The sequence below is a fragment of the Xenopus tropicalis genome, chromosome 3 (genome assembly GCF_000004195.4).
Source record: "Xenopus tropicalis strain Nigerian chromosome 3, UCB_Xtro_10.0, whole genome shotgun sequence".
Classification (NCBI taxonomy): domain Eukaryota; kingdom Metazoa; phylum Chordata; class Amphibia; order Anura; family Pipidae; genus Xenopus; species Xenopus tropicalis.
In genome coordinates, this window is record NC_030679.2 from 138,344,872 (window position 1) to 138,460,994 (window position 116,123).

The 116,123-nt window shown below is 45.6% G+C and overlaps 2 protein-coding genes across 9 annotated transcripts; both read right to left on the reverse strand.

The window, feature by feature from the left end:
- Window positions 1-15,113: 15,113 nt before the first annotated feature.
- On the reverse strand, window positions 15,114-80,747 carry LOC101733959 (beta-1,3-galactosyltransferase 2-like). Of its 4 annotated transcripts, none has more exons than XM_031899395.1 (2): window positions 75,584-75,605; window positions 15,114-16,511 (listed from the first exon to the last, which is right to left on the reverse strand). In XM_031899395.1, exon 2 carries the CDS (start codon window positions 16,436-16,438, stop codon window positions 15,779-15,781), a length of 660 nt encoding a protein of 219 aa, XP_031755255.1. In that variant the 5' UTR covers window positions 16,439-16,511; window positions 75,584-75,605; the 3' UTR covers window positions 15,114-15,778. The 4 variants fall into 4 exon arrangements, 1 of the variants encoding a protein (XP_031755255.1); XR_004222092.1 differs by lacking the exon at window positions 75,584-75,605 and adding an exon at window positions 76,430-76,902 and having other exon boundaries at window positions 16,137-16,511; XR_004222094.1 differs by lacking the exons at window positions 15,114-16,511; window positions 75,584-75,605 and adding exons at window positions 54,050-54,258; window positions 80,507-80,747.
- A 4,056-nt stretch (window positions 80,748-84,803) lies between these two features.
- Window positions 84,804-105,250, reverse strand: LOC101732799 (beta-1,3-galactosyltransferase 2). 5 transcript variants are annotated; one of them, XM_031899396.1, is made up of 3 exons: window positions 104,007-104,119; window positions 98,283-99,366; window positions 85,503-85,561 (listed from the first exon to the last, which is right to left on the reverse strand). In XM_031899396.1, exon 2 carries the CDS (start codon window positions 99,291-99,293, stop codon window positions 98,322-98,324), a length of 972 nt encoding a protein of 323 aa, XP_031755256.1. In that variant the 5' UTR covers window positions 99,294-99,366; window positions 104,007-104,119; the 3' UTR covers window positions 85,503-85,561; window positions 98,283-98,321. The 5 variants fall into 5 exon arrangements, with proteins under 5 accessions (XP_031755257.1, XP_031755258.1, XP_031755256.1 ...); XM_031899397.1 differs by lacking the exon at window positions 98,283-99,366 and having other exon boundaries at window positions 84,804-86,528; window positions 104,007-104,136; XM_031899398.1 differs by lacking the exons at window positions 98,283-99,366; window positions 104,007-104,119 and adding an exon at window positions 95,076-95,172 and having other exon boundaries at window positions 84,804-86,528.
- Between the last annotated feature and the right edge of the window lie 10,873 nt (window positions 105,251-116,123).

Genomic DNA, 116,123 nt, shown 5'->3' on the forward strand with positions numbered 1-116,123 from the left:
AGTGAGTCCCTGAGGCAGAAGCCCCAGTGGGCCCTACACCCATCAGTCCGACCCCGCTCATATTAACAGTGAGTCCCTGAGGCAGAAGCCCCGGTGGGCCCTACACCCATCAGTCTGACCATACTCATATTAACAGTGAGTCCCTGAGGCAGAAGCCCCGGTGGGCCCTGCACCCATCAGTCCGACCCTGCTCATATTAACAGTGAGTCCCTGAGGCAGAAGCCCCGGTGGGCCCTACACCCATCAGTCCGACCCTGCTCATATTAACAGTGAGTCCCTGAGGCAGAAGCCCCGGTGGGCCCTGCACCCATCACTCCGACCCTGCTCATATTAACAGTGAGTCCCTGAGGCAGAAGCCCCGGTGGGCCCTGCACCCATCACTCCGACCCTGCTCATATTAACAGTGAGTCCCTGAGGCAGAAGCCCCGGTGGGCCCTGCACCCATCACTCCGACCCTGCTCATATTAACAGTGAGTCCCTGAGGCAGAAGCCCCGGTGGGCCCTACACCCATCAGTCTGACCATACTCATATTAACAGTGAGTCCCTGAGGCAGAAGCCCCGGTGGGCCCTGCACCCATCACTCCGACCCTGCTCATATTAACAGTGAGTCCCTGAGGCAGAAGCCCCGGTGGGCCCTACACCCATCAGTCCGACCCTGCTCATATTAACAGTGAGTCCCTGAGGCAGTAAAGCTGGGCAACCCTGGGCTGGTATTGGCCTCTGATATATTCAAGACGTAAGTTGGCAGCTTGTTGGGCCGTGTATGGGGCCAAAGTGATGGACTGTCCAGCTGCCATCTGACCTGGGGTTGCCCATATATCTATCAGGCAGGTTTGAATATCTCATTGGGCAAGGACTCCTGGCCGTTAATATTGCCCTCCTCTGATAGGTCAGCTTTGGCTCCAGTTATACTCTGATCATTGGCCTAGGTCTGAGCCAATCACTTTAACACTAGTTATCGTTTTTTGAGTTTGTGGATAAACTCACGTTTGCTCATTTGTTTAAAAATCTGATTATAAAAAAACTCAATTAAATAAAATCGTGGAATAAAAACAAAATACTTTGAATTTGAAAATAAAAATGGCTTTAATTTTGCCTGGAACAACTCCCAAGGCCTCCCAAGCTTCTAGGCCAAAGTTCTAGTTATTAATATTGAACTTTCTAGTGTTTGAACCATCATTTATTAATATTAAGAGTTTTAGCACAAAAAAAAATCAAATTGTTGAAAAAATTTGAATTTAAGCCTGGGAGCCCACATTTAATGTATTTATTCTTTTTCAATGAAAATAAACCTATAAACTCAAACGTTTGCTTATTTATTAAAAATTTTTATCGAATTTAAGGGGCACATTTACTAAAAAATTTTTATTTCTGGCCTTGAAAGTCGTATAAACTCGACATGCTATAAATTCGAATTAAACTCGATCATTGCTGTATTAATAAAATGTCACAATAATGATTGAATTTTTCGAATTAAAATTTCAAGTTGAAAGTATTGTTAAAACTCGAAAAATTTGAGTTTAAACTGACATTTTTTATCCATGAATCCTCTTTATTTTTCCCAAACAGGAATTGCTCCAGCGGCCATTTTAGGAGCATTGGTACTCATTGTTGGAAAACAATAATGTGTTTAAATTTCACTTGAAGCTGGGTGAAATAGAAAACAATGAGGGGATTAACTTCCCCTTGAAGCTGGGTGAAATAGAAAACAATTAGGGGATTAACTTCCCCTTGAAGCTGGGTGAAATAGAAAACAATGAGGGGATTAACTTCCCCTTGAAGCTGGGTGAAATAGAAAACAATTAGGGGATTAACTTCCCCTTGAAGCTGGGTGAAATAGAAAACAATTAGGGGATTAACTTCCCCTTGAAGCTGGGTGAAATAGAAAACAATGAGGGGATTAACTTCCCCTTGAAGCTGGGTGAAATAGAAAACAATGAGGGGATTAACTTCCCCTTGAAGATGGGTGAAATAGAAAACAATGAGGGGATTAACTTCCCCTTGAAGCTGGGTGAAATAGAAAACAATGAGGGGATTAACTTTCAATGAGGGGGAAGTTAACCCCCTCATTGTTTTCTATTTCACCCAGCTTCAAGGGGAAATTAATCCCCTCATTGTTTTCTATTTCACCCAGCTTCAAGGGGAAATTAATCCCCTCATTGTTTTCTATTTCACCCAGCTTCAAGGGGAAATTAATCCCCTCATTGTTTTCTATTTCACCTAGCTTCAAGGGGAAATTAACCCCCTCATTGTTTTCTATTTCTATATAAATATCGAACATTTATTTCAAATATTTTGAACCATAATTCAAATATTGCGAGTTGTGGCAAAAATTGTCTAATAAAAAGGCAAGCACCGGGCTTCCAGATATAGCTCGCCCACACCTAGCGGCACATTTACTAATCCTCGAACTTTATCGTATTTTGCGCAACTTTTTCGCCGCCGTTGCGATTTTGGCGTATTGAGCAATTGTAAACGGCAGAAAAACCAATCCGAATTTTTCGCGACAGCGGCGAGAAAGTTGCGGAAAATATAGGATAAAGTCGTAACGGCGACTAAAAAGTCGGGCAAAATACGAAAACATCGCGACGGCAATGAATAAACCGCAAAAATACCGATCATTACGAAAAAAACGCATTCGGACGCTCTTGGATTAGTAAATGTGCCCCCTAGGGTTGCCACCTTCTGTCTTTGTCAACTCTGGGCAACTTGGCCAATGGCCAATCAGTCTAACAGGGTTAGAGGGGAGGAGCACTGAGACAGAAAGAGATGCCTGTGGGTACGAATGGTACAATAAAACAAAGTCTCATCTCCAGTTCCTCTTAATGTGGGGGTACCTCAAGGCTCTGTACTTACTGTGGGGGAACCCCAAGGCTCTGTACTTAATGTGGGGGAACCCCAAGGCTCTGTACTTACTGTGGGGGTACCTCAAGGCTCTGTACTTACTGTGGGGGTACCCCAAGGCTCTGTACTTACTGTGGGGGTACCCCAAGGCTCTGTACTTAATGTGAGGGAACCTCAAGGCTCTGTACTTGGGCCGTTGTTGTTCTCCCTCTACACGCTGTCTTTGGGAGATCTTATCCGTTCATTTGGCTTCAAATACCATCTATATGCTGATGATACCCAAATTTACTTTTCGACCCCTTCATTAACAGTTGAAACAGAGACTCAAATCTCTAGCTGCCTCCTGGCTATCTCCAATTGGATGAACCAACGCCACCTCAAACTCAACCTAACAAAAACTGAACTAATGATCTTTCCGCCTAAGCCTGGTCCTACCCCCCCCTTTTCTATCTCTATTGAAGGCACCCTCATCAACCCTGTCGATTCCATGCGTTGTTTGGGGGTGATCTTTGACTCCAGTCTCTCCTTCTCTGACCATACTAACACCACTGTCAAAACCTGTCACTTTTTCTTACGCAATATTGCCAAAATCCGGCCCTTTCTTTCTACTGCAACAGCTAAGCTGCTCATGCATGCCCTCATCCTATCCCGACTTGACTACTGTAACCTCCTACTAACCGGCCTCCCTAACTCCCATCTTTCCCCCCTACAGTCTATATTAAACACTGCTGCCAGAATTCTCCTCCTCTCATCCAGGAGAGTTCAGGCCCTTCCCCTGCTAAAGTCCCTATCGTGGCTCCTATTAAACCAAGAATATCTTACAAACTTCTTCTCTTAACCTTCAAAGCCCTCCATTCCTCTGCTCCTCACTACATCTCTTCCCTTGTGTCTCCGTACGTTCCTGGCCGACTCCTTCGTTCCTCTGCTCCTCACTACATCTCTTCCCTTGTGTCTCCGTACGTTCCTGGCCGACTCCTTCGTTCCTCGCAGAGCAATCGTTTGGTTGCGCCCCCCACTACTACTGCTGTTTCCCGCCTTAAATCCTTCTGCCTGGCTGCCCCTTACATTTGGAATTCCCTCCCTGATTTCCTCCGGAGAGAATCCTCCCTCAGTCTTTTTAAAACTAAACTTAAAGACTACCTTATGGAGCACTCGCCCAGCACCTGATCTGGGAACTGGCACTTATACTGTAATGTCACCCACTGTGACCTACAGCACTTATATTTGCCCATTTGTGTCTGTTAGTTACCCCTCCCATATAGATTGTAAGCTCTACGGGGCAGGGACCTCCTTCATCTTGTGTTTCTGACTCTTATTGCAACTGCACTTTGTATTTATTGTATTTATTGTTGTACTTTGTACTTATCCATTATCTTTAACCCCCTGTTTGTATTAATGAATTCTACTGTACAGCGCTGCGTACATAAGTAGCACTTTATAAATAAAGATATACATACATACATACATACAAGAAGGCCAGGGATGTACAGAGAGACGGCTTTAGTCAGTCACAGATAGGCAATGTTATTCCTAGATAATGAAGGAGAAAATGGCATTAGCTCATTTGCTTCTCTGGGTTAAAGGAGAACTAAAGCCCCAAAAGGCTAGAATTGCTGTATTTTATAGAGTAAACATCCCATACCAATTTTGAGGTGGACCGGCCCTAAACCAATAATGTTCCATGGCTTCAAGTTGCCCCCAGCAGTTCCCCATCTTGGATCTTGTTAGGCCAACTTCTGTGTGTCAGTGGCACTGGGCACGCTCAGTGGGCTCTGGGCTGCTGTTGAGGAACAAAGCTTACGGGTTATTAGGAATAGTAATGAGTGAAATGTTTCACCAGGCATGGATTCACAGCGCATTTCCACGATTCGCCAGATGCTTTCACAAAATGGATGCAAAAATTTGGCTAAAAAAAATGATGCGCGCCTCCACAAAAATTGTTGCGCGTGACATTTTTTCACAGTTTCGCAAATTTTGAAACAGGACAGATTCACTCATCACTAATCAGGTATTAATAACATTAGAAGAAAGCGAGGTGACAAAAGCTGATGCTACAGGGCTGGTTATTAATTCCAATACAGAGTGCGCTTCTTTTTATGCCGCCATGTAATGTGAATCTGAATTAATTAGTAACCAGCCCAGCCTAATTAGTAACCAGCCCAGCCTAATAAGTAACCAGCCCAGCCTAATTAGTAATCAGCCCAGCCTAATAAGTAACCAGCCCAGCCTAATAAGTAACCAGCCCAGCCTAATTACTAATCAGCCCAGCCTAATTAGTAATCAGCCCAGCCTAATAAGTAACCAGCCCAGCCTAATAAGTAACCAGCCCAGCCTAATAAGTAATCAGCCCAGCCTTATAAGTAACCAGCCCAGCCTAATTAGTAATCAGCCCAGCCTAATAAGTAACCAGCCCAGCCTAATTAGTAATCAGCCCAGCCTAATAAGTAACCAGCCCAGCCTAATTAGTAATCAGCCCAGCCTTATAAGTAACCAGCCCAGCCTAATTAGTAATCAGCCCAGCCTAATAAGTAATCAGCCCAGCCTAATAAGTAACCAGCCCAGCCTAATTAGTAATCAGCCCAGCCTAATAAGTAACCAGCCCAGCCTAATAAGTAACCAGCCCAGCCTAATTAGTAATCAGCCCAGCCTAATAAGTAACCAGCCCAGCCTAATAAGTAACCAGCCAAGCCTAATTAGTACTCAGCCCAGCCTAATTAGTAATCAGCCCAGCCTAATAAGTAACCAGCCCAGCCTAATAAGTAACCAGCCCAGCCTAATTAGTAATCAGCCCAGCCTAATAAGTAATCAGCCCAGCCTAATTAGTAATCAGCCCAGCCTAATAAGTAACCAGCCCAGCCTAATTAGTAATCAGCCCAGCCTAATAAGTAACCAGCCCAGCCTAATTAGTAATCAGCCCAGCCTAATAAGTAACCAGCCCAGCCTAATTAGTAATCAGCCCAGCCTAATAAGTAACCAGCCCAGCCTAATTAATAATCAGCCCAGCCTAATAAGTAACCAGCCCAGCCTAATTAGTAATCAGCCCAGCCTTATAAGTAACCAGCCCAGCCTAATTAGTAATCAGCCCAACCTAATTAGTAATCAGCCCAGCCTAATAAGTAATCAGCCCAGCCTAATAAGTAACCAGCCCAGCCTAATTAGTAATCAGCCCAGCCTAATAAGTAATCAGCCCAGCCTAATAATTAACTAGCCCAGCCTAATTAGTAACCAGCCCAGCCTAATTAGTAATCAGCCCAGCCTAATTAGTAATCAGCCCAGCCTAATAAGTAACCAGCCCAGCCTAATAAGTAACCAGCCCAGCCTAATAAGTAATCAGCCCAGCCTTATAAGTAACCAGCCCAGCCTAATTAGTAATCAGCCCAGCCTAATAAGTAACCAGCCCAGCCTAATTAGTAATCAGCCCAGCCTAATAAGTAACCAGCCCAGCCTAATTAGTAATCAGCCCAGCCTTATAAGTAACCAGCCCAGCCTAATTAGTAATCAGCCCAGCCTAATAAGTAATCAGCCCAGCCTAATAAGTAACCAGCCCAGCCTAATTAGTAATCAGCCCAGCCTAATAAGTAACCAGCCCAGCCTAATAAGTAACCAGCCCAGCCTAATTAGTAATCAGCCCAGCCTAATAAGTAACCAGCCCAGCCTAATAAGTAACCAGCCAAGCCTAATTAGTAATCAGCCCAGCCTAATTAGTAATCAGCCCAGCCTAATAAGTAACCAGCCCAGCCTAATAAGTAACCAGCCCAGCCTAATTAGTAATCAGCCCAGCCTTATAAGTAACCAGCCCAGCCTAATTAGTAATCAGCCCAGCCTAATAAGTAACCAGCCCAGCTTAATTAGTAATCAGCCCAGCCTAATAAGTAACCAGCCCAGCCTAATTAGTAATCAGCCCAGCCTTATAAGTAACCAGCCCAGCCTAATTAGTAATCAGCCCAGCCTAATAAGTAACCAGCCCAGCCTAATTAGTAATCAGCCCAGCCTAATAAGTAACCAGCCCAGCCTAATTAGTAATCAGCCCAGCCTAATAAGTAACCAGCCCAGCCTAATTAGTAATCAGCCCAACCTAATTAGTAATCAGCCCAGCCTAATAAGTAATCAGCCCAGCCTAATAAGTAACCAGCCAAGCCTAATTAGTAATCAGCCCAGCCTAATAAGTAATCAGCCCAGCCTAATAATTAACTAGCCCAGCCTAATTAATAACCAGCCCAGCCTAATAAGTAACCAGCCCAGCCTAATTAGTAATCAGCCCAGCCTAATAAGTAACCAGCCCAGCCTAATTAGTAACCAGCCCAGCCTAATAAGTAACCAGCCCAGCCTAATTAGTAACCAGCCCATCCTATTTAGTAACCAGCCCAGCCTAATAAGTAAACAGCCCAGCCTAATTAGTAATCAGTCTAGCCTAATTAGTAATCACTCTAGCCTAATTAGTAACCAGCCCAGCCTAATTAGTAACCAGCCCAGCCTAATTAGTAACCAGCCCAGCCTAATTAGTAATCAGCCCAGCCTAATAAGTAACCAGCCCAGCCTAATTAGTAATCAGCCCAGCCTAATAAGTAACCAGCCCAGCCTAATTAGTAATCAGCCCAGCCTAATAAGTAACCAGCCCAGCCTAATTAGTAACCAGCCCAGCCTAATAAGTAACCAGCCCAGCCTAATTAGTAATCAGCCCAGCCTAATAAGTAACCAGCCCAGCCTAATTAGTAATCAGCCCAGCCTTATAAGTAACCAGCCCAGCCTAATTAGTAATCAGCCCAACCTAATTAGTAATCAGCCCAGCCTAATAAGTAACCAGGCCAGCCTAATTAGTAATCAGCCCAGCCTAATTAGTAATCAGCCCAGCCTAATAAGTAACCAGCCCAGCCTAATAAGTAACCAGCCCAGCCTAATTAGTAATCAGCCCAGCCTAATAAGTAACCAGCCCAGCCTAATTAGTAATCAGCCCAGCCTAATAAGTAACCAGCCCAGCCTAATAAGTAACAAGCCCAGCCTAATTAGTAATCAGCTCAGCCTAATAAGTAACCAGCCCAGCCTAATTAGTAATCAGCCCAGCCTAATAAATAACCAGCCCAGCCTAATTAGTAATCAGCCCAGCCTAATAAGTAACCAGCCCAGCCTAATTAGTAATCAGCCCAGCCTTATAAGTAACCAGCCCAGCCTAATTAGTAATCAGCCCAGCCTAATAAGTAATCAGCCCAGCCTAATAAGTAACCAGCCCAGCCTAATTAGTAATCAGCCCAGCCTAATAAGTAACCAGCCCATTCTAATAAGTAACCAGCCCAGCCTAATTAGTAATCAGCCCAGCCTAATAAGTAACCAGTCCAGCCTAATAAGTAACCAGCCCAGCCTAATTAGTAATCAGCCCAGCCTAATTAGTAATCAGCCCAGCCTAATAAGTAACCAGCCCAGCCTAATAAGTAACCAGCCCAGCCTAATTAGTAATCAGCCCAGCCTTATAAGTAACCAGCCCAGCCTAATTAGTAATCAGCCCAGCCTAATAAGTAACCAGCCCAGCCTAATAAGTAATCAGCCCAGCCTAATAAGTAACCAGCCCAGCCTAATTAGTAATCAGCCCAGCCTTATAAGTAACCAGCCCAGCCTAATTAGTAATCAGCCCAGCCTAATAAGTAACCAGCCCAGCCTAATTAGTAATCAGCCCAGCCTAATAAGTAACCAGCCCAGCCTAATTAGTAATCAGCCCAGCCTTATAAGTAACCAGCCCAGCCTAATTAGTAATCAGTCCAACCTAATTAGTAATCAGCCCAGCCTAATAAGTAATCAGCCCAGCCTAATAAGTAACCAGCCCAGCCTAATTAGTAATCAGCCCAGCCTAATAAGTAATCAGCCCAGCCTAATAATTAACTAGCCCAGCCTAATTAGTAACCAGCCCAGCCTAATAAGTAACCAGCCCAGCCTAATTAGTAATCAGCCCAGCCTAATAAGTAACCAGCCCAGCCTAATTAGTAATCAGCCCAGCCTAATAAGTAACCAGCCCAGCCTAATTAGTAATCAGCCCAGCCTAATAAGTAACCAGCCCAGCCTAATTAGTAACCAGCCCATCCTATTTAGTAACCAGCCCAGCCTAATAAGTAAACAGCCCAGCCTAATTAGTAATCACTCTAGCCTAATTAGTAATCACTCTAGCCTAATTAGTAACCAGCCCAGCCTAATTAGTAACCATCCCAGCCTAATTAGTAATCAGCCCAGCCTAATAATTAACTAGCCCAGCCTAATTAGTAACCAGCCCAGCCTAATAAGTAACCAGCCCAGCCTAATTAGTAATCAGCCCAGCCTAATAAGTAACCAGCCCAGCCTAATTAGTAATCAGCCCAGCCTAATAAGTAACCAGCCCAGCCTAATTAGTAACCAGCCCATCCTATTTAGTAACCAGCCCAGCCTAATAAGTAAACAGCCCAGCCTAATTAGTAATCACTCTAGCCTAATTAGTAATCACTCTAGCCTAATTAGTAACCAGCCCAGCCTAATTAGTAACCAGCCCAGCCTAATTAGTAATCAGCCCAGCCTAATAAGTAACCAGCCCAGCCTAATTAGTAATCAGCCCAGCCTAATAAGTAACCAGCCCAGCCTAATTAGTAATCAGCCCAGCCTAATAAGTAACCAGCCCAGCCTAATTAGTAATCAGCCCAGCCTAATAAGTAACCAGCCCAGCCTAATTAGTAATCAGCCCAGCCTAATAAGTAACCAGCCCAGCCTAATTAGTAATCAGCCCAGCCTAATAAGTAACCAGCCCAGCCTAATTAGTAATCAGCCCAACCTAATTAGTAATCAGCCCAGCCTAATAAGTAATCAGCCCAGCCTAATAAGTAACCAGCCCAGCCTAATTAGTAATCAGCCCAGCCTAATAAGTAATCAGCCCAGCCTAATAAGTAACTAGCCCATCCTAATTAGTAACCAGCCCAGCCTAATAAGTAACCAGCCCAGCCTAATTAGTAATCAGCCCAGCCTAATAAGTAACCAGCCCAGCCTAATTAGTAATCAGCCCAGCCTAATAAGTAACCAGCCCAGCCTAATTAGTAACCAGCCCATCCTATTTAGTAACCAGCCCAGCCTAATAAGTAAACAGCCCAGCCTAATTAGTAATCAGTCTAGCCTAATTAGTAATCACTCTAGCCTAATTAGTAACCAGCCCAGCCTAATTAGTAACCAGCCCAGCCTAATAAGTAACCAGCCCAGCCTAATTAGTAATCAGCCCAGCCTAATAAGTAACCAGCCCAGCCTAATTAGTAACCAGCCCAGCCTAATTAGTAACCAGCCCAGCCTAATTAGTAACCAGCCCAGCCTAATTAGTAACCAGCCCAGCCTAATAAGTAACCAGCCCAGCCTAATTAGTAACCAGCCCAGCCTAATTAGTAACCAGCCCAGCCTAATTAGTAACCAGCCCAGCCTAATTAGTAACCAGCCCAGCCTTATAAGTAACCAGCCCAGCCTAATTAGTAACCAGCCCAGCCTAATTAGTAACCAGACCAGCCTAATTAGTAACCAGCCCAGCCTAATAAGTAACCAGACCAGCCTAATTAGTAACCAGCCCAGCCTAATAAGTAACCAGCCCAGCCTAATTAGTAATCAGCCCAGCCTAATAAGTAACCAGCCCAGCCTAATTAGTAACCAGCCCAGCCTAATTAGTAACCAGCCCAGCCTAATAAGTAACCAGCCCAGCCTAATTAGTAACCAGCCCAGCCTAATTAGTAACCAGCCCAGCCTAATTAGTAACCAGCCCAGCCTAATAAGTAACCAGCCCAGCCTAATAAGTAACCAGACCAGCCTAATTAGTAACCAGCCCAGCCTAATAAGTAACCAGCCCAGCCTAATTAGTAACCAGCCCAGCCTAATTAGTAACCAGCCCAGCCTAATAAGTAACCAGCCCAGCCTAATTAGTAACCAGCCCAGCCTAATTAGTAAGCAGTATATTGTGTCCCTAAGCTCAGGTAAGTGCCAGTAACCCAGAGTAAGTGCTGGGAATCAGCAGGAAAGAAGGCGGGAGCTTAATGCTTCTCTGTAAGGCATTTCCATCGGTTACAGTCAGTGGAATGGGAATACATGCAATTGATTGGTCGTTTATAGGTTTTGCCTCAATCACATGCAGTGTGTCAACTTAAATTTGATTAGAAACTCTAAGGAATCTAACTAGAAACTCTAGAAAATCTAATTTGTAACCATAAGGGGAGTCACGTAAAGATACAGCCTGGATTGGGCTCTTGAGCAATAACAAACGATAAGGATATGTGATTTCTATTGCTGCCACTAGGTGGCGCTGAATGAAAACATAAAAGCAATAGATGAGACTACATTGGCTGTAGTTACTGATAGTGACTGGTATAAATGCCCTGCAGCAGACTGTAACCTCTCATCGAAATGGTGCCCCATTGCATTCTGAGAAACACTGTTTGATTTATTTTATTTTAAACTACAGGCCGGGGGGGGGGGGGGGGGTTAGCTCTGGGGAGAATGCTTATGTGCCTTCTTCACACATTTTATCTTAAGCAGCTTTCAGGCTGAGCCCGTTGTCACTGCCTCCCCTCACAGAAGGGCCAGTCCCACAGTTTGGGGGGCACTCACACCAGTACCAATAGGAGGTACGGCCTAAATACTGTGCCTTGTGCTGGGATCCAAATCTGGCTCTGGGCAAAGAGAGAACCGGTACAAGGTGCCCTGTACTTATGTACTTAAAGGGGACACATTACTGATATATATATATACAGTATATATTACCCATATGGCTTCGTGTAAAGTTGCTCAGAGTTCTCTGCTGTCAGTGTTTGCCATTTACATCAGTTATTTGCAATAATTATATTGGGTCGAAAATCCCACAAACTGTTCTTCGACTTCAGCTGATTCTTCCGCTTTTTCTTCTTATTCTTAGCGCCCCCCATTTTCTAAACGCTACTCCTCCTATAGTTTTAGGGGTACAACACCCAAACTCCCCACACTTCTTCACCCTATAGCGGAGCAGGCTGCTTGTGCTTTCTGAGATGGAAAGCTTTGTGCCTGTGAGGGGCAACTTTACCTTAAGTGGCACCTAACCAGGGGCAGAAATAGCCCCACCCCAGTAACTATAGGATTTGATTTTTAAAAAATGTTTAAAAGGAAAACTGTACCTTTAGAAGCAAAACATAACCAACAGACAGTTTACATTATATTAAGTGACTCATAAAAGAATCTCCCCAAACTGGAATATATATATATACAGTGGTGTGAAAAACTATTTGCCCCCTTCCTGATTTCTTATTCTTTTGCATGTTTGTCACACAAAATGTTTCTGATCATCAAACACATTTAACTATTAGTCAAAGATAACACAAGTAAACACAAAATGCAGTTTTTAAATGAGGGTTTTTTATTATTTAGGGAGAAAAAAAATCCAAACCTACATGGCCCTGTGTGAAAAAGTAATTGCCCCCTGAACCTAATAACTGGTTGGGCCACCCTTAGCAGCAATAACTGCAATCAAGCGTTTGCGATAACTTGCAACGAGTCTTTTACAGCGCTCTGGAGGAATTTTGGCCCACTCATCTTTGCAGAATTGTTGTAATTCAGCTTTATTTGAGGGTTTTCTAGCATGAACCGCCTTTTTAAGGTCATGCCACAACATCTCAATAGGATTCAGGTCAGGACTTTGACTAGGCCACTCCAAAGTCTTCATTTTGTTTTTCTTCAGCCATTCAGAGGTGGATTTGCTGGTGTGTTTTGGGTTTCGCGCCAACTCTTTTTATCCCTCTTTTCATTTTTCAAATGTTGGGAGGTATGTTTCTGCACAAACTAAGTAAACTATTTACTCTGATAAGCAGCTCCGCTTATCTGGGGTGGGGCACCCCGAGTCTAAAACCGTCTAAGAAATCATCCCAAAAACATTGTAGAATTCAGTCTTTTGAACATTAATTATATATTCACAATGGTGGCTATAACTTTTTAATACGTTAAAAAGTGCTCTTAAGAATACAGGTGTGAGATTTGTTATCTGGAAATCCATTATCCAGAAAGCGCTGAATTACAGGAAGGCCATCTCCCATAGACTCCATTTTAGTTAAACAATTTCAAAAATCATTTCCTTTTTCTCTTTAATAATAAAACAGTACCTGTACTTGATCCCAACTAAGATATAATTACCCCTTATTGGGGGCAGAACAGCCCTATTGGGTTTATTTCATGGTTAAATGATTCCCTTTTCTCTGTAATAATAAAACAGTACCTGTACTTGATCCCAACTAAGATATAATTACCCCTTATTGGGGGCAGAACAGCCCTATTGGGTTTATTTAATGGTTAAATGATTCCCTTTTCTCTGTAATAATAAAACAGTACCTGTACTTGATCCCAACTAAGATATAATTACCCCTTATTGGGGCAGAACAGCCCTATTGGGTTTATTTCATGGTTAAATGATTCCCTTTTCTCTGTAATAATAAAACAGTACCTGTACTTGATCCCAACTAAGATATAATTACCCCTTATTGGGGGCAGAACAGCCCTATTGGGTTTATTTCATGTTTAAATGATTTGTTAGTAGACTTAAGGTAGGGCGATCCAAATTATGGATTATGGCTTATCCAGAAACCCCAGCTCCAAAGCATTATGGATAATAGGTCCAATACCTGTATTAGGGTTTCAAATTACTAGAAGTAGATCATCTGCACCTTATTGTGGGGTCTATAGATACACTGTGAAATGAACTGGACAAAGTCAAACTTAAAATGAGTTGAAATATTCATATCAGTGGCAAAAGGGGGCACTCTTCTCTACTGCCCCTAAAGGTATGAAAAGGAGCTGAAATCCCCTGCCACTGAACTTTGGGCACTATAACAAGTTCTAATTAGATGTTTAAAGGGACCTCTAGTTCCAAATGCTCCCATGTAATTACATAAATGATACCAGAATAGATTATCAAAAGCAGAGACATGACTGGCAAGACCTTGATTCCCATACCTGGATAGCTGGGAGGTATGATATAGTGCCAGGGGCATAACTAGAAACTGTGCCCAGTGCCCCCCCTTCCAAGAATCCCGTGTCTGATTAGCTCACACACGGAGCACTGAGGACCGGAAGCACAGAAATCCCCGGCGCACCCAGACCCCAGTACTCTGGGTGTGAGCTCAGGTGCAGCTGGGTGGCATGTTGCCCCTTAATCCGTGCCACCCTAGGCCCAGGCCTTTGTGCCCCACAGGAAAAATCATTTCTGGACCCCTAAACTTTATGGAATATCTCATTCCCAAACATTTTATGAATCTGCCCCATTTGGCTCACTGGACCCCTAAGTAGTCGAACAACTCTGCTTCCTCTATAGCAGAGATCCCCAACCAGTGGCCCGGGGGCAACATGTTGCTCACCAACCCCTTGGGTGTTGCTCCCAGTGGCCTCAAAGTAGGTGCCCATTTATACATTTCTGGCTTGGAGGTAAGTTTTGGAAGTTTTACCCCAAGCAGAACCTCCAGCAGGCCAGCAGCCCACATTGGGCTACCAAATAGCCAATCACAGCCCTTATTTGAACTTTTTTCATGCTTGTGTGGCTCCCCAACACATCTGAGTGTGGCTTATGAGTAGCAAAGGTTGGGGACCCCTGCTCTATAGTTACCCTACTAGTTGCTGCTTAGGTTACCTGCTTCCATCTTGTACTAAGGCTGATTAGGGAGAATCATTTCCTGAGCTTAAAAGACATATAAAAAAACAAATGTATTTCTTTAAATTACTATGTATATACAATTATTATTAAACAATTAAATCAAAGATTCAGCCTCAAAGGTTTTTGAAGACTTTTCCTCCCCTTTTGTTCTGTAAAACAGTAGCCTATCAAAGGAAGGCCACAAGCAGCTTCCTGTTCCGCAGACCAGGAAGTCAGAAGTGAAACAGGAAATTCACCTTTGCACATTTCTGTCTTCCTAAATAAAAGCTTTAAGTTGTGCTTGTTCATAAAAAGGAACTGTTCGGTGTAAACATGAAACTAGCTGAATAGACAGACTGTGCAAAATAATTTATATAAAACATTTTCTCAATATAGCTAGTTAGGCAAAAATTTAATCTATAAAGGCTGGATTGAGCAGATGCCTAACATAATAGCCAAAACACTACTTCCTACTTTGCAGCTCTCTCAGCTGTTACCAGTAAGTAACCAAGCAGTGACTTGAGGGGGGACTATATGGGACATAACCTTTTGAATCTGAGTGTTAAGGATCAAAAAGTGAAAGCAGGAAGTAGTGTTCTGGCTATTATGTTAGGCCTTTATAGATTACATTTTTTGTTAGATAACTATATTAGAAACATTTTTATTTTGCACAGCCTATTTACAGAGTTTTATTTTTACACTCAAATGTTCTTTAAGGTCAGCACAGATCAGATTCTTTCTCTTTTCTCTTTTCTTTAAAGAGTAAGGGAGGCGGGGCTTTCTCTTCCTAGCCGATTATGGGCAGTGGCAGCAGCATCTCAATCAGAAACATTTCCAATCTGAGTTAAGCAGTGCATTCAAGATACCCCATGTGATAGCACTTTGAGGAACACAGAGAACCCACAGCTCAAACAAAAGTCTCAACCCCAGACAGTATGACTAACGGCATGAACAAGAGGGGAGTAAGAAGTATTATGAGCCCATTGCTCTTCATCTTTCAAGTGCAGTCATCCAGAGCCTTGAGGAAATCAGGCCACAACTTCAGCAACTCGTCTGGGCTGTAATGATGATCAGTAACAAGCTTGGTAAATTGGCACCTATTGTACTGTGCCCTTTCTCCTACAAACCAATTGCCCCCAGGCTTGGAGATCTGAACCCCCATCCTTTCTAAGCAGATACCTACAAAGACATCCTCAAATGGAAAAAGGGCCAACCCCATTGCTTCTTTGTATATCCTTGGTGACAAGTCCCCGGAGAAGACATAGCCTGTGCCGGAACAGTAGGTAGGATAATAACTTTTAGAGTACATTTCATATGGTATATACCACTTGCTTCCCCTGTTCCTGTAGGGCACGCTGATTGTTATTATCAACCCTGTGAAAAATTCCAGCTTGAGGGGCTTCTCCGGCTGTAAGATCTGCCTTCACCAGGAACCAAGGGTTGAAGAACATGTCAGCGTCAACCTTCATGACATAGCTGGCTCGGGGGCAGAGACGGCTAACCCACTCTATACCCATCAGTGTTTTGACGGTCAGATTCCGATAGGTGTCCAGGAAATCCTGTTGGACGATATCATGGAATGTAGAACTCTCTTGTTGCACAGATATTTCTATGTCATTAACAAAGGACCTGCCCAGAAGGAAAATCCTTTTGATGGAGATTCCAGGGATTAAACTTTCATTGGCCCAAGTCTTCCTCAGGGCGTCCCTGACAAGAACATCTTGGGGCATGGAAGGGATGAGCAGCACTAAGAATGGGGCTTCTCCTCTACATTTTAATGGCTCCTCTATGAGATAAGGGTACAAGGGTCCCACAATTCTGGGATGCACTGTGCTCGGAATCCAAATTCTATTTCCGAAATAAAAGTGGAATGTCATGAAGGCCAATGTAGCCAAAAACAGAAATGACAAACAGAACTTCAGTATTTTCACTTTGATTGTCCTTAGATTTTGAGTCATTCTTTTGCCCATTGTTTTACAAGGACAGAGTACAGGAAACAGACAGTTGTTTTAAAGTCAGATTGGATGTTGAACAGTAGAGAACCTGGAAAAACAAGCAATAGAAAATAGCAATAGTTCAAAACACAAACAGAATAACAAAGATAAAGTGTAACGTTGCTTAGAATAGGTTCATTAGCTTTTTAGAGATGTATTTGTATTGTGCTTAGTTCCTGTTCTATGAGATAAAGTAAGAGATGGTGCCTATAGTAGCAGTGGGGGGATAATAGCCTCTGGGAAGGGACTGTGGCTGTGGGATAGCAGGTATAGTAGGGAGAGATGGTGCCTATAGTAGCAGTGGGGGGATAATAGCCTCTGGGAAGGGACTGGGGCTGTGGGATAGCAGGTATAGTAGGGAGAGATGGTGCCTATAGTAGCAGTGGGGGGATAATAGCCTCTGGGAAGGGACTGGGGCTGTGGGATAGCAGGTATAGTAGGGAGAGATGGTGCCTATAGTAGCAGTGGGGGGATAATAGCCTCTGGGAAGGGACTGGGGCTGTGGGATAGCAGGTATAGTAGGGAGAGATGGTGCCTATAGTAGCAATGGGGGGATAATAGCCTCTGGGAAGGGACTGTGGCTGTGGGATAGCAGGTATAATAGGGAGAGATGGTGCCTATAGTAGCAGTGGGGGGATAATAGCCTCTGGGAAGGGACTGGGGCTGTGGGATAGCAGGTATAGTAGGGAGAGATGGTGCCTATAGTAGCAGTGGGGGGAAAATAGCCTCTGGGAAGGGACTGGGGCTGTGGGAAAGCAGGTATAGTAGGGAGAGATGGTGCCTATAGTAGCAGTGGGGGATAATAGCCTCTGGGAAGGGACTGGGGCTGTGAGATAGCAGGTATAGTAGGGAGAGATGGTGCCTATAGTAGCAGTGGGGGGATAATAGCCTCTGGGAAGGGACTGGGACTGTGGGATAGTAGGTATAGTAGGGAGAGATGGTGCCTATAGTAGCAGTGGGGGGATAATAGCCTCTGGGAAGGGACTGGGGCTGTGGGATAGCAGGTATAGTAGGGAGAGATGGTGCCTATAGTAGCAGTGGGGGGATAATAGCCTCTGGGAAGGGACTGGGGCTGTGGGATAGCAGGTATAGTAGGGAGAGATGGTGCCTATAGTAGCAGTGGGGGGATAATAGCCTCTGGGAAGGGACTGGGGCTGTGGGATAGCAGGTATAGTAGGGAGAGATGGTGCCTATAGTAGCAATGGGGGGATAATAGCCTCTGGGAAGGGACTGGGGCTGTGGGATAGCAGGTATAGTAGGGAGAGATGGTGCCTATAGTAGCAGTGGGATAATAGCCTCTGGGAAGGGACTGGGGCTGTGGGATAGCAGGTATAGTAGGGAGAGATGGTGCCTATAGTAGCAGTGGGGGATAATAGCCTCTGGGAAGGGACTGGGGCTGTGGGATAGCAGGTATAGTAGGGAGAGATGGTGCCTATAGTAGCAGTGGGGGGATAATAGCCTCTGGGAAGGGACTGGGGCTGTGGGATAGCAGGTATAGTAGGGAGAGATGGTGCCTATAGTAGCAGTGGGGGGATAATAGCCTCTGGGAAGGGACTGGGGCTGTGGGATAGCAGGTATAGTAGGGAGAGATGGTGCCTATAGTAGCAGTGGGAAGGGGCTGTGGCCCTGCTAGGAACATAGGGCAGTTAATAGCAGATAGACAAAAACAGTTCCTTCTTCCAAGCCCTTGTAACATACTATCAGGAGGTAAAACTGCCAGTAAACCTGTCATAGCATAAAAAACAGATAATTCTGCAGGTAAATCTTTTTAAAAAGGTAATTTCTCCATTTTCATACTCACAGCCCTTTACAAATTCGGGTACCATTTGTGCCTTCCTACATCTCCCCTATTAATATTATTGGCAGCAAAACTCCGTGTCCCATAGCTCCCTCCCGAAATGGAAAATCCGCCATTTCTTTGCTAGACTGAAACCCAACGCTGCCTGAATTAGACAAGGAGGCTTAGAATTCACAAACACAGATTGGATACACTTGGTACCTCATTGAGGGAAACAATACTTCAGCCGGAGGATTAGCTACCGACTAACTGGCACTGGTGGCTTCGCTCCTGGAACGTCAAGGAAGGCACTTGGCACGGGAGTCGGCTCTGGAGGCGCATCAGTCAGGGTGCGGTTAGTCTGAGATGGAGAGCGATGCGCGAGGAGGCGATGGGCGGAGTCTGATACGGGGTAGGCAGCGAGCCGCTATACCAGGGGATTTGCAGAGGTAAAGTGACAGGATGGGTTATACAGGTATGGGACCTGTTATTTAGAATGCTCAGGACCTGGGGTTTTCCAGATAAGGGGTCTTTCCATAATTCGGATCTCCATATCTTAAATCTACTAAATAATTATTTAAACAGTAATTAAACCCAATGGGATTGTTCTGCCCCCAATAAGGGGTAATTATATCTTAGTTGGGATCAAGTACAAGGTACTGTTTTATTATTACAGAGAAAAGGGAATCATTTAACCATGAAATAAACCCAATAGGGCTGTTCTGCCCCCAATAAGGGGTAATTATATCTTAGTTGGGATCAAGTACAGGTACTGTTTTATTATTACAGAGAAAAGGGAATCATTTAACCATTAAATAAACCCAATAGGGCTGTTCTGCCCCAATAAGGGGTAATTATATCTTAGTTGGGATCAAGTACAGGTACTGTTTTATTATTACAGAGAAAAGGGAATCATTTAACCATTAAATAAACCCAATAGGGCTGTTCTACCCCAATAAGGGGTAATTATATCTTAGTTGGGATCAAGTACAGGTACTGTTTTATTATTACAGAGAAAAGGGAATCATTTAACCATTAAATAAACCCAATAGGGCTGTTCTACCCCAATAAGGGGTAATTATATCTTAGTTGGGATCAAGTACAGGTACTGTTTTATTATTACAGAGAAAAGGGAATCATTTAACCATTAAATAAACCCAATAGGGCTGTTCTGCCCCCAATAAGGGGTAATTATATCTTAGTTGGGATCAAGTACAGGTACTGTTTTATTATTACAGAGAAAAGGGAATCATTTAACCATGAAATAAACCCAATAGGGCTGTTCTGCCCCCAATAAGGGGTAATTATATCTTAGTTGGGATCAAGTACAGGTACTGTTTTATTATTACAGAGAAAAGGGAATCATTTAACCATGAAATAAACCCAATAGGGCTGTTCTGCCCCAATAAGGGGTAATTATATCTTAGTTGGGATCAAGTACAGGTACTGTTTTATTATTACAGAGAAAAGGGAATCATTTAACCATTAAATAAACCCAATAGGATTGTTCTGCCCCCAATAAGGGGTAATTATATCTTAGTTGGGATCAAGTACAGGTACTGTTTTATTATTACAGAGAAAAGGGAATCATTTAACCATTAAATAAACCCAATAGGGCTGTTCTACCCCAATAAGGGGTAATTATATCTTAGTTGGGATCAATTACAAGGAACTGTTTTATTATTACAGAGAAAAGGGAATCATTTAACCATGAAATAAACCCAATAGGGCTGTTCTGCCCCCAATAAGGGGTAATTATATCTTAGTTGGGATCAAGTACAGGTACTGTTTTATTATTACAGTGAAAAAGGAAATACTTTTTAAAAAAAGTGAATTACTTAATTTAAATGGAGTCTATAAGAGATGGCCTTTCAGCAATTCGGGAGCCTCCTGGATAACGGGTTTCTGGATAATGGGTCCCATACTTGAGTACCTGTATAGGGGCTGGAGAGGCGGAGTAAGAGATTTGAGTACCTGTATAGGGGCTGGAGAGGTGGAGTAAGAGGTTTGAGTACCTGTATAGGGGCTGGAGAGGCCGAGTAAGAGGTTTGAGTACCTGTATAGGGGCTGGAGAGGCCGAGTAAGAGGTTTGAGTACCTGTATAGGGGCTGGAGAGGCGGAGTAAGAGGTTTGAGTACCTGTATAGGGGCTGGAGAGGCAGAGTAAGAGGTTTGAGTACCTGTATAGGGGCTGGAGAGGCAGAGTAAGAGGTTTGAGTACCTGTATAGGGGCTGGAGAGGCTGAGTAAGAGGTTTGAGTACCTGTATAGGGGCTTGAGAGGCGGAGTAAGAGGTTTGAGTACCTGTATAGGGGCTGGAGAGGCGGAGTAAGAGGTTTGAGTACCTGTATAGGGGCTGGAGAGGCGGAGTAAGAGGTTTGAGTACCTGTAATGGGGCTGGAGAGGCGGAGTCAGAGGTTTGAGTACCTGTAATGGGGCTGGAGAGGCGGAGTCAGAGGTTTGAGTACCTGTATAGGGGCTGGAGAGGCGGAGTCAGAGGTTTGAGTACCTGTATAGGGGCTGGAGAGTAAGAGTAAGAGCAACAGCCAATCCATTACATTTCATTGGTTAATATTTAAACTGATGCCATCATTTAAGTATTAATTCCAGAGTTTTTAAACTTTCCAGAGTTAGAAAAAGTGGGTGGCGTCACCAACAGCCAATCACATTTCACCTATTTACTTTCAATGGTGACGTGTAAAATGCTGTCAGTTTCACAATTTTCAGATTTCATCCATTGCATTTTACTGGTTGAAATGTAAAATGCTGCCGTTCTCACACTATTTATGCCAGGGTGCCCCCTGTTTGTCACTGGGTGACTGCAGTTCCAGGTTAGAAAAAGCAGGCGGAGCCACCAACCGCCAATCAGAAGCCACTCATTGACTTTCAGTGGGGAAATTTAAATTGCTGCCATTCAGACACTATTAAAACCAGGGTCCCCAAACTTTGCACAATGGTTTTTACTATATAACTGTGGCCCAAGGTTAGGCAAAGTGGGCGGAGCCAACAACAGCCAATCAGATTTCATCCAGTGACTTCATGTTTTTCAACCCAACATGAAGTTTGTTCTCAATCTTCCCTTTCTAGTTAATTCTATTTGTAGATGATTTTTTGATACCGGTATAAACGGCATCACGAAGAGTAACAGGAGTGCCCATTGCTGTCCTGCTTTTTTTTTTTCTTAGTTACAAAATAAATTAATATAAATAGCCAAAGTGCCTAGAAGGGAATTCTGAGCCATTTTACAAGTAATTGTAAGTCCTTCAAATGGTTGTTCGCCTTTGAGTTGAGCTTTTACTTTTTGTTGAGAGCACTATTCTTTGGCAATTTGCAATTGGTCTTCATTATTATTTATTATTTGTAGTTTTTTTTTTTTTTTTAATTATTTCAATTTTTGTTCAGCAGCTCTCCAGTTTGGAGTTTCAACAGCTATCTAGTTGCTAGGGTGCAAATGACCTTAGCAACCAGAGAGTTATTTGAATGAGAGACTGATATACAAATAGGAGAGGGCCTAAATAAAAAATAAGTTTAATTGTTATTGTTACTTTTTTAAACTGTAGCCTCACAGAGCAATGGATTGTGGCTGCCGGGGTCAGTGACCCCCATTTAAAAGCTGAAAAGTTGCTTACAATTGGCCATTCTATAACATACAAAAAAATAAATGTGAACCCCTTCCTTTTACACCTGCCTTCAGTCCTGTTTATAGAGAGGCACGTGACTCCTTGTGCTCCATTCTGAGATGGAAAGCTTTGTGCCTGTGAGGGGCAACTTTACTTTAAGTGGCACCAGGGGCAGAAACGTATACCTTCAGAAGCAAAACTTAACCAACAGACAGTTTATATCATATTAAGTGGCCTATTAAAGAATTTTCCCAAACTGGAATATATATATCAGTAAATATTGGTCTTTTATATCCTTTCCCTTGAGCCGCCATTTTGTGATGGGCTGTGTGCTCCCTCAGAGATCAGCTGACAGGAAGTGATGCAGCTCTAACTGTAACAGGAAGTAGTGTGGGAGCAAAAGGCAGAACTCTGTCCATTCATTGGCTGATGGGGCCTAGCATGTATGTGTGCCTTGGGGGCACAGGGGAGAGGGATGGCCCTACATAGTTGGTAGATATATGACACTATGGGGAGTTTGCAGGGTGCCCCCATTAATAATGAACCCTTGGGTATTTCACACTATTTGGACTCCAGTTCTGCAGCTGATCCCACAAGGCATTGGGTTCCCCCCTGGCCATACTGCCCTGGGATAGCCAATAGCTGCTCCCCATGTACCGTATACAGGTATCAATGTGAGAGCGCTCCAGGCAGCAACACCACTGAGCCATTTCTAATGTTTACAGCTTGTTCATTTTTGGCATTTTCTCTATTGGTTAGTGGCACCCGGGGCAGTAAGGAACCCAGGAAAGTGAATTCTTACATTACAGGGGTGTGGGAAGGTCCTGCTCCATAACTTACAATATTAGCTTTTCCCTTTTATTTTCTGCACAAACTAAGTAAACTATTTACTCTGATAAGCAGCGCCGTCCATCTGGAATGGGGCACCCCGACCCACAGAGCTTACAATCTAATTTATTAGCCTGAAGCTTATGGATCATTAATCAGCTGTGCCCAAGGGTTGGTGCTACAATTATATAGATTGTAAGCTCTACGGGACAGGGACCTCCATCCTCTTGTGTTTTTGGCTCTTATTGCAACTGTATCTTGTATTTATTTGTCTTTATTGTAAAACTTTGTATTTATCTATTATCTTAATAACCCCCTGTTTGTATTAATGGATTCTACTGTACAGCGCTGCGAACATAAGTAGCACTTTATAAATAAAGATATACATACGTACATATAACATACCTCCCAATGATTCCTTTAGGTGAGACACCCCTGATCTCCAGATACCTACACAAACATATCTCACTGGGAAATGGGCCGGGTACAATAAGCGCTGCAGCAAGTTATCCCCTACTTTATCACTGGGGATGAGTGAATTCTTTTGCCTGATAAATTAGTGAATTTCATCATGTGTTTTGTTTCACCAGGGAAAAAAAATATTCTTTTGTGTGGGAAAAAATATGCAAAAAATCCCAATGCATTCAGCGTGAAAAAAAACCATGGCAATGACTCCAATGCATCAATGGAAAAGATCTACATCTTAAAGAAACACTCTCGCCCCTTTAGATGTAATATAGCATTCATGTATTTCTCATACTATATGTAGGGACCCATGGGTATTAGAGTCCCTATGGCTTTAAATCCCTACTTCCTAGTTCCTAGTGCTGTTGCTGGGCAAAGCACCATGTATCTAGTTCATACTATATTGTGCCTTATTGGTTTACTAAGGATGACCACTCCCCTTGCAGACTGATAAAGTGTCTTGCAAGGAGGAGGGCTTCCTCTTTGGCTGCCTTCTGACTCTCAGGTGACATCTCCATCGAGCCTGGGATCAGACTTGGCCCCAGTAAAAGCCATTTGCCCTAGAGTAGCCCCTTGGTACTCTAGTGAAAGTCGGGGACAGGGCCCCGTGAATGAGGTGAAGTTAGCAGAGGGATAGATCCTGTAATAGCACGCTTTATATAGTGTGAGACAGTCAGGGCTATCTAGCATGAGCAGCACTCGCTCCACCATAGGAGATCTAAAAAGGGTTTAGCAATACCCAGGCTCTGTTTGCCTTACTGAAGGGACCGCAGTCAGACATAGGTATCAGGCAGTTTCTTCCCCTGATCCACCGTTGCTGTAGGGATCCGGCCCAGTACCAGGTGATCATCCTTAGGATTGCCTATATCTCCTTATCTACCTCCAACGTGGTGTTACTCTGCATTGCATAACTACAACTGTATTACCTGCTTCACCATCTACCTCAGTATTTGTGAGTATCACCCTGCATCATTTTGTGTGTAACAATAAATGTTAATAGTTGATCAGCAAAGAACCTTCTGGCGTCCTAATTACTAGCACTACACCATACAGCATCAGGGAGGTGTAGTTCAACACCATCCTCATCTCTAAAAAACGCTCCTAAAAGTCATCTCCCACTTAGCGGAGGCCCATCCTGGGAAAGGGGGATCGCATGTAACACATGCTCTACCTAATACTAGTCTGGATTGACCCTTTACTGGCCAAACAGGTGTTACATATATATTTTATGTTCAGGGCGATATTAATTCATAAAGGTTGGACAAATCCACAAGGATATAAATACCCAAATCTATGAAATGACTTTTAGGATTCTTCAACTTTATAGAGTTTAAAAATGTCTAAGAAACCATCCCAAAAACATTGTAGAATTCATTCTTTTGAACATTAATTATATATTCACAATGGTGGCTATAACTTTTCAATACGTTAAAAAGTGCTCTTAAGAATACAGGTGTGAGATCTGGATAACCCAGAAATCCATTATCCAGAAAGCACTGAATTACAGGAAGGCCATAGACTCCATTTCAAAAATCATTCCCTTTTCTCTGTAATAATAAAACAGTACCTGTACTTGATCCCAACTAAGATATAATTACCCCTTATTGGGGCAGAACAGCCCTATTGGGTTTATTTAATGGTTAAATGATTCCCTTTTCTCTGTAATAATAAAACAGTACCTGTACTTGATCCCAACTAAGATATAATTACCCCTTATTGGGGCAGAACAGTCCTATTGGGTTTATTTAATGGTTAAATGATTCCCTTTTCTCTGTAATAATAAAACAGTACCTGTACTTGATCCCAACTAAGATATAATTACCCCTTATTGGGGCAGAACAGCCTTATTGGGTTTATTTAATGGTTAAATGATTTCCTTTTCTCTGTAATAATAAAACAGTACCTGTACTTGATCCCAACTAAGATATAATTACCCCTTATTGGGGGTAGAACAGCCCTATTGGGTTTATTTAATGGTTAAATGATTCCCTTTTTCTCTGTAATAATAAAACAGTACCTGTACTTGATCCCAACTAAGATATAATTACCCCTTATTGGGGGCAGAACAGCCCTATTGGGTTTATTTCATGGTTAAATGATTCCCTTTTCTCTATAATAATAAAACAGTACCTGTACTTGATCCCAACTAAGATATAATTACCCCTTATTGGGGGCAGAACAGCCCTATTGGGTTTATTTCATGGTTAAATTATTCTCTTTTCTCTGTAATAATAAAACAGTACCTGTACTTGATCCCAACTAAGATATAATTACCCCTTATTGGGGGCAGAACAGCCCTATTGGGTTTATTTAATGGTTAAATGATTCCCTTTTCTCTGTAATAATAAAACAGTACCTGTACTTGATCCCAACTAAGATATAATTACCCCTTATTGGGGGCAGAACAGCCCTATTGGGTTTATTTAATGGTTAAATGATTTGTTAGTAGATTTCAGGTATGGAGATCCAAACTATGGATTATGGCTCCCTTATCCAAAGATTTGGGTATAAAAAGGAGCTGAAATTCCCTGCCACTGAACTTTTGGCACTATAACAAGTTCTAATTAGGTGTTTAAAGGGACCTCTAGTTCCAAATGCTCCCATGTAATTACATAAATGATACCAGATTAGATTATCAAAAGCAGAGACATGACTGGCAAGACCTTGATTCCCATACCTGGATAGCTGGGAGGTATGATATAGTGCCAGTGGCATAACTAGAAACTTTGCCCAGTGCCCAGCACTGATAGCACTTTGGGGAACACAGAGAACCCACAGCTCAAACAAAAGTCTCAACCCCAGACAGTGTGACTAACGGCATGAACAAGAGGGGATTAAGAAGTATTATGAGCTCATTGCTCTTCATCTTTCAAGTGCAGTCATCCAGAGCCTTGAGGAAATCAGGCCACAACTTCAGCAACTCGTCTGGGCTGTAATGATGATCAGTAACAAGCTTGGTAAATTGGCACCTATTGTACTGTGCCCTTTCTAGTGAAAACCATTTGCCCCCAGGCTTGGAGATCTGAACCCCCATCCTTTCTAAGCAAATACCTACGAAGACATCCTCAAATGGAAAAAGGGTCAACCCCATTGCTTCTTTGTATATCCTTGGTGACAAGTCCCCGGAGAAGACATAGCCTGCGCCGGAACAGTAATAAGGGTAAAAAAATTTAGGGTACGTTGCGTATGGTATATACCACTTGCTTCCCCTGTTCCTGAAGGGCATGCCGATTGTTATTATCAACCCTGTGAAAAATTCCAGCTTGAGAGGCTTCTTCGGCTGTAAGATCTGCCTCACCAGGAACCAAGGGTTGAAGAACATGTCAGCGTCCACCTTCATGACATAGCTGGCTCGGGGGCAGAGACGGCTAACCCACTCTATACCCATCAGTGTTTTGACGGTCAGATTCCGATAGGTGTCCAGGAAATCCTGTTGGACGATATCATGGAATGTAGAACTCTCTTGTTCCACCGATATTTCTATGTCATTAACAAAGGACCTGCCCAGAAGGAAAATCCTTTTGATGGAGATTCCAGGGATTAAACTTTCATTGGCCCAAGTCTTCCTCAGGGCGTCCCTGACAAGAACATCTTGGGGCATGGAAGGGATGAGCAGCACTAAGAATGGGGCTTCTCCTCTACATTGTAATGGCTCCTCTATGAGATAAGGGTACAAGGGTCCCACAATTCTGGGATGCACTGTGCTCGGAATCCAAATTCTATTTACGAAATAAAAGTGGAATGCCATCAAGGCCAATGTAGCCAAAAACAGAAATAACAAACAGAACTTCAGTATTTTCACTTTGATTGTCCTTAGATTTTGAGTCATTCTTTTGCCCATTGTTTTACAAGGACAGATTGGACGATGAACAGTAGAGAACCTGGAAAATCAAGCAATAGTTCAAAACACAAATAAAATCACAAAGACAAAGTGTAACGTTGCTTATAATAGGTTCATTAGCTTTTTAGGGATGTATTTGTATTGTGCTTAGTTACTGTTCTATGAGATAAAGTAAGAGATGGTGCCTATAGTAGCAATAACAATCCTCGTCGGAGCCAAAAGCTGCTCTCTAGCTAACTATAACTATTTATTACTCCTAGTGTGCCCTATTACAGAGTATATCCTGATCTATCTATACCTGAACCTAGCCCCAGGCTCCACAGTATCCTACTTGCCTGCTCAGGTGAGCTTCTACCTAAAATGGACCCCGAACACATGGCTACATTATTTTCATATCTAGGTTACTGGCCCATAGGTTTAATGACCACTTCCTGTTACACTTTAATATAGAGATTGGAAAGGGGTGGCATGTCCTCTTTGTCTTTCCATCCTCTCTCCAGGTGACTGTGTCTTGGGAGCCTGGAGTCAACAAGGTCCAGTAAAGGTTCTGCCCTATAGGGACAACTCTTCTAATAAAACTTGAGGAACAAGGATCCAGTGAAGGAGGTGTAGTCAGTTGCAGGACTAGCATTTGTTACATTACACTCTAGGAATGCAAGATAGATAGGCAAAGCTAGAAAGAGCAATCTATGCTCCAACAAGGTTTGATAGTGAGAAATATCTCTCCCATAGGCAATACCAGCCAAAAGTGACCATAGTACTGAAGAGGGATTCTGGTTCTGGTTAACAATACTATCTCCATTTTTTTCCACTTAGTGAGGACCCATCTGGGTAAGATTGTCCAGTGTGACCCACGTTCTACCATCACTAGCCTGGATGTGTATATATATATATATATATTGTTTGGAGGGGTTGAACTTTATGGACTTTGGTCTTTTTCAAAATGACTTAACTATGTAGCTATGGATGGAGCAGCCTGCACATCTATGGAAGGGTTGGGGAAAAGGGGCTTAATAAATACCCGGGGAAATCATTTACCCATACTGTGTTACCCCTCCTATAGTATAAAAGTGGGGGGATAGGGGTTCATGAGTATTTTTTGTATAAAGGACAACTAAAACAAATTGTACAAGTAACTGTCCAATCATTGGTCTTCCCCCTTCTCCCGAAACACAATGTTATGATTTAGCAAAAGTTGTTCCAAACAGGCAAGTTAACACCATCTTAAATGGCCAATGGCCATGATGCCATTTCCCCCTCTGCCTTTGCTGAAAGCCCATCTCTAATACATCCCTTTCCACCTATAGATAACAAAAACTGTTCAATGAGCAAAAATAATCCCTGACATGCCTCCATATTCTCCCCGAGAGCCCTGGTCCAGCTTCCATCAGGCAGACACAGGGGGGCAGATATATCAATATGGGTCTGACCTAAAACCCCAAGGACCCATGGGCTGGGCAGGTTCATGGATACAATTGCTAACCCAGGAGGTTGTGGGCAGGCAGTGGGCATGTTATGGGCATAACTGACCAGTGCCACCCCTCCAACACTCCCCAGCCCAGTTACTCACTGCTAATAAAACTGGATCCCAGTGGCTGAGTTTATACAATCAGTATTTTAGAAATGGAATATCCGCCATTTCTTTGCTAGACTGAAACCCAACGCTGCCTGAATTAGACAAGGAGGCTTAGAATTCACAAACACAGATTGGATACACTTGGTACCTCATTGAGGGAAACAATACTTCAGCCGGAGGATTAGCTACCGACTAACTGGCACTGGTGGCTTCGCTCCTGGAACGTCAAGGAAGGCACTTGGCACAGGAGTCGGCTCTGGAGGCGCATCAGGCAGGGTGCGGTTAGTCTGAGATGGAGAGCGATGCGCGAGGAGGCGATGGGCGGAGTCTGATACGGGGCAGGCAGCGAGCCGCTATACCAGGGGATTTGCACAGGGAAAGTGACAGGATGGGTTATACAGGTATGGGACCTGTTATTTAGAATGCTCTTTCCATAATTCAAATCTCTATATCTTAAATCTACTAAATAATTATTTAAACAGTAATTAAACCCAATAGGACTGTTCTGCCCCCAATAAGGGGTAATTATATCTTAGTTGGGATCAAGTACAGGTACTGTTCTATTATTACAGAGAAAAGGGAATCATTTAACCATGAAATAAACCCAATAGGGCTGTTCTGCCCCCAATAAGGGGTAATTATATCTTAGTTGGGATCAAGTACAGGTACTGTTCTATTATTACAGAGAAAAGGGAATCATTTAACCATGAAATAAACCCAATAGGGCTGTTCTGCCCCCAATAAGGGGTAATTATATCTTAGTTGGGATCAAGTACAGGTACTGTTTTATTATTACAGAGAAAAGGGAATCATTTAACCATGAAATAAACCCAATAGGGCTGTTCTGCCCCAATAAGGGGTAATTATATCTTAGTTGGGATCAAGTACAGGTACTGTTCTATTATTACAGAGAAAAGGGAATCATTTAACCATGAAATAAACCCAATTGGGCTGTTCTGCCCCCAATAAGGGGTAATTATATCTTAGTTGGGATCAAGTACAGGTACTGAGTTATTATTACAGAGAAAAGGGAATCATTTAACCATTAAATAAACCCAATAGGGCTGTTCTGCCCCCAATAAGGGGTAATTATATCTTAGTTGGGATCATGTACAGGTACTGTTTTATTATTACAGAGAAAAGGGAATCATTTAACCATGAAATAAACCCAATAGGGCTGTTCTGCCCCCAATAAGGGGTAATTATATCTTAGTTGGGATCAAGTACAGGTACTGTTTTATTATTACAGAGAAAAGAGAATCATTTAACCATGAAATAAACCCAATAGGGCTGTTCTGCCCCCAATAAGGGGTAATTATATCTTAGTTGGGATCAAGTACAGGTACTGTTTTATTATTACAGAGAAAAGGGAATCATTTAACCATTAAATAAACCCAATAGGGCTGTTCTGCCCCAATAAGGGGTAATTATCTTAGTTGGGATCAAGTACAGGTACTGGAACCATAAGGGGTGTCACGTAAAGATACAGCCTGGATGATTGGGCTCTTGATCAATAACAAAAAGGATATGCGATTTCTATTGCTGCCACTAGGTGGCGCTGAATGAAAACATGAAAGCAATAGATGAGACTGCATTGGCTGTAGTTACTGATAGTGACTGGTATAAGGTGACTTCTTCGCCCTATAGCGGAACAGGCTGCTTGTGCTTTTCTAAGCGATCTTTTTGTGGCGCCGCCACTCCGAACCCCACAATTTTCCCATTGACTTTGACAGGGAAGATTTTCAAACTGCTGCGACTCTTACAGCTTTGAGGCTTCACCCCCCAAACTTGAATAACACAGTCATGGGCTCAGCCTGAATGAAAATATGATGATTGTTGGATGCCCAAGTGAACAGCCAATCAGATTTCACCTATTGACTTTCAATGGTGAAGTGTAAAATGCTGCTGGTCCCACAATTCCCCCATTGTTGCAAAGTTGGTCACTGGGGGACTGCAGTTCAAAAATAGGAAAAGTGGGTTGGGCCACTAACAGCCAATCAGATTTCATCCATTGAATTTTATTGGTTTAAATGTAAAATGCTGCCGTTCTCACACTATTTATGCCAGGGTGCCCCCTGTTTGTCACTGGGTGACTTCAACTCAAGGTTAGAAAAAGTGGGCGGGGCCACCAATTCAACTACTGACTTTTATTGGATTAAATTTAAACTGCTGCCGCTCTGAAACTATTAATCCCAGGGTCCCTAAACTTTGCAGAGTCACTGGGTGACTGCAGTTCCAGGTTAGAAAAAGGGGGCGGAGCCACCAACCACCAATCAGAAGCCACTCATTGACTTTCAGTGGGGAAATTTAAGTTGCTGCCATTCAGACACTATTAAAACCAGGGTCCCTAAACTTTGCACTGTGGTTTTTACTAAATAACTGTGGCCCAAGGTTAGACAAAGTGGGCGGAGCCAACAACAGCCAATCAGATTTCATCCAGTGACTTGTTTTTCAACCCAACATGAAGTTTGTTCTCAATCTTCCCTTTCTAGTTAATTCTATTTGTATATGATTTTTAGATACCGGTATAAACAGCATCATGAAGAGTAACAGGAGTGCCCATTGCTGTTCTGTCCTGTTTTTTTTTTCTTAGTTACAAAATGAACTTATGTAAGTAGCCAAAGTGCCTAGAAGGGAATTCTGAGCCATTTTGAGTTCACTTGATGTTGGGAGCACTATTCTGTGGCAGTTTGCAATTGGTCTTCGTCATAGGCGGATTTTCAATAAGGCTAAGCCTCCCCAAACCTGCTTTGGCACCTTAAAACCTGGCTCCGTTTCTGCACTGCCCTGCAAATCTTCTCCGGGTTCTGCAGAAATCAGCTGTGCTCTGATTGCATCTTTCTTCTTGTGGATTCTCCAATCAGAACACAGCCTTCTTGACAGGCAGTAAAATTGACCAATCAAGGCGCAGATGCAGACAGGGATAAGGAGATTTTTCAAAATGGAGGCAGTGCAAAATTGAAGACTAAAAAAAGAAGAATCTGCAGGCTGTAAACTTTACCCAAGAACCAACTTTGAACTTTTGCTGCAGTTTTCATCCCACAGGCACTATACACAGGTACTATACACAGGTACTATACACAGGTACTATACACAGGCACTATACACAGGCACTATACCCAGGCACTATACACAGGTACTATACACAGGTACTATACACAGGCACTATACACAGGCACTATACACAGGTACTATACACAGGTACTATACACAGGTACTATACCCAGGCACTATACCCAGGCACTATACCCAGGCACTATACACAGGTACTATACACAGGTACTATACACAGGCACTATACACGGGCACTATACACAGGTACTATACACAGGCACTATACCCAGGCACTATACACAGGCACTATACACGGGCACTATACCCAGGTACTATACCCAGGTACTATACACAGGTACTATACCCAGGTACTATACACGGGCACTATACACAGGTACTATACCCAGGTACTATACCCAGGTACTATACACAGGTACTATACCCAGGCACTATACCCAGGTACTATACACAGGTACTATACACAGGCACTATACCCAGGTACTATACACAGGCACTATACCCAGGGACTATACACAGGCACTATACACAGGCACTATACCCAGGTACTATACACAGGTACTATACACAGGCACTATACACAGGTACTATACACAGGTACTATACACAGGCACTATACACAGGCACTATACACGGGCACTATACCCAGGTACTATACACGGGCACTATACACAGGTACTATACCCAGGTACTATACCCAGGTACTATACACAGGTACTATACCCAGGCACTATACCCAGGTACTATACACAGGTACTATACACAGGCACTATACCCAGGTACTATACACAGGCACTATACCCAGGTACTATACACAGGTACTATACACAGGCACTATACCCAGGTACTATACCCAGGTACTATACACAGGTACTATACACAGGCACTATACACGGGTACTATACACAGGCACTATACACGGGCACTATACACAGGTACTATACACAGGCACTATACCCAGGTACTATACACAGGTACTATACCCAGGTACTATACCCAGGTACTATACACAGGCACTATACACAGGCACTATACACAGGCACTATACACAGGTACTATACCCAGGCACTATACACAGGTACTATACACAGGTACTATACACAGGCACTATACACAGGTACTATACACAGGTACTATACACAGGCACTATACCCAGGTACTATACACAGGCACTATACACAGGCACTATACACAGGTACTATACACAGGCACTATACACAGGCACTATACACAGGTACTATACACAGGTACTATACACAGGCACTATACACAGGCACTATACACAGGTACTATACACAGGCACTATACCCAGGTACTATACCCAGGCACTATACATGGGTACTATACACAGGTACTATACACAGGCACTATACACAGGTGCTATACACAGGCACTATACACAGGTACTATACCCAGGCACTATACACAGGCACTATACACGGGCACTATACACAGGTACTATACACAGGTACTATACACAGGCACTATACACAGGCACTATACACAGGCACTATACACAGGCACTATACACGGGCACTATACACAGGCACTATACCCAGGCACTATACACGGGCACTATACACGGGCACTATACACAGGCACTATACACAGGCACTATACACGGGCACTATACACAGGTACTATACCCAGGCACTATACACAGGCACTATACACGGGCACTATACACAGGCACTATACACAGGCACTATACACAGGCACTATACACAGGTACTATACACAGGCACTATACACAGGTACTATACCCAGGTACTAAAAAAAGACTAAAAAAAGAAGAATCTGCAGGCTGTAAACTTTACCCAAGAACCAACTTTGAACTTTTGCTGCAGTTTTCATCCCACAGGCACTATACACAGGCACTATACCCAGGCACTATACACAGGTACTATACCCAGGCACTATACACAGGCACTATACCCAGGCACTATACCCAGGTACTATACACAGGTACTATACCCAGGCACTATACACAGGCACTATACCCAGGCACTATACCCAGGTACTATACACGGGCACTATACACAGGCACTATACACAGGCACTATACACAGGCACTATACACAGGTACTATACACAGGCACTATACACAGGCACTATACCCAGGCACTATACCCAGGTACTATACACGGGCACTATACACAGGCACTATACACAGGCACTATACACAGGCACTATACCCAGGCACTATACACAGGTACTATACCCAGGCACTATACACAGGCACTATACACAGGTACTATACACACAGGTACTATACACAGGCACTATACACAGGCACTATACACAGGTACTATACACACAGGTACTATACACAGGCACTATACACAGGTACTATACACAGGTACTATACCCAGGTACTATACCCAGGCACTATACACAGGTACTATACACAGGTACTATACACAGGCACTATACACAGGTACAATACACACAGGTACTATACACAGGTACTATACACAGGTACTATACCCAGGCACTATACACAGGTACTATACACAGGTACTATACACAGGCACTATACACAGGTACTATACACAGGTACTATACACAGGTACTATACACAGGCACTATACACAGGTACAATACACACAGGTACTATACACAGGTACTATACACAGGTACTATACCCAGGCACTATACACAGGCACTATACCCAGGCACTATACACAGGCACTATACACAGGCACTATACACAGGTACAATACATACAGGTACTATACACAGGTACTATACACACAGGTACTATACACACAGGTACTATACCCAGGTACTATACCCAGGCACTATACACAGGCACTATACACAGGTACAATACACACAGGTACTATACACAGGTACTATACACAGGTACTATACCCAGGCACTATACACAGGCACTATACCCAGGCACTATACACAGGCACTATACACAGGCACTATACACAGGTACAATACATACAGGTACTATACACAGGTACTATACACACAGGTACTATACACACAGGTACTATACCCAGGCACTATACACAGGCACTATACCCAGGCACTATACCCAGGCACTATACCCAGGCACTATACCCAGGTACTATACCCAGGCACTATACCCAGGTACTATACACAGGCACTATACACAGGCACTATACACAGGTACTATACACAGGCACTATACACAGGTACTATACACAGGTACTAAAAAAAGACTAAAAAAAGAAGAATCTGCAGGCTGTAAACTTTACCCAAGAACCAACTTTGAACTTTTGCTGCAGTTTTCATCCCACAGGCACTATACACAGGCACTATACCCAGGCACTATACACAGGTACTATACCCAGGCACTATACACAGGCACTATACCCAGGCACTATACCCAGGTACTATACACGGGCACTATACACAGGCACTATACACAGGCACTATACACAGGCACTATACACAGGTACTATACACAGGCACTATACACAGGCACTATACCCAGGCACTATACCCAGGTACTATACACGGGCACTATACACAGGCACTATACACAGGCACTATACACAGGCACTATACCCAGGCACTATACACAGGTACTATACCCAGGCACTATACACAGGCACTATACACAGGTACTATACACACAGGTACTATACACAGGCACTATACACAGGCACTATACACAGGTACTATACACACAGGTACTATACACAGGCACTATACACAGGTACTATACACAGGTACTATACCCAGGTACTATACCCAGGCACTATACACAGGTACTATACACAGGTACTATACACAGGCACTATACACAGGTACAATACACACAGGTACTATACACAGGTACTATACACAGGTACTATACCCAGGCACTATACACAGGCACTATACACAGGTACTATACACAGGCACTATACACAGGTACTATACACAGGTACTATACACAGGTACTATACACAGGCACTATACACAGGTACAATACACACAGGTACTATACACAGGTACTATACACAGGTACTATACCCAGGCACTATACACAGGCACTATACCCAGGCACTATACACAGGCACTATACACAGGCACTATACACAGGTACAATACATACAGGTACTATACACAGGTACTATACACACAGGTACTATACACACAGGTACTATACCCAGGTACTATACCCAGGCACTATACACAGGTACTATACACAGGTACTATACACAGGCACTATACACAGGTACAATACACACAGGTACTATACACACAGGTACTATACACAGGTACTATACACAGGTACAATACACACAGGTACTATACACAGGTACAATACACAAGTACTATACACAGGTACTATACACACAGGTACTATACACAGGTACTATACACAGGCACTATACACAGGTACAATACACACAGGTACTATACACAGGTACTATACCCAGGCACTATACACACAGGTACTATACACAGGTACTATACACAGGTACTATACACAGGTACTATACACAGGTACTATACACAGGTACTATACACACAGGTACTATGCACAGGTACTATACACACAGGTACTATACACAGGTACTATACACAGGCACTATACACAGGTACTATACACAGGTACTATACACACAGGTGCGGCGCTCAAGAGACGTGCGTGTGACATCACTAGGAGGAGAAGAAGAGCCCTGGGGCACAGCCAGAGGAAGCTGGTGGTGGTAGCAGCAGGGGGGCAACAGAAAGCAGGGGAATGCTGGGGAGGACACTGGAGGAAGGTAAGGGGCAGCTGGAGGATGCTGGGGGGAGCTGAAGGATGTTGGGGGAGCTGAAGGATATTGGGGAGGATGTTGGGGGAGCTGAAGGATATTGGGGAGGATTTCGGGGGGAGCTGGAGGATGTTGGGGCAGCTGAAGGATGTTGGGGAGGATGTTGGGGGAGCTGAAGGATGTTGGGGGAGCTGAAGGATATTGGGGAGGATGTTGGGGGAGCTGAAGGATATTGGGGAGGATGTTGGGGGAGCTGAAGGATATTGGGGAGGATGTTGGGGGAGCTGAAGGATATTGGGGAGGATGTTGGGGGGAGCTAGAGGATGTTGGGGCAGCTGAAGGATGTTGGGGAGGATGTTGGGGGAGCTGAAGGATGTTGGGGCAGCTGAAGGATGTTGGGGAGGATGTTGGGGGAGCTGAAGGATGTTGGGGAGCTGAAGGATGTTGGGGGGAGCTGGAGGATGTTGGGGGGAGCTGAAGGATGTTGGGGGAGCTGAAGGATGTTGGGGAGGATGCTGGGAGGAGCTGAAGGAAGGTAAGGGGCAGCTGAAGGATGTTGGGGGAGCTGAAGGATGTTGGGGAGCTGAAGGATGTTGGGGGCAGCTGAAGGATGTTGGGAAGGATGCTGGGGGGAGCTGAAGGATGGTGGGTGGATGCTGGGGGCAGCTGAAGGATGTTAGGGAAGACCCTGGGAGAAGCTGGAGGAAGGTAAGGGGCAGCTGAAGGATGTTGGGGAGGACGCTGGGGGGAGCTGGAGGATGTTGGAAGGATGCTGGGGGCAGCTGAAGGATGTTGGGGAGGATGCTGCAGTGGGGAGCAGCCCATAGTAGGGGGACACTGCGGGAGGACCAGCAATGTTTTAGGGGGTCCCTGCTCTAGCGCCAATGCAAAACATAACACCTGGCTACCAATGTCTGTCATGAGTTTGTCATTAAATACAGGTGCCACAGAGCATAATGAAATCCTTAGGGCCACAATATGTCATAAAATGATTGGGGCCACCGTGTCTGTCTTCTGGTGCACTTTGTGTATGTTATGCTTTTCAGGTGTGGTTTTGTAAAATGGGCCTGTTTGGGGGGGGCGTGGCCTCACTGCATATAATGTGCTGGTTTTGTATATAAAGACTGCGCCTCACTGCATATAATGAGCTGGTTTTGTATATAAAGACTGCGTCTCACTGCATATAATGTGCTGGTTTTGTATATAAAGACTGAGTCTCACTGTATATAATGTGCTGGTTTTGTATATAAAGACTGCGCCTCACTGTATATAATGTGCTGGTTTTGTATATAAAGACTGCGCCTCACTGCATATAATGTACTGGTTTTGTATATAAAGACTGCGCCTCACTGCATATAATGTGCTGGTTTTGTATATAAAGACCGCGTCTCACTGCATATAATGTGCTGGTTTTGTATATAAAGACCGCGTCTCACTGCATATAATGTGCTGGTTTTGTATATAAAGACCGCGTCTCACTGCATATAATGTGCTGGTTTTTCTATATAAAGACTGCGTCTCACTGTATATATGTGCTGGTTTTGTATATAAAGACTGCGTCTCACTGTATATAACGTGCTGGTTTTGTATATAAAGACCGCGTCTCACTGTATATATGTGCTGGTTTTGTATATAAAGACTGCGTCTCACTGTATATATGTGCTGGTTTTGTATATAAAGACCGCGTCTCACTGCATATAATGTGCTGGTTTTGTATATAAAGACTGCGTCTCACTGTATTTAATGTGCTGGTTTTGTATATAATGTGCTGGTTTTGTATATAAAGATTGCGTCTCACTGCATATAATGTGCTGGTTTTGTATATAAAGACCGCGTCTCACTGCATATAATGTGCTGGTTTTGTATATAAAGACTGCGTCTCACTGCATATAATGTGCTGGTTTTGTATATAAAGACCGCGTCTCACTGTATATAATGTGCTGGTTTTGTATATAATGTGCTGGTTTTGTATATAAAGACCGCGTCTCACTGCATATAATGTGCTGGTTTTGTATATAAAGACTGCGTCTCACTGCATATAATGTGCTGGTTTTGTATATAAAGACTGCATCTCACTGCATATAATGTGCTGGTTTTGTATATAAAGACTGCGTCTCACTGTATATAATGTGCTGGTTTTGTATATAAAGACTGCGTCTCACTGTATATATGTGCTGGTTTTTCTATATAAAGACTGCGTCTCACTGTATATATGTGCTGGTTTTGTATATAAAGACTGCGTCTCACTGTATATAACGTGCTGGTTTTGTATATAAAGACCGCGTCTCACTGTATATATGTGCTGGTTTTGTATATAAAGACCGCGTCTCACTGTATATAATGTGCTGGTTTTGTATATAAAGACTGCATCTCACTGTATATAATGTGCTGGTTTTGTATATAAAGACTGCATCTCACTGTATATAATGTGCTGGTTTTGTATATAAAGACTGCGTCTCACTGTATATAATGTGCTGGTTTTGTACATAAAGACTGCGTCTCACTGTATATAAAGTGCTGGTTTTGTATATAAAGACTGCGTCTCACTGTATATAATGTGCTGGTTTTGTTTATAAAGACTGCATCTCACTGTATATAATGTGCTGGTTTTGTATATAAAGACTGCGTCTCACTGTATATAATGTGCTGGTTTTGTATATAAAGACCGCGTCTCACTGTATATAATGTGCTGGTTTTGTATATAAAGACCGCGTCTCACTGTATATAATGTGCTGGTTTTGTATATAAAGACTGCATCTCACTGTATATAATGTGCTGGTTTTGTATATAAAGACTGCATCTCACTGTATATAATGTGCTGGTTTTGTATATAAAGACTGCGTCTCACTGTATATAATGTGCTGGTTTTGTACATAAAGACTGCGTCTCACTGTATATAAAGTGCTGGTTTTGTATATAAAGATTGCGTCTCACTGTATATAATGTGCTGGTTTTGTTTATAAAGACTGCATCTCACTGTATATAATGTGCTGGTTTTGTATATAAAGACTGCGTCTCACTGTATATAAAGTGCTGGTTTTGTATATAAAGACTGCGTCTCACTGTATATAACGTGCCTGGGATGTCAGTACCTGCTGCCTCTTTCTCTGTAAAGCTAACCTAAACACATCTAAAGGGGAGGTTCACTTTTAAGTTAACTTGTAGTATCACAAACACAAATGGATGGAGAACCCCTAACAGAAGTGCACGTATGAATGCTTTTACATCCTAAGCATTTTAGGGTTAAAAAAAAAGCACCCCCACTCGCGCTTTTGCACAATATCCCTGGGAGTCAGTATATATTATTTGTAATTTTTGTTCAGCAGCTCTCCAGTCTGGAGCTTCAACAGCTTTCTGGTTGCTAGGGTGCAGATGACCTTAGTAACCAGAGAGTTATTTGAATCAGAAACTGATATATAAATAGGAGAGGGCCTAAATAAAAAATAAGTTTAATTGTTATTGTTACTTTTTTAAACTGTAGCCTCACAGAGCAATGGATTGTGGCTGCCGGGGTCAGTGACCCCCATTTAAAAGCTACAAAGAGTTAGAAAAGCAGCCAATAGCTGCTCCCCATGTACCGTATACAGGTATCAATGTGAGAGCGCTCCAGGCAGCAACACCACTGAGCCCATTTCTAATGTTTACAGCTTGTTCATTTTTGGCATTTTCTCTATTGGTTAGTGGCACCCGGGGCAGTAAGGAACCCAGGAAAGTGAATTCTTACATTACAGGGGTGTGGGAAGGTCCTGCTCCATAACTTACAATATTAGCTTTTCCCTTTTATTTTCTGCACAAACTAAGTAAACTATTTACTCTGATAAGCAGCGCCGTCCATCTGGAGTGGGGCACCCCACAGTACCTGTACTTGATCCCAACTAAGATATAATTACCCCTTATTGGGGCAGAACAGCCCTATTGGGTTTATTTAATGGTTAAATGATTCCCTTTTCTCTGTAATAATAAAACAGTACCTGTACTTGATCCCAACTAAGATATAATTACCCCTTATTGGGGGGCAGAACAGCCCTATTGGGTTTATTTAATGGTTAAATGATTCCCTTTTCTCTGTAATAATAAAACAGTACCTGTACTTGATCCCAACTAAGATATAATTACCCCTTATTGGGGGCAGAACAGCCCTATTGGGTTTATTTAATGGTTAAATGATTCCCTTTTCTCTGTAATAATAAAACAGTACCTGTACTTGATCCCAACTAAGATATAATTACCCCTTATTGGGGCAGAACAGCCCTATTGGGTTTATTTCATGTTTAATGTGGATAAATGTAAGGTCATGCACCCGGGGTATAAAATATGCAGCCACTTATACCCTTAATGGGACTGCACTAGGCAAATCCATAATGGAGAAGGACCTTTGAGTCCTTGTAGATAATAAACTTGGCTGTAGCAAGCAATGCCAGGCAGCAGCTGCAAGGGCAAACAAGGTTTTGAGCTGTATTAAAAGGGGTATAGATTCACGGGAGGAGGGGGTTATTCTTCCCCTTTATAGAGCGCTGGTAAGGCCCCATCTAGAATATGCTGTTCAGTTTTGGTCTCCAGTGCTCAAAAGGGACATTATTGCGTTAGAGAGGGTCCAGAGAAGGGCAACTAAGCTGGTAAAGGGTATGGGAAGTCTCAGTTATGGGGAAAGACTGGCCAAGTTGGGTCTGTTTATACGGGAGAAGAGGCGCTTAAGGGGGATATGATAACTATGTATAAATATATAAGGGGATCATATAATAACCTTTCTAATGTTTTATTTACCAGTAGGGCCTTCCAACGGACACGAGGGCACCCACTCCATTTAGAAGAAGGGTGGTTCCATCTAAAAATTTGGAAAGGATTTTTTACTGTGAGAGCTTTGAAGTTGTGGAATTCCCTCCCCGAATCAGTCGTACTGGCTGATACATTATATAGCTTTAATAAGGGGCTGGATGGCTTCTTAGCAAGTGAGGGAATACAGGGGTAGGGGAGATATCTCTCAGTACAAGTGAGGGAATACAGGGGTAGGGGAGATAGCTCTCAGTACAAGTGAGGGAATACAGGGGTAGGGGAGATAGCTCTCAGTACAAGTGAGGGAATACAGGGGTAGGGGAGACAGCTCTCAGTACAAGTGAGTGAATACAGGGGTAGGGGAGACAGCTCTCAGTACAAGTGAGGGAATACAGGGGTAGGGGAGATAGCTCTCAGTACAAGTGAGGGAATACAGGGGTAGGGGAGATAGCTCTCAGTACAAGTGAGGGAATACAGGGGTAGGGGAGATAGCTCTCAGTACAAGTGAGGGAATACAGGGGTAGGGGAGATAGCTCTCAGTTCAAGTGAGGGAATACAGGGGTAGGGGAGATAGCTCTCAGTACAAGTGAGGGAATACAGGGGTAGGGGAGATAGCTCTTAGTACTAGTGAGGGAATACAGAGGTAGGGGAGATAGCTCTCAGTACAAGTGAGGGAATACAGGGGTAGTGGAGATAGCTCTCAGTACAAGTGAGGGAATACAGGGGTAGGGGAGATAGCTCTCAGTACAAGTGAGGGAAATACAGGGGTTTGGGAGATAGCTCTCAGTACAAGTGAGGGAATACAGGGGTAGGGGAGATAGCTCTCAGTACAAGTGAGGGAATACAGGGGTAGGGGAGATAGCTCTCAGTACAAGTGAGGGAATACAGGGGTAGGGGGGGTAGCTCTCAGTACAAGTGAGGGAATACAGGGGTATGGGAGATAGCTCTCAGTACAAGTGAGAGAATACGGGGGTAGGGGAGATAGTTCTCAGTACAAGTGAGGGAATACAGGGGTAGGGGGGATAGCTCTCAGTACAAGTGAGGGAATACAGGGGTAGGGGGGATAGCTCTAAGTACAAGTGAGGGAATACTGGGGTAGGGGAGATAGCTCTCAGTACAAGTGAGGGAATACAGGGGTAGGGGAGATAGCTCTCAGTACAAGTGAGGGAATACAGGGGTAGGGGAGATAGCTCTCAGTACAAGTGAGGGAATACAGGGGTAGGGGAGATAGCTCTCAGTACAAGTGAGGGAATACAGGGGTAGGGGAGATAGCTCTCAGTACAAGTGAGGGAATACAGGGGTAGGGGAGATAGCTCTCAGTACAAGTGAGGGAATACAGGGGTATGGGTGATAGCTCTCAGTACAAGTGAGGGAATACAGGGGTATGGGAGATAGCTCTCAGTTCAAGTGAGGGAATACAGGGGTAGGGGAGATAACTCTCAGTACAAGTGAGGGAATACAGGGGTATGGGGGATAGCTCTCAGTACAAGTGAGGGAATACAGGGGTAGGGGGGATAGCTCTCAGTACAAGTGAGGGAATACAGGGGTAGGGGAGATAGCTCTCAGTACAAGTGAGGGAATACAGGGGTAGGGGGGATAGCTCTCAGTACAAGTGAGGGAATACAGGGGTAGGGGAGATAGCTCTCAGTACAAGTGAGGGAATACAGGGGTAGGGGGGATAGCTCTCAGTACAAGTGAGGGAATACAGGGTTATGGGAGATAGCTCTCAGTACAAGTGAGGGAATACAGGGGTAGGGGGGATAGCTCTCAGTACAAGTGAGGGAATACAGGGGTAGGGGGGATAGCTCTTAGTACAAGTGAGGGAATACAGGGGTATGGGAGATAGTTCTCAGTACAAGTGAGGGAATACAGGGGTAGGGGAGATAGCTCTCAGTACAAGTGAGGGAATACAGGGGTAGGGGAGATAGCTCTCAGTACAAGTGAGGGAATACAGGGGTAGGGGAGATAGCTCTCAGTACAAGTGAGGGAATACAGGGGTAGGGGAGATAGCTCTCAGTACAAGTGAGGGAATACAGGGGTAGGGGAGATAGCTCTCAGTACAAGTGAGGGAATACAGGGGTAGGGGGGGTAGCTCTCAGTACAAGTGAGGGAATACAGGGGTAGGGGGGATAGCTCTCAGTACAAGTGAGGGAATACAGGGGTATGGGAGATAGTTCTCAGTACAAGTGAGGGAATACAGGGGTAGGGGGGGTAGCTCTCAGTACAAGTGAGGGAATACAGGGGTAGGGGGGATAGCTCTCAGTACAAGTGAGGGAATACAGGGGTATGGGAGATAGTTCTCAGTACAAGTGAGGGAATACAGGGGTAGGGGGGGTAGCTCTCAGTACAAGTGAGGGAATACAGGGGTAGGGGGATAGCTCTCAGTACAAGTGAGGGAATACAGGGGTATGGGAGATAGTTCCAGTACAAGTGAGGGAATACAGGGGTATGGAGATAGCTCTCAGTACAAGTGAGGGAATACAGGGGTAGGGGGGATAGCTCTCAGTACAAGTGAGGGAATACAGGGGTAGGGGGGATAGCTCTCAGTACAAGTGAGGGAATACAGGGGTAGGGGAGATAGCTCTCAGTACAAGTGAGGGAATACAGGGGTAGGGGGGATAGCTCTCAGTACAAGTGAGGGAATACAGGGGTAGGGGAGATAGCTCTCAGTACAAGTGAGGGAATACAGGGGTAGGGGGGATAGCTCTCAGTACAAGTGAGGGAATACAGGGTTATGGGAGATAGCTCTCAGTACAAGTGAGGGAATACAGGGGTAGGGGGGATAGCTCTCAGTACAAGTGAGGGAATACAGGGGTAGGGGGGATAGCTCTCAGTACAAGTGAGGGAATACAGGGGTATGGGAGATAGTTCTCAGTACAAGTGAGGGAATACAGGGGTAGGGGAGATAGCTCTCAGTACAAGTGAGGGAATACAGGGGTAGGGGAGATAGCTCTCAGTACAAGTGAGGGAATACAGGGGTAGGGGAGATAGCTCTCAGTACAAGTGAGGGAATACAGGGGTAGGGGAGATAGCTCTCAGTACAAGTGAGGGAATACAGGGGTAGGGGAGATAGCTCTCAGTACAAGTGAGGGAATACAGGGGTGGGGGGGGTAGCTCTCAGTACAAGTGAGGGAATACAGGGGTAGGGGGGATAGCTCTCAGTACAAGTGAGGGAATACAGGGGTATGGGAGATAGTTCTCAGTACAAGTGAGGGAATACAGGGGTATGGGAGATAGCTCTCAGTACAAGTGAGGGAATACAGGGGTAGGGGAGATAGCTCTCAGTACAAGTGAGGGAATACAGGGGTAGGGGGGATAGCTCTCAGTACAAGTGAGGGAATACAGGGGTAGGGGGGATAGCTCTTAGTACAAGTGAGGGAATACAGGGGTAGGGAGGATAGCTCTCAGTACAAGTGAGGGAATACAGGGGTATGGGAGATAGCTCTCAGTACAAGTGAGGGAATACAGGGGTAGGGGGGATAGCTTTCAGTACAAGTGAGGGAATACAGGGGTATGGGAGATAGCTCTCAGTACAAGTGAGGGAATACAGGGGTATGGGAGATAGCTCTCAGTACAAGTGAGGGAATACAGGGGTATGGGAGATAGCTCTCAGTACAAGTGAGGGAATACAGGGGTATGGGGGATAGCTCTCAGTACAAGTGAGGGAATACAGGGGTAGGGGGGATAGCTCTCAGTAACAAGTGAGGGAATACAGGGGTAGGGGAGATAGCTCTCAGTACAAGTGAGGGAATACAGGGGTATGGGGGATAGCTCTCAGTACAAGTGAGGGAATACAGGGGTAGGGGAGATAGCTCTCAGTACAAGTGAGGGAATACAGGGGTATGGGAGATAGCTCTCAGTACAAGTGAGGGAATACAGGGGTAGGGGAGATAGCTCTCAGTACAAGTGAGGGAATACAGGGGTAGGGGGGATAGCTCTCAGTACAAGTGAGGGAATACAGGGGTAGGGGGGATAGCTCTTAGTACAAGTGAGGGAATACAGGGGTAGGGGGGATAGCTCTCAGTACAAGTGAGGGAATACAGGGGTATGGGAGATAGCTCTCAGTACAAGTGAGGGAATACAGGGGTAGGGGAGATAGCTTTCAGTACAAGTGAGGGAATACAGGGTATGGGAGATAGCTCTCAATACAAGTGAGGGAATACAGGGGTATGGGAGATAGCTCTCAGTACAAGTGAGGGAATACAGGGGTATGGGAGATAGCTCTCAGTACAAGTGAGGGAATACAGGGGTAGGGGGGATAGCTCTCAGTACAAGTGAGGGAATACAGGGGTAGGGGAGATAGCTCTCAGTACAAGTGAGGGAATACAGGGGTAGGGGAGATAGCTCTCAGTACAAGTGAGGGAATACAGGGTAGGGGCGATAGCTCTTAGTACAAGTGAGGGAATACAGGGGTAGGGGGAGATAGCTCTCAGTACAAGTGAGGGAATACAGGGTATGGGAGATAGCTCTCAGTACAAGTGAGGGAATACAGGGGTAGGGGGGGATAGCTTTTCAGTACAAGTGAGGGAATACAGGGGTATGGGAGATAGCTCTCAGTACAAGTGAGGGAAATACAGGGGTATGGGAGATAGCTCTCAGTACAAGTGAGGGAATACAGGGGTAGGGGGGATAGCTTTCAGTACAAGTGAGGGAATACAGGGGTATGGGAGAATAGCTCTCAGTACAAGTGAGGGAATACAGGGGTATGGGAGATAGCTCTCAGTACAAGTGAGGGAATACAGGGGTATGGGAGATAGCTCTCAGTACAAGTGAGGGAATACAGGGGTATGGGGGATAGCTCTCAGTACAAGTGAGGGAATACAGGGGTAGGGGGATAGCTCTCAGTACAAGTGAGGGAATACAGGGGTAGGGGAGATAGCTCTCAGTACAAGTGAGGGAATACAGGGGTATGGGGATAGCTCTCAGTACAAGTGAGGGAATACAGGGGTAGGGGAGATAGCTCTCAGTACAAGTGAGGGAATAACAGGGGTATGGGAGATAGCTCTCAGTACAAGTGAGGGAAATACAGGGGTAGGGGAGATAGCTCTCAGTACAAGTGAGGGAATACAGGGGTAGGGGGGATAGCTCTCAGTACAAGTGAGGGAATACAGGGGTAGGGGGGATAGCTCTTAGTACAAGTGAGGGAATACAGGGGTAGGGGGGATAGCTCTCAGTACAAGTGAGGGAATACAGGGGTATGGGAGATAGCTCTCAGTACAAGTGAGGGAATACAGGGGTAGGGGAGATAGCTTTCAGTACAAGTGAGGGAATACAGGGGTATGGGAGATAGCTCTCAATACAAGTGAGGGAATACAGGGGTATGGGAGATAGCTCTCAGTACAAGTGAGGAATACAGGGGTAGGGAGATAGCTCTCAGTTCAAGTGAGGGAATACAGGGGTAGGGAGATAGCTCTCAGTACAAGTGAGGGAATACAGGGGTAGGGGAGATAGCTCTTAGTACTAGTGAGGAATACAGAGGTAGGGGAGATAGCTCTCAGTACAAGTGAGGGAATACAGGGGGTAGTGGAGATAGCTCTCAGTACAAGTGAGGAATACAGGGGTAGGGGAGATAGCTCTCAGTACAAGTGAGGGAATACAGGGGTTTGGGAGATAGCTCTCAGTACAAGTGAGGGAATACAGGGGTAGGGGAGATAGCTCTCAGTACAAGTGAGGGAATACAGGGGTAGGGGAGATAGCTCTCAGTACAAGTGAGGGAATACAGGGTTAGGGGGGGTAGCTCTCAGTACAAGTGAGGGAATACAGGGGTATGGGAGGTAGCTCTCAGTACAAGTGAGAGAATACGGGGTAGGGAGATAGTTCTCAGTACAAGTGAGGGAATACAGGGGTAGGGGGGATAGCTCTCAGTACAAGTGAGGGAATACAGGGGGTAGGGGGGATAGCTCTAAGTACAAGTGAGGGAATACTGGGGTAGGGGAGATAGCTCTCAGTACAAGTGAGGGAATACAGGGGTAGGGGAGATAGCTCTCAGTACAAGTGAGGGAATACAGGGGTAGGGGAGATAGCTCTCAGTACAAGTGAGGGAATACAGGGGTAGGGAGATAGCTCTCAGTACAAGTGAGGGAATACAGGGGTAGGGGAGATAGCTCTCAGTACAAGTGAGGGAATACAGGGGTAGGGGAGATAGCTCTCAGTACAAGTGAGGGAATACAGGGGTATGGGTGATAGCTCTCAGTACAAGTGAGGGAATACAGGGGTATGGGAGATAGCTCTCAGTTCAAGTGAGGGAATACAGGGGTAGGGGAGATAACTCTCAGTACAAGTGAGGGAATACAGGGGTATGGGGGATAGCTCTCAGTACAAGTGAGGAATACAGGGGTAGGGGGGATAGCTCTCAGTAACAAGTGAGGGAATACAGGGGTAGGGGAGATAGCTCTCAGTACAAGTGAGGGAATACAGGGGTAGGGGGATAGCTCTCAGTACAAGTGAGGGAATACAGGGGTAGGGGAGATAGCTCTCAGTACAAGTGAGGGAATACAGGGGTAGGGGGGATAGCTCTCAGTACAAGTGAGGGAATACAGGGGTTATGGGAGATAGCTCTCAGTACAAGTGAGGGAATACAGGGGTAGGGGGGATAGCTCTCTACAAGTGAGGAATAAGGGTAGGGGGGAAGCTCTAGTACAAGTGAGGGAATACAGGGTAGGGGGATAGCTCTAGTACAAGTGAGGGAATACAGGGGTATGGGAGATAGTTCTCAGTACAAGTGAGGGAATACAGGGGTAGGGGAGATAGCTCTCAGTACAAGTGAGGGAATACAGGGGTAGGGGAGATAGCTCTCAGTACAAGTGAGGGAATACAGGGGTAGGGGAGATAGCTCTCAGTACAAGTGAGGGAATACAGGGTAGGGGAGATAGCTCTCAGACAGTAGGGATACGGGGTAGGGAGATAGCTCTCAGTACAAGTGGGGAATAAGGGGTAGGGGGGTAGCTCTCAGTACAAGTGAGGGAAATACAGGGGTAGGGGGGATAGCTCTCAGTACAAGTGAGGGAATACAGGGTATGGGAGATAGTTCTCAGTACAAGTGAGGGAATACAGGGGTAGGGGGGGTAGCTCTCAGTACAAGTGAGCGAATACAGGGGTAGGGGGGATAGCTCTCAGTACAAGTGAGGGAATACAGGGGTATGGGAGATAGTTCTCAGTACAAGTGAGGGAATACAGGGGTAGGGGGGGTAGCTCTCAGTACAAGTGAGGGAATACAGGGGTAGGGGGATAGCTCTCAGTACAAGTGAGGGAATACAGGGGTATGGGAGATAGTTCTCAGTACAAGTGAGGGAATACAGGGGTATGGGAGATAGCTCTCAGTACAAGTGAGGAATACAGGGGTAGGGGGGATAGCTCTCAGTACAAGTGAGGGAATACAGGGGTAGGGGGGGATAGCTCTCAGTACAAGTGAGGGAATACAGGGGTAGGGGAGATAGCTCTCAGTACAAGTGAGGGAATACAGGGGTAGGGGGGATAGCTCTCAGTACAAGTGAGGGAATACAGGGGTAGGGGAGATAGCTCTCAGTACAAGTGAGGGAATACAGGGGTAGGGGGGATAGCTCTCAGTACAAGTGAGGGAATACAGGGTTATGGGAGATAGCTCTCAGTACAAGTGAGGGAATACAGGGGTAGGGGGGATAGCTCTCAGTACAAGTGAGGGAATACAGGGGTAGGGGGGATAGCTCTCAGTACAAGTGAGGGAATACAGGGGTATGGGAGATAGTTCTCAGTACAAGTGAGGGAATACAGGGGTAGGGGAGATAGCTCTCAGTACAAGTGAGGGAATACAGGGTAGGGGAGATAGCTCTCAGTACAAGTGAGGGAATACAGGGGTAGGGGAGATAGCTCTCAGTACAAGTGAGGGAATACAGGGGTAGGGAGATAGCTCTCAGTACAAGTGAGGGAATACAGGGGTAGGGGAGATAGCTCTCAGTACAAGTGAGGGAATACAGGGGTGGGGGGGGTAGCTCTCAGTACAAGTGAGGGAATACAGGGGTAGGGGGATAGGCTCTCAGTACAAGTGAGGGAATACAGGGGTATGGGAGATAGTTCTCAGTACAAGTGAGGAATACAGGGGTATGGGAGATAGCTCTCAGTACAAAGTGAGGGAATACAGGGTAGGGGAGATAGCTCTCAGTACAAGTGAGGGAATACAGGGGTAGGGGGGATAGCTCTCAGTACAAGTGAGGGGAATACAGGGGTAGGGGGGATAGCTCTTAGTACAAGTGAGGGAATACAGGGGTAGGGAGGATAGCTCTCAGTACAAGTGAGGGAATACAGGGGTATGGGAGATAGCTCTCAGTACAAGTGAGGGAATACAGGGGTAGGGGGGATAGCTTTCAGTACAAGTGAGGGAATACAGGGGTATGGGAGATAGCTCTCAGTACAAGTGAGGGAATACAGGGGTATGGGAGATAGCTCTCAGTACAAGTGAGGGAATACAGGGGTATGGGAGATAGCTCTCAGTACAAGTGAGGGAATACAGGGGTATGGGGGATAGCTCTCAGTACAAGTGAGGGAATACAGGGGTAGGGGGGATAGCTCTCAGTACAAGTGAGGGAATACAGGGGTAGGGGAGATAGCTCTCAGTACAAGTGAGGGAATACAGGGGTATGGGGGATAGCTCTCAGTACAAGTGAGGGAATACAGGGGTAGGGGAGATAGCTCTCAGTACAAGTGAGGGAATACAGGGGTATGGGAGATAGCTCTCAGTACAAGTGAGGGAATACAGGGGTAGGGGAGATAGCTCTCAGTACAAGTGAGGGAATACAGGGGTAGGGGGGATAGCTCTCAGTACAAGTGAGGGAATACAGGGGTAGGGGGGATAGCTCTTAGTACAAGTGAGGGAATACAGGGGTAGGGGGGATAGCTCTCAGTACAAGTGAGGGAATACAGGGGTATGGGAGATAGCTCTCAGTACAAGTGAGGGAATACAGGGGTAGGGGAGATAGCTTTCAGTACAAGTGAGGGAATACAGGGGTATGGGAGATAGCTCTCAATACAAGTGAGGGAATACAGGGGTATGGGAGATAGCTCTCAGTACAAGTGAGGGAATACAGGGGTATGGGAGATAGCTCTCAGTACAAGTGAGGGAATACAGGGGTAGGGGGGATAGCTCTCAGTACAAGTGAGGGAATACAGGGGTAGGGGAGATAGCTCTCAGTACAAGTGAGGGAATACAGGGGTAGGGGAGATAGCTCTCAGTACAAGTGAGGGAATACAGGGGTAGGGGCGATAGCTCTTAGTACAAGTGAGGGAATACAGGGGTAGGGGAGATAGCTCTCAGTACAAGTGAGGGAATACAGGGGTATGGGAGATAGCTCTCAGTACAAGTGAGGGAATACAGGGGTAGGGGGATAGCTTTCAGTACAAGTGAGGGAATACAGGGGTATGGGAGATAGCTCTCAGTACAAGTGAGGGAATACAGGGGTATGGGAGATAGCTCTCAGTACAAGTGAGGGAATACAGGGGTAGGGGGGATAGCTTTCAGTACAAGTGGAGGGAATACAGGGGTATGGGAGATAGCTCTCAGTACAAGTGAGGGAATACAGGGGTATGGGAGATAGCTCTCAGTACAAGTGAGGGAATACAGGGGTATGGGAGATAGCTCTCAGTACAAGTGAGGGAATACAGGGGTATGGGGGATAGCTCTCAGTACAAGTGAGGGAATACAGGGGTAGGGGGGATAGCTCTCAGTACAAGTGAGGGAATACAGGGGTAGGGGAGATAGCTCTCAGTACAAGTGAGGGAATACAGGGGTATGGGGGATAGCTCTCAGTACAAGTGAGGGGAATACAGGGGTAGGGAGATAGCTCTCAGTACAAGTGAGGGAATACAGGGGTATGGGAGATAGCTCTCAGTACAAGTGAGGGAATACAGGGGTAGGGGAGATAGCTCTCAGTACAAGTGAGGGAATACAGGGGTAGGGGGGATAGCTCTCAGTACAAGTGAGGGAATACAGGGGTAGGGGGATAGCTCTTAGTACAAGTGAGGGAATACAGGGGTAGGGGGGATAGCTCTCAGTACAAGTGAGGGAATACAGGGGTATGGGAGATAGCTCTCAGTACAAGTGAGGGAATACAGGGGTAGGGGAGATAGCTTTCAGTACAAGTGAGGGAATACAGGGGTATGGGAGATAGCTCTCAATACAAGTGAGGGAATACAGGGGTATGGGAGATAGCTCTCAGTACAAGTGAGGGAATACAGGGGTATGGGAGATAGCTCTCAGTACAAGTGAGGGAATACAGGGTATGGGGAGATAGCTCTCAGTACAAGTGAGGGAATACAGGGGTAGGGGAGATAGCTCTCAGTACAAGTGAGGGAATACAGGGGTATGGGAGATAACTCTCAGTACAAGTGAGGGAATACAGGGTTATGGGAGATAGCTCTCAGTACAAGTGAGGGAATACAGGGGTAGGGGCGATAGCTCTTAGTACAAGTGAGGGAATACAGGGGTATGGGAGATAGCTCTCAGTACAAGTGAGGGAATACAGGGGTAGGGGGGATAGCTCTCAGTACAAGTGAGGGAATACAGGGGTAGGGGGGATAGCTCTTAGTACAAGTGAGGGAATACAGGGGTAGGGGAGATAGCTCTCAGTACAAGTGAGGGAATACAGAGGTATGGGGGATAGCTCTCAGTACAAGTGAGGGAATACAGGGGTAGGGGAGATAGCTCTCAGTACAAGTGAGGGAATACAGGGGTAGGGGAGATAGCTCTCAGTACAAGTGAGGGAATACAGGGGTAGGGGAGATAGCTCTCAGTACAAGTGAGGGAATACAGGGGTAGGGGAGATAGCTCTCAGTACAAGTGAGGGAATACAGGGGTAGGGGAGATAGCTCTCAGTACAAGTGAGGGAATACAGGGGTAGGGGAGATAGCTCTTAGTACTAGTTGATCCAGGGACGGGTCCGATTGCCATCTTGGAGTCAGGAAGGAATTTTTTCCCCTCTGTGGCAAATTAGAGAGGCTTCAGATGGGGTTTTTTTGCCTTCCTCTGGATCAACTAGTAGTTAGGCAGGTTATATATAGGCATTATGGTTGAACTTGATGGACGTACTGTATGTCTTTTTTCAACCCAACTTACTAACTTACTATGTAAGGTCTTCATGACTTAAGGTCTCACTCCAGCCTTTAACATAATAGCCAGAACACTACTTCCTGCTTTCACCTTTTGATCCTTCAACACTCAGATTCAAAAACACGGTTATGTCCCATATGGCCCCTCCTCAAGTCACTGATTGGTTACTTACTGGTAACAGCTTAGAGAGCTGCAAAGTAGGAAGTAGTGTTCTAGATATTATGTTAGGCATCTGCTCACTCCAGCCTTTATATATTACATTTTTTGTTAGCTAACTATATTAGAAACATTTTTATTTTGCACAGCCTATTTACAGAGTTTTATTTTTACAATCAAATGTTCTTTAAGGTCAGCACAGATCAGTTTATTTCGCTTTCCTTTAAAGAGTCATGGAGGAGGGCTTTCTCTTCCTAGCCGATTATGGGCCAGTTGCCAGTCTGAGTTAAGCAGTGCATTCAAGATACCCCATGTGATCGCACTTTGGGGAACACAGAGAACCCACAGCTCAAACAAAAGTCTCAACCCCAGACAGTGTGACTAACGGCATGAACAAGAGGGGAGTAAGAAGTATTATGAGCCCATTGCTCTTCATCTTTCAAGTGCAGTCTCCCAGAGCCTTGAGGAAATCAGGCCACAACTTCAGCAACTCGTCTGGGCTGTAATGATGATCAGTAACAAGCTTGGTAAATTGGCACCTATTGTACTGTGCCCTTCGTTGTGAAAACCATTTGCCCCCAGGCTTGGAGATCTGAACCCCCATCCTTTCTAAGCAGATACCTACAAAGACATCCTCAAATGGCAAAAGGGTCAACCCCATTGCTTCTTTGTATATCCTTGGTGACAAGTCCCCGGAGAAGACATAGCCTGTGCCGGAACAGTAGTAAGGGTAAAAAAAATTAGGGTAAGTTGCGTATGGTATATACCACTTGCTTCCCCTGTACCTGAGGGGCACGCCGATTGTTATTATCAACCCTGTGAAAAATTCTAGCTTGAGAGGCTTCTCCGGCTGTAAGATCTGCCTCACCAGGAACCAAGGGTTGAAGAACATGTCAGTGTCCACCTTCATGACATAGCTGGCTCGGGGGCAGAGACGGCTAACCCACTCTATACCCATCAGTGTTTTGACGGTCAGATTCCGGTAGGTGTCCAGGAAATCCTGTTGGACGATATCATGGAATGTAGAACTCTCTTGTTCCACAGATATTTCTATGTCATTAACAAAGGACCTGCCCAGAAGGAAAATCCTTTTGATGGAGATTCCAGGGATTAAACTTTCATTGGCCCAAGTCTTCCTCAGGGCGTCCCTGACAAGAACATCTTGGGGCATGGAAGGGATGAGCAGCACTAAGAATGGGGCTTCTCCTCTACATTGTAATGGCTCCTCTATGAGATAAGGGTACAAGGGTCCCACAATTCTGGGATGTACTGTGCTCGGAATCCAAATTCTATTTACGAAATAAAAGTGGAATGTCATGAAGGCCAATGTAGCCAAAAACAGAAATGACAAACAGAACTTCAGTATTTTCACTTTGATTGTCCTTAGATTTTGAGTCATTCTTTTGCCTATATCAGATGTTTTACAAGGACAGAGTACAGGAATCAGACAGCTGTTTTAAAATCCGATTGGACGATGAACAGTAGAGAACCTGAAAAAACAAGCAAAAAAAAATAGTAATAGTTCAACACACAAACAAAATCACAAAGACAAAGTGTAATGTTGCTTAGAATAGGTTAATTAGCTTTTTAGAGATGTATTTGTATTGTGTGTAGTTCCTGTTCTATGAGATAAAGCAAGATAAGGTACAAGGGCCCAAATGGTGACTGTGGTCGGAATCCAAATTCTATTTACGAAATAAAAGTGGAATGTCATGAAGGCCAATGTAGCCAAAAACAGAAATGACAAACAGAACTTCAGTATTTTCACTTTGATTGTCCTTAGATTTTGAGTCATTCTTTTGCCTATATCAGATGTTTTACAAGGACAGAGTACAGGAATCAGACAGCTGTTTTAAAATCCGATTGGACGATGAACAGTAGAGAACCTGAAAAAACAAGCAAAAAAAAATAGTAATAGTTCAACACACAAACAAAATCACAAAGACAAAGTGTAATGTTGCTTAGAATAGGTTAATTAGCTTTTTAGAGATGTATTTGTATTGTGTGTAGTTCCTGTTCTATGAGATAAAGCAAGAGATGGTGCCTATAGTAGCAGTGGGGGGATAATAGCCTCTGGGAAGGGACTGGGGCTGTGGGATAGCAGGTATAGTAGGGAGAAATGGTGCCTATAGTAGCAGTGGGGGGATAATAGCCTCTGGGAAGGGACTGGGGCTGTGGGATAGCAGGTATAGTAGGGAGAGATGGTGCCTATAGTAGCAGTGGGGGGGATAATAGCCTCTGGGAAGGGACTGGGGCTGTGGGATAGCAGGTATAGTAGGGAGAGATGGTGCCTATAGTAGCAGTGGGGGGATAATAGCCTCTGGAAGGGACTGGGGCTGTGGGATAGCAGGTATAGTAGGGAGAGATGGTGCCTATAGTAGCAGTGGGGGGATAATAGCCTCTGGGAAGGGACTGGGGCTGTGGGATAGCAGGTATAGTAGGGAGAGATGGTGCCTATAGTAGCAGTGGGGGGATAATAGCCTCTGGGAAGGGACTGTGGCTGTGGGATAGCAGGTATAGTAGGGAGAGATGGTGCCTATAGTGTGACATAACAAACTGTATAAGTTGGATGAAACTATTAGATATTTCTGTTTATGCTGAAATGTACCCCCTGCCCCCCTCCTACCTGTTGTAGCAAATGCATTGTGTAGGTTAATCTCATCTAGGTGTGTATTGTGTGTAGCCAGCCAGCTCTGTCTGGCCCTCCCCATGTAATTGCCCCTATTGTGAGGGCACACAAAGCCAGACCCCATAGTGACACAATACACATAGTTACCCCTTGTGAGAGCAGTGCTCTGTCTAGTAAATGCAAAAGACTGAACTGGGCATGCTCCCTAGGTGGCTTCCCATAGGCCCAGTGGGATTAGCTATGATTGGCCCCTCTGGAAGCTGCCTTTGGGTTGGCAGAAGGAGCCAAATCCTGTTTTGGTTTTACGACAGGGGCTGTTCCCTTTCTGGCTACAAAGGTGGCTGCCAAGAGTTCCAAGGAGCCTTTTGTCTGGGGTGTAACCTTAGCTACGGCAGGACCCCCTCCCCTGTGTTCCCCTGGAATCTACCTTAGCTGCGGCAAGAAGATTCCCCCCAACTGTGTGTATTTCCCTATTCCCTAAGGAACAAGAGTGCAGGCTGGCTACCACCTACTGGCTTATGGGAACCTGCTGATGGCTACTTGCCATTTCTCCAATAAACGCCTCATCCTGTGATACCAACTGTTTGCTCTTTGGGTCCTGCCCTATGTCTGGGAACTCACGGCCCTGAGGTTGTGACATATAGTAGCAGTGGGGGGATAATAGCCTCTGGGAAGGGACTGGGGCTGTGGGATAGCAGGTATAGTAGGGAGAGATGGTGCCTATAGTAGCAGTGGGGGGATAATAGCCTCTGGGAAGGGACTGGGGCTGTGGGATAGCAGGTATAGTAGGGAGAGATGGTGCCTATAGTAGCAGTGGGGGGATAATAGCCTCTGGGAAGGGACTGGGGCTGTGGGATAGCAGGTATAGTAGGGAGAGATGGTGCCTATAGTAGCAGTGGGGGGATAATAGCCTCTGGGAAGGTACTGGGGCTGTGGGATAGCAGGTATAGTAGGGAGAGATGGTGCCTATAGTAGCAGTGGGGGGATAATAGCCTCTGGGAACGGACTGGGGCTGTGGGATAGCAGGTATAGTAGGGAGAGATGGTGCCTATAGTAGCAGTGGAGGATAATAGCCTCTGGGAAGGGACTGGGGCTGTGGGATAGCAGGTATAGTAGGGAGAGATGGTGCCTATAGTAGCAGTGGGGGGATACTAGCCTCTGGGAAGGGACTATGGCTGTGGGATAGCAGGTATAGTAGGGAGAGATGGTGCCTATAGTAGCAGTGGGAGGATAATAGCCTCTGGGTAGGGACTGGGGCTGTGGGATAGCAGGTATAGTAGGGAGAGATGGGGCCTATAGTAGCAGTGGGGGGATAATAGCCTCTGGGAAGGGACTGGGGCTGTGGGATAGCAGGTATAGTAGGGAGAGATGGTGCCTATAGTAGCAGTGGGGGGATAATAGCCTCTGGGAAGGGACTGGGGCTGTGGGATAGCAGGTATAGTAGGGAGAGATGGTGCCTATAGTAGCAGTGGGGGGATAATAGCCCCTGGGAAGGGACTGGGGCTGTGGATAGCAGGTATAGTAGGGAGAGATGGTGCCTATAGTAGCAGTGGGGGGATAGTAGCCTCTGGGAAGGGACTGGAGCTGTGGGATAGCAGGTATAGTAGGGAGAGATTGTGCCTATAGTAGCAGTGGGGGATAATAGCCTCTGGGAAGGGACTGGGGCTGTGGGATAGCAGGTATAGTAGGGAGAGATGGTGCCTATAGTAGCAGTGGGGGGATAATAGCCTCTGGGAAGGGACTGGGGCTGTGGGATAGCAGGTATAGTAGGGAGAGATGGTGCCTATAGTAGCAGTGGGGGGATAATAGCCTCTGGGAAGGGACTGGGGCTGTGGGATAGCAGGTATAGTAGGGAGAGATGGTGCCTATAGTAGCAGTGGGGGGATAATAGCCTCTGGGAAGGGACTGGGGCTGTGGGATAGCAGGTATAGTAGGGAGAGATGGTGCCTATAGTAGCAGTGGGGGGATAATAGCCTCTGGGAAGGGACTGGGGCTGTGGGATAGCAGGTATAGTAAGGAGAGGTGGTGCCTATAGTAGCAGTGGGGGGATAATAGCCTCTGGGAAGGGACTGGGGCTGTGGGATAGCAGGTATAGTAGGGAGAGATGGTGCCTATAGTAGCAGTGGGGGGATAATAGCCTCTGGGAAGGGACTGGGGCTGTGGGATAGCAGGTATAGTAAGGAGAGGTGGTGCCTATAGTAGCAGTGGGGGGATAATAGCCTCTGGGAAGGGACTGGGGCTGTGGGATAGCAGGTATAGTAGGGAGAGATGGTGCCTATTGTCATAAACTGCTGGCTAGCAGTGGGTTAATACTTCTGCTGTGTTAGTTCAGGTACAGATACACACTGGAACTTTTGGTATATTTATTAGAACATGGCAGGTAGATCTGGCCTGCTCCATGCTTGCTTTCAGCTTAACAGGAAGCACACAAACAGGAATAGGAATATCATCATCAAGCAATGGCAAAACAGTAAGAATGCCCTTAACCAAAATGTCTACACAAGCAGGTTACTACATTCCTCCCTTTTTAGCAAAAAGTAGATCTCGACAATATATATATTATATATAACCAACAGTTATAACTCAGTTCTAAACATTTTAAAGTGGAAATGTCCAAGTTAACCATAACATAGTGGCATTATAAGTCCAGTCTGTCAGGAGGCTTGCGTGCTCGTATCGGATACCTCCGTTCACCCTCAGAGGCTGTAGCACTGGTTGGATTAGACGGGTTGTTGGCATCTGGTAATTCCTGTGAGGGCGCTACAGGTACTTGAAAGTCAATGGTAGAAAATGAAGGAGGTACGGGTGACACACTCTTATCTGGAACCAGATGCTCCACATGGACATGAATGTGACGGTTACCAATTTGAACCTCGTACGTCAGGGGACCCCTTCTATGGCAAATGGTCCCTGGAGACCAAAGGCGCCCTGAGTGGCGGAAGTCTCGAACCAAAACCTTATCACCTGGGTAAAAGTCTTTGTTTCTTTGTCTGGAGCTATTATGTGCTCTGACTTGTTGCTTCTGATGTTTCTCCACTGTATCAGCTAAAGAGGGTTTAAGCAAATCCAACCTGCTTCGGAGGTGCCTCTTTAAAAACAGTTCCGCTGGGGTACTTTCAGTGACTGAATGTGGAGTATTCCTATAATTAAACAGAAATCGACAAAGTCTCAACTCTCCTGTAGTGCGAGCGGACTCACTGGCTACTGAGTGTTTCATCCAAGCTTTTTTAAATGTCTGAACAGCCCGTTCAGCAGCACCATTTGAAGCTGGGTGATAAGGTGGGGTCAATTTGTGCTTGATACCATTTTGTTGCAAGAAGTACTGGAATTCCTGAGATGTGAACTGAGGTCCATTATCCGAAACCAATTCCTTTGGCAGACCATAGGATGCAAACAAATTACGCAGCAAGGTAATCGTTTTTCTCGCTTGTACTCGTTTTAGTGGGTAACACCTCCAACCACTTGGAATAGCTGTCGATAACCACAAGAAATGTTTGCTGGTTTATTTCAGCATAGTCAATATGGATCCTTTCCCACGGCGATGTGGCCCATGTCCATGGGTGAAGGGGTGCAGTGGGTGGCTGATTTTGTACAGAAGCACAAGCAGTACACTGACTTACAAAAATTCCTATATCTTGATCCAGGCCTGGCCACCACAGGTAACCACGAGCTCGTGCTTTCATTCTGTTTACACCTGGATGGCCTTCGTGAAGTTCATGCAAGAGCCTCTGACGATATTTTGGGGGAATGACAACCCGTATCCCCCACAGTAAACAACCTTGATCTATGGAAAGCTCATCTCTCTTTTCAAAATATGGCTTAAGGATTTTGTCAGAGTTGTAGTTCGGCCAGCCTTTGGAAGTAAAGTCCCACACCTTTGCCAGAAGAGGATCACGACTTGTTGCAGCTGCAATATCTTTGCAAGAAATAGGTAGTTCCTCTGCAAATGAAACTTGAAAAATGACACTTTCGTCATGGACATCTGTTGTATATGGGCACGGAAGCCGTGATAGAGCATCTGCATTCCCATGATCCTGAGAACGTCTATATATAATATCATAGTCATATGCCAATAGGAGTAGTGCCCACCGTTGCATTCGAAGTGCTGCCAATGTTGGAATTGCTGATTTTGGCCCAAGAATGGCCAGAAGTGGTTTGTGATCAGTGACCAGTGAAAACTTCCTTCCATAAAGATATTTATGAAATTTTTTTACTCCAAAAATAATACTTAGTGCCTCCCGCTCTATTTGAGCATAGTTGCGCTCTGTTTGTGTTAGGGTTCTAGACGCAAAAGCAATTGGATGTTCTTCTCCATTAGGCAGTATATGTGATATAACTGCTCCAACTCCGTAGGGTGAGGCATCACATGCTAATCTGAGTGGCTTACTAGGGTCATAGTGTGCTAGCCACTTGCTGTTGGTTAGTCTTTGCTTTGCATCCTGAAATGCTTTTTCACACTCGGCTGACCAAGCCCACTTGGTATCTTTCTGCAAAAGTTCATGTAAGGGTTGCAATAATGTTGACAGATTTGGAAGGAACCGTCCATAGTAATTTAGCAGTCCTAAGAAGGAGCGTAGTTCAGACACATTTGAAGGTGAAGGTGCATTAACAATAGCAGTTAACTTTGTTTCTGTTGGGTGAAGACCTTGTGCATCTATACGGTATCCTAAGTATTCTACAGACTCCTGGAGGAAGTGACACTTGGACAATTTTACTCGCACCCCAGATGCTTTTAATTTTGATAACACCTTGTCTAACAGTGCCAAGTGCTTTTCAACAGTTGAACCTGTAATTAAAATGTCATCCAGAAAACAGACCACATGATCAATTCTTGAAGAATCTGATCCATTGCATGCTGAAAGATTGCTGGAGCTGTAGATACTCCAAATGGTAAGCGCTGGTATTGGAACAACCCCTTGTGTGTGTTGATGGTAAGAAATGGCTTTGAATCCGGATCCAGCTCTAGCTGTTGATAGGCATTAGATAAATCAATTTTGCTAAAGTATTTACCTCCAGCAAGTGTAGCAAACAAGTCCTCTACATTTGGTAGTGGGTAGGGTTCTGGTTCAATACAGCGATTGACAGTGACCTTGTAGTCACCACAAAGTCTAATAGTTTTGTCCTTTTTTGGGACCACTACAATTGGGGCAGCCCAGCTGCTGTATTTGACACGTGACACAATACCATAATGTTCCATTCTTTCTAGTTCTTTCTCCACAGGTTCTTTAAGAGCATATGGCAAGGGACGTGGCTTATGAAAAATGGGCTTTGCATCTGAATTTACAGTGATAGTTGCCTTTAGCCCCTTAATACTGCCAAATTCCTCCTTAAAGAGGGAGTCATGTTTACTCAGGATCTGTTCCAGATTTTTGTGAAAGGCAGCTTCAGTTTGTTTGATAGTAAATATTTTAGCCCAATTCAGCTTTAGGTGCTTCAACCAATTTCTGCCCAAAAGGGTGGGCCTGTTGCCCTTCACAACCACTAAAGGCAATGTAAATGACTGACCTTCATATGTGACTGGTGCTAGAATCTCTCCAAGTACAGGAATCTTCTCTCCAGTATAAGAAGTGAGATGTAAAAGTGAGTTCTGCAGTGCAATTCCACCTAAACAGTTCTTGTAAACAAACTCTGATATTAGTGATACAGATGCACCTGTGTCAAGTAACATGTTTACTGGATGCCCATCAATTTCCAGCTTAATATAAATGCCATCATCTCCCCCATGTGTAGTATTGACTGTATTCAAGTCTGTGCAGTCACTTTCCTGGCTGTCACAATTAGTCACATATTGGGCCCTGGGCCTGCCTGGTTTGCTTCTGCAGACACGAGCAATGTGGCCTAACTTTCCACAATTTCTACAGGTTTCTGATTTATATCTGCAGTTCAGTTGCTGATGCTGGCCCCCACAGCGGTAGCAGGGTTTGACCCTTTGTGTCTGAAATGCTTGCTCACCTGTAACTGACACTGTAGGTGGCTGTGGTGAATTTGGTGAAATGGGTTTAGACCCTGTAGTTATTTTAGGGATATCTGTAAATGAAGATCTATTTTGCTCTTTGAATTGCTGAGAGTCACTTCTGGTTAATTCTATGGCCAAGGCAATGTTACAAGCAGACTTGAAAGTGATATTTGCTTCATTTAGCAGCTTATGCAGGTAGAACTCATCATGGAGGCCACATACAAACTTATCTCGCAAAGCCTGATCCAGGAATGTACCAAATTCACAGGAGGCAGATAGCCGTTTTAAATCCAAAATATAGTCTGCAAGGCTTTCCCCCATGTTGTGATTTCTCCTATAAAATCTAAAGCGTTCAGCAATGATGATAGGCTGGGGTTTATAATGCTGAGAGAGGGTCTCTGTAATTCTCTCATAGGACAATTCAGTGGCCTTTGCAGGAGCTATAAGAGTTTTAAGGAGACTGTAGGTTTTTGCTGGCAGTGTAGCAAGTAAAATGTCTGCTTTCTTTTCCTGACTAACATCATTTGCAGACAGCCATCTCTCAAATCTTTCCAAATAAGACTCAAATTCTTCAGCAGATTCTGAGAACTCTGGGACTTTCCCAATGGCAGACATTGTAGCAAGTTACTCACTGTGCAGAGAAGGAATCATGCAGCCTGTGCAGCCTGTTTGCTCTGCAGCTGAGTCTGAGTCCAAATGCACAAATCCTCGTCGCCACTGTCATAAACTGCTGGCTAGCAGTGGGTTAATACTTCTGCTGTGTTAGTTCAGGTACAGATACACACTGGAACTTTTGGTATATTTATTAGAACATGGCAGGTAGATCTGGCCTGCTCCATGCTTGCTTTCAGCTTAACAGGAAGCACACAAACAGGAATAGGAATATCATCATCAAGCAATGGCAAAACAGTAAGAATGCCCTTAACCAAAATGTCTACACAAGCAGGTGTAGGGACCCATAGGGTTAAGTTCCCTATGGTGTTATCCCCTACCTTTATGTTATCTGTGTTGTAATAGGGCAGAGCCCTCTACACTCAGATTACAGTATTAGGCTACCCTCTATAGGTTTAGCCCAGGTTGACCACTCCCCTTGTGCAGACTATATAGTGTCTGGCACAAGGAAGTGTCTTCCTCTTTGGCTGATGTTGTCCTGAGGCTGCATGTCATTGAGCCTGAGGCAATTAGGCCCCAGTAAAGAGAACTGCTGATTTGTAAGTCGGGGACAGGGCCCCGTGAATGAGATTGAGCCAGCACAGTCAGTTACATGTAATAGCGCCCTCTAGGAGTGGTGAGCATAGATAGCTTATTTAGTAAGGGCAGCACTAGCCCCATCAAAGGAGACTGTAAGGGTTTAGTCCAACCCAGGCTTTGTATGCCTTGCTGTAGGGACCACAGTTAAGACGCAGGATTCAGGCAGTTCCTTACCCTGAACCATAGTTGGCTGGAGGGGATCCGTTCCAGTAGAGGGCATCCATTCCTGGCATACAGCTAATACTCTGCATAACCTCCAAGTGGGCTATACTGTTTACCCTGAGTGTCACATCTGCTGTGTTCTCTGTGACCAAGTTCTATACTGCTGTGACTGTGAGTATATACCCTGCCGCACTATTCTGTATGTGCCTTGTTCAATAAACCATTATCCAGTTAACTGCAAGAGCTCCTGGCGTCCAATCACTTATTATATTGCACAACACAGTGTGGGTTGTAGTTCAGCAACACCATAAAGCCCCTGACATAGCTCCCATATAGCGGAGGCCCATTCCTGGGAAAGGGGGTTGCTGTAACACGTGCTCTAATTGTCCAACTAGCCTGGTATAATACCCCTATTAAGCCAAACAAGTGTTACATTGGCGCCCAACGTAATAGTGGGGCTGGAAAACACTGTGTGTAAATTGTGCTTCTAAAAATCACTGACAGGCAAAAAGGCTAGCCTGCATTGAAAAATCTGAATTGTAATTGGCCGTGGGTTCGGTTCTTTTGGAGCTCTTAGACCGTTTCCCATTGGTTGCCCTGTGCTGTCAATCACCCTCTGCTGTTTCGCGCACTTTCTGAGTGACGCGGGAGGTATTTGGCGCGAAGGGGGAGTCTCGCGTGAAGATTAGTCTAGACGCGAGATCTCAAAGGGCGGCTCCCGGACGCACGTCACCGCCGCCATTTTGTGAAGAGACTTTGTAGAGAGCGGACGCGTGCAAGCTAGCTCCTCACTGCTGTGCCTAGAGACCTCTTGCGGCTGCATTAGGGACAAGGGCTACCTCTTCACAAAGCGATACTGAGTACCAGCGCGGCTGCGCAACTCAGCAACAGTGCCTCACTCTCCATTTATACCGCGGCTGCGGGTAAGATTCTCTTAGGAGGGGGACTGTTTGTAAATTACCGCACAAGCCAAGCCACATAGTGGGGCGGCCTAAACAGTGCGGCCGGCCATAAATATTTTGTGCCGAATTTTGGGTACTACACCGCCCTACGCGGCTGCGAGGGATCATACGGGGGTACCCCAGCATAACATTTTGTGCAGTTTTCAGCTCAGACCGCGGCTGCGGCTGAGCATTAAAGACACTGTTTGCCACCGCGCCCAGCCAAGCCACATAGTGGGGCGGCTCTCTTTGGAGCGGGTGGTTGTTCTATTTGTGCCAGTATTACCTGAGCCAGCGGCTGCGGCCAGGTCAATTGTGCTTAATTTTTACCCAACGTCTACCCCAGAAATGGCAGATAAAGGCTGGGATGGCTGGGAGGTTCTTGATGAGGACAAAACAAAAGCTTTCACCCTCAGAGACCCCCCAGTGATAGACGCAGGTGCCCGCTACGTATGGGTGGGTACATTTGGGGAGAGATTAAATGGTGAGGGAGAAAGGGTGACTGTACCATTCTGTGGCAGGTGTGGCACTACCCTCATAGAGGAGGCAAAGAATTTCCAGAGCCACTGCAGTTTATGTTATTATGGCTGCTGGATTGGCCCATATCAGGAAACAAGGCCCCCTAGGGGTCGCCCACTGCCTGGCCCCATGATATTGGGAATAAGCAAACTGTCTGTGCAGTCAGATCTCTCCGCGGAGGCGGAGCCTTTCACACCAGCATCCTCACCAGCACGTAGTGTTCTTTCTGCCAAGGCCATAAAAGAGGAGCCTATTTCTCCACCCATGGGAGGTGTTAAGGATAGCCCTCGTGGAACCAGCTCGGGGGAGGAGCCTCCAGTAATGCTGGATCGTAAGGTTGTTGCTAGGGGGAGGGGTAGAGTATGGGCTGTAGCCAACAAGCCTTCCTCTCCACCCACAGAGAGTCCTTCAGAGGAGCCTACAGATTGGGCCACTGATGGGACCACTACAATTTGGGTAGATAAACCATCACCCACACCAATGCCTACACCACCAGTACCTGACCAGCCTCCAGCAGAGCCGGTCTTGTCATTGCCCACTGTACCACTTAAAGGGGCCGCGCCAGGCCTAAATCAAGCTTTTTGGGTCTTGCCAGGACGGGGAGACCCAGCAAAGATGCGGTCAGTGTCCAGGGTACAGAGGATGATAAATACCCGTGTAATGGAACTCTGGGGTTTTTGTATGCCATATGCCCCAGAGTGGGTTTTTGATGAGGTAGAGAAGAAGGTACAAGAGTGGTTGTATGGAGAAATCATCAGGCGCGCAGAGATTGGCACTGAGGGAGTATTCCACAGTGACGCCGAGCGACGTGGCCGTGATGTAGAGTTCGTAGGAAACATGATGCACGAGTGGTGGTATGGGAGAACCATCCTTTTTTTTTGAAAGGTGCATTTTATTAATTTTTATACAAACAAAAACATAAAGTAACACATTTTACAGTGCAATGAGGAAGAAGTATTGGATTTTCTTTTCCAGGTCAATCTCTAGAATTTGTTACAAACATTAAAGGGATAGGTGTAACATTACAGAGTGTGAGTGTGAGTCTGGCAGCAGTTCCAGCATGTTGGGTCCATCAGCTTCCTGAGTTAGATGTTCAGGGTGTGGCAGAAAAAAGGTGGGGGGGGGGGATGCAGGGGGGGCTTATAATGTAGCTAGGAGCGGAATAGTTCAGTTTCCCTCTAAGTCACACCATGGGCCCCAAACTTTGTCAAATTTATCAGGTGCGCCTCTAGTCTCATATGTGAGTTTATACAGAGGAGCTACCGCATTCACTAGATTCTTCCAGGCTGTAACGGTGGGGAGGGTAGTGCCCATCCAATGCATTGCAACTGTTTTTTTTGCATAGAACAGGAGTATTCTGTAGCGCATCCGGGAGTTATTTTGAGCGATTATACTGTCTAGGACTCCTAGCAAGCAAGTTTCAGGAGCAGTCACAGTAGGGAAGGCTAAGTTATTCGATAAGTATTTAGTGACTGCTGACCAGAACTTAGCGATATGGGGACATGCCCAGATCATATGAAAAAAGTTAGCAGGGCTAGCTGCACATCTCGGGCACTTATCTGTTGGGGTACGGCCCATCTGGTGCAACCTTAATGGCGTGATATACAGGTGATGGAAGGTTTTATACTGTATCAATCTGTCTCTAGTAGAGATGAGACAGTTGTACATTGTGTCTGTTGCCTCCTCCCAGTCATCTTGGGTGAGTGCTGGTATTTGGGAAGTCCACCATATTTGTGCCGAGTTAAATGGTTTGGGGCCTGCTGAGAGTAAGTTTTGGTATAGATTTGAGGTAAGCTTTGCTGGATTACTAGAGTGGAGGATTACCTCCACTGTTAAAGAAATAAGCTGAGGGGTGAGAGTGCCGAATTGGTCCGTGAATACTGATCGCAGCTGCAAATATTTGTAAAGGTGAAGAGCAGGTTGTTGGGCTTTCTCTCGGACCTGCGCATATGTTGGGAAGGCCGAGTGTTCCATAAGATCTCCCAGATATTTAATATTGTGGCGAGGCCAATATACAAAGTTATGTAATGATCTAAATTGTGGTAAGTATTGGTTACCCCACAGAGGAAGCCTGGGCGTGAGTAAGGGTGGCGGGTGTTTGAGTAGAGTGAGTGTGATGGTCCAGGCTTTATGCGGGATGGTTAGAGTTGTTGGCAATGGGCCTGTGTCTTTAAGGTGTCGGTATGGAAAATTGTTTAGTCCTTCCAGTGAGCCAAGTATTGTTGCCTGGAGCTGCATATTTGGGTTATAAGGGTCATGAATAAAGCACCAGTGTAGGAAGTGTATCTGCGAGGCTAAGAAGTAGTGATAAAAGTGAGGGAGGGCTAGGCCTCCTTCGGTTAGAGGAGCACAGAGTTTTGTCCAGGCCATTCTAGGGGGCCGATTGTTCCAGACAAATGGTAGGATAATTTGGTTAAGTTTCTTAAAGAAGACTTTAGGGATAAAGATTGGGGAATTATGCAATATGTACAAAAATTTGGGAAGGTATATCATTTTAATTATGTTTATGCGACCCCAGAGTGAGAGTGGTAACTTGGACCATTGGGCCAGTCGGGTTTTAAGATCCACCAGTAAGGGGTCTAGGTTAAGTGAGATGTATTTAGTAGGATCTACAGTTATCCAGACTCCTAAGTATTTAAATTGATTGACCCACTTTAGAGGTATATTGGGTACCACAGGTTGTGGTTGGAGAGGATCTACGGGACAAAGGATTGATTTATCCCAGTTGACTCGCAGACCGGAATAATGGCCAAAGTTGTCCACTTGTTGCAACAGAGAGGTCAGCGAGTCCCTGGGATCTGCAAGATATATTAGTAGGTCGTCTGCATATAGTGATACTTTTTCTTTGATATTACCATATGTAAGGCCCTTAATACCCGGGGAGTTCCTGATCAGTATGGCTAGGGGCTCTATTGCCAGGGCAAATAATATTGGTGAGAGTGGACAGCCTTGGCGAGTCCCTCTTTCCAAGGAAAAAGGGGGAGAAGTGATCCCGTTTACTCGGACTCTTGCCGTTGGACGTTGGTATAGCAGCCTGATCCACTTTAAAAATGATTGGCCAAAGCCGAAGCCGGATAGGACCTCCCATAAATATCCCCATTCAATTGAATCAAAAGCTTTGGCGGAGTCTAGGGAAGCCACAACCCTGGTGCCCATCTCTAAGTGAGGGATTTGTAAATTGGTAAAGAGTCTTCTTAAATTAATGTCAGTGGATCTCCCGGGCATAAAGCCTGATTGATCAGGGTGTACAAGGTCGGGGACCACCCGTTGAAGCCTCATCGCCAGAATTTTGGCCAAAATTTTGGCATCTGTGTTAATTAGAGAAATGGGGCGGTATGAGGAGCAGAGGGAAGGGTCCTTACCCGGCTTCGGGATGACCACTATTAGCGCCTCAGCAAAGGAGGCAGGTAATGTTTGGTTATCATAGGCATGTTGTAAAGTTTCTAATAATTTAATGGGAATATATTCAGATAGTGCCTTATACCAGTTGGAAGGTAGTCCGTCCGGGCCTGGCGTCTTATTGGGTGGAAGGGTTGCAATTGCGTCCGCAATTTCTTGCTTTGTAATTGGGGCATCTAAGTATGCCCTATCTGCTGGGGTTAGTTTTGGAATGGGGATGCTTGCTAGGTATCGTGCTAGTTGTATCTTAGGGTAGGTGACTGTAGTTGTGTATAGGGTTTTATAGTAGGAGGCAAACTGTTGTGCAATGATTTTTGGTTCTGTGGTAAGTGTGCCATCTTCTTGCCGAATGTGGGATATTGCTGTGGAATTGTTCTGGGGTTTAGACAGATAGGCTAATAGTTTACTATTCTTATCCCCTTGCTCAAAAATGCGCTGATTTTGGTATAGTACTGCCTTTCTTGTTAGTGAAATAGTAGCCCGACTGAGGGAGTTCCTTGCAGATAGAAGCTGTTCATATGTATGCTCTGTAGGGTTTTGGGTGTGTGTAGTTTCCGCTGCAATAAGACTTTTCTCTGCCTCGTTTAACTGTTCCTTTTTTCCCTCTCTCGCTTGGGATATTACTGCTATTAGTTCACCCCTCATAACTGCCTTAGAGGCGTCCCAAAGTATTGGTGGTGAAGCTGATTTATTGTTTAGTTCCCAGAATTCTGTGTACGCTTTTTGGTTGTGAGTGGCAACTACCTCATTTTTGAGCCATAGAGGACTCAACCGCCATAATCTGTCTACCGGAGATGGGTTCCAGCGGAGGGTAAGGCTGAGTGGTGAGTGATCTGATAGGGCTTGTGGTAGATATTGTATTGTGTCAACCATGGGCAGTAGATCTGCTGAGGCGAAAGCCAGATCAATTCTTGAGAGGGACTTGTGGGTAAGTGAGTGGCAGGAGAAAACTCTTGCTGTGGGATTTTTCCATCTCCAAACCTCTGTTAGGTGTAGAGCATCTGCCCACACCGCAAGTCTAGTAGATGTGTTGGGTTCTGTTTTGGATCTATCTAAAGAGGGATTCATACTATTATTAAAATCTCCCATGATGATAAATGGACTTATAGGGAACTCTGCCAGTTTAGAAACAACTTGATCTAAGACGGACATTGCAAACGGCGGGTGGTACATATATATTAATAATTGTTATGGGTTTATAAGCAAGGAGGCCATGAAGAATCATGAATCTACCATAGTAGTCTGTATGTAGCTGGATTAATTCAAATGGCACCCCTTTACGTATAAGTATTGAAACTCCTCTGGAGTAAGAGGAATAGGTAGAATGGTAATGCCATCCCACCCAGGGTTTTTTAAGTGCTAGTATTTTTTGGCCCGTAAGGTGGGTTTCCTGTAATAGGAGAATAGAAGGAGGGTATCTCTTTAGGTAGGTGAACATAAGGCTCCTTTTGAATTTGGAATTAAGCCCTCTTATATTCCAAGAGGTCACTGAGATCTTAGCCATATTGGGTTAGGTTTAAATTTGTATTGCCGCGAGCAATGTCCGTCATTATTTCGCATTTACAAAAGAACATCTTATTGAGTTGTAAGACCTGGAAAATAGTGTTATAGACAAACAAAAAACATAACATCCCCAACCAGAATACCCTAGCCCACCCTACCCACCTTCCCAACCTAGGTGGGTCTAGTACCCAAAACTGTTGTATGCTTATAGAAGCTTTGGAGAGCGTGTCCGCACTCATCTAGACATTATAGTGAAAACTTAGAAAAAATAGAAATAACTAGAGTATGTTGAAAAAGTAAGAGGAGGGATAGCACAAGAGCTACCGCAGCATCAGAGCTCTGTGGTAAGGCCAGACCGGAAGTGTCGGCAGGAGTGCCCAGAGGATGAGGGCCACAGCGTAACCTGTGGGGTATTGTCTAGGTATTTCCTGGAACTCCAAGCTCTTTAAAGCATGCTTTGACGGGTCTTTGGAGTTGCAAACCTAGCAGCTTGGTACGTTCAAGGACTTGCTTGGATATGTGAGAGATTATCAGTGGTAAGTATCCTTAGAATGTTGTCCGAACCAATCAGCCATCAGGAGACTTTAAGGGTGATACAGGGTAATTGGTTGCCAGCTCTTCAGTCACGTGGTGGTGATCGTCTGGGATTCCTACGGCTTAGCCAGTCCTCGGCCTCCGCAGGTGAGTTGAAGAACTGCACTCGATCGCCGTCTTGTATTCGGAGCCTTGCAGGGTACATCATTCCATAGGGAATGCGTGCTTCACGAAGGCGCCTTTTAATTGCTGTAAATGTGGCTCTTTGCTTCTGTATTGTTGGCGAGAAATCTGGATACAGTGAAACTGTTGACCCATTGAAGGTAATGGGGCCCTTTAGCCTTGCAGCCTTTAGGGCAGCATCTCGGTCCCTATAGTTTAGCATCCGCAGCAGGAATGGTCTTGGAGGGGCTCCAGGCGGATGTGGCTTGGTAGGTACCCTATGGGCTCTTTCAACTACAAACATAGCGGAGAATATGTCGTTTCCTAAGGTTTGTTTCAGCCAGTTTCTATGAAAGTCTCTGGGTTTTGGCCTTCCACTTTCTCAGGTAGGCCCACAATGCGCACATTGTTCCTACGGAGTCTGTTTTCAAGATCCTCTGTTTTACTGAGCGCTTGTTGAAGCTGTTGTTTGATGGCCGTAACATCATTTGGGATAGGGGAGACTGTGTCCTCCAGTGTGGAGACTCTAGTTTCTATCTCCGTGGTACGTTCTCTTATATTCTGCAAGTCATGGCGCAGGAGAGAAATGTCCACCTTGATCTCTTCCAGTTGTGAGGTGGTAGTGGTACGACTTTCAATTATTGCTGAGAGGAGTTCACTTGATGTTGGTTCTGGTGTCTCCGCTCTCGTTTCTGGTGATGGTGGAAGTGAGTCGTTGGGCGAAATAGATTGAGAGCTCTGTGGCTCAGTTCGAGCAAAGCGCTCCAATCGTGTGGTTGTTTCTGTCTTTTGCTTTTGAGAGTGTTTCCCCATTGTAATGATAGGTGTTACAGGCACTGTTCCGTTTTAAGTATCGGTACTGCTAGTAGGTCTGTTTGGCAGAGGTAGTACAGAAGGAGCGCTCTGTGCACGGTGCTGTTGTACCTTAACTATTAGTTCATCATCTCAGGGCTAAACCCCTGTTTAGTAAATAGTAGTTCCCAGTTGTCACAGTAGAGACTATATAAGTTTGTCTCTGTGTTATGGTTCAGCTGTATGTAGTGTAATCTGCAGCCTTTATAGTGAAGCTTATAGACTGGCAGAGGCTTGGAGTGGGGCTTGGTGTGGAGCACCACTGGAGCTCCACTACTGCAGCTGCACTGGGTTGGGGTTGATGGAAGGGCGCCCCCGGGGTCAGGGCTTACTCACCCTCCTCTTGTCTGCAGCTGTTGTGGGTTTAGAGGCTCTTTTCCGGGGTGCAACACCTGTGTTCGGTGCCCTCCGCGCCGACGCGACGCTATCGCGGGCAGGCCTCCAAAATTTAACCCGCGGCTTCCGGGCGCGACTAGGCCGCGGTTAGAATTTTATTGCGGCGGGACCCAGAAGCGCGGCCAATGCGGCAGGTAGGAGAGGGGAGGTAAGGGGACCCCTTCGCTTCCGTGGGGTGGGGGTTGTGAGGGGATGCCCCCTGTTTATGGTCCTCTGGAGACTCAGACCCCGGGAGCGCCAAGAGATGCGTCCTGCTCCATGCGCGGCTGGACACGCCCCCGGGAGAACCATCCTTAAACACTTCGTCAAAAGTTGCGGCAAATTTCATGACGACAAGTTTTTCAGCATGAATGCTCAACTCCCCGGAGGGGGAAGGATTGACAAGCCTCATCCTTCTTACTACCTTTCCTACGAGGAGACCCTGAAGAGATTTGGGGTACGTCCGTGATTTTCCACAGTGGCACCGGCTGGGCACTGTAGGAACATTGTATAGGGACTGAGCGACTGGCCAGTACCCTCCTTCTTCTGTTTTGGGATGAAATCCCTACTCTGGACTCACGGTATTGAGCAAACAGAGACTTCTTCCTTCGTTTACCCCTCAGTGGTGGGTTTGTTCTCCTCCAAAAGGAGGCACTGCTGAGACATTTATTGTGTACATAGTTGGCTCTAAAAAGACTGCTGAGCCCCCACCTCACTGCAACTTCTACCTCATCCTCACAGGGAGGACCCATTGCAGTAATCCACACCTACGAAGTGCATGACGGGAGATTCATGAACACTGGGCTAGGGTGGGAAGCAATGGACTAATAAAGTTGGCTTGGGTGGGGCCATAAATGTCTAATGAGTTAACTATTGTTTGCACTAATCTTTTTCTCTTTAAGCTTGAGCCTGGAACACCTGAATGAAGGCAGGATCGTTTCCATGTGTAAGTGTACCTGTTATACTCCTGTTGCAGGTTACAGGTGGTATATCTAGGATACCTAAGTGTGTACCTGAGCACCACTGTTTAGGGGCAGGAAGGTGACTCAAGATTTCTAAGTATTGTGCCTGTTATACCTCTGTTGCAGAGCCAGATGGTATCTCAAGGATCTTTATAAGTAAGTGCCTGAGTGATCCATAGTGACACTCATGTATTGTATATGGTTTACAGAAACGTAACTAGTAACGTAACAGTTAATATTTTCTGTGCCTTGAAATTTCTATTACAGCTATCCAATGTACCAGATACTCCTCAGGAGAGGGTATCAGAAATGGATGTAAGGGTACTGTATTTTTGCACTAAATCAATGCACTACTGTTTTTGCTTGAAATGTGTACTTAAGGTTGTTTACCATTGCCGGGTCGGAATGGATTCTTCCCCCGGGTGAATGTAGGGACCCATAGGGTTAAGTTCCCTATGGTGTTATCCCCTACCTTTATGTTATCTGTGTTGTAATAGGGCAGAGCCCTCTACACTCAGATTACAGTATTAGGCTACCCCCTATAGGTTTAGCCCAGGTTGACCACTCCCCTTGTGCAGACTATATAGTGTCTGGCACAAGGAAGTGTCTTCCTCTTTGGCTGATGTTGTCCTGAGGCTTCATGTCACTGAGCCTGAGGCAATTAGGCCCCAGTAAAGAGAACTGCTGATTTGTAAGTCGGGGACAGGGCCCCGTGAATGAGATTGAGCCAGCACAGTCAGTCATATGTAAAAGCACCCTCTAGGAGTGGTGAGCATAGATAGCTTATTTAGTAAGGGCAGCACTAGCCCCATCAAAGGAGACTGTAAGGGTTTAGTCTAACCCAGGCTCTGTATGCCTTGCTGTAGGGACCACAGTTAAGACGCAGGATTCAGGCAGTTCCTTACCCTGAACCATAGTTGGCTGGAGGGGATCCGTTCCAGTAGAGGGCATCCATTCCTGGCATACAGCTAATACTCTGCATAACCTCCAAGTGGGCTATACTGTTACCCTGAGTGTCACATCTGCTGTGTTCTCTGTGACCAAGTTCTATACTGCTGTGACTGTGAGTATATACCCTGCCGCACTATTCTGTATGTGCCTTGTTCAATAAACCATTATCCAGTTAACTGCAAGAGCTCCTGGCGTCCAATCACTTATTATATTGCACAACACAGTGTGGGTTGTAGTTCAGCAACACCATAAAGCCCCTGACATAGCTCCCATATAGCGGAGGCCCATTCCTGGGAAAGGGGGTTGCTGTAACACGTGCTCTAATTGTCCAACTAGCCTGGTATAATACCCCTATTAAGCCAAACAAGTGTTACACAGGTTACTACACCTATAGTAGCAGTGGGGGGATAATAGCCTCTGGGAAGGGACTGGGGCTGTGGGATAGCAGGTATAGTAGGGAGAGATGGTGCCTATAGTAGCAGTGGGGGGATAATAGCCTCTGGGAAGGGACTGGGGCTGTGGGATAGCAGGTATAGTAGGGAGAGATGGTGCCTATAGTAGCAGTGGGGGGATAATAGCCCCTGGGAAGGGACTGGGGCTGTGGGATAGCAGGTATAGTAGGGAGAGATGGTGCCTATAGTAGCAGTGGGGGGATAGTAGCCTCTGGGAAGGGACTGGGGCTGTGGGATAGCAGGTATAGTAGGGAGAGATTGTGCCTATAGTAGCAGTGGGGGGATAATAGCCTCTGGGAAGGGACTGGGGCTGTGGGATAGCAGGTATAGTAGGGAGAGATGGTGCCTATAGTAGCAGTGGGGGGATAATAGCCTCTGGGAAGGGACTGGGGCTGTGGGATAGCAGGTATAGTAGGGAGAGATGGTGCCTATAGTAGCAGTGGGGGGATAATAGCCTCTGGGAAGGGACTGGGGCTGTGGGATAGCAGGTATAGTAGGGAGAGATGGTGCCTATAGTAGCAGTGGGGGATAATAGCCTCTGGGAAGGGACTGGGGCTGTGGGATAGCAGGTATAGTAGGGAGAGATGGTGCCTATAGTAGCAGTGGGGGGATAATAGCCTCTGGGAAGGGACTGGGGCTGTGGGATAGCAGGTATAGTAAGGAGAGGTGGTGCCTATAGTAGCAGTGGGGGGATAATAGCCTCTGGGAAGGGACTGGGGCTGTGGGATAGCAGGTATAGTAGGGAGAGATGGTGCCTATAGTAGCAGTGGGGGGATAATAGCCTCTGGGAAGGGACTGGGGCTGTGGGATAGCAGGTATAGTAAGGAGAGGTGGTGCCTATAGTAGCAGTGGGGGGATAATAGCCTCTGGGAAGGGACTGGGGCTGTGGGATAGCAGGTATAGTAAGGAGAGGTGGTGCCTATAGTAGCAGTGGGGGGATAATAGCCTCTGGGAAGGGACTGGGGCTGTGGGATAGCAGGTATAGTAGGGAGAGATGGTGCCTATAGTAGCAGTGGGGGGATAATAGCCTCTGGGAAGGGACTGGGGCTGTGGGATAGCAGGTATAGTAAGGAGAGGTGGTGCCTGTAGTAGCAGTGGGGGGATAATAGCCTCTGGGAAGGGACTGGGGCTGTGGGATAGCAGGTATAGTAGGGAGAGATGGTGCCTATAGTAGCAGTGGGGGATAATAGCCTCTGGGAAGGGACTGGGGCTGTGGGATAGCAGGTATAGTAGGGAGAGTGGGCCACCAAGAGTGCAATTACTTTGCCACCCCCTGGTCAGCCTTGGTGGCCACTGTTACCAACACTACCAACTCCCCTGGCCTTTGGTTTCTGTACGGGTCGGGGCAGAGGAAGAGATTGCTGCAGAGAACATTTGAGTGACCAAGGGAGGGGTGGGAGTGGCTATAAAAGGGCTGGGGGGGCTGGGGGGGCAGTGGGATAGAAGGTGAGTAAAAGCTCACTACTCAGGGATGGTCACGGTCAGGCGCTGGTGCATTGCAATAAGAGAAAAGTTACCACACAACTTTGGCAGAAAGTGATGAGCCGGCTGGTGAAGTTGGAGTTTCTCACTTTCTGCAAAACTCGTGTGGTAACTTATCATTTAGTGCAACGCAGGAAAAATCTCTGTGGGCCCCAATGATATGTAGTGTTTCCCTGCGCAACAGCTTTATTCCAGCTTCCTGTGTGAAATGATCAGATGGTACAGTAGCAGGATGGGGGCGCTGCCCGTTTGTGCCCCCTGGGCTGCTTTGGTTTTTCCTTCCCTCCCCCATATAATGCAATGGACTCGCCTCCCTCCCTCCCTCCTGTGCGATATTTCCTCTATTTTTTATATTGCTCTGTGAGGCTACAGTTTTATTGTTATTGTTGCTTTATATTACGTATATGAATAGGAGAGGCCTGAATAGAAAGATATCAGTCTCTCATTCAAACCACTCCCTGGCTGCTAAGGTAATTTGAACCCTAGCAACCAGATAACTGCTGACGCTCCAAAATAATTAAAAAACTACAAATAAAAAATGAAGACCAATTGCAAATTGTCTCAGAATATTTCTCTCTACATCATACTGAAAGGTGAACAACCCCTTTAAGCTGGCCGTACACCAAATTAGTCGATGGGACAGGTTAGAAAATTTCAGTCGGATAAGGATAAATCAGCGCATTATTGTGTATCTGACAATACCCTTGGGCGACCTACAATGGGAGTCACTTTCGAGCGATTGGCGGCTGCCAACTATTTCGTGTATAGAACCTCCTCCCACCAATTTCAGACTGAATGTTGGATCGTCACATTTAAACATACGGCCGATATCAGAACATTCCATGAAAGAACGAATCTGAACGTGTAGGGGCAGCTTTATTCCATTGCTTGTATTCTCAAGGAGCTCTCTGAATTGGATCAGTGCAGGGTTGGACTGGGCCGCCGGGACACCAGGAAAAAACACACATACATTGCTCTTTCAGAAAGCTCTAGCCCTGCATAGGGTCGGACTGGGGGTGCACGGCTAGAGCTTTCTGCTAGAGCAGAGTATGTGTGTTTTATATCCCTAAAATACACATACTCTGCTCTAGCAGAAAGCTCTAGCCCTGCACCCCCAGTCCGACCCTGAAGGGATATAAAACACACATATTTTGCTCTAGCAGAAAGCTCAAGCCCTGCACCCCCAGCCCAGCCCTGAAGGGATATAAAACACACATACTGTACTCTGCTATAGCCCTGCACCCCCAGTCCAACCCTGAATGGATATAAAATACACATACTCTGCTCTAGCCGTGCACCCCCAGTCCGACCCTGAAGGGATATAAAATACACATACTCTGCTCTAGCCCTGCACCCCCAGGTCAACCCTGAAGGGATATAAAACACACATATTCTGCTCTAGGAGAAAGCTCTAGCCCTGCACCCCCAGTCCGACCCTGAAGGGATATAAAACACACATACTCTGCTCTAGGAGAAAGCTCTAGCCGTGCACCCCCAGTCTGACCCTGAAAGGATATAAAACACACATACTGTACTCTGCTATAGCCCTGCACCCCCAGTCTGGCCCTGTAGGGATATAAAACACATACTCTGCTCTAGCCGTGCACCCCCAGTCCAACCCTGAAGGGATATAAAACACACATATTCTGCTCTAGGAGAAAGCTCTAGCCCTGCACCCCCAGTCCAAACTTGGGAACAAACTGGAACTGCCCCGGTTGCACTGAGCTCAGTGCTGATAGTGAGAGCTAACCAAGGCCCCCATAGCAAGGTGTGGCCAGTATTCCAGGTAACTGGCTAATTAGTTCAGCCAGAATCGGCATGATAATTGGATTAGAGAGAAGCAGAAGTGGAGACAAATCCCCAAGCTCAACATGGAATATATATCTGCAGACGGACCCGGTCAGTCCTAGCAAGAACAATAAGGTACCTGTTAATTCACTGGTGCCGGCAGGAAGACTTTCCAATAAGGGACTGAGCCTTCAGTCAACAAACCACCTGCTTTTCCATCCAAGCCGTGTTATTATACCTTCCAGGGGGAGATGCCAAATCAGCACTGTATGTGGCAGACAATAGATGTTGCACCCCCCCGCCTCTATTCAGACTCGGTTTCTGTATTCACATACATGGCCTCTTTCACGCCTCTAAAATATGGACCTGGCAATCTTCAAATGTGTCTCCTTTTTCCTTTAGATGTAGGTACCCGGCTGAGTCCTGACCGAGGAGCTGCCTCTACTGTGCTGCGCCATATGCGTGTGTAACTGCTCTTTGCATTCTCCCAAGTCAGAGCTCTCCCCACTGCACTGCACCATGTGACTCCCCTCTGCACTGCACTGCATACACCATGTGACTTCCCACTGCACTGCATACACCATGTGACTCTCCACTGCACACACCATGTGACTCCCCACTGCACTGTACTGCACACACCATGTGACTCCCGTCTGCACTGCACTGCATACACCATGTGACTTCCCACTGCACTGCACCATGTGACTCCCCTCTGCACTGCACTGCATACACCATGTGACTTCCCACTGCACTGCATACACCATGTGACTCTCCACTGCACACACCATGTGACTCCCCACTGCACTGTACTGCACACACCATGTGACTCCCCACTGCACTGCTCTGCATACACCATGTGACTCCCCACTACACTGTACTGCATACACCATGTGACTCCCCACTGCACTGCACACACCATGTGACTCCCCACTGCACTGTACTGCATACACCATGTGACTCTCCTTATGCTTTGGGATTGGGTCTTTTGGGTGAACCAGCTGCTGCCTCAGTGTGTTTCTGGGTTTAAAGCAGACAGGGATGCAGTGTTTATTAAAAAAAACCTTCTAAGATTTTTGGACTCCCCAGCTACATATGGGAGGACCAGGTTCTTTTGCCAGTCCTGCTTTCCTCCTTCACCAGTAGTTTTGGTGTCGCCTTCGCCTCTGTGCTGGGGGGGGGGATCTTGTTTGCTCTGTGCTGTAGGGTTCTGATAACCCCCAGTTTGGGATCTAGTGGATGGTGGGAGTCAAACAGCAGGTACTGGTCTGTGTGGGTTGGTTTCCTATAGACCTCTATTTCCAGCTTTCCATCCTCTCTGACTCTTACCAGTCCAAAAATGCCAGCGTGTTACCTAGCACATCTTCCCATGTGATGTTGTGGTCCACTGTGTTGAGGTATTCAGTGAATGTCTGTATTTTAACCGCGGTGTCATCCACGTATCGGAACCAATGACTGGGAGTGATCCCTTTGAAGCTATGCAGGGCCTTTCTTTCCACTTCCTCCATGTACAGGTTTGCCACAATGGGCAAAACTGGTGATCCCATGGCTCAGCCATGCTTCTGCCTGTAGAACTTATCCTTGTACTTGAAATAGGTGGTACCAGGGTCAGACTGGGGGGTGAAGGGACCACCGGGGCTGCCACGTATACCGCAAGGGTCCATGCCCCCTAACCCCCCCCCAGCCACTGCCCAACATCCTCCCCTGATCATGCGTAAGTGAAATGCGTCAGGGGCGGAGGAGCACCGACAGGGGTCAGGGTTTTTCCCGGTGTCCCAGTCTTACCCTGGGTGGTACTTAGGTATAGGTCCATACTTGCTCTGGGTTAAACTTTGTTCTGTTGCCAAGGGTGTTGTCTTTTAGCCTATGTTTTACCTACATTGTCTGCAAGTACAGTGCTGTTTTGGCACCTCTCCATGAAAAGTTTAATAGCGCGTCATAGCTCCAATCCTGCTAATAAAATCAACACCTCCTCTTCATGAAATACCTGATCCCATGCTGGTTATGATAAACAGGTTATGCTGACTGGAGCAACATCCCAGGGTGTTTACTTCAGCAAGATCTTTGCACAAGCCATTCTGAATCGAGAAAGCCAATTGGATGAATGGCGAAACATCTGCAAGTCCAGTTGATTTGACTACTGCAGATATACCATGACCTGGATACATGAGAGGCTTCACAAACATTATTCTTACTGATTCCATTAGCTTTGGTATACCCAAGCCTTATGCTGCTTCAGGAGTACAGGAATGGAATAAATTCTACCCAATTTACCGTATTGTCTCATTCCTGGACTCCAGAGAATCCGTTGACACCTTCATTCCCCACCTTTTCATGGGTAAGCTTGGAAACTAGACCAAGTCTGTTGGGGGGGGGGGGGACCATAGTACTTACACAAATACATTAGAGAAAGGATAATTATAACTGTAAGTGTGAGTGGGTAAGCTTGGAAACTAGACCCAGTCTGTTGGGGGGGGGGGGGGGACCATAGTACTTACACAAATACATTAGAGAAAGGATAATTATAACTGTAAGTGTGAGTGGGTAAGCTTGGAAACTAGACCCAGTCTGTTGGGGGGGGGGGGGGACCATAGTACTTACACAAATACATTAGAGAAAGGATAATTATAACTGTAAGTGTGAGTGGGTAAGCTTGGAAACTAGACCCAGTCTGTTGGGGGGGGGGGGGGGACCATAGTACTTACACAAATACATTAGAGAAAGGATAATTATAACAGTAAGTGTGAGTGGGTAAGCTTGGAAACTAGACCCAGTCTGTTGGGGGGGGTGGGTTCCTTATATACACTTCAGGATAGGAAGGGGGGGCTTGGTCAGTGCAGGGAATAACCCAAGGTGTCTGCTATTTCTGTGCAGTCCAGGAACGGGAAATGATGGTAATTTCTTGGAATTTCTTCCAATCACACACAGACGTGCAAGTTTAGCAGATTCAGCCTCTCCCCCAAACTGAAGCAGAACTATATTCCAACACAGACACAAAGGAACCCAGTTGCTGAGATATTAAATATCATTATGGGGACCTGGGGCACTAGTTCCTGTCCGAAGGGGAAACTCAAGAGGGTGCAAGTCCCCTTCACCCCTTCAACAACTGAAAAGTCTTGATTGCGAATATAGGCTCTGAAACACCTCTAACAGTGTGGAAAAATCATAATATATAGTGAATAAAGTACCCCCTATTGTAACATATAGGGATATTATAAGTCACCGAGGAGTCCCATGACCATATTAAGGTATGAGGCCAAAGACCGAGTGCTTTTATACAGGTCATGGAACTCCCAGGTGACTTCTAATATCCTTATATTTTACAACAGAGGGTTCTTTATTTATTATAATATACAATATTGTTATAGTGAATCATGTGACAGAAATGATACCACTTAGCACTGTTTGTAAGGATATAGTTTACAGTTTGGTCCCATAGGGAAGTGACCAAACTGTATATTATATATACAGGTATGGGACCGGTTATCCAGAATGATCAGGACCTGGGGTTTTCCGGATAAGGGATCTTTCCATAATTTGGATATCCATAACTTTAGTCTGCTAAACATCATTTAAATATTGAATAAACCCAATAGACTTGCTTTGCCTCCAATAAGGGGTAATTATATCTTAGTTGGGATCAAGTACAGGTACTGTTTTATTATTACAGAGAAAAGGGAATCATTTAACCATTAAATAAACCCAATAGGACTGTTCTGCCCCCAATAAGGGGTAATTATATCTTAGTTGGGATCAAGTACAGGTACTGTTTTATTATTACAGAGAAAAGGGAATCATTTAACCATTAAATAAACCCAATAGGGCTGTTCTGCCCCAATAAGGGGTAATTATATCTTAGTTGGGATCAAGTACAGGTACTGTTTTATTATTACAGAGAAAAGGGAATCATTTAACCATTAAATAAACCCAATAGGGCTGTTCTGCCCCCAATAAGGGGTAATTATATCTTAGTTGGGATCAAGTACAGGTACTGTTTTATTATTACAGAGAAAAGGGAATCATTTAACCATGAAATAAACCCAATAGGGCTGTTCTGCCCCCAATAAGGGGTAATTATATCTTAGTTGGGATCAAGTACAAGATACTGTTTTATTATTACAGAGAAAATGGAATCATTTAACCATTAAATAAACCCAATAGGACTGTTCTGCCGCCAATAAGGTGCCTAAACTAAAGCAAAAAAAGTAAAAACTCTTACCCGCACACCCTGGCTCTCCAAACAGTGGACAGATGCTGGAGGGATCGGCACCATCCCAAATAGTCTGAAAAAGAGCAAGTACTGGCACTGCAAAGCAATAATAAGCAGCGCAAGCCCTTGCAAGTTTATTGCAAACATGCCTAAACTAAAGCCATAACTCTACAGAAACCCCATTTGCTCAGGCGAGGAGGGGACAGGAACTCTAAGAAGCCGCCTCCCAATGCTGATTGGAGGAGACTAACCATCATGTTGACACTTATATTGCCAGAAGCAACCTAACATCCCTTCTCTCTCATAAAGCAGCCCATGGACACCCTAGAAGTCAGTGTGAACATTAGTAGTGGGTTCCCAAGATCTCTGTTCAGGACAAAAACCCTTTGAGTTTGAGTACCTGTATAGGGGCTGGAGAGGCAGAGTAAGAGGTTTGAGTACCTGTATAGGGGCTGGAGAGGCGGAGTAAGAGGGTTGAGTACTTGAATAGAGGCTGGAGAGGCAGAGTAAGAGGTTTGAGTACCTTTATAGGGGCTGGAGAGGCGGAGTAAGAGGGTTGAGTACTTGAATAGAGGCTGGAGAGGCAGAGTAAGAGGTTTGAGTACCTTTATAGGGGCTGGACAGGCGGAGTAAGAGGGTTGAGTACTTGAATAGAGGCTGGAGAGGCAGAGTAAGAGGTTTGAGTACCTGTATAGGGGCTGGAGAGGCGGAGTTAGAGGTTTAAGCACCTGTATAGGGGCTGGAGAGGTGGAGTAAGAGGTTTGAGTACCTGTATAGGGGCTGGAGAGGCGGAGTAAGAGGTTTGAGTACCTGTATAGGGGCTGGAAAGGCGGAGTAAGAGGTTTGAGTACCTGTATAGGGGCTGAAGAGGCAGAGTAAGAGGTTTGAGTACCTGTATAGGGGCTGAAGAGGCAGAGTAAGAGGTTTGAGTACCTGTATAGGGGCTGAAGAGACGGAGTAAGGGGTTTGAGTACTTTAATAGGGGCTGGAGAGGCGGAGTAAGAGGTTTGAGTACTTTAATAGGGGCTGGAGAGGCGGAGTAAGAGGTTTGAGTACCTGTATAGGGGCTGAAGAGACGGAGTAAGAGGTTTGAGTACTTTAATAGGGGCTGGAGAGGCGGAGTATGAGGTTTGAGTACCTGTATACGGGCTGGAGAGGCGGAGTAAGATGTTTGAGTACCTGTATAGGGGCTGGAGAGGCGGAGTAAGAGGTTTGAGTACCTGTATAGGGGCTGGAGAGGCGGAGTAAGAGGTTTGAGTACCTGTATAGGGGCTGGAGAGGTGGAGTAAGAGGTTTGAGTACCTGTATAGGGGCTGGAGAGGTGGAGTAAGAGGTTTGAGTACCTGTATAGGGGCTGGAGAGGCGGAGTAAGAGGTTTGAGTACCTGTATAGGGGCTGGAGAGGTGGAGTAAGAGGTTTGAGTACCTGTATTGGGGCTGGAGAGGCGGAGTAAGAAGTTTGAGTACTTGAATAGGGGCTGGAGAGGCGGAGTTAGAGGTTTGAGTACCTGTATAGGGGCTGGAGAGGCGGAGTAAGAGATTTGAGTACCTGTATAGGGGCTGAAGAGGCGGAGTAAGATGTTTAAGTACCTGTATAGGGTCTTCTAACTATACTTGGTGGTCTAGGGGGTCGGCGGGGAGGCCCACCGCTTCCCGTGTGGTGACACCCGCCATGCTTTTACTCTATGCACGCGCCTGCTTTTCTCTGTAATAATAAAACAGTACCTGTACTTGATTCCAAATAAAATATAATTACCCCTTATTGGGGGCAGAACAGTCCTATTGGGTTTATTTAATGGTTAAATGATTCCCTTTTCTCTGTAATAATAAAACAGTACCTGTACTTGATCCCAACTAAGATATAATTACCCCTAATTGGGGGCAGAACAGCCCTATTGGGTTTATTTAATGGTTAAATGATTCCCTTTTCTCTGTAATAATAAAACAGTACCTGTACTTGATCCCAACTAAGATATAATTAATCCTTATTGGAGCCAAAAGAATCCTGCTGGGTTTAATTGATGTTTTATTGATTTTTTAGTAGACTTAAGGTATGAAGATCCAAATTACAGAAAGATCCCTTTTCCGGAATACCCATGGTCCCGAGCATTCTGGATAACGGGTCCTATACCTGTATCGGGAACAACGTTGGCTCATTGCTGCAGTCGCCCAACTTTTGAAATGCGATTGTTTAGCCCTAGGGCCAATCCCACTAGCACAATATCATCCAACCGAGGTGGGCATATCGGGGGAAGGATCGACCTTGCCAAACTAACAGATCTTACCGTGTATGGCTACCTTTTTACATACCTCTATCTGTGCCCGGCTGGCTTCCATCAGCCATTGATAAACAGGGCAGGGGGCTGGTGCTGACTGTGTGGCTGAGGCAGATTAAATCACTGTATTTGCTGGAGGGCTGTTGCCTGGTCCTCCCTCCCTACCAGCTAATAGCGGGCAATTCTGTTTGCCTTCATAGTTATAAGACAGCATGATGCTTGCTCAGCTGATAACCCATAAGAGGGCTGGGCTACTCCAGTCCAGTTCTGGCTCATTGTATTTTCCCACACTTATCCATTTGATATTCATATTAATATGATTTATTAGCCTTCCTGTTTGCCTAAATGTCATCTGTTGCTGGTAGCTACTGACCCTAGCAACCAAAAAACGGACTGTACGCTTTGAGTTTTATTGCTGTTACTTATGTTTCTGTCCAGTACGGAAGAGCAGTGGGGCCACCAAAAAAAAAAATCTGGTGAATTATGACTTTTAAACTCATAATTATGACTTTTAACAGCAGGTTTTGTACAAACAGAAAAAAAAATCTGACTCTTTAAATTTTTGATATCCAGAAAGCTCAGAATTACGGAAAGCCTGTCTCCCATAGACTCCATTTTAATCAAATAATTTAGATTTTTAAAATTGATTTCCTATTTCTCTGTAAAAATAAAACAGTACCTGTACTTGATCCCAACTAAGATATAATTACCCCTTATTGGGGGCAGAACAGCCCTATTGGGTTTATTTAATGGTTAAATGATTCCCTTTTCTCTGTAATAATAAAACAGTACCTGTACTTGATCCCAACTAGGATATAATTACCCCTTATTGGGGGCAGAACAGTCCTATTGGGTTTATTTAATGGTTAAATGATTCCCTTTTCTCTGTAATAATAAAACAGTACCTGTACTTGATCCCAACTAAGATATAATTACCCCTTATTGGGGCAGAACAGCCCTATTGGGTTTATTTAATGGTTAAATGATTCCCTTTTCTCTGTAATAATAAAACAGTACCTGTACTTGATCCCAACTAAGATATAATTACCCCTTATTGGGGGCAGAACAGCCCTATTGGGTTTATTTCATGGTTAAATGATTCCCTTTTCTCTGTAATAATAAAACAGTACCTGTACTTGATCCCAACTAAGATATAATTACCCCTTATTGGGGCAGAACAGCCCTATTGGGTTTATTTAATGGTTAAATGATTCCCTTTCTCTGTAATAATAAAACAGTACCTGTACTTGATCCCAACTAAGATATAATTACCCCTTATTAGGGCAGAACAGCCCTATTGGGTTTATTTAATGGTTAAATGATTCCCTTTTCTCTGTAATAATAAAACAGTACCTGTACTTGATCCCAACTAAGATATAATTACCCCTTATTGGGGGCAGAACAGCCCTATTGGGTTTATTTCATGGTTAAATGATTCCCTTTTCTCTGTAATAATAAAACAGTACCTGTACTTGATCCCAAATAGGATATAATTACCCCTTATTGGGGGCAGAACAGCCCTATTGGGTTTATTTCATGGTTAAATGATTCCCTTTTCTCTGTAATAATAAAACAGTACCTGTACTTGATCCCAAATAGGATATAATTACCCCTTATTGGAGGGCAGAACAGTCCTATTGGGTTTATTTCATGGTTAAATGATTCCCTTTTCTCTGTAATAATAAAACAGTACCTGTACTTGATCCCAAATAGGATATAATTACCCCTTATTGGGGGCAGAACAGCCCTATTGGGTTTATTTCATGGTTAAATGATTCCCTTTTCTCTGTAATAATAAAACAGTACCTGTACTTGATCCCAAATAGGATATAATTACCCCTTATTGGGGGCAGAATAGCCCTTTTTTTCATGCTTCTGTGGCTCCCCAACACTTCTTACATCTGAGTGTGGCTTATGATTAGCAAAGGTTGGGGATCCCTGCTCTATAGTTACCCCACTAGTTGTTGCTTAGGTTACCTGTTGTACTAAGGCCGATTAGGGGAAATCATTTTCTGAGCTTAAAAGACACCATATAAAAAAAACCAAATTTATTTAAATTACTATGTATATACAATTATTATTAAACAATTATATCAAAGATTCCGCCTCTTGCAGATCCATCAAAGGTTTTTGAAGAGTTTCCCACCCTTTTGCTCTGTATTACAGTAGCCTATCAAGCAGCTTCCTCTTCCGCAGACCAGGAAGTCAGGGGTGAAACAGGAAATTCACCTTTGCACATTTCTATCTTGCTACATAAAAGCTTTAAGTTGTGCTTGTTCATAAAAAGGAACTGTTCGTGTAAACATGAAACTAGCTGAATAGACAGACTGAGCAAAATTAAGTTTTTATATAAAACATGTTTTCAATATAGCTAGTTAGGCAAAAATGTAATCTATAAAGGCTGAAGTGAGCAGATGCCTAACAAATAACCAGAACACTACTGGCTATTATGTTGGAAATCTGCTCACGCCAGCCTTTATAGATTACATTTTTTGTTAGCTTTTTGCACAGCCTATTTACCCAGTTTTATTTTTACACTGAAATGTTTGTTTAAGGTCACCACAGATCTGACTCCTTCGCTTTTCTCTAAAGAGTCAGGGAGGCGGGGCTTTCTCTTCCTAGCCGATTATGGGCAGTGGCAGCAGCATCTCAATCAGAAACATTTCCAGTCCGAGTTAAGCAGTGCATTCAAGATACCCCATGTTATAGCACTTTGGGGAACACAGAGAACCCACAGCTCAAACAAAAGTCTCAACCCCAGACAGTGTGACTAACGGCATGAACAAGAGGGGATTAAGAAGTATTATGAGCCCATTGTACTCTGCCCTTCGTTGTGAGAACCATTTGCCCCCAGGCTTGGAGATCTGAACCCCCATCCTTTCTAAGCAGATACCTACAAAGACATCCTCAAATGGAAAAAGGGTCAACCCCATTGCTTCTTTGTATATCCTTGGTGACAAGTCCCCGGAGAAGACATAGCCTGTGCCGGAACAGTAATAAGGGTAAAAAAATTTAGGGTACGTTGCGTATGGTATATACCACTTGCTTCCCCTGTTCCTGAAGGGCATGCCGATTGTTATTATCAACCCTGTGAAAAATTCTAGCTTGAGAGGCTTCTCCGGCTGTAAGATCCGCCTCACCAGGAACCAAGGGTTGAAGAACATGTCAGCGTCCACCTTCATGACATAGCTGGCTCGGGGGCAGAGACGGCTAACCCACTCTATACCCATCAGTGTTTTGACGGTCAGATTCCGATAGGTGTCCAGGAAATCCTGTTGGACGATATCATGGAATGTAGAACTCTCTTGTTCCACAGATATTTCTATGTCATTAACAAAGGACCTGCCCAGAAGGAAAATCCTTTTGATGGAGATTCCAGGGATTAAACTTTCATTGGCCCAAGTCTTCCTCAGGGTGTCCCTGACAAGAACATCTTGGGGCATGAAAGGGATGAGCAGCACTAAGAATGGGGCTTCTCCTCTACATTGTAATGGCTCCTCTATGAGATAAGGGTACAAGGGTCCCACAATTCTGGGATGAACTGTGCTCGGAATCCAAATTCTATTTACGAAATAAGGGTGGAATGCCATCAAGGCCAATGTAGCCAAAAACAGAAATGACAAACAGAACTTTAGTATTTTCACTTTGATTGTCCTTAGATTTTGAGTAATTCTTTTGCCCATTGTTTTACAAGGACAGAGTACAGGAAACAGACAGTTGTTTTAAAGTCAGATTGGACGATGAACAGTAGAGAACCTGGAAAAACAAGCAATAGAAAATAGTAATAGTTCAAAACACAAACAAAATCACAAAGACAAAGTGTAACGTTGCTTAGAATAGGTTCATTAGCTTTTTAGAGATGTATTTGTATTGTGCTTAGTTTCTGTTCCTGTCCTATGAGATAAAGTAAGAGATGGTGCCTATACCGTGTTTCCCCAAAAATAAGACACTGTCTTATATTTTAAGCTCCAAAATATGCACTAGGTCCTATTTTCAGGGGATGTCTTATTTTTCCATGAAGAAGAATACAGTACACATTTATTCCATCGTTTGGGCGAGATTTATCGCCCAGCCCTAGGTGGGTGTCTTATTTTCGGGGGGAGCCTTATTTTCCAAGGGTGGTGAAAAATCGGGGGGGTGCCTTACTTTCGGAGGATGTCCTATTTTCGGGGAAACAGGGTAGTAGCAGTGGGGGGGGGTAATAGCCTCTGGGAAGGGACTGGGGCTGTGGGATAGCAGGTATAGTAGGGAGAGATGGTGCCTATAGTAGCAGTGGGGGGATAATAGCCTCTGGGAAGGGACTGTGGCTTTGGGATAGTAGGTATAGTAGGGAGAGATGGTGCCTATAGTAGCAGTGGGATAATAGCCTCTGGGAAGGGACTGGGGCTGTGGGATAGCAGGTATAGTAGGGAGAGGTGGTGCCTATAGTAGCAGTGGGATAATAGCCTCTGGGAAGGGACTGGGGCTGTGGGATAGCAGGTATAGTAGGGAGAGATGGTGCCTATAGTAGCAGTGGGGGGATAATAGCCTCTGGGAAGGGACTGGGGCTGTGGGATAGCAGGTATAGTAGGGAGAGATGGTGCCTATAGTAGCAGTGGGATAATAGCCTCTTGGAAGGGACTGTGGCTGTGGGATAGCAGGTATAGTAGGGAGAGATGGTGCCTATAGTAGCAGTGGGGGGATAATAGCTTCTGGGAAGGGACTGGGGCTGAGGGATAGTAGGGAGAGATGGTGCCTATAGTAGCAGTGGGGGGATAATAGCCTCTGGGAAGGGACTGGGGCTGTGGGATAGCAGGTATAGTAGGGAGAGATGGTGCCTATAGTAGCAGTGGGGGGATAATAGCTTCTGGGAAGGGACTGGGGCTGTGGGATAGTAGGGAGAGATGGTGCCTATAGTAGCAGTGGGGGGATAATAGCCTCTGGGAAGGGACTGGGGCTGTGGGATAGCAGGTATAGTAGGGAGAGATGGTGCCTATAGTAGCAGTGGGGGGATAATAGCCTCTGGGAAGGGACTGGGGCTGTGGGATAGCAGGTATAGTAGGGAGAGATGGTGCCTATAGTAGCAGTGGGGGGGATAATAGCCTCTGGGAAGGGACTGGGGCTGTGGGATAGCAGGTATAGTAGGGAGAGATGGTGCCTATAGTAGCAGTGGGGGGATAATAGCCTCTGGGAAGGGACTGGGGCTGTGGGATAGCAGGTATAGTAGGGAGAGATGGTGCCTATAGTAGCAGTGGGGGGATAATAGCCTCTGGGAAGGGACTGGGGCTGTGGGATAGCAGGTATAGTTGGGAGAGATGGTGCCTATAGTAGCAGTGGGGGGATAATAGCCTCTGGGAAGGGACTGGGGCTGTGGGATAGCAGGTATAGTTGGGAGAGATGGTGCCTATAGTAGCAGTGGGAAGGGGCTGTGGCAGTTAATAGCAGATAGACAAAAACAGTTCCTTCTTCCAAGCCCTTGTAACATACTATCAGGAGGTAAAACTGCCAGTAAACCTGTCATAGCATAAAAAACAGATTATTCTGCAGGCAAATCTTTTTAAAAAGGTAATTTTTCCATTATCATATTCACAACCCTTTGCCAATTCAGGTACCAGCCCTGTGACATGAGAATTGTTTTATTACTGATTCATGATGTTTTATTAACAGAAACTTTCTCTTTTATTATGAGATAACGCCAATTTACTGTAGTTGTAAAAAAAAAAAAAAAACAGACTTCCTACATTTTTAAACACCTCCCCTATTAATATTATTGGCAGGAAGCCTACAGGCTGCAATACTCAGTGTCCCATAGCCCCCTCCTGTCTGTGTCACTGTATCACCCTGCAGTGGGAGGGACAGACTCCATGTCCCATAGCTCCCTCCTGTCTGTGTCACTGTATCACCCTGCAGTGGGAGGGACAGACTCCGTGTCCCATAGCCCCCTCCTGTCTGTGTCACTGTATCACCCTGCAGTGGGAGGGGCAGACTCCATGTCCCATAGCCCCCTCCTGTCTGTGTCACTGTATCACCCTGCAGTGGGAGGGGCAGACTCCGTGTCCCATAGCCCCCTCCTGTCTGTGTCACTGTATCACCCTGCAGTGGGAGGGACAGACTCCGTGTCCCATAGCCCCCTCTTGTCTGTGTCACTGTATCACCCTGCAGTGGGAGGGGCAGACTCCGTGTCCCATAGTTCCCTCCTGTCTGTGTCACTGTATCACCCTGCAGTGGGAGGGGCAGACTCCGTGTCCCATAGCTCCCTCCTGTCTGTGTCACTGTATCACCCTGCAGTGGGAGGGGCAGACTCCGTGTCCCATAGCCCCCTCCTGTCTGTGTCACTGTATCACCCTGCAATGGGAGGGGCAGACTCCGTGTCCCATAGCCCCCTCCTGTGTCACTGTATCACCCTGCAGTGGGAGGGAAAGACTCCATGTCCCATAGCTCCCTCCTGTCTGTGTCACTGTATCACCCTGCAGTGGGAGGGACAGACTCCGTGTCCCATAGCCCCCTCCTGTCTGTGTCACTGTATCACCCTGCAGTGGGAGGGGCAGACTCCGTGTCCCATAGCCCCCTCCTGTCTGTGTCACTGTATCACCCTGCAGTGGGAGGGGACAGACTCTGTGTCCCATAGCCCCCCCCTGTCTGTGTCACTGTATCACCCTGCAGTGGGAGGGGCAGACTCCGTGTCCCATAGTTCCCTCCTGTCTGTGTCACTGTATCACCCTGCAGTGGGAGGGGCAGACTCCGTGTCCCATAGCTCCCTCCTGTCTGTGTCACTGTATCACCCTGCAGTGGGAGGGGCAGACTCCGTGTCCCATAGCCCCCTCCTGTCTGTGTCACTGTATCACCCTGCAATGGGAGGGGCAGACTCCGTGTCCCATAGCCCCCTCCTGTGTCACTGTATCACCCTGCAGTGGGAGGGAAAGACTCCATGTCCCATAGCTCCCTCCTGTCTGTGTCACTGTATCACCCTGCAGTGGGAGGGACAGACTCCGTGTCCCATAGCCCCCTCCTGTCTGTGTCACTGTATCACCCTGCAGTGGGAGGGGCAGACTCCGTGTCCCATAGCCCCCTCCTGTCTGTGTCACTGTATCACCCTGCAGTGGGAGGGGACAGACTCTGTGTCCCATAGCCCCCTCCTGTCTGTGTCACTGTATCACCCTGCAGTGGGAGGGGCAGACTCCGTGTCCCATAGTTCCCTCCTGTCTGTGTCACTGTATCACCCTGCAGTGGGAGGGGCAGACTCCGTGTCCCATAGCTCCCTCCTGTCTGTGTCACTGTATCACCCTGCAGTGGGAGGGGCAGACTCCGTGTCCCATAGCCCCCTTCTGTCTGTGTCACTGTATCACCCTGCAATGGGAGGGGCAGACTCCGTGTCCCATAGCCCCCTCCTGTGTCACTGTATCACCCTGCAGTGGGAGGGAAAGACTCCATGTCCCATAGCTCCCTCCTGTCTGTGTCACTGTATCACCCTGCAGTGGGAGGGACAGACTCCGTGTCCCATAGCCCCCTCCTGTCTGTGTCACTGTATCACCCTGCAGTGGGAGGGGCAGACTCCGTGTCCCATAGCCCCCTCCTGTCTGTGTCACTGTATCACCCTGCAGTGGGAGGGGACAGACTCTGTGTCCCATAGCCCCCTCCTGTCTGTGTCACTGTATCACCCTGCAGTGGGAGGGGCAGACTCCGTGTCCCATAGTTCCCTCCTGTCTGTGTCACTGTATCACCCTGCAGTGGGAGGGGCAGACTCCGTGTCCCATAGCTCCCTCCTGTCTGTGTCACTGTATCACCCTGCAGTGGGAGGGGCAGACTCCGTGTCCCATAGCCCCCTCCTGTCTGTGTCACTGTATCACCCTGCAATGGGAGGGGCAGACTCCGTGTCCCATAGCCCCCTCCTGTGTCACTGTATCACCCTGCAGTGGGAGGGAAAGACTCCATGTCCCATAGCTCCCTCCTGTCTGTGTCACTGTATCACCCTGCAGTGGGAGGGACAGACTCCGTGTCCCATAGCCCCCTCCTGTCTGTGTCACTGTATCACCCTGCAGTGGGAGGGGCAGACTCCGTGTCCCATAGCCCCCTCCTGTCTGTGTCACTGTATCACCCTGCAGTGGGAGGGGACAGACTCTGTGTCCCATAGCCCCCTCCTGTCTGTGTCACTGTATCACCCTGCAGTGGGAGGGGCAGACTCCGTGTCCCATAGTTCCCTCCTGTCTGTGTCACTGTATCACCCTGCAGTGGGAGGGGCAGACTCCGTGTCCCATAGCCCCCTCCTGTCTGTGTCACTGTATCACCCTGCAATGGGAGGGGCAGACTCCGTGTCCCATAGCCCCCTCCTGTGTCACTGTATCACCCTGCAGTGGGAGGGAAAGACTCCATGTCCCATAGCTCCCTCCTGTCTGTGTCACTGTATCACCCTGCAGTGGGAGGGGCAGACTCCGTGTCCCATAGCCCCCTCCTGTCTGTGTCACTGTATCACCCTGCAGTGGGAGGGGACAGACTCTGTGTCCCATAGCCCCCTCCTGTCTGTGTCACTGTATCACCCTGCAGTGGGAGGGGCAGACTCCGTGTCCCATAGTTCCCTCCTGTCTGTGTCACTGTATCACCCTGCAGTGGGAGGGGCAGACTCCGTGTCCCATAGCTCCCTCCTGTCTGTGTCACTGTATCACCCTGCAGTGGGAGGGGCAGACTCCGTGTCCCATAGCCCCCTTCTGTCTGTGTCACTGTATCACCCTGCAATGGGAGGGGCAGACTCCGTGTCCCATAGCCCCCTCCTGTGTCACTGTATCACCCTGCAGTGGGAGGGAAAGACTCCATGTCCCATAGCTCCCTCCTGTCTGTGTCACTGTATCACCCTGCAGTGGGAGGGACAGACTCCGTGTCCCATAGCTCCCTCCTGTCTGTGCCACTGTATCACCCTGCAGTGGGAGGGACAGACTCCGTGTCCCATAGCCCCCTCCTGTCTGTGTCACTGTATCACCCTGCAGTGGGAGGGGCAGACTCCGTGTCCCATAGCCCCCTCCTGTCTGTGTCACTGTATCACCCTGCAGTGGGAGGGGACAGACTCTGTGTCCCATAGCCCCCTCCTGTCTGTGTCACTGTATCACCCTGCAGTGGGAGGGGCAGACTCCGTGTCCCATAGTTCGCTCCTGTCTGTGTCACTGTATCACCCTGCAGTGGGAGGGGCAGACTCCGTGTCCCATAGCTCCCTCCTGTCTGTGTCACTGTATCACCCTGCAGTGGGAGGGGCAGACTCCGTGTCCCATAGCCCCCTCCTGTCTGTGTCACTGTATCACCCTGCAATGGGAGGGGCAGACTCCGTGTCCCATAGCCCCCTCCTGTGTCACTGTATCACCCTGCAGTGGGAGGGAAAGACTCCATGTCCCATAGCTCCCTCCTGTCTGTGTCACTGTATCACCCTGCAGTGATACAGTGACACAGACACTGTGGGGTGTAGCCCTAAATAAGAGGGTCTCCTAGGAGAAGTAAAGAGAAAGGTACCTGAACCTGCATATCAACTTTATTGGGGATTCTGTGTGAATACAATAAAGAAGTTCATTTGGTTAATTAGCACTTCCAGTGTCCTAGTCAATTCCTCAAAGAGTGGATCCTCAACTGCCTGGTAAGCAACCACCCCAAGGGGGGCAAGGTACCGGGAGTTGCTGGGAGTCCCTACATTTGGAGGACTGCACAGATAACCCAGAGAAGCTTCCCAGGGAGGGGTGTTACAGTTCAACCTGTCCCTACCCTGGGAGGAGGCACGCCAATTAACAGCATACCTGCTCTTCCAGATAAGCGGAGGCACAGGCTCCTGTAGCGCCACACGCAGGTAAATGCTTGTTAGAAGTACAACAGTAGCCAAAAGAGGGTTATTACAGAGAAAAGGGAATCATTTAACCATGAAATAAACCCAATAGGGCTGTTCTGCCCCCAATAAGGGGTAATTATATCTTAGTTGGGATCAAGTACAGGTACTGTTTTATTATTACAGAGAAAAGGGAATCATTTAACCATTAAATAAACCCAATAGGGCTGTTCTGCCCCCAATAAGGGGTAATTATATCTTAGTTGGGATCAAGTACAGGTACTGTTTTATTATTACAGAGAAAAGGGAATCATTTAACCATTAAATAAACCCAATAGGGCTGTTCTGCCCCCAATAAGGGGTAATTATATCTTAGTTGGGATCAAGTACAGGTACTGTTTTATTATTACAGAGAAAAGGGAATCATTTAACCATTAAATAAACCCAATAGGGCTGTTCTGCCCCAATAAGGGGTAATTATATCTTAGTTGGGATCAAGTACAGATACTGTTTTATTATTACAGAGAAAAGGGAATCATTTAACCATTAAATAAACCCAATAGGGCTGTTCTGCCCCAATAAGGGGTAATTATATCTTAGTTGGGATCAAGTACAGGTACTGTTTTATTATTACAGAGAAAAGGGAATCATTTAACCATGAAATAAACCCAATAGGGCTGTTCTGCCCCCAATAAGGGGTAATTATATCTTAGTTGGGATCAAGTACAGGTACTGTTTTATTATTACAGAGAAAAGGGAATCATTTAACCATTAAATAAACCCAATAGGGCTGTTCTGCCCCAATAAGGGGTAATTATATCTTAGTTGGGATCAAGTACAGGGACTGTTTTATTATTACAGAGAAAAGGGAATCATTTAACCATTAAATAAACCCAATAGGGCTGTTCTGCCCCAATAAGGGGTAATTATATCTTAGTTGGGATCAAGTACAGGTACTGTTTTATTATTACAGAGAAAAGGGAATACTTTTTAAAAAAAGTGAATTACTTAATCAAAATGGAGTCTATGGGAGATGTTCTTTCCGCAATTTGGGAACTTTCTGAATAATGGGTTTCCAGATAATGGGTCCCTTACCTGTACAAAGAATGGGGCTACTAGTAAGGGAGTTATAAAGAAGCAGACAGGATCATACACAAAGTATCAGCCAAACAATGCAGATTTATGAAGCTCTGGGCCAGACATGCCTAAATTATAGATAACTAGAGATGTAGCGAACCTCACAAAAAAAGTTCGCGAACCCGTTCGTGAACTTCCACCAAAAAGTGCGAACTTTTGCGAACTTTGCGAACCCCATAGACTTCAATGGGAAGGCGAACTTTAAAACCTAGAAAAGCCATTTCTGGCCAGAAAACTGATTTTAAAGTTGTTTAAAGGGTGCCACGACCTGGACAGTGGCATGCAGGAGGGGGATCAAGGGCAAAAATTTCTCTGAAAAATACGTTGTTGACAGAGCGTTGCGTTTTGTGCTGTAAAGGGCAGAAATCACACTGCATTTCTAAACTTGTGTAATAAACTGCTTTAAAACGTCCGGCGTCTACATGCCAATCAAGTCGTGTAAAGGTTACAGGCGGTTCACACGCAAAGACAAAACGCCGCAGTAGTGGATACGGAATATATTATTGCTGGTGGAAAAACATCGCTCAGGTGATTTTATTGCAATGCAATGTCACTACTGTGTGTAACGTGTTTGGTGCACTACTATGAATAACAGCAAACAGCACTGGACACATTAAAGAACAGTAACTTAAATTAAAAAAAAAAAAATATATTAATAATAAAAAAAAAGTGATCTCTGGTTGGTGCTGGGGGTGAACTACTAGGAGCAGCACACCAGTCCCCAACACAGCTAGACTAATAGCACTGGGCTCTATAAATTACAGTAGCAAAGTAAAAAAACACAAATAAAAAAAATGATGTGAATGTGTGGTTGGTGCTTAGTGCACTACTATGAGCAGCACACCTGTCTCCAACACACACAGACAGAGCTGCAGTACACAATGAAAAGAAGAGTAACAGTAATCAGAAAATAAAAGCAGTCCTTACAAGGACTATTGGGTTACAGCAGATGAGATCAGCAGGACAGCTGCCCACAGCAGCTACATACAGAGCAGTAGAAAGTAGATTACTAGTCAGCAAAGCTACCTAAACTGTCCCTCAAACCCCTGCACAGCTTCTCTCCCTATGCTAACTCATCAAGCACACACAGGCAGAATGTAAAATGGCTGCTGGGCTTCGGTTTATATATGGAAGGGAGTGGTCCGGGGGTGGTCCAGGAGGGAGAGCTGCCTGATTGGCTGACATATATCTGCTGGCTCTGGGGTGAGAGGTCAAAATTTGGCTCCAGCTAAGGCGAACCCAAAATTGCGAACTTCGCTAAAAGTTCGCGAACTTGCGAACACCCGATTTTCGTGCGAATTAGTTCTCCGGCGAACAGTTCGCTACATCTCTATAGATAACTAAAGGATCACGGCTGCCTAAACTAAAGCAAAAAAAGTAAAAACTCTTACCCGCACACCCTGGCTCTCCAAACAGTGAAGCTTGGTGCACAGATGCTGGAGGGATCAGCACCATCCCAAATAGTCTGAAAAAGAGCAAGTACTGGCACTGCAAAGCAATAATAAGCAGCGCAAGCCTTTGCAAGTTTATTGCAAACATGCCTAAACTAAAGCCCTAACTCTACAGAAACCCCATTTGCTCAGGCAAGTAGGGGACAGGAACTCTAAGAAGCCGCCTCCCAATGCTGATTGGAGGAGACTAACCAGCAAGTTGACACTTATATTGGCAGAAGCAACATAACATCCCTTCTCTCTCATAAAGCAGCCTATGGACACCCTAGAAGTCAGTGTGAACATTAGTAGTGGGTTCCCAAGATCTCTGTTCAGGACCAAAAACCCTTTGAGTTTGAGTACCTGTATAGGGGCTGGAGAGGCAGAGTAAGAGGTTTGAGTACCTGTATAGGGGCTGGGGAGGCCAAGTAAGAGGTTTGAGTACCTGTATAGGCGCTGGAGAGGCAAAGTAAAAGGTTTGAGTACCTGTATAGGGGCTGGAGCGGCAGAGTAAGAGGTTTAAGTACCTGTATAGGGGCTGGAGAGGCAGAGTAAGAGGTCTGAGTACCTGTATAGGGGCTGAAGAGGCAGAGTAAGAGGTTTGAGTACTTTAATAAGGGCTGGAGAGGTGGAGTAAGAGGTTTGAGTACCTGTATAGGGGCTGGAGAGGCAGAGTAAAAGGTTTGAGTACCTGTATAGGGACTGGAGCGGCAGAGTAAGAGGTTTAAGTACCTGTATAGGGGCTGGAGAGGCAGAGTAAGAGGTCCGAGTACCTGTATAGGGGCTGGAGAGGTGGAGTAAGAGGTTTGAGTACCTTTATAGGGGCTGGAGAGGCGGAGTAAGAGGTTTGAGTACCTGTATAGGGTCTTGTAACTATACTTGGTGGTCTAGGGGGGTCGGCAGGGACGCCCACCGCTTCCCGTGTGGTGACACCTGACATGCTCTTACTCTATGCGCGCGCCCGCTGCCTTTTTGCCGCACGTCCTGTATTTTGCCGCGCGCATGCGCACTTATTTCCGCACTGCGTATGACGTAACAATGGCGCGAAATTTAAATATTTAAAGCCAAACTTGCTGTGCACTCAATGCCCAACGTAGGGTTACTTCTTGTAACTCCCTGGGTCTCCTTATTGGGGGCAGAACAGCCCTATTGGGTTTATTTCATGGTTAAATGATTCCCTTTTCTCTGTAATAATAAAACAGTACCTGTACTTGATCCCAACTAAGATATAATTACCCCTTATTGCGGGCAGAACAGCCCTATTGGATTTATTTCATGGTTAAATGATTCCCTTTTCTCTGTAATAATAAAACAGTACCTGTACTTGATCCCAACTAAGATATAATTACCCCTTATTGGGGGCAGAACAGCCCTATTGGGTGTATTTAATGGTTAAATGATTCCCTTTTCTCTGTAATAATAAAACAGTACCTGTACTTGATCCCAACCAAGATATAATTACCCCTTATTGGGGCAGAACAGCCCTATTGGGTTTATTTAATGGTTAAATGATTCCCTTTTCTCTGTAATAATAAAACAGTACCTGTACTTGATCCCAACTAAGATATAATTACCCCTTATTGGGGGCAGAACAGCCCTATTGGGTGTATTTAATGGTTAAATGATTCCCTTTTCTCTGTAATAATAAAACAGTACCTGTACTTGATCCCAACTAAGATATAATTACCCCTTATTGGGGGCAGAACAGCCCTATTGGGTTTATTTAATGGTTAAATGATTTGTTAGTAGATTTAAAGTATGGAGATCCAAAACTATGGATTATGGCTCCCTTATCCAAAAATCCATGTATGAAAAGGAGCTGAAATCCCCTGCCACTGAACTTTGGGCGCTATAACAAGTTCTAATTAGATGTTTAAAGGGACCTCTAGTTCCAAATGCTCCCATGTAATTACATAAATGATACCAGAATAGATTATCAAAAGCAGAGACATGACTGGCAAGACCTTGATTCCCATACCTGGATAGCTGGGAGGTATGATATAGTGCCAGGGGCATAACTAGAAACTGTGCCCAGTGCCCCCCCCTTCCAAGAATCCCGTGTCCGATTAGCTCACACACGGAGCACTGAGGACCGGAAGCACAGAAATCCCCGGCGCACCCAGACTCCAGTACTCTGGGTGTGAGCTCAGGTGCAGCTGGGTGGCATGTTGCCCCTTAATCCGTGCCACCCTAGGCCCAGGCCTTTGTGCCCCACAGGAAAAATCATTTCTGGTCCCCTAAACTTTATGGAATATCTCATTCCCAAACATTTTATGAATCTGCCCCATTTGGTCCATCAAGTCAAATAACTCTGCTCCCTCAATAACAGGGATCCCCAACCAGTGGCTCAGGGGCAACATGTTGCTCACCAACCCCTTGGGTGTTGCTCCCAGTGGCCTCAAAGTAGGTGCCATTTATAAATCTCTGGTTTGGGGACAAGTTTTGGAAGTTCAGAGACATTGTATTACTCCAAGCAGAGCCTCCAGCAGGCCAGCAGCCCACATGGGGCTACCAAACAGCCAATCACAGCCCTTATTTGGCACCACCAAATAACTTTTTTCATGCTTCTGTGGCTCCTCAACACTTTTTACATCTGAGTGTGGCTTATGAGTAGCAAAGGTTGGGGATCCCTGCTCTATAGTTACCCCACTAGTTGTTGCTTAGGTTACCTGTTGTACTAAGGCCGATTAAGGGAAATCATTTTCTGAGCTTAGAAGACACCATATAAAAAAAAAAAAAAATTTATTTAAATTACTATGCATATACAATTATTATTAAACAATTATATCAAAGATTCCGCCCCTTGCAGATCCATCAAAGGTTTTTGAAGACTTTCCCACCCTTTTGCTCTGTATTACAGTAGCCTATCAGGCAGCTTCCTGTTCCGCAGCCTATTTACCCAGTTTTATTTTTACACTGAAATGTTTGTTTAAGGTCACCACAGATCTGACTCCTTCGCTTTTCTCTAAAGAGTCAGGGAGGCGGGGCTTTCTCTTCCTAGCCGATTATGGGCAGTGGCAGCAGCATCTCAATCAGAAACATTTCCAGTCCGAGTTAAGCAGTGCATTCAAGATACCCCATGTTATAGCACTTTGGGGAACACAGAGAACCCACAGCTCAAACAAAAGTCTCAACCCCAGACATTATGACTAACGGCATGAACAAGAGGGGAGTAAGAAGTATTATGAGCCCATTGCTCTTCATCTTTCAAGTGCAGTCATCCAGAGCCTTGAGGAAATCAGGCCACAACTTCAGCAACTCGTCTGGGCTGTAATGATGATCAGTAACAAGCTTGGTAAATTGGCACCTATTGTACTCTGCCCTTTCTTGTGAAAACCATTTGCCCCCAGGCTTGGAGATCTGAACCCCCATCCTTTCTAAGCAGATACCTACAAAGACATCCTCAAATGGAAAAAGGGTCAACCCCATTGCTTCTTTGTATATCCTTGGTGACAAGTCCCCGGAGAAGACATAGCCTGTGCCGGAACAGTAATAAGGGTAAAAAAATTTAGGGTACGTTGCGTATGGTATATACCACTTGCTTCCCCTGTTCCTGAAGGGCATGCCGATTGTTATTATCAACCCGGTGAAAAATTCCAGCTTGAGGGGCTTCTCCGGCTGTAAGATCCGCCTCACCAGGAACCAAGGGTTGAAGAACATGTCAGCGTCCACCTTCATGACATAGCTGGCTCGGGGGCAGAGACGGCTAACCCACTCTATACCCATCAGTGTTTTGACGGTCAGATTATGGTAGGTGTCCAGGAAATCCTGTTGGACGATATCATGGAATGTAGAACTCTCTTGTTCCACAGATATTTCTATGTCATTAACAAAGGACCTGCCCAGAAGGAAAATCCTTTTGATGGAGATTCCAGGGATTAAACTTTCATTGGCCCAAGTCTTCCTCAGGGCGTCCCTGACAAGAACATCTTGGGGCATGGAAGGGATGAGCAGCACTAAGAATGGGGCTTCTCCTCTACATTGTAATGGTTCCTCTATGAGATAAGGGTACAAGGGTCCCACAATTCTGGGATGCACTGTGCTCGGAATCCAAATTCTATTTACGAAATAAGAGTGGAATGCCATCAAGGCCAATGTAGCCAAAAACAGAAATGACAAACAGAACTTTAGTATTTTCAACTTGATTGTCCTTAGATTTTGAGTAATTCTTTTGCCCATTGTTTTACAAGGACAGAGTACAGGAAACAGACAGTTGTTTTAAAGTCAGATTGGATGTTGAACAGTAGAGAACCTGGAAAAACAAGCAATAGAAAATAGCAATAGTTCAAAACACAAACAGAATAACAAAGATAAAGTGTAACGTTGCTTAGAATAGGTTCATTAGCTTTTTAGAGATGTATTTGTATTGTGCTTAGTTCCTGTTCTATGAGATAAAGTAAGAGATGGTGCCTATAGTAGCAGTGGGGGGATAATAACCTCTGGGAAGGGACTGGGGCTGTGGGATAGCAGGTATAGTAGGGAGAGATGGTGCCTATAGTAGCAGTGGGGGATAATAGCCTCTGGGAAGGGACTGAGGCTGTGGGATAGCAGGTATAGTAGGGAGAGATGGTGCCTATAGTAGCAGTGGGGGGATAATAGCCTCTGGGAAGGGACTGAGGCTGTGGGATAGCAGGTATAGTAGGGAGAGATGGTGCCTATAGTAGCAGTGGGGGGATAATAACCTCTGGGAAGGGACTGGGGCTGTGGGATAGCAGGTATAGTAGGGAGAGATGGTGCCTATAGTAGCAGTGGGGGGATAATAGCCTCTGGGAAGGGACTGGGGCTGTGGGATAGCAGGTATAGTAGGGAGAGATGGTGCCTATAGTAGCAGTGGGGGGATAATAGCCTCTGGGAGACTGGGAAGGGACTGGGGCTGTGGGATAGCAGGTATAGTAGGGAGAGATGGTGCCTATAGTAGCAGTGGGGGGATAATAGCCTCTGGGAAGGGACTGGGGCTGTGGGATAGCAGGTATAGTAGGGAGAGATGGTGCCTATAGTAACAGTGGGGGGATAATAGCCTCTGGGAAGGGACTGGGGCTGTGGGATAGCAGGTATAGTAGGGAGAGATGGTGCCTATAGTAGCAGTGGGGGGATAATAACCTCTGGGAAGGGACTGGGGCTGTGGGATAGCAGGTATAGTAGGGAGAGATGGTGCCTATAGTAGCAGTGGGGGGATAATAGCCTCTGGGAAGGGACTGTGGCTGTTGGATAGCAGGTATAGTAGGGAGAGATGGTGCCTATAGTAGCAGTGGGGGGATAATAGCCTCTGGGAAGGGACTGGGGCTGTGGGATAGCAGGTATAGTAGGGAGAGATGGTGCCTATAGTAGCAGTGGGGGGATAATAGCCTCTGGGAGACTGGGAAGGGACTGGGGCTGTGGGATAGCAGGTATAGTAGGGAGAGATGGTGCCTATAGTAGCAGTGGGGGGGATAATAGCCTCTGGGAAGGGACTGGGGCTGTGGGATAGCAGGTATAGTAGGGAGAGATGGTGCCTATAGTAGCAGTGGGATAATAGCCTCTGGGAAGGGACTGGGGCTGTGGGATAGCAGGTATAGTAGGGAGAGATGGTGCCTATAGTAGCAGTGGGATAATAGCCTCTGGGAAGGGACTGGGGCTGTGGGATAGCAGGTATAGTAGGGAGAGATGGTGCCTATAGTAGCAGTGGGGGGGATAATAGCCTCTGGGAAGGGACTGTGGCTGTTGGATAGCAGGTATAGTAGGGAGAGATGGTGCCTATAGTAGCAGTGGGGGGATAATAGCCTCTGGGAAGGGACTGGGGCTGTGGGATAGCAGGTATAGTAGGGAGAGATGGTGCCTATAGTAGCAGTGGGATAATAGCCTCTGGGAAGGGACTGGGGCTGTGGGATAGCAGGTATAGTAGGGAGAGTGGGCCACCAACAGTGCAATTACCTTGCCACCCCCTGGTCAGCCTTGGTGGCCACTGTTAGCAACACTACCAACTCCTTCCCCCGGCCTTTGGTTTCTGTACGGGTCGGGGCAGAGGAAGAGATTGCTGCAGAGAACCTTTGAGTGACCAGGGACGGTCAGGCACTGGTGCATTGCAATAAGAGAAAAGTTACCACACAACTTTGGCAGAAAGCGATGAGCCGGCTGGTGAAGTTGGAGTTTCTCACTTTCTGCAAAACTCGTGTGGTAACTTATCATTTAGTGCAACGCAGGAAAAATCTCTGTGGGCCCCAATGATATGTAGTGTTTCCGTGCGCAACAGCTTTATTCCAGCTTCCTGTGTGAAATGATCAGATGGTACAGTAGCAGGATGGGGGCGCTGCCCGTTTGTGCCCCCTGGGCTGCTTTGGTTTTTCCTTCCCTCCCCCATATAATGTAATGGACTCGCCTCCCTCCCTCCTGTGCGATATTTCCTCTTTTGCACACTGAAACCGATGCAGAGATCCCTACATACAGGCGATAAGATAAGGCACGCCGGGTCAGGACAAGCAAAGGGAGTTTAAAGGGGCAGTTTACCTGTAAGTTAAATGTTATGTTATAGAATGGCTTATTCAAAGCAGCTTTTTAATTGGTCTTCGTTAATACATATACAATATATATATATATATATATATATATTTATTATTTGCCTTCTAACTCCTTGTAGCTTTCAAGCCAGAAAAATATTGCTTTGTGAGGCTCCAGCTTTATTATCATTGTTGCTTTACATTACTTATTTTTCTATTTGGGTCTCTACTATTCATATTCCTGTCTCTCATTCAAATCACTCCCTGGCTGCTAAGGTATTTTGGACCCTAGCATCCAGATAACTGCTGAAGCTCCAAACTGGAGAGCTGCTGAACAAACACCAACATAATTTAAAAACTACAAATAAAAAATGAAGACCAATTGCAAATTGTGTCAGAATATTACTCTCTACATCAAACTGAAAGTTAGCTCAAAGGTGAACAGCCCCATTAAGCTGGCCATACACACACCAATATAATCGTAGGAAACTACATTTTGTACCATTTTAAGACCATGTGTGGCAATTGGTCATTTAGTCGATGGGACAGGTTAGAAAATTTCAGTCGGATAAGGATAAATCAGCGCATTATTGTGTATCTGACAATAACCATGGGCGACCTACAATGGGAGTCACTTTTGAGCGATTGGTGGCTGCCAACTATTTCATGTATCCCCTGAAGGGATATAAAACACACATACTCTGCTCTAGCCCTGCACCCCCAGTCCCACCCTGAAGGGATATAAAATACACATACTCTGCTCTAGCCCTGCACCCCCTGTCCCACCCTGAAGGGATATAAAATACACATACTCTGCTCTAGCCCTGCACCCCCAGTCCCACCCTGAAGGGATATAAAATACACATACTCTGCTCTAGCCCTGCACCCCCAGTCCCACCCTGAAGGGATATAAAATACACATACTCTGCTCTAGCCCTGCACCCCCTGTCCCACCCTGAAGGGATATAAAATACACATACTCTGCTCTAGCCCTGCACCCCCAGTCCCACCCTGAAGGGATATAAAATACACATACTCTGCTCTAGCCCTGCACCCCCAGTCCAACCCTGAAGGGATATAAAATACACATACTCTGCTCTAGCCCTGCACCCCCAGTCCAACCGTGAAGGGATATAAAATACACATACTCTGCTCTAGCCCTGCACCCCCAGTCCAACCGTGAAGGGATATAAAATACACATACTCTGCTCTAGCCGTGCACCCCCAGTCCAACCGTGAAGGGATATAAAATACACATACTCTGCTCTAGCCGTGCACCCCCAGTCCAACCGTGAAGGGATATAAAATACACATACTCTGCTCTAGCCGTGCACCCCCAGTCCAACCGTGAAGGGATATAAAATACACATACTCTCCTCTAGCCGTGTACCCCCAGTCCGACCCTGAAGGGATATAAAACACACATACTCTGCTCTAGCAGAAAGCTCTAGCCGTGCACCCCCAGTCCGACCCTGAAGGGATATAAAATACACATACTCTGCTCTAGCCGTGCACCCCCAGTCCAACCCTGAAGGGATATAAAATACACATACTCTGCTCTAGCCGTGCACCCCCAGTCCAACCGTGAAGGGATATAAAATACACATACTCTGCTCTAGCCGTGCACCCCCAGTCTGACCCTGAAGGGATATAAAATACACATACTCTGCTCTAGCAGAAAGCTCTAGCCGTGCACCCCCAGTCCGACCCTGAAGGGATATAAAACACACATACTCTGCTCTAGCAGAAAGCTCTAGCCGTGCACCCCCAGTCCGACCCTGAAGGGATATAAAATACACATACTCTGCTCTAGCCGTGCACCCCCAGTCCAACCCTGAAGGGATATAAAATACACATACTCTGCTCTAGCCCTGCACCCCCAGTCCCACCCTGAAGGGATATAAAATACACATACTCTGCTCTAGCCCTGCACCCCCAGTCCCACCCTGAAGGGATATAAAATACACATACTCTGCTCTAGCCCTGCACCCCCAGTCCCACCCTGAAGGGATATAAAATACACATACTCTGCTCTAGCCCTGCACCCCCAGTCTGACCCTGAAGGGATATAAAATACACATACTCTGCTCTAGCCGTGCACCCCCAGTCCAACCCTGAAGGGATATAAAATACACATACTCTGCTCTAGCAGAAAGCTCTAGCCCTGCACCCCCAGTCCGACCCTGGGAACAACCTGGAACTGAGCTCAGTGCTTTGCCTCTGTGTGATAGTGAGAGCTAACCAGGGCCCCCATAGCAAGGTGTGGCCAGTATTCCAGGTAACTGGCTAATTAGTTCAGCCAGAATCGGCATGATAATTGGATTAGAGAGAAGCAGAAGTGGAGACAAATCCCCAAGCTCAACATGGAATATATATCTGCAGACGGACCCGGTCAGTCCTAGTAAGAACAATAAGGTACCTGTTAATTCACTGGTGCCGGCAGGAAGACTTTCCAATAAGGGACTGAGCCTTCAGTCAACAAACCACCTGCTTTTCCATCCAAGCCGTTATACAGGTGCTAAGGCACTGCCAGGTGAATTGTATGCAAATGAATTTATTGGGGCTCTAACACCTCCCATAATGGTGCCACTAGGGGGCGCTGTATTAGTAGAGAGACAAACTCCTGAGAATGTATCTAGTATAAATAAATTTGAAGCAACTGGACTTGTTTACTAAACAAGTCCAGTTGCTTCAAATTTATTTATACTAGATATACCATGACATGGATGAATGAAAATCTTCATAGACATCCTGAGAATGTGTTGCACTATACATAAACCAATAATAGGTGATTTGAGTATTTGGCTCCATTCTTATGCCACAGCCCTGATTTTCATAGGGTTCTTATGTTGTTTATTGAAAACATTACAAAATTTAATTAATGGAGCTTAGGTTGACATGGCGACTGACAGTACAAATATGACAGACAATCACAACTGTGCCCTAAATATACCCCTACGTCGTGCACTTCCAAAGAGCTGTGACCCCCCTACCCCTCTTCCACCAGCTCCATCACCGCATTTCCTATGGCACCCAAGGGCCGTCCCCCCAAAACCTGCCGCCCTAGGCACAGTCCCTCGGGTGCCTTATTATAAATACCCCCCTGGGCCCAGGTTCAATGCCCATATCAGATAACAGAGAACTCTCCTCAATTCCCTGGGTTCTATGTGCCCCCAGCCTACACATATTAGTAGTAGTTAGCAAATGTTTTCGCCAGGCGTGGATTCTCAGCTAATTTACGCATTTTGCCATTGGCGAATTGTTTTGCGAAACTTCAGCGCCAAATGGGCACGGGCTTGTAAAGAAAAATAGCCGTGCTTGCTGCAAAAAATAACACGCGTGACAAAAACAAAACAAAACAAATCGCAAATTCACTCAGATTCGCTCATCACTACATATTAGGAGTGATGGGAGAAAAGCTGCAGAACTTTGGTATTTCAGGCAGAAGGGAAACGCGTAACGTGGATTTCATGGAGTTCTTACCTGCATTCCCCTGCGCAGATCTTTCATGGGTTCCACTGAAGGGAAATGCAGGAAAAGAAATGCAGCCCCTTTCCATTTACTTTGCACTCGCTGAGGTGCAGGCAAGCGGAATGCAGGTAGAACCCAGCATAATGCATTCCAGCTGTATTACGCGCTTACCTGCACCTTGCTGCGCAGCTTCTGCATTCAAACTTCATTGTGCGCTTTGGCTCCTCCTCCCTCTCCTGCGTTACCTGTACCGCACCTGCTGTCTATGGGTCACACACACATTCCCTTTATTGTCTCTCATATTCTGGAAGAAATAATATTTTTTGGTCCCTTTGTTATATCAAGCAGCCAGATGTTTATTTTCCATCTGAAGTTTCCACCAAGTAAAATTGAGTGTAGTTTTATATATATATATATATATATATATATATATCTATATAAATAGATTTAAAGGGGAACGCCAACCTCAGCTTTTTGAAAAGTATGCAGCCTTTTCATGATATTTTGGGGCACATTTATCAAAGTACGATTAAGTCTAAATACAAAAAAATTGTATTTTTCCTAACTGTCCGAATTTTTGGTGACTTTTTCGTACTTTGCGACAATTTGTGCAACAAAATTGTATTAAGATTACGATATTATCGTGACTATGACGATCTTTTCATAAGCATTTTCGTGACATTTCCGTTCTTCAGAAATTATCGTACTGAATCTGAATTTTTCCCATTTCGTGATTCGAATTCGTACTTTGATAAATCTTCCGTTTGATGTAATAATATGGTTTGGAACAGTTCCCTAAGGCCCACCCCCTTTTCCCCTGCTGATCTGGTTGCCTGTCCTCAGCCTGCCTTCAGCCTGCATCCTCCCAATCCCACAATTCCCTGCACATGTGATGTCGATGTGGGTTATGTAGTTCCTGCATGCTGTCTGTAAGCTGTGGGAAAGTTGTTACAATATCAGTGTTTCGGTCTCTCCTCCCCTGCCATGATATCAAATTATGCAGAAAGAGAAGAACTGTTTTGCAGCTGGATTTCAGTATATAAAAATGGTATTTATTCACACTTTCTGAAGGAACAGAGTACAGTGATAGGTATATTAGGTGTGGTGAGTTCCCCTTTAATAAGACCCAATAGACTCATGCAACACATGAGAGTGGGGAGATGTAGTTCTGCCGTGACTGTGAGAATTTTATAGGAAGAAACCAGGTTGTTAAGACTGCCTAACATTACATGGCACTGCAGTCAATGGAATCCACTTCTGATCAATTAAAAGAGTTTTGTGTTTGGACAGAAAAACAGCTTTTTATTTAAACACTTATAGGGTTATATAATAAAAGGCACTAAGTTTGCCCAGGAGCCCTGGATCAGCTTTGGGCCTAATTTGACCAAATTCAAACTGAATATTTCTACAAGATGGCCTTATTATTATTATTATTTATATACAGGAGTGACGGTGGCCATACTCGGTAAGATCCACGAGGTTGGCAAAGAAGTAGACCATTTCCCAATATGCCCACCTAAGGCAGGTAATATCAGGCTAATTCCATCATTGGGCCCTAGCGTCAAACGATTAAATTACAATGGGGGGCATAGGCATCATTGGATTGTGAGCCAAGTCGGCTTGTTGATCCGACAGAAAATCAAACCTGCCCGATCGATCAGATAAGCTGCCAAATAGGTCTGAAGGACCTGAATTGGCAGCTGAAATCGTCCATTTATGGGCAACTTAACCATTCTGAGGAAGTTTGCAATTTGTATATTTTGGGGGTATGAAGCTTGCTACTTACTCACTTACTACTTACTATTCACTTACACTTACTACTTACTTACTACTTACTCACTTGCTGAAAGATTTGCAATGCTATGGCACAATTAAGGCGAGAAGGCCATAGGTCTCCAGTCTCCTCCATAGGGAAGGTGGAATGCAGGAAGGAAGGGCGGCGCTGCCAACTCGGTCAAATCCACGGTCCTGGCCGACTTGCTGTGTTGTTCTAGAAGATGTTTCGCCATTTATCCTATTAACTGGTTTCTCAATTCAGAATGACTTGTGCAAAGATCTTCCTGTAATAAACGCCCTGGGATGTTGCTCCAATCAGTATAACCTCTTTATCATAACCAGTACGGGATCAGGTATCTCAGGAGGGTGAGGTGTTGGCTGTATTAGCAGGATGTTATTATACCTTCCAGGGGGAGATGCCAAATCAGCACTGTATGTGGCAGACAATAGATATTGCACCCCCCACCCCGCCTCTATTCAGACTCGGTTTCTGTATTCACATACATGGCCTCTTTCACGCCTCTACAATCTGGACCTGGCAATCTTCAAATGTGTCTCCTTTTTCCTTTAGATGTAGGTACCCGGCTGAGTCCTGACCGAGGAGCTGCCTCTTCTGTGCTGCGCCATATGCGTGTGTAACTGCTCTTTGCATTCTCCCAAGTCAGAGCTCTCCCCGCTGCACTGCACCATGTGACTCCCCTCTGCACTGCACTGCATACACCATGTGACTCCCCACTGCACTGCACACACCATGTGACTCCCCACTGCACTATACTGCATACACCATGTGACTCATCACTGCACTGCATACACCATGTGACTCATCACTGCACTGCATACACCATGTGACTCCCCACTGCACGGCATACACCATGTGACTCCCCACTGCACTGCATACACCATGTGACTCCCCACTGCACTGTACTGCACACACCATGTGACTCCCCACTGCACTGCATACACCATGTGACTCCCCACTGCACTGTACTGCATACACCGTGTGACCCCCCCCACTGCACTGCATACACCATGTGACTCCCCACTGCACTGTACTGCACACACCATGTGACTCCCCACTGCACTGTACTGCATACACCATGTGACTCCCCACTGCACTGCACCATGTGACTGCCCAGTACACTGTACTGCATACACCATGTGACTCCCCACTGCACTGTACTGCATACACCATGTGACTCCCCACTGCACTGTACTGCATACACCATGTGACTCCCCACTGCACTGTACTGCATACACCATGTGACTCCCCACTGCACTGTACTGCACACACCATGTGACTCCCCACTGCACTGTACTGCATAGACCATGTGACTCTCCTTATGCTTTGGGTCTTTTGGGTGAACCAGCTGCTGCCTCAGTGCGTTTCTGGGTTTAAAGCAGACAGGGATGCAGTGTTTATTAAAAAAAAGCCTTCTATGATTTTTGGACACCCCAACTACATATGGGAGGACCAAGTTCTTTTGCCAGTCCTGCTTTCCTCCTTTGCCAGTAGTTTTGGTGTTATTGCTTCTCTTTCTACTGGTTTAACAAAGGCCCAATCGTAAGGCCCCCTCTGAGATGTTCCAACTCTGTCGCCTTCGCCTCTGTGCTGGGGGGGGGGGATCTTGTTTGCTCTGTGCTGTAGGGTTCTGATAACCCCCAGTTTGGGATCTAGTGGATGGTGGGAGTCAAACAGCAGGTACTGGTCTGTGTGGGTTGGTTTCCTGTAGAGCTCTATTTCCAGCTTTCCATCCTCTCTGACTCTAACCAGTCCAAAAAAGCCAACGTGTTACCTAGCACATCTTCCCATGTGATGTTGTGGTCCACTGTGTTGATGTATTCAGTGAACGTCTGTATTTTAACCACGGTGTCATCCACGTATCGGAACCAGTGACTGGGAGTGATCCTTTTGAAGCTATCCAGGGCCTTTCTTTCCACTTCCTCCATGTACAGGTTTGCCACAATGGGCGAAACTGGTGATCCCATGGCTCAGCCATGCTTCTGCCTGTAGAACTTATCCTTGTACTTGAAATAGGTGGTTGAACTGGGGGTGAAGGGCCCACCGGGGCTGCTGTGTATCCTACAGGGGGCCATGCCCCTAACCCCCCCTAAAAGGGGCCCCAGCCACTGCCGACATCCTCACCTGATCACACGTAAGTGTTAAATATTGGGTATTGCGAAATAAGTTGTATCCCAGGCCTGAATGGGTTAACATGTTACAAGCGTGCAACTGACTTGGCATTCACACTATCCCTCACATATACCATTGTTCCTTAAGTCTGGAATGTGATTGATTGGAAACATATGGTCTTAGGGGTAATACAGTGGGGAAGGCTGGTCTCACAGACACACACTCCCTTACACACTCACACAGGCTCTCACTTACACACATTTACTCTAACACACATGCATACATTTTTTACTACTTTATATGAATACATACATACTTTGTATTGTATTGGGAAGCTGTCAATATTGTTTGTGACTGGCTTAATCATTGGTAATTTGTATGTAACTTCTGTAACTCTTTTCCACACATTAGATATACTTGAAATATCACCTTGGTGAGTGGTGTTTGTTGACCATAGTACTTACACAAATACATTAGAGAAAGGATAATTATAACAGTAAGTGTGAGTGGGTAAGCTTGGAAACTAGACCCAGTCTGTTGGGGGGGGGGTCCTTATATACACTTCAGGATAGGAAGAGGGGGCTTGGTCAGTGCAGGGAATAACCCAAGGTGTCTGCTATTTCTGTGGAGTCCAGGAACGAGAAATGATGGTAATTATGATAGAATTTCTTCCAATCACGCACGCACGTGCACGTTTAGCAGATTTAGCCTCTCCCCCAAACTGAAGCAGAACCATATTCCAACACAGACACAAACAAACCCAGTTGCTGAGATATTAAACATCATTATGGGGACCTGGGGCACTAGTTCCTGTCCGAAGGGGAAACTCAAGAGGGTGCAAGTGCCTTCACCCCTTACAGAATCTTGATAACGAATATAGGCAATGAAACACCTCTCATAGTGTGGAACAATTATTATATATAGTGAATAAAGTACCCCCTATTGTAACATATAGGGATATTATAAGTCACAGAGGAGTCCCGTGACCATATTAAGATACAAGGCCAAAGGCCGAGTGCTTTTATATAGGTCATGGAACCCCGAGGTAACTTCTAATATCCTTATATTTTACAACAGGGGGTACTTTATTTATTATAATATACAAGTTTTAGCGAGTCATGTGACAGAAATGACACCACTAAGCACCGTTTGTAGTTTACAGTTTGGTCCCATAGGGAAATGACCAAACGGTATAATATATATATATATACAGTGGTGTGAAAAACTATTTGCCCCCTTCCTGATTTCTTATTCTTTTGCATGTTTGTCACACTTAAATGTTTCTGATCATCAAACACATTTAACTATTAGTCAAAGATAACACAAGTAAACACAAAATGCAGTTTTTAAATGAGGGTTTTTATTATTTAGGGAGAAAAAAAATCCAAACCTACATGGCCCTGTGTGAAAAAGTAATTGCCCCCTGAACCTAATAACTGGTTGGGCCACCCTAAGCAGCAATAACTGCAATCAAGCGTTTGCGATAACTTGCAACAAGTCTTTTACAGCGCTCTGGAGGAATTTTGGCCCACTCATCTTTGCAGAATTGTTGTAATTCAGCTTTATTTGAGGGTTTTCTAGCATGAACCGCCTTTTTAAGGTCATGCCACAACATCTCAATAGGATTCAGGTCAGGACTTTGACTAGGCCACTCCAAAGTCTTCATTTTGTTTTTCTTCAGCCATTCAGAGGTGGATTTGCTGGTGTGTTTTGGGTCATTGTCCTGCTGCAGCACCCAAGATCGCTTCAGCTTGAGTTGACGAACAGATGGCCGGACATTCTCCTTCAGGATTTTTTGGTAGACAGTAGAATTCATGGTTCCATCTATCACAGCAAGCCTTCCAGGTCCTGAAGCAGCAAAACAACCCCAGACCATCACACTACCACCACCATATTTTACTATTGGTATGATGTTCTTTTTCTGAAATGCTGTGTTACTTTTACGCCAGATGTAACGGGACACGCACCTTCCAAAAAGTTCAACTTTTGTCTCGTCGGTCCACAAGGTATTTTCTCAAAAGTCTTGGCAATCATTGAGATGTTTTTTAGCAAAATTGAGATGAGCCATAATGTTCTTTTTGCTTAAAAGTGGTTTGCGCCTTGGAAATCTGCCATGCAGGCCGTTTTTGCCCAGTCTCTTTCTTATGGTGGAGTCGTGAACACTGACCTTAATTGAGGCAAGTGAGGCCTGCAGTTCTTTAGATGTTGTCCTGGGGTCTTTTGTGGCCCCTCGGATGAGTTGTCTCTACGCTCTTGGGGTAATTTTGGTCGGCCGGCCACTCCTGGGAAGGTTCACCACTGTTCCATGTTTTTGCCATTTGTGGATAATGGCTCTCACTGTGGTTCGCTGGAGTCCCAAAGCTTTAGAAATGGCTTTATAACCTTTACCAGACTGATAGATCTCAATTACTTTTGTTCTCATTTGTTCCTGAATTTCTTTGGATCTTTGCATGATGTCTAGCTTTTGAGGTGCTTTTGGTCTACTTCTCTGTGTCAGGTAGCTCCTATTTAAGTGATTTCTTGATTGAAACAGGTGTGGCAGTAATCAGGCCTGGGGGTGACTACAGAAATTGATATTGAAATTGAAAATTGAAATTGATAAACCACAGTTAAGTTATTTTTTAACAAGGGGGGCAATCACTTTTTCACACAGGGCCATGTAGATTTGGAGTTTTTTTTCTCCCTTAATAACGTAAACCTTCATTTAAAAACTGCATTTTGTGTTCAATTATGTTATCTTTGACTAATAGTTAACGGTTTTTGATGAGCAGAAACATTTTGTGTGACAAACATGCAAAAGAATAAGAAATCAGGAAGGGGGCAAATAGTTTTTCACACCACTGTATATATATATATAATTTATATATAATATATAATCTATCCCATATAGATTGTAAGCTCTATGGGGCAGGGACCTCCTTCCTCTTGTGTCCTCGACTCTTAACTTATTGCAGCTGTATTTATCTGTATTTATTGTTATACTTTGTATTTATCTATTATCTTATTTAACACCCTGTTTGCATTAATGTATTCTACTGTACAGTGCTGCGTACATAAGTAGTGCTTTATAAATAAAGATATACATACATACATATAAATACATACACAGAAGTGGTACCAAGCTTCAGTCTAACCAACCCAAACTAGGGTACTGCCCCATTACCAGCATTGCTCTGTACTACAGCCAGGCATGGTAATGGCAGGCTAAACTGGGGAGGGCAAACTAGCTTTTGGACAAGACCTATTGGGCCTCACACACCCCAGTCCAACCCTTGAAGAAAATGCTACAGGCCACCTTCCTGGTGAGACCTACAGAGACGGAACCTGAAACAATTCACTAATTGCCCGAGGTCCAAGGCCGCATATAAGGAAATGAACATTATAGTACTGACTACTCCCCAAAATTACAGATAAAAAGGTTAATGGTTAATGTTCAGACCTTATTAATACCCTCCCCTACATCCCCATAGAAAATAAATATAGATGAGCGCGTTGCCAGAGAGAGTGGTACCGGGTAATCTTGGTAGATATGAAAATGATAAAGGAAGGGTGGGATGAAAGTATTCAGAGGAGATTATGCTAGAACAGTTTGCATTGTATTCATTGGAGTTGAGACAATTTCCTAGTAGGTTCCTGAACTAACTGCAATAGAAAGTTGTGGCCTTTGAACCTCAAAGCAGATACAACATTTATAACAGATATACACAACAAAATTGCTTTATTTAGTGATCGGAACCCTTATATGCAATTTAAAAAATTGGCTTTAGATCCCCTTCAACAAAATTTGCAACTGGTCTTTACTTTTTATATGTTGTGGGTTTTTATTTTAAATATTTCATTTTTAATTCAGCTGCTATCTGGTTGCTAAGGTGTAATTTTCCCTAGCAACCAGAGTGTAATTTGAATGAGACAGGGATATGAATAGGAGAAGTAAGTAATAAAAAATAACAATAACATTGGAGCCTTAATGTGGTTGGGGGTCAGTGACCCCCGTCTGACAGATGGAAAGGGGCAGAAAAGTCATTCCAAAACTACATAAAATATAAAATGAAGACCAACTGAAAAGTTGCTATGGACATGCCATTCTAGAACAAGCTAAAAGATTACCTGGTGTAACTCCCAGCACTCTGACTATGGCTCTCCCTTTATCAATAGATGTAATACAGGTGTAACTCCCAGCGCCCTGACTATGGCTCTCCCTTTATCAATAGATGTAATACAGGTGTAACTCCCAGCGCCCTGACTATGGCTCTCCCTTTATGAATAGATGTAATACAGGTGTAACTCCCAGCGCTCTGACTATGGCTCTCCCTTTATCAATAGATGTAATACAGGTGTAACTCCCAGCACCCTGACTATGGCTCTCCCTTTATGAATAGATGTAATACAGGTGTAACTCCCAGCACTCTGACTATGGCTCTCCCTTTATCAATAGATGTAATACAGGTGTAACTCCCAGCACCCTGACTATGGCTCTCCCTTTATGAATAGATGTAATACAGGTGTAGCTCCCAGCGCTCTGACTATGGCTCTCCCTTTATCAATAGATGTAATACAGGTGTAACTCCCAGCACCCTGACTATGGCTCTCCCTTTATGAATAGATGTAATACAGGTGTAACTCCCAGCACTCTGACTATGGCTCTCCCTTTATCAATAGATGTAATACAGGTGTAACTCCCAGCGCCCTGACTATGGCTCTCCCTTTATGAATAGATGTAATACAGGTGTAACTCCCAGCGCTCTGACTATGGCTCTCCCTTTATCAATAGATGTAATACAGGTGTAACTCCCAGCACCCTGACTATGGCTCTCCCTTTATGAATAGATGTAATACAGGTGTAACTCCCAGCACTCTGACTATGGCTCTCCCTTTATCAATAGATGTAATACAGGTGTAACTCCCAGCGCCCTGACTATGGCTCTCCCTTTATGAATAGATGTAATACAGGTGTAACTCCCAGCGCTCTGACTATGGCTCTCCCTTTATCAATAGATGTAATACAGGTGTAACTCCCAGCACCCTGACTATGGCTCTCCCTTTATGAATAGATGTAATACAGGTGTAACTCCCAGCACTCTGACTATGGCTCTCCCTTTATCAATAGATGTAATACAGGTGTAACTCCCAGCGCTCTGACTATGGCTCTCCCTTTATCAATAGATGTAATACAGCTGTAACTCCCAGCGCTCTGACTATGGCTCTCCCTTTATGAATAGATGTAATACAGGTGTAACTCCCAGCGCTCTGACTATGGCTTTCCCTTTATCAATAGATGTAATACAGGTGTAACTCCCAGCGCCCTGACTATGGCTCTCCCTTTATCAATAGATGTAATACAGGTGTAACTCCCAGCGCCCTGACTATGGCTCTCCCTTTATCAATATATGTAATACAGGTGTAACTCCCAGCGCCCTGACTATGGCTCTCCCTTTATGAATAGATGTAATACAGGTGTAACTCCCAGCGCTCTGACTATGGCTCTCCCTTTATGAATAGATGTAATACAGCTGTAACTCCCAGCACCCTGACTATGGCTCTCCCTTTATCAATAGATGTAATACAGGTGTAACTCCCAGCGCCCTGACTATGGCTCTCCCTTTATGAATAGATGTAATACAGGTGTAACTCCCAGCACCCTGACTATGGCTCTCCCTTTATCAATAGATGTAATACAGGTGTAACTCCCAGCGCCCTGACTATGGCTCTCCCTTTATCAATAGATGTAATACAGGTGTAACTCCCAGCGCTCTGACTATGGCTCTCCCTTTATCAATAGATGTAATACAGGTGTAACTCCCAGCGCTCTGACTATGGCTCTCCCTTTATCAATAGATGTAATACAGGTGTAACTCCCAGCGCTCTGACTATGGCTCTCCCTTTATCAATAGATGTAATACAGGTGTAACTCCCAGCGCCCTGACTATGGCTCTCCCTTTATCAATAGATGTAATACAGGTGTAACTCCCAGCACCCTGACTATGGCTCTCCCTTTATCAATAGATGTAATACAGGTGTAACTCCCAGCACCCTGACTATGGCTCTCCCTTTATGAATAGATGTAATACAGGTGTAACTCCCAGCGCTCTGACTATGGCTCTCCCTTTATCAATAGATGTAATACAGGTGTAACTCCCAGCGCCCTGACTATGGCTCTCCCTTTATCAATAGATGTAATACAGGTGTAACTCCCAGCACTCTGACTATGGCTCTCCCTTTATCAATAGATGTAATACAGGTGTAACTCCCAGCGCTCTGACTATGGCTCTCCCTTTATCAATAGATGTAATACAGGTGTAACTCCCAGCGCCCTGACTATGGCTCTCCCTTTATCAATAGATGTAATACAGGTATACAGTAACAGTAACTCACAACATCCAAGTAAGAAGGAGGAATCGCAGGTCGCTCTTGGTGCTTCGGTGCACAGTTTACGCTTATCTTCTCTCTTGGCTCCTGGCAAAAGATCTGCCTACCTCACAAATCTTCACTTCAAACCTACTTTCGAGGAGGCCACAAGGGTCGGGATCAAGTCCCTCCTACTGACTGGGTCAGGCTGTGACTCATAAGCATCTCACTACAGTACATACCACAGGTTATATATTAGGGGAAAGGCAAGTAACAATTTCTTACATTACTGTTGTACAGATCTCTTTGTAACAGGGATACTATGTGCCTCTCTCTCCCCATGGACCCATTCTAATCCCACTGTCCTTTCTACACTAGCTTCTCCATACTGCTCTATCAGTATAATGCTCTACCTCACCCCCTCGCCTAGTTTAAACACTCCTCCAGTCTATAGTAGCAGTGGGGGGATAATAGCCTCTGGGAAGGGACTGGGGCTGTGGGATAGCAGGTATAGTAGGGAGAGATGGTGCCTATAGTAGCAGTGGGGGTATAATAGCCTCTGGGAAGGGACTGGGGCTGTGGGATAGCAGGTATAGTAGGGAGAGATGGTGTCTATAGTAGCAGTGAGGGGGATAATAGCCTCTGTGAAGGGACTGTGGCTGTGGGATAGCAGGTATAGTAGGGAGAGATGGTGCCTATAGTAGCAGTGGGGGATAATAGCCTCTGGGAAGGGACTGGGGCTGTGGGATAGCAGGTATAGTAGGGAGAGATGGTGCCTATAGTAGCAGTGGGGAGATAATAGCCTCTGGGAAG

What these genes read in the sequence shown, in the direction of transcription:
- LOC101732799 (XM_031899396.1), bottom strand. Translation starts at nt 99,293, where the DNA reads ATGGGCAAAAGAATTACTCAAAATCTAAGGACAATCAAGTTGAAAATA.
- LOC101733959 (XM_031899395.1), bottom strand. Translation starts at nt 16,438, where the DNA reads ATGGGCAAAAGAATGACTCAAAATCTAAGGACAATCAAAGTGAAAATA.